General features: G+C 40.3%; 2 protein-coding genes across 3 annotated transcripts; one reads left to right on the top strand and one right to left on the bottom strand.

Annotated features, from left to right (window-relative positions):
* Nucleotides 1-55,158: 55,158 nt before the first annotated feature.
* Nucleotides 55,159-121,154, top strand: TRIM24 (tripartite motif containing 24). Of its 2 annotated transcripts, XM_026119765.2 has the most exons (19): nt 55,159-55,709; nt 87,226-87,344; nt 95,135-95,282; nt 97,066-97,198; nt 98,506-98,622; nt 99,851-99,965; nt 100,607-100,753; nt 102,232-102,349; nt 104,994-105,259; nt 105,867-106,031; nt 107,579-107,758; nt 109,554-109,689; nt 110,862-110,934; nt 112,309-112,477; nt 113,071-113,384; nt 116,112-116,244; nt 117,499-117,573; nt 118,960-119,109; nt 120,186-121,154. In XM_026119765.2, the coding sequence occupies exons 1-19, from the start codon at nt 55,322-55,324 to the stop codon at nt 120,393-120,395; spliced, it is 3,156 nt and encodes a 1,051-aa protein (XP_025975550.2). In that variant the 5' UTR covers nt 55,159-55,321; the 3' UTR covers nt 120,396-121,154. The 2 variants fall into 2 exon arrangements, with proteins under 2 accessions (XP_025975550.2, XP_064370126.1); XM_064514056.1 differs by lacking the exons at nt 55,159-55,709; nt 87,226-87,344 and adding an exon at nt 90,054-90,237.
* Nucleotides 121,155-125,619: 4,465 nt separating this feature from the next.
* On the bottom strand, nt 125,620-143,562 carry SVOPL (SVOP like). Its single transcript, XM_026119776.2, has 14 exons — nt 143,484-143,562; nt 142,281-142,372; nt 140,727-140,825; nt 140,399-140,470; nt 139,762-139,886; nt 138,303-138,366; nt 136,372-136,497; nt 135,349-135,477; nt 133,215-133,288; nt 130,498-130,700; nt 129,107-129,218; nt 127,848-127,929; nt 126,303-126,392; nt 125,620-125,781 (listed from the first exon to the last, which is right to left on the bottom strand). The coding sequence occupies exons 1-14, from the start codon at nt 143,560-143,562 to the stop codon at nt 125,620-125,622; spliced, it is 1,509 nt and encodes a 502-aa protein (XP_025975561.2).
* Nucleotides 143,563-144,179: the final 617 nt, after the last annotated feature.

The following is a 144,179-nucleotide window of genomic DNA, read 5'->3' as shown; positions in this document are numbered from 1 at the left end:
TGTATCACATTTGGAACTTGTAGCTTATTTACCTCATTGCATAAGGTGCTCTACAGTGGGGAAGATGCTTTTCTTGGGCCAAGGATCCTAAATCTAGTCTCAGTACTACTAATACCAACTCATGGGCTTAACTTTGACAACATCTACTCTGTAGCTGGTAGGCTGGTCCTGCAATGCCTTGAAGGCCAAGTCACTTCCTAAATCCAGCAATGCATGTTCTCCTCCATCCTTCTTGCCTGCTTAAATTAAGCCCAATCCTGCAGGTTTCATCTGCCCTTATGGGATGCAGTGTGGAGACCCCTTGGTAGCGCCTGGTCTGCCTGATATCATTGGTAAAGAGCAGGCTGGTTCAGAGTAGGCTGTGTCCATGCACCATATGGATCCTAGAGGACAGAAGATGTGTCAAAGCAAAGGAAAGACCAATGGCTTCCTCTTGGAAAAGACAGCAGGGGTTGCCTCTGGGCTGACTCAGCATGGAATAAAACAAGCAAGTAACATGAATGGGAATTTAATTTGCTTTTTAGCCCATTCTCAGGACTTCTCAAAGCAGCCACTAAATGCAACCTATTGACTTGGCATTTCAGGTGGGCACTATATTACAGCAAGTGTAATCAGGCAAGCGAGTCAGTCCCAGGGTGAAGGCACATCCTCTGTGCAGCAAACAGTGGAGATTTCACCCTCGTGGGATCATGCAAGCAGCATGGAATAAAATACCATGGACAAAGTGTATCCAGGAGGCAGAAAACTTTGATTTCAGATTGAAGCAAGCAGAGGTTATTTAGTCTTGGCAAGCCTATTATCTAAAGGGAGGGTCTCCAAACTCAAACAGGGGAGGATCTATATGCTCTCCTCCTGCTGTTTTGTTCATGACAATGCTGGGAATCAGTGCTAGTGAAGGTAAGTGGGTCCTAAACACTCAAAACAAGGGTGGCTGCCAAAGAACATAGCAAGTAACATCTACTTCTCAAAAGTAGATGTTCAGATTTTATGTTCATTCAACAAGTGAAATTCTTTTCCTCTTGGTACAGCATCAAGGATATTACCTGTGCTCAGAAAATGACTCCTCAGTTTCAAAAGAGTTAAGTTCAACAAGTATAAACAATAGTTTTCTACCCTTAATCAGGATTTGTGACAGAACAGCTGCCCAAATGGCAAGACACACAGTGGGTAAATCCCAGATACAGCCTGGGCATACCATTTTGACTTACATTTTCATTACGAACCTGCAAGTTGTGAGGTGAAAGCCTCACTTGTTGTGTGTGCCATGTGCTGAATAATAAAGTGATGTGATACCATGCTTCTACATCTAAACTTGTTTTGGGGAAAACTGCTTACAGTGATGCTAGAATGGCAGTAAGCATACTTGCGTGTGCACATAACCTGGCTTCTTGGCGCTTCCTGTAAAGTCACCTTTCCCACAGCCTGTTGTCCTCCAGCCAAGTTCCAGCCAATGGCTATGATGCCTTTGCTTTCTGACAGGAGTATTTTTATGTTAATAATGCCTTATCTTGCACCACCTGGAATTTTGTTATAAAATCCGACCAAGCAGAGATTTGCGATATATGCCATTACACATCTGGAAGTTATTCTGTCATCATCCTGAATATTAAAATCCATGTAATTCTCCATTAGGTTCTTTTCCTCCTTGCTTCATCTTTGGCCCTTTGTAGTAAAGTATAACATACTAATCTGAGCCTCAGCAGACTGTAAAATGCTGTTCTACTCTTCCAGGTGGTCTTAAGCAACTCTTAATATCATTGTCAAAGTGCTTTGATGTCACTTGTGCCCCCTCATAGGCTAGTAAGCTTTCAAAATATCACACCTTATTATATTACACTAGTTACAGTTTCCATGCCAGTACAAAAATAATGTTTTTATGTTCTTGCATGAGTGTCAAAATGCTATGCCTCCTGACTTAATTCACCATTTCGTCATTGCTCCATTGCTTCTTTTGTTTACTGTTTTGTTAGGAAAGCTACTTCTGTTTTGCCTGAAGCACAGACTGCATTTTAGTGATGTTTTCATGAAACACTTAACCAGCAGGTTTGACTGGGTGCTTTTCTTAAAGATCTCTTTTTCAGTGTTTGCTGTATTGATTCATTTTTTTAATAAGATAGAAACATTCTCTGATGGGGTCATAGCAGGGAGCATGAAGAAGGCAAGAAATAGCTCCTTACCTTGGCAGTGAAGGGGAGACATGGTTGCTGCTGAAGCTCTGAGTGCTCCTCTTACATCAAATACTGCTTCTGTTAGCTGCCATTCTTTATGCTTTAACTGTGCTCCATGTGCAAATGTTTTCTGGTGAACACAACACAGGTTTTCTTTTCTCTCTGAAAATGGGCTCAAAAAATTAGATTTGCTAAATTCATAAAAGGCACTGGTAATGGGAACACTCGTGCTGCTCTCACTGATGTTGTCAGCAGTTCAGTGACCACAGTGGTGGCAAGATAGGCTATTGGGAGCTACAGAAATGGGTGTAGAGAGAGCTGCAGAAGGCTGTGCCTATCTTATGAACCACGATGTCTCACCTACTGGAGAATACTCAGCATTAAAAGGGAGGGCACACAAAATTTGTAAGGACTCTAGACAACTTTACAGCTAAAATGACTTATGCCTTTTGAAATGAGGTATGTTGCAGTGCTGCACCAATAAATATCCTGTGAAGGCCAAAATGGTGCTTGGTGCTAGCAAAAGATAGCCACTGCTTGTCAGTGTGGTCCATTTTTTTTAAACTTGGGGGGACCTGTGTGTCCTAGTGATAGCTGGTGATTGGTATATGAGGTGAGAGGCCTAGCAAAAAAAAGCAGGGGACAGAGAGGGAAAGTCTCCACCATCTTTAAGTTCTAGACACATAGATCTTATTTCAGGATTCATAATGTGCTGCATTACGTCATTCTTTTTAATTTTTTTTTCAGCAGTCAGCAAGTATGAAACAGCTCACAGCTGCTTTGGATTAATCTGATGCTTCAGTGTCTTCATTTTGCTGTGATAAAGTGATGTTATCTTGGCATCATTTCATTCAATGACTCTAACAGATATGAGCAAATACTGCTTTGGGGTTTTTTTGTTCAGAGGCCAAACTGGAAAAAACCATGGAAAAATCTTGTATAGAGTCAGAATTTTCTGAAGTTTTCTTTGGCAAAATGAAACCAAAAAAACCCCACCATGCCAAAACCTTGAATGAACCAAAATGTTTCATTCCACCAAAATGGAATGTTTTATGTTCTCATTATATAAACTCACCTCCTCTTTTTCATTGAATGACGTTTTGAAAGGATAAGTTGCAAAATTTTATTTGCAAACTGTGAGAATGAAAGGATTTGCCATTTTTAAAAATCTTCTTCCTTTATTCTTCTTTCAGCTAAGAATTTAGCTGAATTCGACCTGAATTTGCTCATTGCTCCCATTTTTGGTCAAATTTACTGATTGTTGAAAAACCATCTCAGATCTTTTTCTCTGGCCATTGAAGTGAATCTTGAATTTTCTTTCTGTCCTATCTATCAGATATTCTCCCAACTTTACCAGTTTTTTGCATATTTATGTTTTAGTCTTTCTGGTGAAGAATTTTTCAGTTTTGTTCCTTGATGATTTAAAAGTTCCTGTCATTTGCTCTTTTTTGCCATTCACATCCTCTGTTAGCCATGCCTGAACCCATTATTGGCCCTCTTTTGTTTATTCTGTAATAAAATTACAGGCTAATGAGGAATATGGCAAATTCTGTGCTTTCGTACAGTGGATAGTGCTGTCAATACACTTTCTTCATCCACTTTAATGTAACTTTGAAAATCATGCTTTTTTTCCCCCAAACCTTTCCTTTGCATTCAGGAACATTTGGTGAAAGCACAAGTATGAAATTGTGCAATGAAAGATGAATCAAAGATTTATATTTAGACTGGCATGTTGCATGCTCTTGAAACGCATCTTGCCTTGAGGATGCTTGGCTCTGCCAGGGAAGGCATCAGTCCTCCAGGCAAGAGTCCATCCCTGCCCAGAAACATTACTGTTGCTGTTTGTTCCCTGTGCCAGGAGCTTGGTAATCTGGGCCCTTCCCAAAGTATATGTAGCTGTGGGCATAGGACACTGTAGTGTCTGTTTTTTGGTTTTATTACAGAAATAAGAACAAGAATTCTCACTAAAAATTTCCAGTTAACTTCTCTCCAAAATCAGGATCTGTGGGATTTTTTCCAAGCTCTGCACAAATGATTTCCATCCATCCATCTTTAATTCTTCTACATGTGCCTTATATGTAGTTAGTGAATAGTGTGATTATGTGTAGTGTAGAACAGTGTAGATTATTTTCGGAAGGTGAATGCTGTTTCCCATACTCATAATTTGCCTATTCTGACCCCGGAAAAGTGACCTTTTTGGATGAGGCTTTTTATGCCTGCTTTGTCTGCAAAGCTTAACTTTAAATATTCCCATAAAAGCTCTTCATTTGCTGAGTCATGTACATGAAAACACACTCATTAGTTAGTTGGGGCAAGGGAAGTGGAGATTTGAAAATAATGTTGCCTTTAAATAGAGAGCTAAATAGGCTTGAAAATAATCGTTGTAAGAATTATATTTACACGACCAAAATTAATCAAGATCTGATTGTTTGAAAACTACAGAATGACACATCAGTAACACTTTTACAAGCAAACTAATCAACTGTTCCTCCTAGAATTAATGAAAGGAAAAGATTCTTACTAATTCTACTTTTAAATGCTTGGGAGCCATGCACATGCTCGCTGATGAGAGCCAGATGGGTCCCTAGATAGCAACATTATTTTGCAGGCTCATTTTTAGTTTCTGTGGCTAATGCTTTTCTTCTAATGGGGAGCTTCTCCCCACTGATCTTATTTCTTGTTGTGCTGCCATTCTTGGAGGCAGCTGGCGTAAGAGGCCTGGTTGGCATGTCATTCTGGAGGCAGTTCCTGGGTAGTGACATGCCACCAAGATTAGAGCCCACCTTCGAACTCTCACTGCTGCCAGAGATGAAACCTTTCTTTGCACTGAATCTTCAGTAAGAATTCATAGTTAAGGCTAGTTTCTTTCTGAGTGAAAATGGATGGACCATAACTAGCTGGTTCAAAACATACCTCCCTTGCTCATCGAAGAGTTCTTCCCAGGGAAACACAAAGAATTTCTCATTTTCACAGAGTATGCTCAAACTTACAGCACTTCCCCTACCACACATTTTCCTATAGCAAGTTTGGGGACATTCAGGCTCAGCCAGCCGTGCCAGAGGCTGAGAGTCAGTTTGGGGGCTCCCTGCAGGGGGTGGTGACTTCTTTGATGACCTGGCTGCTGGCGTGGTATGCAGAGGTGCCACGGGTCATTTGGGCAATGGGCTCTGCATGCTGCCCAGTGGCTGGTTCCCTCCCCTGGGTATCCTCAGTGGAGGAGGAGGAAGGTCAGGCGGAGTTGTCCCATGTGCTGGGGCTGGCCCAGGGCTGCCAGCTGGGCCTCTCTGAACTCAGCCACTTGGCCAAATACGGCAGGCTCTTGGTGGACGAAACTTTTCCCTGTAGTTTAACAAACCTAAAATTGCCTCATCTGTGAAGCCTTTTGGGTGTAACTACATCCTCTTTTTTTTTTCTTCTTTTTTTTTCTTTTTTCTCTTTTAGGCAATTTTCTTCTCTCTCTGTTTAGAGTCAAAATAAACATGTCAGCATCCCTAGCTGGGCCTCCTGCAGAGCTGCACTTGATCCCTCAGGATATACTGGCAGAGCCTTCTTTAGCAGACCCTTTCAGTGAACAACTCACTCAAGGTTTCTCAAGCGTCCTTAAAATCTGAATTCTGAATCTGAACAAACATTGACCCTTTGATTCAAAGAGATTGGGGATTGGGGTGATGTTGCAAGAGGGTGAGCAAGAGCGAGAGAAGCCAGGCAACAAATTGCCTTCTGGGATCTTAGATCCTTTAAAACCTATTGCTTTCTTCTTTAAAAATTATTATTTCTATTTGGCTGCTTCTAAAGACTTCATATTTAACAGATGAGGATTTCTTCAGACAAAGAAAGAGCTCAAGACAAGCTAAACTAACTGGATCTCTGCGCAGACACAGGAAAATGCTTCATGTCCAGAGAAAGCCAGTGTGTTTTTGGAGTCAGCAACGTCAGCCACCTCTGCCACTTTTGTTTCTGCTTCCAGTAACACAGCCTGCATCCCGCTTGTGTTCACCTACACTGAGGGAGGCCAAAACATTGCACCATACTGATGGCACTGGCTGATGTGGGTGAATAGCAGGGAGAGGAAAGAAAATGGTGGATAAGAGCAGCGGAGTGCCAAGCAGCTGTGAATCTTAGGGATGGGGAGGCTACAGACCTCTTTGCTTTCTTTTTTATACCTGAAATGCTTGTAGTAGTTGAAAGAGATAACAGTTCCTAGATAACATACTGTTATTAAGCTACAAGGAGTCATCTGTGGTCTGAAGGAGAGAAGGCTGATTTGGGGGTATTGCCCTTGAAAGGGAGGGATTTCAGGCTTGTGTGTGCCTGTCTGGGTACTGATGGATTAAAGAGATGCACTGGAGCTGCAACTTGAGCTCTCTTTGTGATGACAATCAGCCTTAGGCAGAAACACCACTGGAGAAGCAGTCAGAGACGATGGGAATCAGGTCAGACTGATTAGCGGCAAAAGCCTGTCCAGCTGTAAACGGCCACATGGGAGAGGCGAGCCTGAGCCCTGTGGCTATGCAGGGAGGCACTGCGCATCACCAGCGTAGAGCACTGCATGTTCACATCCACCAGGTCAAAGACATGGTCAGAAAGCAGCAGACCATGAGGTGGAGAGGTCAGGAGTGGTGACATGAGGAAGGAATCACTGCAATTAAAAGACTGCAGGAGGTAGTGAAAATATCAGCTGGGTGCCAGTTGGCTTTCATGGTAATGGCAGTGGTGGCTCCTTGGAAATCAAAGATGTTAGAATGAGTTGTGCAGCTTTTTGGTCAAAAAGACTGGAGCAATACCCTGACCAAAGTTTGCCTGGGATTACTGAGAATTACATCAAATTTGAAAATACTTTGAGCAGTGGAAATTTTGGATGCTGAGACATTTCGACCAGGATTGCACACAACTTAAAACTGAAATCAGGTGGAACAATGTCACAAACTGTTGTTGGTCAGTAAATTCTGGCCCCTGAGGTGTCAGAGGCCTGCTAAGGAGAAGGAGATTCTAGCTGAGTCTATGGCAGAGGTTTTGTGTTGCCTGGGGCATATGGGAAGAGCCTCCTACTACACATCTCAGAAAACCTCTTCCTTTGAGGGTTGCCAGCTTGCCAGTAATAAAAGCTGAATATAACAGGCAGTTGCTAGATATATTGCTCTGGGATTTTGCAGTGATGTGAGATTCTGCTCAGAGAACACAAATCAGGACTGGTTATTCTGGTGAGGCATGGAGTCAGTCTCCATAGATACACGAAACTTGCCACCTTTTGGGGAAATGCCTCCTTCAGTTTTCTGCTGCAGGGGTATGTAAGCTATCTATAGTGGAGAATGTAATAATAAATACAGCAACAGAGGAAAGGATGTTCCAGTCCAAGCAAAACACTATAGCAACTAAGAACCAGAGAGCTTTACAGAGATGCCTGCCTGGTGACTTTTTTCTGAGGAGGAACAATTGGCTGTTGGCTTGATGTCTTGGAAACAGAAAAACAGCCATACCCTTCCAGGCAGGATATTTAGTAACAGTCCCTCTATAACACATCATGCTAAATTAGGGGAGATTCTAGACTGCTTTTTGGAGGAGGAATGACTATATGAGAAAAGCGATAAAACAAGTGTTGGCCAGCCTCTGCCCATACTCTGCCACTTGCTGGTTCCACTTCTGAGCGCCGCTCTGGGTGAGTAACGTGGCATTTCCCCTCTGAAAAGCAGCATGCTTGTTTGGTAGGCAGGCCGTGTTTGCGTCACTCGTTCTGTTAGTTTTAAACAAAAGTCTGCACAATGACAACATTCGTTTCAGAGGTGAAACACTGTAAGAGCGTGTACGTGGTAATACGTGTGCGTGTATGCGAATAGGCACAGATTTGCTTCCTGGAAAAAGGAAAAAGGTTTTTTATATATAGTACTAGTTATAGATAGGGAGCTGCTTCTGCCTCCTCTTTGGTGTGTCTGTCTGTTCGCATCTGCCTTGCCATGCCAGTGACTTTGCTTATGTTGCCTGCAAGAAGCAGACCTGCAGATGAAGTTATACAGTACTGTATTTACTATTACAAGTCATGTGGCAGACCTTATGTTTGGTTTTCTCTTACCCCATTTCTCCGTGTACATGTAGCTGGGCAGTCTGTCTGCAAACATGCGGTTGCCTGCCCCTGTGTTTTCTATAAGAGTGGCAGTCTCTGTCGGCTCCCTACTCAAAGGAGAATTGCATTCCCTATGCTACAGATTATAATGTTATCTACTAGTTTCTTGGCTGTCTTATTTCACTGGGCCTGACAACTCTGTTTTTCCACCCCAACCCAGACATGTCATGCAGCAGACTGCCAATGTTCAAGCCAGATATTCAGATCCATGAATGTGGCTATTGGAGCCATTGGGCCTGGCCAGGATTTCCATGTCATTGTTGTCGTGACCTGAAAAGAGTCATTTAGGACAACCTTCCTCCCCTTGAGACCAACGACCAAGTTCGTGATGCTCTTGGACTGAATTAAGGTGAAACGACACCAGACAACCAGTTTTATGATTTATTAACACAAAAGACAAGGCATGTGGTTAAATATGATAACTCGATGGTGATTACTTCAACTAGATAAACAAGTCCTGTGCCACACATTTTGAACAGATCTTATCAACATTCATCAAAAGAGAGGGGAGAGAGAGAGAAAGAGAGATAGAGATATCACCACCTGTGGATCCAGCGGCGTCCTGTTGGTCCTCTTCACGCTGGGTGTCTTGGCGGTGGGGGGGATCCCGTTTGATGGTAGGTGGGTCCCCCTTGGTGGTGGTGGGGGTCCCATTTGGTGGTAGGGGGTTCCCCTTTTTATACAGTCCAAGTCCCAAAGTCTCTGCCCAATTCCAAGAAACTTCATGCATATGCATGGTGGGCAGGATGAGGCGTGGTCTGGTTCAGTGCAGGCTCGGTGTGTCCCAGGTGGCTGCAATGAGACCATTTCGGGGCTCGCAACAGACAAGACCCTTTGGTAGCACCCTGCACGTGACAAAACCACAATGGAAAAACACCATCTCAGTCCTGTTTCCGCCGGAAACAGATGGCTTGCTCATACAACGGAAAAACACCATCTCAGTCCTGTTTCCGCCGGAAACAGATAGCTTGCTCCTACAATGGAAAGACACCATCTCAGCCCTGTTCCCGCCAGAAACAGGTAGCTTGCTCGTGGTTATGGTTTCCTGCAAAATCTGCAATGTGCGCAGCAAGGCTCATCATCATACCAAGAAATGTTTAAGGCAAAAGTTCACTCATCTGTCTGCCACAATTGCGCCTGTGTTGTGTGGCAATACAAGAAATTTGAGGTCCAGCACCTTCTTTTCTGTGAGGATACAGCACGTACTATCTTGTCCCACTGCTGGGAGGTACCACAAACATGTCATAAACAAGCGCATATATCGACACAGTGTTGAAAAGAAAAGCATTCTAAATCTGCATCAGCAGGATTCGGCACTTGCTGACTTTCTGGTAGCTCTCAGGGACCTTTTAGTGTATAAGTTGCTTGTTTCATGACAGAGTACCAGGGAGGCAGATCCCGGTTTTGTTTCCTATCACTTCTTTTCCATTTAAGTAACAATTAACTGAACTGACTCAAGCTCACTTTTTCTCCTTAAGCACTTTACAGGGAATTAGTAATGCTCAGAGGCTATATGCCTAAATATAGAACATAAAATTATTTGTAAATTCTTGGCATGAGAAAATGCTTGTAAATAAGTCACAGATGAGGAACTGGGAATCTTTAAAAAACACTCCTAGGGCATTGCAATGATAGTTATTGCAATTGTAAAGGAAGCTGTTGACAGACAAATAAATTAGTCTAGTTCCTTGAGACAGTTCACCATATTCAATTGATACAAAGTGAGGAGCAGTGTATTTGAATCCAAGGTCTGTACAAACACCAGAACTACATTGTATGAAGGTTTCACGTCAGTGAGAAATATGTGATAGAAGAGTTTTGCTGATGTCACATATGAAAACCTACAGTGGAATTTAGAGATAGCAGAAATGACTGAAATTCCAGACTTGAAAGATAAACGTAGGTTGGGATAAAACAAAATAGCTAGTCTAAGCTATTTTTAAAGCAGTGTATTTGGGGTCTGTGGCCTCACAGACATCTTATGTGATCGAAACAGTGAATATGGCTTCCTAGGGTCACCTGCCTGGTGAGCTGTGGGCAAGCTTTCATGTGTGTCAGACCTTAGCTATGTTCGTTTTTTTAATTGTTTACTTTTTGAAATAAGATAAGGTAGATTAATTCAACTCTTCATCCAATCTTCCATGCTGAAGAAGACCTTTTGAGAATGATAGCCATGATCTTGCAATACTTACTCAGACCAAAGTCCCTTTTGAAGTCATTGACACTATAGACGTATTCAGAATTGGAAGAACCAACTCTGAGTTTTCACTCCATGCCTGAATAACACACCAAGTTTGGTTTGGGTTTTTTTCATGCATTAATTATACATGTTCAGGAATTAGTAGACGGTTGTGGCTATATATTGCTATAAAGGTATTTCTGTATTATTTCACTATGTCACAGGTAGTTACATTGTTTCCTGATTTGTATAGACCAATTATTTGATCAGCAGTTGCCTAATGTTTACACTTTGTAGTTCATTTCATAAGATTGGACTTTCTCATGGACTTAATATCACAGGCCTCTTACTGCCTAGTTCTGAAAATATTTCCTTCTAATAACTACTAGGAAGAACACCACAAACTACTACTGAAAGATGAATGCCATGAGACGTTCTGCATAAGGCTGTGATTCGGAGTGCATTTACTTGCTGGCTTAAGGAGGTCTTTACTCAGAGCTCCTCCTCACCCTCTTCTCCCGCTGCTCATTTCTGCCCTTTGTGCCAGTGCAGTTGTTTGTGTAGTGAACCAGATCAAGGAGTTGATTGGGCAGAAAAATAATTATTTCAGGAGTGCCAAACCTAATGTGTAGCTATTGCCTTACACCGTTCTGCTAATTTTATATTTGTGCTGTGTAATGACTTTGGTGATGATTACCATTCTCACTGGAGTCCCTTTACACTGTTGAAGATGCAAAGAAAACAAACTAGTCCTTTATTACTTACTTTAGCACTGGTTTTTTTTCTGTTTGCTTACAATAGCATGGAACTGTTTTAAAATAAAGGGTTATTTTCAGATATAGAAAGTAACTTCAATCCACGTGGAAGCTGACTGCAACCAAACATGTTATTTGTAGACAGCCACACACTGAAGCAATTTATTTTACCTGGCAATAAGCAAAATGCTACTGTGTCTGAACGCAGCCTGTACACAGTAGCTTCATAGAGAGAGTGTTAGTCCAAACTAGAAGCTCACCTGTATGGAAACAGAGTGCTATACACAAGAAAATACAGCTACGGTATATGCTACTTATTTACATGCAAGCAGAGCTTCCTGCCGTGATGGCATAAGGCTATAATTCAACCTTCTGTTTTCAGTGTTACATAGAAATTAGATAGTTTGAACTTCTCTTCAGTGGCTACTCTGCCAAGAGGATCCTATGTGGATTCATTCTTGTTTAAAGTGCTATGATGATTAAAATGCTAATTATGATGATGTTGTCACAAGAATTACATCTCTCTCATATACTCACCACATAATTGATACTCATTAACACTTTCTAGTATTAGATATAATAGGCTGCAAAATATTTTAGTAACCTGCCATAAATGATGAATGGGTGACTGTCACAACCTCATGAAACATTTAAAGTGGTGTACTGTACCTACGCTTTCTGTTTGCAAAGCCACTAACAGGGAAGGGAGGACTGACTGACTTGTAAAGGCTGTAGGCTTTGTTATTTAAGATCCTCTCCCTGACGCCTGAAGTTGCAGGAGCACCTAGATGGCTGGTGGTGGCTGGTGGCATAAAACTGTTGCCACAGGCAGGTGTGTGGCAGCAGAGGTGGTATCGCCTTTCTGTAGATAGCAGAGGTGACTCCGTTACAGCTTGTGTGTGGTCTCAGGGGACTGAACTAGGGGCTCAGGGGGAAGGGTGGACTGGTGCCAGGACTCTGTGCAACAGGAACGTGAGGGAGTAGTTTTATGTCCAGGCTCAGACTGTCTCCTGACATGGGATACAGGACAATGACACAGTCTGGGGAAGGGGTTGTATTCTGTTCTGCTCAGATGCTAGTAGTTGCCTTTCCCTCCCCTTCTGCAGGTCTGTGGCACTCCTGGCGTCCAGAGATGCTCTACAAAGCTCAGCTATGGTAGCAAAGCTCAATGAGACACCGTGTAGGAGGGAAAGGTGATTTTATTTTATACGAAGCTTATTTCACTTGCTCATGTTCATTGTGTCATAGATTTCACTCACTCAATCTTTCGTACTCAGAAGCATGAAGACGTGTCTGCAAGTGGTCTGGATTATTTACTGTGACACAGAGGAGAAGAGAGGCTATTTATTTAGTTCTCATCCTGCCTCCTGGATTGCTCTTCTACTGACAAGCATATGCTGGTTTTTGAATGTGTCTTTTGCACCCTTTAGAAAGGTGACAGTGATTGTGAATCTTTTGTTTCTTCATCTGTCCCACCTCTGTGAGTCATTAGACAAAACTGCTGATTTACTCACTATTCTTTTGTCTCTTTTTCTGGGTGGAGGCTGTCATGTGCTTAGGTTGCCCTTTGTTTGCACAATCTGGCTGTTTAGAGAAACAGCAGGTAGTTGTGCTGGGATCTGGATGACCTACTGGTTTAAGTGCCATTAACACATGCTATTCTTTTATCCCTTCTTCTTGTAGCTTCTTCTGGTTCTTTCACACCCAGACTTTCCCACTCATATGCTATCCATACCAAGCTCGACATTTCTAGACAACTCTTCACAGAAAAGGAGGAAGCACATGCAGCACTTCTGCTTCTATGCACCTTACTAGGCTGGGATATAATGGGGCTGGGAAGGGAGAGGACTAAGGAACATGCATGAAGACATTTGCTACTGGAAAAATTTCTGACAGCTATGGAAGTGGTTCAGGCTTGTCTCAGCTGCACAGGTAGCAGTGGAAAGATAAGGTTATAAAATTAAAGATGGATCATGTGAATGTGCATGACCATGACAAGAGAAGCTCAGCGTGCTTGCCTTTTTTAGGGTGATCTCCCTCAGATTTATAGTGAGGAGTCTCCTAGAGAGGCTCTTGCTGTGCACAGTTGTGTTAGATCCAGGGCAGCTTTATAACAACTACAAGCTAGAGCTGTGCTCCAGTGTCTGCAGGCACTGGGCTGGCCAAGGATATTTAGGAGGGCCACAGGAGAGGCCAAACTTTGCCTGCCCTACAGCTACCCATCTTTCTGGAAGTGCAGGAGGACCACCTGCACCTCTCCCAGGGCAAGGGCATCATCTCAGTTATTTTATTGGTGTGGGTACTTGCTTTGCTTGGAGATCAGTGATGGGACATGAATGGAGGAAAACTGTAGTAAGCAGGCTCTGCTCAAGGGACACATTTTGCCAAATGCAGCAGACAGGCTCTGTCCCTGATGGCAAGGAGATGGGACTTCATGGGATACCGTGGCTGTAGGTGGAAGAGCCTTTCAGGCTTATTTCAGCATGCACTACCTTCCCTTGCCCAAGGAGCAGGAAATCGAGGCTGGCTGCATGGGATGGCTACGTGCTCCAGGCAGGCAATGTCAAGGCACGGCAGGATGGAAGTCCTTTGCCCAATTGCTGTACCACTACCATTGTGTGGGGCTAGATGGGAATTTCCACAACTCCCATGCCAGCAGCTGGCTCTGGCCAGCGACGTTGCTCCCTGTCCTGCTGAGCAGCCAAGCAGAGCAGCCACTTAGACCTGCACCATACCCCTGAGTGCAAACGCATATAGTCACAGGAGCAGCACCTCTCACGGGGCTGCTGGGTCACTCTGAACGGCCACTTCCCCAGCTTCCAGCACACTGTCTTCTTCCCTTCTTCGAGCAGTGGGTTTGGACTGGCAGCTGCTCGCTTTGTGCCCCTGCTGCCCAAGAATATGTCTGATCCGAGTTCAGGCTGTAGAGGACGCAGCGGGATAGTCTTTTCCTGAAACGCAATCAAGCAGAGATTCACTGGCTCCTCAAACAGGGAGCCCAGTACTATTGCAGGAACTAGTGAAAAGGTCCCCAGCTTCCCTCCAAGACAGAGTGAGAAAATAGTGATCAGTCAGTCGTTCCTCAACAGAGACACAGAGATGTGCTAAGTTTCCCGAAAGATCAGGCCTTTGTCATCTCATATTATTCCCAACTATAAAAATAAGGAAAATGGCTTATCCTTATAGGGAGGCTGTAGATATTAGTTAGTGTTTGTGAAGCACTAAGTACTATAGCAATAAATTACATGGGAGATCCTATGAGGATATTACTAATTGTGTATACAGGGCAGAGTTTGAATTGCTTATAGTAAATAAGGCATGAGGCCATACACTTAACAATGGGAATAAAACAAGCTAGTGAATAGTGGCTCATTAAATGTATGCCTTCCATCATGTGCAGTTGAAAGGCCAAAGGTCCTGTTCAAAAAAGTGTATGTGATCCTGTAATTAAAGATTTTACAGTGCATATAGGAGTTACAAATTTAAGTCATCTGGGAAACTTTAAATCAGGCATTTCCTATCTTCTGAATGCTTGAATTTGCAACCTTAGTGCTCTTTTAATGTAAGCTTTTTATGTAATTCAATAGAGATCATTTAAATATTATGTTTCCCCTGCTTGTCTCTCCACAGCTGGCAGTCAGATCCTTCTCCCATGCTGCCTTCACCATCTGGAGCAGACTAATTGGCTTCTTGACTTGCCTTAAATCCCATCGGCAAATCCCATCTTCTGGGCCTATAATTCCTGTCCACCTTTCTCATAAAAGAACCCAGTCCCATTCCTTGAGAAACCTTTGCTCCATTAAACTTAAGTCTCTCTTAGAGAGCTTTCCCTTCTTTTAGCTTCTCTGTATTTTCACACCATACAGATGAGTCTACAAGATGTCAGTACATCTGCTTTTATTTATTAATATAAAAGGGGACTATTAGTGGTTTAGTATTCTGTAGTTCTCCATGTCAGATCAATTAGTTCAGAGAAGTGTTTAGTTCAGTCTAAATTAGTTTTTAATGAACTAGCAGCAAATTGACTTGCTATATATGGAACCTCAAACTGACAGTTCTTTTCATAAAGAAATCTGAGTTCCAATACCCTGCTGAAAATAGTAAAGGTAAATAAAAAGCAGAGAATCAAGATCACATTCAATTACCATCTAGAAATAAAAACCAAATAAACATGTTTTAGTATTGTATTGCAAATGTATTATAAATACAGCCAGCAGGAAATAAAAATGTCCATCTTAGTAGAACGGTTATAGCGCAAATGCAGTACTGATATAGCAGCTGGAACACCATTGACTTCAGTGGCTGTGCAGTTGTTTACATACACCAGCTGAATTTGGCCTAATGTGTTCTGTTTGTGAGACAGAAATGTAAGCATCTGGACTAAAACAGTGGCACAATAATCTCTCTCCAGCAGAACTCCATCATGATCAGTATTTTAACCCTTCTAATATACAGGAGAAATGACACGTAGCTCAGGGGAAGCTTTGACATGGGCATCAGTAGGAAGTGGAGTGGGCCTTTTGGTGCTAATGTCTACGTGGCAAATACGTTCTCAGGTATTCTCTTGCCTTGTGCTGCTAATTCTAATATGCTTTTATTCTCATTGTTCTAGTGGTTTACATTTTTCCAACTTTTCTCTGCCATTATTTCATGAGACAATCTGTGGTTTGCTTTTTTCCCATATTTAAATAATCAAGCATCTTGGTTCTTTTGTCACTTTGAATTTTTCAATTTGCAGCACGTGATTTCTTTTTGCTTTGAATAAGACTGGTAGAGGGATGAAAATATGACCTGCCTCGTGAGCCTCCATGGCTTTGTAGAGATCACAGATCAAATGCCTGCATCCTGCTGTTTTTCCTGGAACCAGAGAAGCACTGGTTCTTCAGCCACTACGAACTCCCCTAATTGTATTGCAGATGAGATTCCCTGTCCACAAAAGGACAATCATTCATGCACCATGTGAATTCAAAATTCAGTTGTACAGTATTCACTGCATTCTGCAAAATCTTTTAAAAGCAAACAACATTAAGACAGCATACAGATAAAATTTAAAGCAAAGAAACGAACCCTTCCCTGCTGACAAACTAATTTGCATTGCTCCAAGAATTACAGAATGAAGCAAAATTATTTCATTGCTTTCTTTCATCATTATGCCACAGTACTAATTACACTCCTGGTGTTCCAAAGTCTGTAATGCTATTTCCTGCCACTGAGTTCCTATTTCTTTATTAACGTAATTCTTTAAACACATTCTTAATGCATCTAGCAAGGACCTGGTAACAGTCTATCATGTTGCAATGCCACCAGTGGGTAAGCCTTCATCCAGTGTGAAGACAGAAATGGCAGAGCAGCGACTCTGTAGAACTGAAACTGTAGAAAAATGATTAATATTTTCTCGGATGATCAGCATATGCCGCCACAGAGACTGCATTTGAAATCATCACATTTTGATTGGGAAAACTGATGAAGTCTAGAGCATAAATAATACGAGCTATGCAAGCTTATCTCTGCTTGCATTTAAGAGACTCTGGTGTTGTCTAGCACCTTCCATACGCTGCACATCTTGAGTGATCCTTGTGAGTCGTTTCAGCTTTGTGGAATCGCCGTTTTGCATGGACTTCAGCAAGACTGCCCTTTCATTTCAAAACTATTTCCAACTCACTTCGGTAAAAGCTAAGGAATTTTGACCAAGAAACAAGCACAAGAGCTTTCGGTGGAACATCTCTGATAAAGATGAACCTGCTGCCACAGCTCTGACAAGCGCAAGGCTTGACACAAAACAAAGGTTGAGTCCTGCCTCACCTAGGAAGTGTCAGCAAAGGGGCAATATTGTACTTAGACATAGGCAGGCTCTAATAATAGGCAGTTTTAAGGTGCTTCCCTTCCATGCACTGCTGGAAAGATGTGCACGAATTATGACGCTGTTCTTGTTAAGAATATAATAAAGCTATTGGCATACGATCACAATACAGAATACACGATCAAAGGATTAACACTAAGGAGGAGCAGTCTCTCATGTGAATCAAGCTTCTGCTGGTAAAAGGAGCTCTTTAAGGCACCTTAGTCCTATGGCCAATTGCAGCATGACTTTGGAGAAAATATCACTAGTCCTTAAAATAATGTACCATTTGTCTGTGGTTGCAGGGGTCATTTGCCAGAAGGGGATTTCTGGACTTGAGCTGTCCCTGACACACCGCTGGGACAGGGGCTGGAAAGGGCGATGGCAAAGGGTTTGGCTCTGCTGCAACCCCTCTGGGGCCACACTGATGAGAAATCCTTGGCCAGGGAGAAGTGATGAGTCCCTGCAGCCTGTGTCCTCTACCTGGGCAAAGGGAGGAGAGCCTGGGATCAAGGCTCGAGCCTAATAAATGCTGAACCCATAGGAAATCCCAGCATAAGACTAAAGATCTGCTATTAATGAAGATGTTTATGCCTAAATGAGGTCTCCAAACATAGGATACCTGTCATCAGTACGCTTGCCTGGCAAAATTTAGTGGTGTGGTTTCCAACCATACTTCTAGGAGTTGTCACAGGCGTATTTGGAGGCACTGTCAGACATGACATTGGAGTTTCTCTTTTTTATGGCCACATTTTTCTCTCCATTAAATGATTACAGGTGTAATTCCCAGTGAAGCCAGTGGAAATCATATGCAAATGTTTGGCATCAGAAACTGTGTCTGTTGTTTAATTGAAAGCAGTGGAGCATTTTTCAAAGGTCTTTCAAAGGGACTATAATCAGGAAGTGGCTGTTTATGTTTTTAATAAGTCAACAGTAGAAATAAAGCTTTATTTTTCAGGATTTTTTTTTTTTTAGTAAGGTAAAAAAAACTTTTGGTATTGACTGAAGCAATGCATAAGTGAGGCTGATTCTGGGGAGATTTTCTTTGAAAAGTTTTCTTATTGTCCTTGCTGTCCTAACCGCTACTCTATTTAAGGGCTCAACCTCCCCTGGGTGAAGACCACTAAGTTAGACAAATTATTGTAGTAATTTTGTGATAAAAGTAAATGTTTTTAAAAGGCTATTTAAGATCATTAGAACAATTTCTCTTTTTTCCTATATTTAAAGGTATTTTGTACCTTGCTTTTTCTCCTATTACTAATTATTTTAAAAGGGACTTTCTTTAATAGAAAAAGAGATCTGTCACTAAACCAGTCATATTTTCTGGCACACTGCTCTGAGAGTAATGCAATTGCTTTAATAAAAATGGCGCAGCTTTAAAATCATAATCTAATCACTCATTTCTTTGCCTTTCATTCTAATAATGTAAGACATAATGAACTCTTGGTAGATATACTAATAACCCATAAGTACTTCTATAGGATTTATGTTGTCACTTAATATTATTTCAAAGAAAGCAGGACAAAACATAATTCTTGCCACTTTATTCAGTTACTCATTTTGTGGTTTTTGGTTCTCCTACCACCACTGAAAAGAAATGATCAAATTAGCTATTTTAACAAGCATTTGCTAGTTGCATATATGTACCATTTGTCTAAATGGCTTGTGAAATCAAACACAGACTCTCAAATAATGGGGCCTAGTCTCCTTTCCATGAATAATAACTTCAAGGAAGATCCACCTCCCTCTCAGGGAAAGAATGGATAGCTGGGAATACTCAGGGGAATAAAAGGGTTTAAAGCACAGCACATAAAAGGCTGAGTAGAGGAGTCTTTGAAAATAAATTCAGGCTTCAACAAAAGATGAGAAAGAAAAGGGTACAGAGCAAGCGGAGGACTTCTTGTAGTTACGGGTAGTGAATACAGAAGAGGTTGCTGAGGCAATACATAATACCATGATCTAAGGCCGAATATGCTGTAGGTATAGGTCTGTAGGCAGAAAAAAATGCATTTTGATGAGGGGCACAGGATGTGCAGAGTCTGGCTGTAGCTAATGGGAGAATGAAGAGACCTGAAAAGGAAGCCGGTCTGGAAAATGACACCAATTATCTCAGAATGAAATGTTTATATTTCCACTAGTATACAATGAGCAATCCTTAACAACCACAAAATGACAAAGGAGAGAAAATGAGAGATGAGGCATGTAGTTTTATCGTTTGCATCATTTAAGATTATTAATTTTTTCCCTTTCGCATATCTCAGATTCTCGCCTGAATGAAAACAAAAGGCACCTGATTTCTCCTCAGTCCACACTGAAACAAAAATCATAATATTGCATTATAGTTGCACATCTTCTGTCTAGACTGTTTGCATTTCTAGCAGAGTCAAACAGGAATATTCTCTTAGAGCAGGACTGGAGTAGGGTGTAGCCTTTCCAAGTGAGTGTTTATATCCATTTCTCGGAAGAAAGAAAAGAAAAACACATACAAAAGTCACTAAAGAAGATGGTGGGTAAGCCACTGGATGTTATCTTCTTAAGTTAGTATCATCTGAGAGGATTCAAAAGACCAATAAAGAAATAAACAGTTTTGTATTTAGCCATTTTCTCAGATTTTGTTACCAGTAAGTTGTTTATAAGTTAAATATGTAATTGAAAAAGAAAACAGCACGACTCCAGTGAAGTAACAGATTTGAGCTGTTGTAGCTGAAAGAATGATTTGACATAATATTGTTAACATTTTTAATTGTGTCAAGGCTAATGACTTTATAGAGAAGTAATAAAAGATCATCATTGCCTGACAAATTTCCAGCAATGTGTATTCATTGCTCCAAATATCCAAGCAGCAGTTGATTCACAGGATTTACTCACAGATATCTGGTATTAGTCTCTGTCTGAGATTACCTATGGACTACATCAGTCAGAGGTCTGCTCCATTATTGTAATGCTAATTTTAAAAGTGCTGTTTTTCTAGGAGAATTTTCAATATGTGTCTGGAAGAGTATAAAAATGGTACTTTCATAACGCATTGCTGAGGCTCAAATATTCCAATGTTGTCTGAATATAGGATATGAATCTTAACCTAAATTTAGTGATGAGTTCTGACTAATAGAACTGCATTGTCCTTGGTAGGTAGGATAACCAGTGGTGGATGCAAACCTTTTTGATGCAGAAGGGCATCATCAAGGCCCTGTTTTGTGGACAGTGTAATTCTTTCACCAACCTCACATGAAATTTCAGAGCCCATAGCCATACCCAAGAGAGCAGCTGCCACCCTTTAGAGTCTTGCAGCCTCTAACCCTCACTACTTGGTCAATAATCCCATTGGGGTGGGCAGATCTACAATGGGCAAAGAGGTGATTGAGATCTCATCCTCCAAAACATCTTCATTCCACTTGTGCTGGAGAGAAACTCTCCAGGCCATTGGCCTCCATGAGTTCCCAGACTTTTGGGGGCCTTTGACAAGATCCATGTTCTCCTGTTCCCAGCCTATTGTGGCTATAACTACACAGGCCTTAGTGAACTACTACAGAAGATGTATGGATTTCTCAGCAGATTTCACTGCAGAGACTCACAATGTGGTCTTTTCCTCAGCTCCAGCCCCAGACTTGGTGGGGATATTTCTACCTCCTTTCCAAGAAGGGAGAGGTCATGGTGTTTGGGTTTTGCAGGAAATATTGTATACCCTCTGTTGTTTGATCATAAGGCCACAGCTTGACAACAAAAGTGCACCTACATGGTTTAACTGAACCTTTTCTGCATGTAGGCTGGAAGGAGGATAAGCATTTGGTCATCTCGCTACCAGACGATGAGCTCTGCGCAATGGACTCGCCTCCAACATTCCCAGCGCCCTCCAACTATGGGCACCCTGCACAAACTCCACAGGGATGCAGGTGAGCCCCTCTGTCGTGGTTGACCAGTGGGGACCAGTTCCTGTGGTGGCTGCATGCCTGCCCCCCACTGCTCTCTCTGCAGTCACAGAGTCACCCAGGAAGGCAGTGGTGTCCTGGAAACACCCTGCACTGCATCCTGAGTGGGAAAAAGTGGGGGGTGATTACATGTCGAAGCCTTTTTGCAATGCCTGTAATGAGAAGACTAAGAAAGAACAGCTTCCCAAATTTTGCTGTGCCGTGTTCCCCATTTCTGGGGAGAGGAATGGACAGTTTCTCTGCACCCTGGTGTACCCCCAAGGCTGGCCTCACCACTCAGGCTCCTGTTGTGTCACTGCTGCCTTCACAGGCCTGGACTGGCATCCTGAGCTCAGGAGAGCAAGATAGCAGTCACAGCTCAGGAGGAAGGGGAAAAGGGGTGTAAGAGAATTTGCTTCCTAACAGCTCCACAAGAAGCAGCCAGGAGAAAAGTGGCTGGGGCAGGGAAGCTTGATAAGGCTGGGAAAGCAACAGCCACACTTGATAAGAAAGCGGAGGGCTGAGCTGATTAGCCCCTGGGGTACAGGATGGAGTCCTTCATCAAGGTAACCTTCCCTCCCCCTCTTTCCCTCAGTGAGGCAAGAGCTTCTGTCCTGCACCCCCCTCCCACCTTGTGATGGGCCACCCCCCTCCCAAAGGGGACACATGCAAGGCAGGCATGAAGCAAGGCTTGAAGCAAAGGACAGGGATGGGTATGAGAGGGAAAGGTGCAGCTAACAGAAACAGACTGGTGAAAACATTCAAATGACAAAATGCATGATTCTGTCATAAGCCTATAGCTTGCTAATTCAGCGAGGAGAAGGAGCTGGGCAGGAGGCTCTCTGTGTGGAGGCCCAGGAGAACAGTATTATCATGACATTGCCCCATGTGCAGCTCACCTGCACCCTGGCTAAGAGCCAGGCACTTGTACAGATGGAGACAGGGTATGTGGCTTCTGATGTGAGCAGTTCCTATGCAGATTTTTCCTACAGTTTATGGATCCAGTGGACTTACAAACACAGCAATCCCCATGGTCAGTCTGACAAAATCCATCCCTTCCCCACAGCCCTAACACCAGTGCTATAATTCTACCAGAAACCTTATGCCACCCTGCTCCCCATCCTTCTACTTTAGAGACAGTGTAGGAAACAGGTACATACCTACTGGGGTCAGAACTGGGCTGGTGGCACAGGAAGCCATGGTGGAAAGAAGGCTGAAGAGGTGTCACTGGATATGTGGATTTGCCCTCACAGGAGCCTGCCGTGGGGCTCAGAGCCCGGGGGCCAGGAGCAATGCCAGTGGCACACACTCAGCCAGACTGCCCTGCAGGAGGGCCTGGGACTTAGGGTGCAGAAATCCAAGCCAGATGCTGGCTCAGTGATGTGCTCCCTCCTAAAGGCTTCTTCAAGCTTCCTGTACTGGGCAGAGGTTGGACTGGTGATTATTGTCACTGGTCTTCAGGAAGATTACCTTCACATTTGACTTCTTACAGCAGATTTGTTCACTTCTGTTGTAGTTGGTAGCAGGTGGGAGTTTCTCAACTTTCTGATATTGCCATTGGATTATCTTGCCCTTTGAGACATTCCTATCTCTTTCAAGGCACAGATTCACAAGAAATGCCATGTCTTCAGGGCTGCAGGTTGCAGTTCTCTGAATTTTTTGGCAGATGGAAGAGGGAGCTGCCAGTCTGGCAGAGAAGAGAAGAAGAACAGAGAGAAGGTAATACAAAATGGAGGATAATGAAAGATGTGCTTAGCAAGGAGGGTCAACAGAAGGCAGGAAAAGTGAGAAGGCAAAGAAGTCTGGATGGATGAGGACAGAGCAACAGGTAGGAAAACACAGTTAAAATGGTTGAGGGCTGGCAGTTGACAGCAAATAGGAAGATACATGCAGTATCACAGTTCTCTTTCCCTGAGAACCACTGCAGGCTTTGGGGACACTCCTCAGGGACTGAGAGCCTTCTGGGGATGTCAGCTACACATATGCTAGCTACACGCTGGAGGTCCTTATGGTGGAAAGTCCACTGACTCCATCGAGTGTTGAAGTGCCTTGGAGCAGAGCTGCTGGTTTGGTTTTATTCGACAGGAATCTAGACCAGAGTTTGCGCACACTAGCTCTGCTTTAGGAACCTGACTAATAACATGTGACAAATGGGGACTGTCTGGGGATTTGCTTCAAAGTTACCCTATTTCTGTGAAACAAAATACTAAGGTAGACAGAACAGCTGTGATTTAAAAATATGGGAATAGGTCTGTTCAGGACCATCATCAAGATTTTTTCTCAGATGCTTTACCTTTCCCTTTCCCTTTCCCTTTCCCTTTCCCTTTTCCCTTTCCTTTTCCTTTCCCTTTCCCTTTCCTTTTTTTTTCTTTCTGGAGGGTGCTATTTAGAGATGTAAGCTTGAAAAGAAACAGGGTTACCACTTCTAATTACCAAATTTCTGGCTTTCTGCAAAATGGAGAAAATGAAAAAAAAAATTTTTGCATAGAGGACAGTTTTGTGACAACACAAGGAGCACCTCTCATATTTAGTTTTTCTACCATGTTGTGTAGTAGCTAACAGATATATTGATTTTGCAGGTATAAATCTTTGAACAATGTCACTCGCATTCTTGAAAGGAGGAGAAGAAGGTACCCATCTTGGAAGCCTGATTTCTGTGGTTGCACCACAGTAGTGAATTATTTGGATGTCTATTGCCTGAAGCTTAACTTTGTTGAATTCCTAAACTCTAAAGAACCAATTGTAAGTCTTCAGCTTTGCAGATATCTGAAGTTCTGCAGAACTGACATTCATAAGCTCTACCATCTTACAAATAAGCTCTTTTCCAGCTTTCTTAACAGTAGCCCACCTTCATGTTCCAGCTTTGTGAAGTTCAACTTATGCTAGAATATCTCGTACCACGATGACCTCGGCAGCTATAGGAAGAGTCAAACTTCCCTGCCCCTGCTTTAAGCCAACATCCTGTGCACACACCGTGGTCTGGAAGCCATATGACTGCTCCGAGTGAGAGCCAAGCTGTATCAGCACTGACTGGGCTCCACTCTTACTCCCTCTAGCTCCCAAACCAGCCTGAACTCCAACAACCCCAAGTGCACACAGTTGGTTTCGGTCCTGTTGGCCCCTATACATATAGCTGTACTTTTTGTTAATGGAATCTGTCTTTATGAAGGTTTCCAAGCTCTTCTACTGACATAAAGTACTTACCAGGTGCCTTTACTACCAGTTACACCACAGGCTGTTATAGATGCTGGTAAAGATAAGCAGGGCAGTCTTGGCTTAGTTCATCTGTGATACAACAGTCAGGAAATGTAGGAATGTAGGAATGTCATCCTCTTTTGATAATAATCAGGAAGTCAATCTTTAAATTCAAAATTTGGGTTCCCCTTTCATAATTGTGCCTATTTGCTATCTGAACCATAGAAATTGGAGGGGAAAAGATGCATTAATGTTTTTTGTTCATATGTCTTTCAGTGTAGAATCGTTCTCTATGTTTAAATCTTAGCCTAGTTCAGTTTTCAATGCCTTTCAAAGTGTTCATAATAAAATAGTTCCAGTCTGGAGGACTCACTGTTAACAAATATTCTTTGTTGCAATATCTTAGTACATTTTTATAATTAGGGGTATAGCTATAGATTTTGAAATCCTTTGGCTAATAACACTGCTGACTAAGGCTGAGCATCATGAAGAAATGAAACGCAAGCTGGTATACGAACATTTTAAACTGTATTGTCCTATACTGTTTCAGCGCTGAACCCTTTTGAAAAGTTTCCAAGACTTCTCAATTATAATATTGTTTTTGATGTGGAATCTTATCCGTCAGGGAATGAGATAAGACCACCAAATTTACTTCACTTATTACTTTGTAATGTGTCAAGAGACTACGAGAAAGTATATCTTTCAAACTAGACAGGATCCCAGAAGTCCATCCTTCTGCTGACCGTGTCCTGGAAAAATGATTTTAACATAGACAAAAAAAAAGAAAGACTATGTGGCTGAAGACTGCGGATTCAGTAAATGATCTCTGTGTGTATGAAACAAAAATAATATGGAGTGACAGCAAACGGCAGTGACATTTGTAAAATATTCAAGGCATAGTCACCAAAGCCCAGAGCAATGCTGAATAAAAGCTACTAAATCTCTGATTTGGGAAGGAAATTACAACAATGGAACATGCTTTGGGGGTTTAACTTAATCTGTAAGACCTACAATGTGCTAAAGTCTCAAAGACTTTAATGTGAATTAATCATCGTGTCACACTTTTTTTTTCCCAGTAAGGATATAGCTTTATAACATATTCAGCAAAAGCAGTTTTCCTACAGCATCTTTTGTGGTATGATGCTTCTCTGCATCTTTTTCTGAGAACTTGGAGATGAAAACTAACTGTTAAACATAACTGTAGCAAAGATCTGGACTGCAGAGCAATGCGCTAATAATGAGGTATATGATAGGAGCAGTAGTTACATTAAGAAGCTCCATGTTGCACCAAGGGCCCCAAGATTTTGGCAAATGTTTGAACCTCAACTATGTTTATCCTACAAGCTGTCACGAATGCAGCTGTGCTGAGGCTGTGAAGAAGTGCAATCCCTGATTGATACAGCTGTGCTGGTAGAAACCCTTAGGGTAATGCAGTTACATCAGCAAAACTTTTTGAAGGATGTATATAGATATTCATGTATTTATGTCACTCTACCATTTTATTGAACAAACATCTTGGTCCTTCACCTTCCTTCACTCATCTTTTAGGCAGAAACATAGGTGCCAAGAAGAGTTCCCGTGCCTAAGAGAGGACTAGAAATGGAGGGCTATTAAACTGCAGTGATCTCCCATTTAATGGGAACTTCATTGGAAAACATTCTTTGGCTGCCACTCCAGGAAACTTGCTTTCTCAAGTAAACTACTAGTGAGCAATGCAGACAGACAGGCTATGGTCTCTCCCTCCCCCCCGACAAGTTGCAAGTTAAAAAAAAAGAAAATGTCTGCTCTGACATGTTCTTTCCCAGTGACCAGGGAAAGAAGGTAGTAGAAAGCAAGAAGAGGGAAAATAGCAGTAACTTATACTCCTGGAACAGACACTGAAATGTAATATAGGGATTGAAGTGGTGATTTGCAAGAAGTAGTTCCTTACTGGTATAGCTGTGCATCTCTCTTCCTCTATGAGTCAATGCCTTTCTATGTTCATGCTTCAATTATTCTCTATCCCACTAGGCTCAAACTCTGAATCTCAGCAGCCAAGACACATGGGTAATAAATCCTGAAAGCAGACAAGGAGTGTTTAAGATCAGGAATCTCAGCCCACAGGAGGAGTGGAGAAGTCAAAGATGGAGACAGTGGCTGAAGTCTGCCAAGCTGCAGAGGAATGCAGAAGCCAGGGCCAGGTCCATGCTGGACCGGAGCGTATCAGCTTGGTAAGTGTCCAGTAAGGGGGCCCAATCAGGTCTGCAGCACTGCTTTTGTGGTGTAGTATCAGTGGTGAAGTGATTTTACTGCAGGCCTCACCTCAGAAATATACCAATTTTCCAAGCTAATGCAGTGCAAGGCCTTGAAGACAAACAGCAACATATTACATATAGTGCATTTATTTTTACCAGCAAACATGAAAAAAGCACCGCGATTCCAGATTACAATGTCAGAGATACATGAAGAACATCTGTCAGTATGACAGAATCATAAATCATTAAGCTGAAATCCTGACATGTATTTTTTTATTGGCAAAGTTTTTTAAAATGAGATATAATTAGGTAGCTTAGAGTCACGTACTGTCTATTTTAAAACTGTTACTTTCTCATGTGAAAGATGTCAGATAAAACATACCAGTTTTATTTCATTTTTAAGTGGTTTAAGAAATTAGTTAAAAGTAATGGCCACTATTTGTCATAGCTATTCAGGGTGCTGCTAGGAATGATTCCATGTGGAGAAATTATAAGCAAAATAAATCTGTTCAGGAGAACCACCATTAGTGAAAGAAACAATACTAAAGGCACAACAGCAGACCATCCTGATGTGGAAGAAAGATAAATAGTAAGAGACTAGTATGGTTGCATCAAGAATTCTTCAGTGACGTGAATATCAAAAAGGAAATCCTACAGAGAGTGAAAGCAAGGACATATAAGTGAGAATGAGTAACAAAATGGTAGCATAAACACCTAGGGTTAAAACCAGGAAGACTAAGGCACAAAATGAGTTACAAGTTTCCAGGAGCATAAAATGCAAGAAAAAAATGTTCTATAAATACCAGGAAGTTAGAGGAAGAGAAGGGCAGAGAAACAATAACAGATACCCAGAGCAGGGCGAAATGTTCTAATATTTATTTTGCTACATTCTTCACATGCACATAAATATTAGTGATAGGTACTTAACAACACTATTTTTTTAACAAGGAGAAAAACATATGCCAGAATAGGAAAAGAACAAGTCAAAGAATGTTTGAATAAGTTAGATATATGCAAGTCTCTAGAGCTTGCTGAAATTCACTTAATACATACTGAACTCTCGACTTCTCTCTGAGAATTCATGGAAGAGGGGATAAGTCACGGGGATCTGCAGCATCAATGTAGCCAAATATGGAAATACAGTTGGGATCGCACTTCTGATTTTTCGTGGTGATCAGAAATCGGGCTTTACAACATATAATACATTTTGTAAATTATTTTAAACTAAACACACAGTTGATTTAAAGACTTCCTTAATTCTTGCCATCATGAAGTTTGGCTAGAAAGAGGAAAAATATCATAATTCAAAGTAGTTAATAGGACTTCTTAAACTTGACATTCACAACAGGCTCAGGTTTGGGCGCTATTAAGGAGTTGCTGGCTGTGGCCCTGGTCTGCAGGGTTATAACTATTTCAGCTTTTGAAACTGGGGAAGGAAAAAACTACGGAATTATGAAGTAGTCTGCCTAACTTGAATAGCTGGAAAGAGAGTGGGACAAATTATTGAGAAGTAAACATATACACGCCATGAGGATAATAAGATGATAAGAAACAGCCAACATGAGTTTGTCAAACTAATCTAATTTCATTCTTGAACAGGGCAACTGGTCCAATGGATAAAGGAAAGCAGCAGAAGTGATGTATCTTGACACAGGAAAGCCTTTAGACACTGTCCCATATGCTCATAAATGAACCGAATAAAGCCGTCCCATTTGAAATCACCCCCAAATGGATCCACTGCTAAAAGTAAATCTACATGCAGTTGCTGATAGTTGCATTAGGAGGATGATCAAGAGGAGCCTTGCACAGCTATATAGCAGATAGGGTTCTGTTCAAAGTTTCAGTGAAGACTTAGATGACAGAATTGAAAGTATACTTATATGCTTGCTAAATGACACCATATAAAGAAGATTTGCAAAATATGCTCAAGGACAGAATTAGAATTCAAAATTATCTCAATATGTTCTGAAAGGTTCTGAGATCCAGCAGTAAGAAATTCAACAAAGGCAATCAATCACAGAGGACTACATTTAGGAAGAAGAAATCAGAAGTACAACCACAGAATGCCACTGCAGATAAGGATCTAGTGATTAATGAGGGCCATGAATTCAATATGAGTGAACAGTGTGATGCTATTGAGGATAAGAGATAAATGTAATTCTGGATTCTCTTGAATTGTCTGCTAACAGTAGTATATGTAAGACGAGATAATTAGTCTGCTCTTCTTGGCACTGGTGAGTCTTCAGCTAGAATATAGTATTTTACTTTGAGACATCATAATTTAAAAAAGATGTAGATAACTGGAAACAATCCAGAAAAGATCAAGAAGGACAAAAAGTTCGGCAAATTGGATCCATAAAGGCTGCAAGTTTTTTTTTTTTTTTTTTTTTTTTTTTTAATCTAGCAAATGTAAGGCTATACAGGTTTAACAGTCTTCAAGTATATAAAAGGTTGTTATAAAGTGGTATATGTTTTTCATGTCCAGTAAAGAGGTACAATGTAAAGGAAACCTTTTTAGTTATAATATAATAGGTATTGTAGTAACATATTCTAACTAGAAAAAAGGATTAGCACCATATTACCCAAAAGGTTGCCTAATCTCTGTCATTATTATTTTAAGAACAAATTAGAAGGTCTGCTGTTTACAGTTTTCTAGTTAATTGTGGCCTTTCTTCATAGGTAGAAGATGGACCAGATGAGTATTTCTTAGTAGGTGGATGAGATCAATGGAACCATGATGGAGTTTGCAATTATTGCAAGGTAATCCATAAAAGGATTGTGCTAAGAAAACATCTGAAAACTCCAAATCGGGTCCCATACGTATTCATTGGCTATTGCAGAAGACTGTACAGTTTGTTCTCCGAACTTTTTTAAAAAAGCTTGTTTTCCTTCAATTTTCTTTCTTTTTTTTCCCCCTGAGGAAGCTTAGGTACAGCTTTGATTAAAAATATTGAGAAATAACAGACTACATAGCCCCTTGAGATCTCATCCAAGCCTCCATTTCCATGATTCATGTGGAATCTACAGTATTTTTTCTCAGCTGTTGAAGAGCTTTGCAAGCACAAGTTAATTATTAAACTAGCTCTTTTCCCGGGGCAGTAATGACCTAATCATTTACGCTAGAGCTCAAATGAGGAATTAAACAAACATATCCAAAATAAACAGATCAAATTGTCTTTGCCAATGGAAAAGGACAAAATCTTGTTTTCATGCCAGTGGGCCTGCAAAACAAAAGGCACAGATATAGATACCAGTAAAGCTAAGAAGTCAAGATTTCTAAATCTGGGAGAAATTCTGAATTTCAGTAATTGTTTCTATTCAAAATTTTAGATTTTTTTTCCAGTTTGGGAACTTAGAAAAATGAGAATATGAAAAGGGAATGGGAATGGGGAAAAAAAGGAGTGTTTTGAAGAGGTTGCAAAGTTTTGAGAGCTTGAATTAAAACCAAACACTTCAACATTCAAAAAGCAAAACATTGCAGTCATGGTTTACAACATGTATACCTTGGGCAGGGGAACACAATCAACGTTACAGGAGCCACAGTTCTCAGGGGCCCTAGAATACATAAGAAAATGCCAACCGGAATTACAGTGAAAATAAAGCAGCATTCAGCAACATGATACTTTCTGTATTCTTGAAATAAATTAAAACTCAAAATAAAACTTTTTTTTAAATCATTTTTTTCCCAAAGGAAAACTGAAAACTAAGCAAAACTAAGGTTTTCAGAAAATGTGCCCTTTATCAGAAAGTCAAACCCAAGTAAAAGTTTTGATAAACTCTAGTCACTACTTTGCATGAAAAACTGCCTCAGAAGAATGTTTTCTAGAGAAATCTATGTTCACCGCTGTACACTGTGATCATCCAACTATGACTATGAAGACTGAAAGTGTTTGCAGTCATCATTGTTATTTTTGTCTAGTAAAAGATGGCCATAAGCCATAATCCAGGATCTGGATCAAAAGTGACTTCCCTGGAATTTGGAAATATTTAGGTTGAGTGTTTATTGATTAGGCCATACATAAGTGAATGTCTGCTGGTCTTGTTCTTTCAAAAAGATATGTGACTTTTAGACACTAGAACAATGATTTCATACTACATAAGAGATTTATCTCTTAAAACAAACACAAAGCTGGGGAATTTTGCTATGCAAATGGATGATCATAGACCTAATGAATTTGGCTAGCTTCAGACCTACCATTAAACCCTGCAGAAGGCTAAAAAGCTGCAGAAGTTCAAAGATACTGGGACAAGCCTGGTAGGTGTCATGGACAGCTTTAGTCCCAAAGCGAAGAGAGACAATGAGGCCCAAGTGAACAAATCGTAGCTCAGCTGAGCTTGCTCAAGGCAGCCTCGGTGAAGCAGTTTCAGTGCTCAGACCTGTAACCTTAGAGGGGGACTGGCTGGTTCATAGGCCAGGATGTTATGTACAAGCCCATAGCACATGCCAACAGCCTAAAGTGTCTTAAGCAGCTTAAGTAGCTTTAAAGGCTTTAAGCAGCTTTGAAGACTTAGACACTTTAAGCTTTTCAAGCAGTTTAAGCTGCTTAAACTACTCTAGGACTTTAACAAGGGCCCCAAGATACTGCTTCTCACGAGACGAGTGAGAAGAAGCTGGCTTTGCATCCCTCCCCACTGATTGAAAGGAAGGAGCTACAGGAGTGCTGCTCCTTGCTGGCACGGGAAGAAGGGAAGAAGAGGAGTCCCCGTCTGGATGCACAAAGCACAGATACCACAGCTCTAGCTTCCCTGAGGCATCTAGGACTGTGATAATGTGGGATAGATCTTCAACAGAGATAATCAGCACAGCTTCACTGGGACTGCAGATTCAGCCAAGAGTGTATACAAATGCAAACAATTGATATTGACATACTTTGGCAGAAATACTCTGTAAAATAACTAAAAATACACTCTCTCTCCCTGATTAGTTTATTGTTTCTTCCTCTTTTGCACCTACTTCCCTTCCCCAGTCACTTCCTTCTCTTTTTCTATTTTCAGCTGTTTTGCTCAGGCTCTTTCAGTATCTATTTCCTCTCTAATTAGTTCTTTGTGGGGTGTTCCTACTGCAATGATATTATTTTATGGAGGAAAACATGTCTTGATTCATCCTGATCAGTCCACAGAATCATGTTGTGGACAACCTTTCATTTGTGTCACTATAGTTTTACTTATATCTAGAACTTTTTTGTCAGGAGAAGGTCATGAGTTGACAGAAGCTATGGGGCAAAAGCCAGTTGCATAATCCCAGAAACACCAGGGACAGCCGTTAAAGAGTATCAGCTATGGTAGTAGGTAATGAGTTGTGCTAGATTTGCTCAGAAGGAGAAATAGAGCACCCAGAATTTGCATCACGTTTCCTGTCATTTCTGAGGAAGGATGCCAGAACAGGAAGTCTGAGCAGAGCTGTCCAAAAAAAAGAACAGGCAAATGTGTCTTCCTATGTTGGCAATCTAGCAAGGCAGAAAGGACTTTTTCTGTTTTCATTCCACCTCTCTGAATTTGGAATGTGCTGTCAAACCACAATATAGGTCTGTTCTTGCCAAAAGATGTAACACCCCTCTCCCTTACCTATAAGACAAGGACATACAACTGAGTGGCTGTTCAATGTGTTTAGAGTCATTATGGCCCAGCACCCTCATGCTCAATTCCCTTAAACCCATGGGGTCAAGCACTCAGGCTGTGGTGGTAGCACACTAAAGCATCTGTGCTGGATATGATTTCCTCTCTGCTGAAGATCCCACAGCAGACCTGTGGCATCTCGTTTTCCTCATGTCGGAACTCTCATTTTTTTAGGAGGAACATTCTGCCCTGTCACATCTTTAACTTTTACATTTTACTCACTTTCTGGGTTCACAGCCTAACTCAGGTAGGATCTATCTAGAATCCTCAAATCAACTGGCCCAGTATTTTTCACAGGCTCATGAAGTCCTACCCCATGTGACTCTGTGTATATCACATACTCTAACAACAATTTAGCTACCAAATGTAACTGTGAAACCTATCATACTCAAACAATATGTTTTCCAAAAACTTGAGGATATAAGCAGGAAGAGGGACCATGGTCATCCTTACTCATCAGTCTATTTTTTGCTGATTATCTATGTTATGAATTCCTATTTGAAGCTGTGAATCAGCACTGTGTGTATTGCATGCACAGCATGATCAGTGCTGCATATTTGTACAAGCATCTTTGGTTCAGTCTTGTTTTACACCAAATACCAGTTTTTCCAGCAGTCTAAAGGCATATTTGCTTCCATTTTTATCAAAGAAAGCAATCTCTAGCATGGTGCAGTCTATTGAATCATCAATGTATTTTAATCTTGCTTTCCAGGGTTTTTGTTTGTTTGTTTTTCCAGGTTATCCAGCTTTCAATCATTACTTCCTTCAAAATGCATTCTAAAACTCTATATGTGATTCTAGTAGGATTCACTAGCTTGTGAGTGATTCAGTCATTTCTGTTTCTCTCTTAAATATAGATTTCATATGCCTCCCTCAATGGATACCACCAGCAGTTAATACATTTCTTAAGAAGCTGGTTTTTGAGTAGTGGAAAACTTGGAGCACAGTTTCCTTGGGTTCAGATCCTGTGCCCATAACATCCTCCACAGTAGTCCCAGCTCCTCCTCATGCCCCCCCAGCGAGTTTGGCAGGACAAAGGGCAGGGCTGCAGGGCTGCCCACGACTCCCTGGCCACGGGGACAGGGTTAGGTGGGCAGTCTCCTGGCAGCTCTCAGGCTGGAGAAGAAGATGAACGAAACCTGCCATTCCGTTACCTGGGACAACAATATGGGTCTTGCTCTCCTCTAGCCAGGCGCTGATTTGCATGAACGGTTAACAATAAAAATTAATGAAGTTAATTAAGGGTAAGGGCAAGCATGGATAAGGCCTCTTTTTGAATTCTGAAAAGTTATATGTATTAACCTATTATAACTCATGCATTTTCTTTTGAAGACTTTTCTTTACATCTCAGAAGAGAAAGGTGCCCTTTGTGTTATGGGAGAGTGTGCAAAGTTTCAGACTAGAAGAATTTTTTTAAATAGTTTTAGACAAGAAAACATATAACACTAGATATCAGGTCCTGTATATAAATCAAGATTCAGAAAAAACTTTCATGCGTATGCCTAATTTTCAGTTGGATCTTGATTTCCTTTGCCTTCCAGGAAACTTTAGTCTTACATTCAGATTTACTTTGCTGATTTGGGGCGATAATTGCATTACATGATAAATAAATGTGCATGCGCACAAAAAAATTGTTGGTTGCATTGAGCTTAGTGAGATCACATGACTATACTGATCCACCCAATGGATAAAGCTTTTCCAAGGCTGCTGTTGGGCTAAATAACCAAGAGCTGATAAGGTGTCAGGATCCTGTTGCCAGGCAGATCACCAGATGGTGACAGGGTGCTGGGATCCTGTTGCAGGACAGATCACCAAGTGCTAGACAGTCCTTGGGGCTTGCTGCTCTGATTTCCAGCTGCTCAGGCAGCAAAAATGTAAGGGCCAGTAGACTCACCCTTCCTTCCTTCTCCAAATCCAAGACAACTCCTTGATGAGTCTTTAGGATTACAGCTGACCTTGCTACAGGGAAATATGGAGTTGCATGATCCAAACTGCCACTTATACTCTTCTCATCATCTTCTTCAGCATTATCCTAAAACTTGGCACTCCCACCACACTTTAAATTTTTTAATAATCTCTTTTATCTGGATATAAAGGAAATAAACTGATAGATTATTTCAACTTCAAAAATTAACTTTTCTTCCTCTTTGTTCCTGGTTCTTTTTTTTCAGCTTCTGTGGCTAGCTTCTATGGCTGTTGGATGAAACGATTAATTGTCTGAAACTTTTATAAAACACGTATGTGGAATATTATTTCTGTAAATTGCAACACCAGCCCAATTCATTGGCTCTTCTGGAAGCTGACCTAAAAGGTGAGTAGAATTTAAGATTTTAGGAAGAAAGACAGCATTTGCACTTTACCAATATTAATCTCACATGGCTGGCATTCTCTCTTGTATTCTTGCTTGTATAACTGGGCTGTGCTTCTACCTCCACCCATATCCTGCCTTTATACACATCCGTGTACGGATGACTGTGGGTAATGGAGGGTGAGCCAACCAGCCAGTAGGCTGAGTCACCCCGGAAAAGTAGACCATCAGCTGGCAATTAGGAAGGAGAGGAAGGAAGTGTGCCAGCAAAGCAAATGATCCAAGTAATGCATTACACCCCAATGCACAAATGCATACTGCACAGTATTGTGCTATCACACAGAAATGCAACAAAGAGCCCAGGCATACATTTCCACAATGGCCTTCAAAGTAGAAATTAAAAAAAACAAAAACAAAATACAACCTATTTCTCTTCATGGACCACTTTAATACCAAAGGTGAATACAACAACCAAGAAATGAATAGAGCAGTGGTATAGTGTAGCCCTCTCAACATTTTTGGTCTCACTTTTATTTAGGTGTCTTTTCCTATGCATAGAGGCTTGAAAGAAAGATCACAAACACAATTTATGAGTATGCAACAATTATGTTATTTGTTGGATTATATACACAGTAAATGGCTGGGACTACTAGGCTATTAGCCTAAGCATTGCTGTGCTCGCCATCTCTGATGCAGATACCCACTGATTTTTTGATAGCCAAACAGATGCTAATTACATGGGGAAGTGTCAAGTCTCCATTGCTCCTTGCAATAGGCTGATCCTCAGTTTTGCTGAGTTGCTATGTTCTGACTTTTTTTTTACAGCTTCTCCAGTGAATTTTTTTCTTCAGTGCTAGAGTGACTGTTACTGACTCAATAATTTCACTTTTGTCCTTGATCCTGGTTTTCTTCTCTTGCTTGGCTTAAGTTCATGTGCTTTTGCTCATATTTTAACAACCATTTTTTTAGTAAAGCTGAGCTAGGGTCATATGGGTGAACCAGGCCTTGTTTTACAATAGTACAGGTGTGGGAAAGATCCACCAAAGTGCTGGGAGATAGACTGATCTGTGTTTGTTGTCTGACATATGTCTTCTAAGCACCTTGTTCCTTCAAAAATGTGGACCTTGCCAGATTCCAAAAAAGACCCGCAGAAATAGATAACTGACATCAGTATCAGCTGAGATCAGATGTGCCCCATACCTGGTGGTATCAATGACAATCTTTGTAATCCGAAGCAGAGAATTCTGGCAAAGATGGACTTCAAAAGGAAAACAGCTTAAAAATCAGTGATATGAAGCTCAAAACTAAAGAGTGCAGCATGATATTGTAATTTGGACCCTGTATACATTTTTAAGGAAAAAAGGGTTTACTATAACTAACCACTGGAGCAAGTTGCCTAGAGAGGTCACGAAGTCTCTGTGCTTGGAGGTTTTCAAGGGTAAAAACGTGATCAGCCCAGTCTGAGTTCAGAGCGGACCTTGCTTTGAGCAGGAGGTTGGACTGGAGACCTCCCAAGGGCCCTTCCAGCCTGGATGATTCAGTGATTCTGTGCGTTAAGTTGCTGTTGGAGCCAATGGGAGATTAGGTGGAAAATGGGTCTTAGAAAGGGAAAATGCCCAGAGTGACATTTCCCGGTACGACTGAGTCACCATAAGGGCTAGCTGCTGCCATGTAAGGTGAGCCCCTCTCCCCTAGTCCTGACTGGTGTTCCTATTCTCTCTCTTGAGCTAGTGCTGGCCCTTGTACAACCTCTCTGTGAGCTGTTCCAGTTCACTAACCTGACAGAAACTGATTTTTTTCTTTAACTAGTTGGCTTTCTGCTGGTTTAGTTAGCTGAACTATTTCACCAAGAGACTGATGAGCACCACAGTACCAGGAGGAGGTGGGAACATGCGGTTAAGATTGGAAGGTGTTAAGGTTGGGCAGGACCCTTTCAGTGGGAGTGACCTGTTAAATTTGCTTTGCTGCCTCATGAAACAGTGTGACATATCTTCAGCAGCCTCAATGCAGACATAACAACAAATTGGGTAAGCCAAAAAGGGGTGCATCATCAAGAAAAGGAAAACTCAGAAATGAAAACTCTTTAATGTTAAGACCAATGAAAGTGTGGAACTAAAGAGAAGAACACAAAAGCAGATAAATCAGTGAAAAATAATGTTCAAGGAAAGATAAACAGAGATATATTAGAGACTTAATACTTGAAACTAGAGCTCCTGCCATGATAGGAAACCACAGACCTTGTTTACCGACTGACAAAAATCCTGTGTGGCTAATTTAAACAGGAAATGGGCTGATCAGAAGCAAAGATAGGAAAATGCATGCAACAGAGATAAAATAAAGAAATAGATGAGCAAAGTACTTTAAAGAAGTCTTCAACAAAAACTCAGCCCTACCTTGACACTAGGTTCTGCTGAAACACATGACTTGAGACAACAGGAGATTGCCACTGGCTCAGCAGATACCTAAGTACAAATTATAGTCTAGGAGGTGAGCAACGACAATATAATGGGAGATGTTTTGATCATAGCATAAATGCTAAAAGTCCATAATGTCACTGCAGAACTTATATTGACCAAGCTGCTGAATAAAATTTGGAAAAAAGACAACGTTTGATGAGGGGGAACATAGAGCTGTTAAAATATTTAAGAAGAGACTGGAAAACTGCCTCAGTGCTCTACAGTACAGGGAAGGTCATTTGCAGTAGAATGCCACACAAGACAAAATAGATAATGGATGCAAAGTTGGAGAACAGTCTTGACGCAGGCCCAGAAAACTCTGTGGACACTGGATATTCACACAAAAGAGCATCCTAAAAGAGCACATGAAATGACAGGCTTCGCGCATCACTGGTTTTGTTGATTTTCTGAGGGTACTTGACAGCAGCCTCAGGAACGCCTTGTGAATCTGCAGCATTGTGCTTGTACTCCATCATCATGACCTTGTAGAGAGGGAGGGCATGGCTGCCTCTGGGTGAGCAGCTAGATAACAGACTGGTTCACTTTGAACACTAGCATAAAATAAGGCTGCACTTGCTTTCTGTTGCTGTTTTGCATTATCATATATAGCTGAAGTGTAGGCAGTACAAGTGCCAGCATACCATGGGTGGATTACACATATCTTGGAAGCTTAGTCTTTGCTAGTAACATCGTGTTACTGAGCCAGAGACCTGAAAAAAAGCTGCAAAGACAAATATTCTAGCAAAAAAGCAAGCCAAGCAGGATTCCAAATCACCTACCAAAGCAAGCATCCCTGAAAGCTCAATACCAAGCATCAATGTCATGTTAGAAGACACAAGACCACATCCTACTCAGTAATTAGGAAAGAACTGACAGAAAAGGTAGGAGAGTCTTCAGTCACATATATTCACTTCAACACTATGTGGAAATCAAGGATATTCAGTCCCAAAACAAAAATAAGATTTTTTAAAAAAATTATTAAAATGTAATTACAATCCTAAAATAGACCGTGGAAGGTAGAGACATCACAGGTGCTAGCAAACTAGATGCCTTGAAGGAAGAAGTGCATATGAAGTCCGACCATGGGGCTTCGTCATCAGCATAGAGAGTCAAACAGATAACCCACCAGCTCATCTGTCATCAGAGCCAGCAGGGAGCACAGGATATATTTGGTGCGCATTCTCTGAAAGCCAAACCACAAGAATCCCCCATAAAGCCATAAGATGGAGACCAATTGGTGTGAAGAAGAGGACACTTAGATCTTTAAAAGACCCATCTAGCAGGGATGTCAGAGTGGTCAATCTCAACCATATCTATTAGACAGAAAAAACAAGAAATGACAGAAAGGAATGGAAGACAGCAATTTCTACTGTATATTCCAGTGTTGCTATAGGAGGAAGGCCGTAAGAATAATGTAAGAGATACTAGAAAATCAAATACATTCCCTTAATTGCTTTATTTTCCCTGTGAAACCAAACTTGCATTAGTTATCCTGCTTTATTAGCTGCCACTGGAGGTATAGTTGTGAACCTTTCTGAAGGGAAAGAAAATAAAGCTCTTGCTCCAGAGATGCAGAGGGTAGTTCATGTCCAGGCTGAAGTGCTCTGCCAAATGCTTCAGGGAGCAGGGGGCCTGCTGCCAAGGCACTGCCAAGTGATTACTTCAGTCATGATAGACTGGGGAGAAAGTCCACATGCCAAGAGGAGTTGGCAGGTGCAGGACTTAGGTAGTAGTGCCACAGTGGAAATGACATGATCCCTGATTACAGGGTTCCTGCCTTTCAAGTATCATCAATGGTATCTGGAACTTACTGGCATCATAAACAATGACTGCTTATTTTTTATTACCTAGACTGAATAAGGGAGCTTTAATAAACCTGCTGCATTTCTAGATTTTGTCCATGTTAGAGACAATGTAGCTGTTTAATCCTAAATATTTGGGTGTGCAATCTGATGATGGTCTGAGAGGTTATTAATATCTGTAAAATAAGTTGTTCTTTTTTATACAAGCGATCAACTGGGTTGTTGAAGCTTCGGTTTGTTAAGACTGAGCCTGAGTATGCCTTCTGAGGTGATTCTGTTGATGTAAAAAGTCATGCAGACTCATGTTTCCTTGAATGCAGAAAGATTCCAAAGTCAGGATATCATTCCCTGCTATAATTCTTAGCCCTTTTCCAGCAAAGTTTTGACATGAAAACATTATTTCTATACTTTTTAAAAGCCAAACTCTGCAGTCTGTTCTGTGTTCTTGGATTTCTCCTGCTTTTCTCATAAAATCAGACCCACACATAGCCCAGATTCCTGAATGGTATCTGGTGAAATTTTTCCACCTTCATGTGCTATATATATTTCTATGTCCTGGGCAGCAGCATGTGTCTGTGTTTTGAGTGCAGACTGCTGTAATTTTAGAAATCTGCCTCCATAAAGGAGCATCAGTGTTTCTTACATCTATTCGTAATGAGATTTCACTCATTATTTTCACAGACTTTTAACTTTTAACCTAATTTCCAAAGAAAAGAAAAAAAAACCTCTGTCTTTCTGAACCGTGTTCTCTAAGTTAAACATATATATATATATATTTATTTCATTTCAGGAGTCTTCCCACCAAAGCCCATGTACATTTATGTATACACCAGCTGAAGTAGAGAGTCCTTATTTAGGAGAGGATCTTAAATGTGTGCTTTCTTTTTAAGCACCTACTAAAGGTAAGTTAAGTGTATGTTTACATACTTCTCTGAATAGAGGTGCACTGAAGAACAAACTCGTTCAAAACCTTCCCAGGAATGGCATTACCTAGACTGCTGCTGCAAGGCTGACAGCAGCAATGGGATACAAACCCTAGCTCCTACTTGCCTCACGAGGAATAATTGCGCATTATGCACATTACACCTAATCATACAACAGTTATTCAGGTGAGATCACGCTATAAAGTATCCTGCCTTTAAAGTGATAGAAGCATTGAGATGAAGGCCAAGGGTCCCAAGATACAGTCTTGATGAAGCAGTGTCTGCTCTCTGATATTCAATTTTGTTACATAATTAGAGCATTCAGTTATCGACAGGAAGGCATACTTACACTGCATTAGAATATTCTCTGCTGTAAATGAGGTTGGGTTAATTACCTAACAGGCCAGGCAGAGATAAGGGGTAGAGATACGCTCCCAGCAGCGAGTGGGGTCAAAATTAAATAAACAGTGTGCCTGTCTGACCTGCCCTGCCAGCTCCCGCTTGCTGTGAACACAGCAGCTATAGGCAGCTCCGCACCAAGAGCTCGAGCAGCAGCGAACAACGGGGTGATCTGCACTTTTTGTTATTATCTGTTAATACATTATTTCTCTTTCAGATTCCCACTGTAGCTCTGCTCTCGCGTCAGATATCGATTGGGTGGAGCAGCTGTAAACGTTAGGAACAGCTAAGACTCTTCAACAATTTCAGTCCTTTCTTGGATTAACATTGGATTAATTTCATCTCTGTGAAAACAATGACTTTTGATCAGAGACCTGTGTCTCTAGGCTAATTTGGCAGGTTCAGCCATAGCTCACATAAGCTGGAACATGAAGACTTGTTTTGAAAAAAGAGCAAATGTGAGCCAAGACACAAATACTGGCCCCTCTTTTCCTTTGAGAAATATGCTTAGCTTTTTGTTTTTCTCTTAGCCAGTCTTAAGCTACTCCCCTGAGTGAGCAAAAGATCCTTTATTTTTTGTAGATATTTGTGGAAATCACTTTGCATTATTATTCCATAAGCCACATTCAAAATGTTCTAGATACCATACAGACTTGGAAAGAGAGTCTGTGATGAGAGCACACAGCCTAGAAACAATTGCGATAAAATGTGAGGACAGTAGATATGCTGCACAAAACAGATAAATCAGGATGATTGCATAGTTGCATTCTGTTTTTCCACTGCAGTATCTTGTAGAGTGCACAAGATAAAACTGCTCCATGTAGTGAATATATAAGAAAAAAGACATACTGGAAGAAATATTTATGTTGTATTAGCATATTCTTTGCTGTAAATGAGTTTGGGCTAATTACTTACCAGGCCGCACAGGGATAAGAGGGGGAGATAAGCTCCTAATATCACATTAGGAAAAATTAATTAAACAAAATAAACATGGTTGATTTGATTCTGCTATTTCCTCATTTCAATTGCTTGACTTAGCAATCTTGGTAATGTTCTTTAACATATTATTTATTTATCTTCTTAGATTTATAAGGAAGAAAAAAGATAGAAAAGTGAAAACAAGCTGGAAAGAGACAGAATTCCAGCATGACGCCTCATTTTCGTCAGCAGAATGAGAATTGCAGAATTAGCACTAGTTTCTGCTACTTGAACTAATGGAGCACTGATATCAGTCATGAGTTGTCATGCTCTGAGTAACGCACGCCCAGAAGAGGATTGCTGATGAGCAGTGGTGAGAAACATGAACTGAGGTTTTGCTTCTTGGCTGAGGTGACGAGTAGTCAGGTAGACCTAGACACATATCCATTTCCTTCAGATGTAAGCTAATCTGCTGCACCTCCTCCAGCCTCACCATCTTTGTCTTTGTCTCCTCCATTTCATCACAGACCCAGCAAGTCACAGGGGATCCCTGCGCTGGATCTCCCAATCCCATTAACACTTTATTCACTCCCAGCATGAAATTCTTTGTTCCCAGTCTGCTTGGTTGGACCATTCTGGCCGTCCAACCCCTTCTCCTGACCCTGCTCTTCTTTCAGTACAGCCCTGGGATTCAGTATATCTGCTTGCAGTCTTCTCCCCAGTGCATTAGAGTAACTCCCTCCTCTGCACCCCAATTCATCAGAGTAGTTGTGGAGATCACAGGAAAGGCAAGCACCTTGCTCTCCTTTCAGGTGCCTTGGCCTATTATTGCTCATTGCAGCAGATGTCTATCCAGCTGGGACCTTTGGGAAAGTTTGCTGTTAAAATCAAAGCCATTTTTATTAAACACATAGTATTGATTTTCAAACACTTATTTCATAAGGATAAGAACAGAACACTCCTGACACAAATAATTTTGTCAGTATTTAAGTACTTGTACCAAACTGGAGACATGTAGGCTTTTTTCAAAGAAGTCACCAGAATTTTTAAACACAACATATTTTCCCTTACAGTCTGTCAGACATTTCTGAATTGTTTTATGTTAGTTCCCCCCTTGAGAATATGTGTCAAGTAACAAGTACTTAATTACATAATTTCATATGGTTTAAGATAGGACAACAGGGTTGATATATTTAATCTTGTAGAAAGCATTCTAAAATTTTTAATGACCACGATACAGACTTCTGTCCTTTAGAGAAGATAAGAAATGTCCTCGCAAGCAAGAAAAATTAGATCCTGCTGTGCCAAGGCCTGTGTTCTAAGTGGTTCAAGGTGACCAGTGTACAGCTCAGGCTGTTACATAAAATAGTTTGCAAAGGTCAGGCAAAATTATAGACAAAATGAGAGTTTGCTCAAACAAAAAGACTGAGTGATAAACCCCAAGGACTATGCTGAAATTATGTCCGGTAAACAAGAAGAGTGTAAGACTAGAATTAGTGGAAGAAAACGTATATACTGGAGAGTAAGCCTAGCAGATGAACAAAATTGTGAGAGGATGTACTGCTCTCCCCCTCTCTGGTGTCCCTAATCTGATAAATCAGCTGCAAAGAAGCATAATTTGACACAAACTGCAGGCACATAGGTAGAAAGGAGCATGGCTGAACATCACAGTTGTCATTTACCCCATCCTCTGCAGGCAGTCCCCTATGGCTCCTTTGCATTGGGCATTTATTATCATTGTGAAGGATGCAGAGACCTGACTAGGCCAGAAGGAGGAATTCAGGTGGCCTCACGTCTCCACTAACTTTGGTTAAATCCTGAACAACACCTGGAATGCGACTGGGATCTGGCAGTCACTGCCCCCTTGTCTGCGCTTTTCCTTCTGTCCCTTATTTTTTCCTTTCTCACGTAGGTTTCCCTTCGTTTTCTGTTTAAGAAGAGTCTGGCTGAGATGTTAAAACCATGTCTTTAGGAGAACTGCTGTGATCCTTTAATAGACAGCCACCAACAAGCTGTATTAGAGACAAGAGGGCATTGCTACAATTTTCCATGTTTCGGCGTGACCAATGTGACTATGTTTTGCCTGAGTTTTTCTAGCAATGAAGTTGCTATTCAGAGTCAACACCAGAATTAACAGCTGGGTTCTCTCCTCTTGGTCCCTTGTTTGTCACTTGTCTCTCAAGGGAAGGAGTGGACTTTGATAGCAGTTCCAGCCTATCTCAATTATCTTAATAACTCTCTTTCCCATAATAATAATTAACAATAATAACAAAAATTTATCTTTCTTACTATCTCTGTAAGTCTGTTAAGCAATGCTGTTTTCCTCACAGATTCTCAACAGCTAAATAGGAATATTTTTAAATTGAAATTTTTAAAACGAAAGACTTTTTTTCACTTCATATATTTTTATTCTTTTTTTCCACCCTTTTCCTTCCATCTTTAGTAAAGGGTTTAAAAGATTTGGGGTGGTTCTTCTTGCCTTGAGAATAAGCAGGCTAAGATGTATGCATCTGAAACCCCCAAACCTTCCTCCCAAAATGTTTATAGTTTTGCATAGTGACACACTTGCTTTAATAGGTTTGCCCCACCGGGTCTATTTATTTTACTGAAATTTGACTCAGCAAAGTTAAATCCCCTTATATCATTTGTAAGACAACTCAGTTTATGTCCAGATACAAACCAATTCACCTCCTAAGCAGTGCAATCAGGTCCTGCTCTGCCCTGACTTACATGCCAGTTGGCACTGGTACAGTTGAACAGAGAAAGAAATTGTGATGACTTTATAGAAATATTGGTAAAGGTCAGAACAGTAGACAGTATATGAACTATTATGCCCACCAATATTGTTTTTCCTTGGCTTAGGTGATACTCTTATGTAAGGAAATGGTGGCCTACTATCATGGTATTAAGCAACATTCTCGAATAGGTTCCATGAAGTAACCCTTCTTTCTGCTTGTTGTTACTTGATATTTGAGAAACTGATCTGCAATAAGAAGCTCTGGACTGAAATCTAGAATGATCCCAAAGACAGGGTGTTTCTTGTGTTTGAAAGGTTTCCCCATATGACTGCAATGAAGCACCTTATGAAAGCAGGTATTATTCTCCAAGTACTCCACATTCTCTAAGCAACAAGGTTTACTCATCCTTCCTGCCATACTCTTTTCTGCAGATATTGGTGAGTCTTTGTTTTATCCAGAATAATTCACATGAAATATCAAACAAGCCAAATAGAGGATTCAGCTGTGTAAAAATGTGTTCAAGAGAACTGCCATAGGAAAAATGATTTCAAGTTCAGGCTGCGAAAGGCTTGTTGGGATTATCTCTTTTCATCCAAGCATTTTAAGTCCACAGGATCACAATTTTGGGTTGGTCAAATAAGACTTGTCTTTCTTTTTTCTCCCCCATTTTGGATTATACTTTAGAATCTGGGCAAAATAGTCTACCTCCTTAAGTCACAAAGCAGTTTTCTCTATATTTCCAGGGAAATCTATTTGAAAGGTGTCCAGCCTTTTTGACTTCCAAGCTCCTAGTCTGGCCAGACTGGGATGTCTCTACTCAGGGTATTCTTTTTTCTTCCATAGCTCCCCATTGACTTAAATCCAGGCAAACATAGAGGAAGGACTCGTAACCCAACTTACAATACCTTCCTTGATTGAGCAGATTACATACTGTGTCCAAATGCTCTCAGTATTCTTAGGTTGCTACATACCAGCTCTTATGGTATTCAACACTGTTGCGTATTTGCTTAATTTCCACCACATTGCCTGACTACAGCATTTCCAGGTTATACTAAACTTGTGATCATCACAGGACTGCAGCCTGAACAGGGAATGACTGTAATACTGCTTTTATCAAGATTGATGTATGTGAGGTAACTTCTTATAGCTCTGAATCACTCAAATTTTAGTGACTTGCAATATCACTAGCAAAGTTTCTTTTTTCCTCTACAGATCACTTTTTTTATCAGCACGTGTTCAGGTTGAAGAGTCCCATCCCTTTTATTTGAAATATTGTTTCTCGTTGGTGCCGTATTTTTTTTTCAGAAGTCCTTAGGCATTTTTCTTTATATAATCTGCTGTCTTGGCTACAGTGGACCTTAATTAATAGCATAAGAACAGTGTGGTATATCTGATATGACTACTGCATGACTCTAATCTGACATAATCTTGCTGTAATGTTGTTGGGATGTGATTAGTATATTGCAGTCAGCGCAGAGGTGGCACAGCATTAGTGGGAGAGCATAAAGGTTGCAACAGAAATGTAGGGAAATTGGAAAGAATGCAGTGAAGTGTGGCAAAAATGAATAAAGGAACAGAAAGTCTGAAATGGAAGGAAATATTAACAATAAACACATACATTAAAACATATTGACGGGTGAAGACACCTACTGTCTGCAGATACCTGAAATGCAGATACAATGACAAAGAGAAGAGAATGGCTTTTTTGATAGAGAAGAATGTATGTTGGAAATATGAGGTGGGAAAAGGAAATCATTAACAAATGCACCTTAAACTGTTAAAACTGTTGGATTGTGGCATCATATCCCAAGGGCAAGAGTGGAAATCATAACTTGAGATATTTAGCATTTGCATCTGGACAAATCTGTAGAAAAAAAGACTGAAGGGAAAAATTCTGCACTGGCCTATTGGACAACTGCCAGCAACTTCAGTTAAAGCAACTTCTATCTTGCCTTCTATAAATCAGTGGACAACTGACTACATGCTTTTTTGTAATTTTATCACAGCTATCTCCTTTTAGCAGAAAATGGTATTTTTTTAAGTTAACATACCTATATTTTTTTACTCCTGTTTTGGTTGTTAAATTTTCTCATGGGAAAAAATCTTGTCATACTCACAGCTTTATATTAATACTATCGAGGGTCCATTTTAAAATTAATCCTTTTCAGTTTGTTACTCTCCTGTAATTAATCAAGTAGAAGCTAAGAAATGAAATTATGTATTTTATAAAGGTGAGCTAACATTTCAGTCACACTATGAAAATGTGTTTAGGAACATTTTGACAGACTCTCAAGAAGTACAATTTCGCTGAGTTCTGGTTACTTCAGTGAGGTTATTCTAAAGTGTGTTTGTTGATAATGTGAATTTTGGGTACCTTGTTATATACTTTTTAATACAGTGTAATCTCTGTAAGAGTAATAATTTGGAATGACTTTGTTTTGTTTCATATCTGAAATGAAAATTATGTCTTTAGCTACAAGTTTTGTCCCAAGATGGCACAAAATGCAGCCAGTCACTACTTGAGAGAGCAAGAAAAAAATTGCAATACTCTTCTATGTTTTAAACTTTTACTGGACAAAATAATAGCAAAACAGAAATTATTCTGAATTCCGACTTCATTTTAAGATTTAGGATATCTCTGGTTTAACATTTTATCTGGATTCCAATTACAGCAGCATGTGAGACATCTCAGCTTTTGAGATCCCTCACAACATGCCTGTGGGACAGGAAAATACTATTTCTGTGCAAACGGAAACAAAGCTATAGACTCAGTAATTTGCTCAGGGAAGTATGTGATATTAAAAAAATCATTCTGGTCATCTTTAATACCAGAATATGTCCCTAATAGCTGAACTATCACCCTTGGCCCTAGTTGAAAAGTCAAATGATACCTTCAAAAATGCATTAAAAGTCAAGATACTGTAGATGGCTGAAATAGTCCTTTCTAGTATAGCTTGTTTGAAAAGAAGTAAAGAAAGAAATTACGCTTTTTAGGCAGTTACATGTTGCTACAGTACTATAGAGCTGCATATATGTGTGAAGAAAACAAATCTGGAGTGCTGCATTGCACAACTTCATAATGCTGCAGTTAGGCTTTTCCTTGCATTTACAGACTGGTGTATTATAAAATCTATTCAAGTGTTGGAAAATCATAAATATTCAGCTCCACAAATCTGGAGGTTAGATTTCTGTGACAGTAATAGATAGCTTCCACTTATGGACTTTTCCAGTTTAGGGTCAAACTCTGCTTACTTTACTCACAAGAGTGATTTACAATGAAAATACCCATGTGAGTGAGTGAGTAGGTTTTGTCACAAAATTGTACTGCTACACAGCAGTCAAGCTGCTCCAAATTTAAACAAAAATATATATACTAAGGTAATAACCTAAATGGGGCAGAATATGGTGGCATTTACTAGCAAAATTTCCAAGAAGTGTAACAGCACGTGCATGGATGGGAAATAAGACTGAATCATGATGTAAGGCTGTTTTTCACGCCTTACTAGTATTTTTGAACGTTCATATCAATACAGCTGAAGCCTTGTTTTGACTCCTGTTTTACTATTATGAATTTTAAATAAAACAAGTCAGTAGACACAAAGGCTTTTATCAGTCTTAATCTCTTCAATGTTGCCTATATACCAACAAGCAGTATTTTGGATTATGCAAACCTCAAGTTCCATTTTTGGCCACATCAGTGTATGGGAGCAAAAATTAAAATGTTTAGCGTGTAAACTTTCCCCTCTAATCTGCCAGGGGCCACAGAATGGCTTGCTCCAAAGTCACATAACCCCCTAATTCAATAGTCATCCGTTGATCCAAGTGAACCACAGGACCTGACCACTAATCTTTCTTTAATCAGTAGGACTGAAGGAGTTGGTTCCAGTAATTGCTACTCTGTTGTTGTATTTAGTAACAGACAGACCGGATGGAACCAACAGCCACAGATGTGCATTTGATCTTGTAATAATTAGAGGAATATGTCTGTTACCTTGTGAATTCTTTTTAACTTCGTGAAATACTGTTTCTGATTGTAACCGTCAGTAAGAATTACCCCTATATTTTAAAGCAAGAGCAGACTCTCCAGGAAGCTGAAACATGGGCATCAAGGGATTGTCAACATTGTATAGCTCTACTCTGATGGGACAGTGGAGTGGCTGCTGGCATAATCATTGACTTCTAAAGATTTTCTACCCAGCAATCAACAGAAGAAAGATAACTCCCCCAGAGCAAAACTGGAACACAAAAGAGGTCTTAGTTGTCCTTTCTGTGTGTTATATTCCTGTAGGCCAAGGTCAAACATTTCATCAGCTAAGATGGCAGCACTGTATTGCTGACACTGTAGCCAAAAGAAGTGCACGTGGAATCATAAACCCAGCAAGGCATTTGTCTGTAACTAGGAATCATAAGTGGAGAAGTAAAGGCAAAATGAACTTTGCCTATCTCCCACCTTTCTCCCTCAGATGTTGACCAAAAACAAAGACTTTGAAAAGGAATTGCTCTTAGACATTAGTATTTGCTCAGGTCCCTAAGTGCCTTGTGCTCATAGAGTGTAAAATGTGTGTTTAAAAAAGTTGCTATATGCCTTTTTATGCCTTTTTTACGCCCCTTAATCTATGCCCTTTATTTTAGTTATATAATCCCCCAGAAATTAATACCATTAATCAGTGACAGGAGAGTGAAGAAATCCGGAGAGAGACCTGGGAAATCTCATCATTAGTCTTGGGGCTTAAACAAGTTGGGATGGTGTGTCTCACATCCCAAAGAAGGTCACGTGAAACCCTGAACTCTGAGTTGTCGCTTCTGCCTAGATACAGGTGGCTGGGGCGCTTGGTGGCCAGGGGGCTTGGAAAGTGATGTTCTAGGTAAGTCAGCCTTGCATCTATCCACTGTGGCTCTTTGCCAGGATTGTGACCCATTTATCCTATTTTTCATTGTCCCACCACCTATTCAGGGCTATTCAGAGATGTTGCACAATAGAACAGATCAACTGGCCCGGCTCCAGCTGCTTCTGATGCCTGTCATCCAGCACAGGTTTGGTTGAGCAGTGCAGGCAAGGCATTGACAAATTAAGAGGGAAACTCTAAATAGCTCAGAGGCTTTTAAAGGATGAACATTTTATTTACTGGCTAATCTCTCCGGCAAAAAAAGCTTTCAATAACCAAGATAAGGTTAGTAATATCTTACTGCTAGGAAATTTGTAACATTCATCTTTGGCTTAAATTAACTGACTGGATTTTCTAAGTTTTGCTCCATTGAAAATTGGCTCTGTAACAGTAGCAACATGTATAAGTCGACCAAGTTTCCCTGCTTTCCTCATATATGTGCGCAGAATCCTATCTCTACACAATCTTAGAGAAAGTTTTCATTGCTTTTTTCTTCTTGTTAGTTCAGCATAGCCAACAGCAAAGGCTTTGTTTACATTAAGAAAATGTGCAATGATGCAGCAAAATTGATTTAGTCACACTGATGCAGATCCCTCACACAGATGTGATTGCAAAGCAGGGTGTTTCTTAATATATGCAATATCTAAAACAGAGTGAAGGAGGTATTCTATTCTACCCAACTGAATCTCTAACATGACTCATAATATGCTGCTGTAAGCATAAGTTGAAAGAAAGGGATTTCCTGGTTAAAAATAAAGGTATAATTTGATTAAGAGAACATTCACTAGCAGCATTTTTGATCATGAAAGAATATTTTGACCTTTAGATTGCAAGTTGCAGTAACTTAGCAGGTAGATTAGTACTCTAAAAACACCTTTTACATTTTAACTGAGCATTTTGACCTTAAAATCATTAAGAAAATAAATACATGATTGTATAATGCCATTTTAAAGTTACTTTTCAGAACAGAAGTGAAAATGGTTGTATTTTTGGTCCTAGGCTGTTCTTGGTAATTCAATGTGATCTGTTCTCAACAGGAAGGAAAACAAACCTCTGACACTTGGTAAGAATGAGGAGAGAACAAAATGTACCTTACTGTGGGTATTCAGCCAAAGATCTATGGATAAAAAACTGCACAGCCTGTGAAGTTGTTACTGAAAAAATCAGGTGAGGCCAGCAAGTGAGGTGACAGCAGTGATACCAGTAAGGAGATAACAACCATTTTCCTTTGCAGTCTGCAAAGCTTTTTGGAGTCTGATTTTCAGGTTTTGGTTTTTTTTTTAATAAAAATGCTTCAGTAAATTGTGAAGTTGCTGAAATTTTATTTCAGAGCAAAAGTTTTGGTAAATCTCTTTTACACATTTTTGGAACAAAAAGATTCCAATTATTTGATGTAACATTTATTTAACATAATAATAAGTGAAAGGTCCAAATTCAAAGAAAATATTTTCCTTTCATTGAAAACATGTTTTTTAATTGAATACAGACTATGTCTCAAAATTTTTCCTTTACAAAATATTTTAAAATTGGGGAAACTTTCTCCTAATTTGAATGGAAGCACATTTTGAAATACAGAGTCTTTCATGAAACAAAAGTTTGATTCTCCTCAGAACTGAAGGTGGCCGTACCAGAGGGGCTGCTTTCACAGTGCTCACAGCAGAGAATTGAAAAGAAGATGTCATATGGGGCTTCCTTCCCCAGTGAATTCACCTGCTATCATAGCTACTAATGTTGAAAGTGACAGTGTTAAAACAAGACATTTTCTTTCCCCCCACCGCTAAAGAAAAAAAAAAAGAAATTTAGGAAGTCCCTTCAGGACTGAAGACAGGACAGGACAAAGTCTCATTGTGGTGGTTTAGAGTCTCCCAGTGGATCCAGGAGACTTGAGAAATACCTTTCAACATGAGTTCTCTCTGGACCTTCCCAGAAACATATATTAACAGGAGTCTGCAATATTTCATTCTTTCCCACAACAGACACCAGAAAGAACCCAAGTAGGAATCCTCATCAGAGAAAGAGACAGGGGCAAGAAAATTGCTTAGGCAGGTAGGAAGCTAAGCACTCAATTATTACCGAATTTCGAATCCACAGGGGTTACTGCTATACCCCCTACCTTATAATTCCTGAGATTACTGAGATTTAACAACAGAAGTTGTGGCCCCTACTGGATAATTCCCGAGTTCCTTGAAATGAGTCTAATACCCAACAGGGTTACTTGTACTGCTGCAGAAAGCTATTTCTGGCCTTTTATGTGTCAGAAAAGAAACTGGATGTGACGGATTTGGAGCTGCCCCGTGATAATTTAGGAACATGGTCTGTTGGCCTGATTATTGGGATGAATACCCAAATTTAACTCGTTAGGGATTGGCTTGCAAATGCATTGTTAAATTATCGCTGGGCTAGTCTGTACTTGCAACACTGGAATGCCTCATTTCCCTCGTAGCTGCACAGCCGGGGAGCACGGGGGCTGCATAGGGGCAGATTCAGTTTTGAACTACAGCACCTATGCACAGGCAGTGCCAGCATCCTGCTCATCCCTAGGACTGATGGAGGCCTCCGAAGGTCCATCAGGGTTTAGAGATGGGACCTGTAACTGTTCATTAAGTGTAGGAAACTTGTTCCTAGTGAAGCAGTTGGATAGAGTATTGTTGGGCAACATTACCTGGGATGTGCTCATGTTTAGCCCTCATAGAATTTTCTGTCAGAGGCCTGAAAACATCACGGGCGGCTGGCCCACTCCAAAGGGTTGGACCAAGCCTCATCTGTGGGGAGGTTCTCGCTGAGACTAATATGTTTAGAACCAAGTGACTCTCTTCTTGAGTGTAAAAGAAGAGTACCAGTGGTTATTTGCCAGGTGTTGAAGAAATATTTGACTGCTGGGTAAATGATATATATTACAAGGCACAAATAGTTTTCTACAGAAATCCTCCCTTATGTAGGGAGAAAAGATTTTGTGTGTGTTGTTGGGCGAGTGTGGTATAGAAGACACAAAGTTGAAAATCCTAAGAAAAATACCTGACCCAGATTCTGAATGTTTTCTCACTCTTTCCTGGCTGAGTGGACAAATAGGTAGTTTACTGTGGCTTTATGAGTTCTTGATTGTGGAATTCAAAGAGGCAGGGTACAGCCTTAAGTCATGTTGTAGATTAATTCTTAATTCAACCAGCATAGCTAGGGAGGCATTATGTTCACTCACTGCTTATTCTAGCTGTTCTGGTATATAAAGTTCTCCTTGTTCACTGTTGCTGGAAAGGCTAATATATTAAATCTGCCTAACTGTGAATTTCTAATGCACTCATCTTGCCCCCACTGAACATCTTTTATATTTTATGGCTTTCATTCAGCAGCACAAACAATCATATATTAAGACATCCATTTGTCAAGAGAAGCTGCAATAGGAAATGCTGTATATCCTAGGGCAGATCTTCCCAGTGACTGCTCTGGGTTGCTGCTAGTGGATTCTGGCCAAAAAGCTGCTCTATCCACCTCTATGATGACCACAGTGGCAAAAGCATTCTTTAATGATATAGACTGAGTGTTGCATCTCCTCTGCCACTTCCTTCACTGTGGCCACATAAAGGATATAACCGAGCCATCCAGACCCCATTGCAAACCCCACGGCTTTATTTTGGTCTAGGAGAAAACTCTGGAAAGAGCATATTCCACTGCCATATGGCTGTTGCAAGAGGAGGAAATGCACATGCCATGTTCAGGGGTAATAGAGGAAGGGCTGTGATTTGTAAAGCCTAGTGACCGACTAATAGAAAATCTAGAAATACAGGGAGGAGGCCTGAGACAAAAGGAATAATTTAGAGCCAACAAATAAATTCTGAATGTTAGTAGCTCCCAATAATATGTGCCTTCCATTAAGAAGGTCTAGTGAATAGTCAGAAGCCATATAATTCTGTGGTTGAAGTTTTTGAATGGTAACTCTTTGCAGAGTACATTGCAGGAATCTAGATTTAAAAATGGCAAAGGTCTAGGTTGTGGTAAAAAGTCTACATCTAAATAAAAGGCCAAATGCTGAAGGAATACTACTACTTCTGGAATTTGCTTTAATTGGGATGTTCAGAAGAAGCTGGAGATTTAATAAAACTCACAGAATGTGAACAAAAGTAACAAGTAGCGTAGGACGCTCTTCCATGAGTGCGAAAGAGGGAGGGAGAGATGAAGTAAGCTCAGTTTCTTACTGTTTCCTGCAGCCAATCAACATGATTTGCACATTTTCTAAGCTGACTGTCCATCAACTTGTCACCATCTTCATTTTGTCTCTATCAGTTTGTCTCATCCAAGTGAAACAGTGGAGAACCCCGTAAGTCATAGTTTGCTTCTGACAAAAAACTAGACAAAACTGGCAGCTATTTTAGACTGAAGACAGTACAGCACGTATTGCCCCATGGTGGGTTTTTCTACATCACCTTTTACAGGCAGCCCCAAGCTAGGTCTGCCTGGGGTCCCTGTTGGCCAGAAGCAATAGAGCGGTGATCCAAAAGCAGTGTGGCCATAAGAGTGTAATGGGGTGCAGCATGGTTCATTAATTGTTTCCATATTTTGGCTGAATAATGCAGTTACACTTGAGAGGCATTTTTTCCTTCTCTCTATTGTCTTCCTATACTGAATGGCTGGTTATCTTGGGATGGCTATTTCTGTTCCTCCTTAACGGTTTTTGTTCCTGTCCTGAGTACAATTCAATCATTAACAGAGAGGGGAGCAGGGTTCTACATTTAAATTCAAATCATGCAAGTTCAAACTTTTTTTTTTTAAATCAGGCGCTATTCAGATACCATGTGACTGTAGATTTCACAGCACAGTTTGAATATGCTTTACACATATTCCAAGCAAACAAACTTTACAAAAAGATAATCATATCATTTTTTACCAGTCTCTGAGCCACTGGCTGTTTATAGAGATCATGGTTTCCAACAGTGTCTGTTCAGATCCTTTGCAGGGTGATCTTTGTACCTTTAGATAATATCTCTATTTCCTTATTTTTACATCTATTGGTGAAATAGCTTACACTAGTTACAGAAACTGTCTAGTCTGACGATTTTATGACTTTCTATCATCCTTCACAAATATATTATTCATTGAGTTTCCAATCATGTTTGCTATTAAAGCTAATGAAAAATATTTCAGTTATCACTTCCTGCCTGACAGACCCATTCTAATGGCATTTTTGATACTTTCTCACCTTACAGAACTCTATCATCATCATTAGGTTTAATACCTGAACCCATTTCATTATTAATATTTATGCAATCTTAGTGTATGAGCGTGTAGGTTCCTGTCACAAGGAACTACTAGAACATCATTTTATGGTGTTGGCTTGCCAGTATGGTGTGTGTGGGATCAGTGAAAAAGCATCTATCCTGTCCATTTGTTGAGCCTAAGCAGGGGGAGAGCTTTCAGCTGGACTGAAGGACAGAAGGTGTACTTCAGACAAGTGCTTCTGGTGCCATTTTTTCCCTACCTCACGGTAAGACAAGAGAGATATGGCTTGCCCCCTGTGTTGTTATTCATAGGCAGGGAATGATATTTATCTCTTAACCGCTCCTCATAGTAAATCCAAATCTGCTTTTTTCCTGAAACAACCTGTAGTATTGTTCTCCTCTTATCAAATTATGGAGGCAAGACATGCTGAATCACACCACCACTCCTTCAAGGAGTTCTTCTATGTGCTTAAGAAATTAGTCCTTTGTCATGTAAAGCTTTTCTACACTCCTGTTTATTATATGTCCTGTGTTAAGGTCTTGATAGGTTTGCAAGGAAGTGGGAAACCTGCTGGCTGCTCTGTGATTTTTAAGTGCGGAGCTGTCTGGAATATTCTGAAGAGTTTGGATCAGTTTACTCTTGACCTGTGACCAACACTTAAGCAGTATTTTATGTCTGTATGTTTTGTTAAGTAGCAAGAAGGGGATGAGCATTTGATTCAGCAAAATGTTGAGTCCAAATCAGATTTGCAAGTTTACTTTTTTTAAATTTTACTGATTGCCTCCTAACTTCAGATAGTTGATACCTGCAAATGGCAGTGCGGACAAAACATGCCAAACTGACCGAGCACCACAATCTACAGATGCCCACACAGAAAATGAGGGACAAAGACAACCTCTTTAGTGACCTCTGAAGGGAGTGCGAAACCCTGTGCCCCAAACTGAGTCTGGAGGGGGACACGGCTGCCCGTCCAGTCCCGATGCCAGACTGCTCGGCCACCTGCACCGCAGCCTGGGGGAATGCGAGGCGAGGAAGGGGAACTGGACTGTCCCTGCCGGCGTGAGGCCTCAAGCCCCGGGCCCCTTACCCAAATGAGAGGGCGGCCGTTTGAGTAGGGGGCGAGCAGATGGGAGGGCTTGGGCTCACTGAGCTCCCTCGGGCTGCGCCGAGCAGGGCAGGGCGCCCCTAGGGCGGGCTGTGCGGCTGGGGACCGGGCGGCCGCGGCGGAGGTGGACGGCCCCGGGGCCGCGTAAGGGTGCGAAAGCGGCAAAGGGTCGCGTCAACCGTCCGCGCAGGGGGCGGGGCCTCGTGAGCGGGTCCGTCGGGCTCCGTCGGGGGCGGGAGCGGCGCTCCCCGCACGTAGCCGCGAAGGGGGCGCGGCCGCGCAGGGCCGAGGGGGCGGGGCGCTGTGGAGAGGCGCGGCGGCGGGGCCGAGACCGCGGGCCGGGCGGACGGGAGGGGGCGGGGCCGGGCGGGCGGGCAGGGGAAGGGCGGGGCGCGGCGCGGGAGGGGCGGGGCCGGCCGTTGGTCGTGTTGCGCGGCGGGTGCAGCTCAGCGTGCGGCGGGGACACAAACAGCGCGGGCCGCGTGTGGCGGCGCGCGCGCGCGCGGGGGCAGCGGAGCCGCCCCGCCTCCCCGCGGCGTTCCGGCGGCGGCGGCTGGTGCAGGACAATGGAAGAGGCGGTGGCAGTGGCGGCGGCGGCAGTGGCAGTGGCGGCGGCGGGGGGGCCCTGCCCGGCGGAGCGGGCGGCGGCGGCGCTGAGCGGGGAGAACGAGGCCGAGAGCCGGCAGGGCCCGGCGGAGCGCGGCGGCGAGGCGGCCGCGCTCAACCTGTTGGACACTTGCGGCGTGTGCGGCCAGCCCATCCAGAGCCGGCGGCCCAAGCTGCTGCCCTGCCTCCACTCCGTCTGCCTCCGCTGCCTGCCGCAGCCCGACCGCTACCTCATGCTGCCCCCCGCCATCCCCCCCCCGGCCGCCGGAGCCCCCAAGGAGCCGCCGCCGCCGGTGCCCCCCTCCTCGCCGGGCTCCTCGCCGGCCTCGCCCCTGCACTGCACGCCCGGTAAGTGGCCCCGCGGGGAGGCGGCGCTGTGCCCTCCCTCCCCCCCCCGGTATCGCGACAAGGCGCGGAGGGCGAGGCGCTGTCGCGGAGGGAGTTTGGGGGTGCCGGCCGTCGTCGTCGTGGGGCGCGGGCAGGTGCCCGGGGGGGGTGCGCCCTGCTCCCCCGGCGCCAGCGGGGGTGCTGGGATTTGGGGGTTTTTTTGAATATGTCTTTATTTTTAAATCTCCCTCTTCAGTCGGGAAGGCGGTAATCTGCGCTTCCCCAGGACCCCGCCGTGTGGGTGGAGGCGAGCGGCTGCCGGGCTCCCTCCTCCTCCTCCCCGCCCCCCCCGCCGCGGGGCCGTTGTGGGGCGCCCGGTGCCCGTCGGCGCCCCGCCGCGGGGCCATGCCCGCCTCGGCCGGCGTGGGGAGCCCCCCGCCTGGGGGCTGCTGCTGCGTGCTGGGGGGGTTTCCTTCGCCCCTTTCCGAGGGGAAGAGCCTCAGCAGGGCGTGCTGTGGGGAGAAGATGCCGGCTGGTAGCCAGGAAACTACTTTTGTGAGTGTTTCTGGGCTGGTGTTCTGGAGGGATGGATGGTGCTGCAGAGATCACCGGGGGGAAGCCCGGCAGGTGTCATCCTTCTTGCGCGGCGCGCAGCCGAGGCGGGTTCACACACCTGGGTGGTGGCGGTTAGGGGCGAGCCGTAACGCTCGGCACTGACTGGCAGATGGGGCAGATCCGATAGTGCGTTTATTTAAAAGTTGTTTGACTGTCACGCTGAGAGGACGGTGCCGTGAGGAATATTTGGTGAGCACATGTTTTGAAGCAGTGGCTCGCATGAATATACTTAAAAACGCAACTTGCTATAGAAGATACATATGATAAACTACTGCAAGGTGAAGTTACTTTTCTGATATATTTTCCTAGCTGCCTGTGGTCTAGTGAGTCACTTTATTTTGTTAAATGCAAGTTCATCCTGGAAGACTGTGCAAACAAGTATCCTTTAGCAGAAATGGGTAAAGATCCTGGAGTTTTTTTGAATGGAAAAGAAGTGTGGTGCAAATTGAGCTCTAATTAATGGATAGTGGTAGTTGTGCTTATTGGGAAGTCTAGTGGGGGCTCAAGTGAAAAAATCGAGCACGAAGAAAACGGTAACTCCTAATAAGTTATCCTTGAGTGAGCATTGGTCATTGTCCTATGGGTGTGTTTCAGAACTGCTAGGTTGGAAGCCTTTCCCATACTGCCAGTAGTCCTGCCCAGAAGGACCACAACTTGAATATGCAAAAGGCTTGCAGCTATCCCTAAAGGAACACCTTCTTGAGAGAAAGGAGTCTTTGGGACAATTGGAGAGACAGACTTGCTTGAGAGTATCTGAGATCTGGCCTGGTTATTTTTTTTATTAACATGATATGCTGAGCTGGTTAATCTACATGGATGTCTGTGTTAGTGTAGGATTATTTTGTTTGTTTTAAATAATGCTTCTCAATAATCTTAAATTTTAGTGTGTAGTTCATGTAGTAGTCAAACTGCCTAGCCAGAGGTTCCAGAATGGGTAAATCTTTAAGACCCAAACCCAGTACATTTAAACTTGATTGACATAGGAGGTGTTACTGCTCATGGTAAGTCTAGGAGTAGGAGAATTGTGAAATCCTGCTTAACAGGAGCTGAAAAGCACAAAGCTTGGTGGATGGTAGGATATTTGAAAGTGAGATGCCTGGAAATGAGAAAGGGGGCAGAGAAGCAGCTAGCTGTTGTTGTGATGTAGGCTCAGAGATCATATAATTTTCTCATGAGTTTTGAGTCATGAAGAGCATAGTTCAATTCCCAGATGTCCTATTTAAATATGGCAAAAATAGGGGTCTGTAGTTGGGGTAACAAATGAGATACATTGTAAGAATCAAAAGGTTAGTGTTGTTCAAAGATCTAGTTAAGAGAGGATGAATGATAGAGATCATACTAAAAAAAAATGGAACTACCAATTTACTATTGCTACTTTATTCATTATTCTATCTATATGAGTTGGGACAGTGTGCATGAATAATATTATTTTTCCATGTTGTACAAATTTACAGACAGATTATGTTTGGTGACATTATTTTTACCCTGTCATCAGCTTTCACTACTTACTTGCGTGCTTCCATGCTACTATTCATCCTGCGATAGAAAGGAAGAACTTGTGTAGAACTCACACTCACACGTTACTTAGGTCTTTATGTCACTGTTTTGGTCCCATTGAAACGGTGATGGTGGTATGCTAGATAACTGAAGTTTAACTCAATAATGTGCACTGGCTGCCTTGTTTTCCAGCTGATATCAAACAGTTGTAAATTCAGTTAGGATTTTAAAAACGGTGTTGCTGTGTAACACAATTCTCCTCAGTATAATCAGTTTTATGATGGGAGGAGTTCCTAGATTCTCAGAAGGTAGAAGGAGGGACAGAATGGTGCAAAACTGTTGTCTCTTCTGGTAATGTGCTGTTTGAAGTGTTTGAAGAATGAACTGAAGAAATAAGCCAAAGAATATAGGCTTAGAAAGTTGGACAGTGAATGCCTTTCATGATGTAAATTATAAAATACTGTGACTAAACTGAAGAAAACTTAAACAGCAAAGAAGCTAGTCATGCTAGAAGGAATGCCCTAAGGAAGGGACACAGTAGAATTATAAACTTGGAAGAGCCCCTCAAAGATAAGCAGAAAGACATTTTATGCCCATGTACTGAACAGTAACATGATATACAAAAAATAAGCCTGAAGAAGGATTGGTAGAAGAGAAGAAAGGGAGTCTGTCTGGAACAAGAGAAAAGATATGGTTTGAAAAGCTCTTCGGTGAGCCAGCCTTGAGGTGGACTGTTGTGCTGTGCTAATATCCAAATTAGCTGAAAAACAGGTAGCCAAAGAAGAACTGAGCAGTTGAGTATAGTCTAGGTATATGGCATTTTATTGATCTGCTTTTTGTCTTCAGTAAACTGTTTCCAAACAGAAACATAGTCCTTTGCATTACTAGAAAAATGTGTTTTAAGCTTGTCTGCACCTTTGAAGTGGACTTGGGTGAGTGTTGGCTTTGCTTCTTTCAAGATAATGCCAACTAATAAAGGAGTGCTGTCTTTCAAACTTGAGAAATCTAACATGAGTTTGCATTCAAGTGAGCAATACTAGAATTACTAAGATCAGCATGGGTGATGGCAATGACGTGTCAAGGCATGAGAAGGAGATTCCTGTGGTAGGTGTTAATCAGTATTCCTCTTGTAAAGGTTGGCTGATGGAGAGGCCATCTACAATATGGATATGCTCCATACTGTCACATGCACTTATGAAATGAAATACTAATTTCTACAGGAAAGAATACTTGGAGAGTTTCTGATCTTTCTACCATTCCTGAAGTTTAAGATGTTGAAGAATTGGCTGTATGTGTCTGATTTGAATTCTGATAGCACTGGAGAACTCACTGCTTGATTTTTTGAAGGTCCGGTGGTAACTTATTTCATGTGGTTGATGCTTTTGATGCTACACTGCCAAACAACTGGTTGCCAGGCACAGAGCACTATGAACTGTGGGGACTGCAGCAAGAGTGGGTCTGTAAATGTGATACTAGCTTGTGAGCAAGTGTTGCAGTACATTACCTACAGATACTGCTACTGAATATCTTGGCCAATTTGATCACCATTCTTGCTATTTGATGTGCGAGGTCTGACTAGTGAGTACAAGAAAGTACTTATTAGAAATCTGCTATTTGCTCAAATCTGTGCCAGGTGGTGCTTCAGTGACTGGTTGAGTAGTAGTCTATACTTAATTAAAGGACAGTGTTCATAATGGAGGAAGTATCTGAACAGTGCAGTACTTTTGTGGAATTTTTAAATGTGAAAGAGGCATATGGTCACCACAAAGTTATAAACTGAGATTATATTCTGTTTCAAAACTAATTCTTTTGCTTCAAGTTGTAAACATCCTCATTTCTTTTTTCTTTATTGTCAATCTGTACACAGAATAGTAAAAAATTTGTCTGGGTTGGGAACTGATGTGGGGGAAAAACTTGTGAATGGAAATGCATAGCAAAACTATATGCTGTTAGTTATGCTAATTAAATCTTATTAGTTTCAGTACTAAAAGTGGTAAAGACAGACTTTTGTTTTTTAGTCTGTAGACAAGCTTATTTGCAAACAAATCTGTATGAAGCTGTTAAAAGCAGGTAATGTTTGGACACTCCCAGGATATAAATTCTTGGGGAGTGTCCAGACTAACGACTCAAATGTGTTCAATACTTGCTGTTAATTAAGGAGTAGATGCTTCAGAGTTACCAAACAAGGAACATATTTCAGCTGATTAATGCCCAGAAATATTTGTTTACCAACATAAGTTGGAGCTCTACAAGGCATGGAATGAAGGCCCAGCCCTTGCTCTCCCTTCCTCATGTATGCAGATGGCATCTGTCTTTTTTTGGTTACTTCCAACATTCGGTCTTTATCCTGATAACTGTATGAAAGAGTTTAAAAGCTATCTGATCTTGGCATCTGTCATCATCTGGACTTTTTGGTGTCATCACTTATTTTGATCTAGAAAATACAGCTTTTGAAATAACTTTCAGTATTCCTATTGCTCTGTATGTAACATTCTCTTTCCCTATTTCAGTTGATAATGATTAAGCTCCTTATCAATGAGTTTGAAGGACAAAATAGGTTTGTTCAAACTTTCTTATGGTGATAATGTATTTTCTCTTCCAGGTCTTTCTAGTCTGAGAAGACTTCAGATTTTATGGTTGCTCTACATATATAGTTATTTCTACTTCATCTTGTATTTGTCACTTGCTTAAAATTATTTCTCTCCATCTTTGGAACTACAAAGAATCCATATCATATATACATACTCTCACATACACACACATAAATGCTTGGATTTGTGCATCCTTTCACTAGTGTTATTTCTGCTGTGGTGCCTTCAATAAACAAATTGTTTAATTTCTAACAAGCTTAAGGAGACTTAGGGGTGCTGATATTTAAGGATATATATTGCAGATATTTATAGGAAATATATGCATAGTTTTCATACTCTGTCAAGGACAGAGACTATATGTGAAAAGCCTGTAACTCTGTTACAGGTTGATAGCCTGTGATGAACAAACCTCTCAGCTTGACTGTCACCATTTAAAATATTAATCTTTAAACTACAGAGACCGTGTTCTTGTCTTTCTAATTATAACACTCTCTTGGAAAAAGGTATGCACTGAAGATACTATCATGTCGCATGAGCTATAATTCTAATAATACAAGTGTGATTGAAAGCAGGGGATATATCTTTCAAAAATCCTTCATTCCATTCTACGAGGAGTTCCACAAAAAACAGGAGACACATATTCAGTCTTTATCAGCGTGGACAGCTACATGATGCTGAAAGAAGCTGTTCTTGTGCTTGCTCCAATACATGATTAATTTAAACATATAATATATGGTTAATACCTTACATATGTTTATGGAATCGTATTTCCGGGGCAGGTTAGATGCAGTTTTTATATTCTTGCTCCTTTCACCAATAGGAAGTGGGAGATTGATGTTTCTAATAGCTTCAACTTTTCAGACTATTGTTAAAAACCATTGTAGTGGTGCAGCCAGGTTCATTTGAATTGGAAGCTGTTTATAAGACCATAGAAGTTATCAAATAGGTGACCTCTTGTGGGAAACTAGTTTTTTTTTTTTTTTTTTTAACAAAAACATGAATCAGCAGAGGCCAACCTTCTAACTCTTCTGCTGCAAAAGCAGCTTACAGTGTCTCTGGTAAGCAACTAGTAATTTTACCTTATGCTATGGGACTTCTTTCTGTTGTTAACAAACAAAGAAAAGTTATGCATACTGCTCTTAAAAAAAAAAAAAAAATTCTCAGGTAAGATGTACATCTAGTTGAAAATACATTAGGGTTTTTAATGCATATGATAAAGGTACCTCTTTAGAAATTTACTTGTCCAAAGAGCAAGGGGAAATAACTTAATGGAGCACATGTTCATGTAGAGGAGGGAGTGTGTTCTTCCTGAGCTAGCTCATTCATCAGAAATGTATTGAGGAGCTAGCAGGCTTTTGGACTGGCCTGTTAACTTGAGTGAATGCTACGAAGTGTCCGTGTTCACTCAACTTTACTTGGTTTGTTAAATTTAAGAAAAGATTTTTGTTGAAACTCTTGATTCTGAATGTAGTATTGTAGAAGAAAGCTGCTCTTTTATGCTGGAAAAGCTTTATGCTGGGATTGTGTGCATTTGTGTTAATGCTGTGGATGGAATTTCCACATTTAGTGGAATTTCCCAGTGATAGTGAACTTGAGAAGCTAATATTTTACTTGCTATAGTTAATCTAAAAATGAGGCAGGGGAAAACCAAAAAAATTTAATTTTAAAATGAGTTTTAAAGTGTTTGTATTTTGGTGCGAATAACTGGCTACTTATGTTAAATCTTTTAGAAGTCTAAATTTGCAGTTTTAAAAATAACAGATTTTACAATAAGATAAAATGCTTAAATAATACAATAGTTTTCATTGACTTGCCAACATTAATATGCTGGTTGTGCAGGGTTTTTCAGGTAAATATGGCCCTGTTGCTTGTGTGTTAGAACTATGTAGATGATCCAGCAGAACTGTAAATAATAGCAAATTTGTTATGCTAAAGACTTAGCTACTTTGCAATTAATGCCAATAGAAGTCAAAATGCAGAATTCTAGTAACTACTTTAATTGTCCACTAATGTAAGTGGGATGTGACAGCACAGTTGGAAGTTCATGTAAAAATACAGAACGAGGGGGTAAAATAATCAAAAGGTGATGGCATTTCTGAGGTCACAATTGCACGAAAAGGCGTTCTATATGTAGGCTCTGTTCACCAGATTTTTCTGCCTACAATTTGGATGAATGAAATCAGGTTGAGTGGTTTGGCAGCAACCATTATCACTTTATTTGAATGAATTGAGAGTTGGTATAGCCCACTTGGTTTAGCTTGAGCAAATGACAAAAGTCATTTTTGCCTGCTTGGTCATTTGTAATGAAAACGGAACTTTATTCCTATTATCGTTCCTTGGAGTAGTTTTCTGTTGGTGCTCTCTATATAAGGGCACCTATAAACAGAAAATTTACTTTCTTTTAATTTTTTAATGGATTTATTACTTCTTACTTAACTTTTATCTGTTATAACAATTTCAAGATGCATTTTTTATCTTCAGCTGATTTTAAAGCTCATTTTCGTAGAAAAATTTCAGTGATGGTGTTAGATTTTACCACAACAATTCGGTAGCTGTGGAGTCATTTACAACTATGAATGTGCAGCTCAAATATATTTTGGAGATCTCAGCGTCATATTTGAACTGGGGCTAAATTTATACCTATGTAAACTTTTCTAATGGCCACAAGTTATTTAAAGACATAAATTACCATGAAAGCATGAGACTGAGAAGTTCATAATGGACTCCTCTGAGTTGGATATCATGATGACTTCGTTGCAAAGAAGAAACAGTTGTCTGATGTAACTAGAAAGATTGCGCTAGATTAAACAGGGAATGATCTTGTACAGTTGGGTATGAAACAACAGAAGGTCCAGTGGGGAAAATTGATTGTGATCTTGTGTACATTATTAAATTATGAGCGAGTGATGCTAAACAAGCGTTTTAGTTATTTTTCAGGTTTCTCAGTGGGCTACGGGAGGGAAAAAAAGACAGTAAGCAAAACTCAGCAGTTTTGAACAACATTCATGGTTTTTGAGTCCTTGTTTCTCCAGTGAATTTGGGTCATAGACACATCCTCATTTTAATGAAGAAATCTGCAACTCCAGCACTAAACTTTCCATAAGCAGGAGTATGCAGACAAGAGAACTGAGCCACTTGCTTTCTGACTGTAGAAAGATTCTTGCTTCTGGTTAAATAGTCAGTTGCCTGTGGCAACTCTTTTTTTTTTTTTTTTTTCTAAGGGGCGACTTCCCCTTTCTACTTTAGTGTCCCACAAGAGTATACAGCACAATTTGAATAAAATGGAACTGTAGCTGAAATACCCTTTCAGATAAAATGTTTACCTAACTTGAGAAGTGACTGTATGTTTTCCTAGTGAGCTGAAAGATCTGTCTGGACTTACATAGTCAAAAATAAATGGGACTTTTTTATATGTAAATGCTGACTTGGAAAAGCCCTGTGTATTTTCTAGGATAGGTACACTTGAGTTCAAAAAGCTTGTAAAGACTTAATGAAAGTTCAACTTCATTCATTTCTAGGCATCTATAATAGAGTCATTATATGGTTAAGAACCTGTGGACTTGGTGTGTGTTAAACTAAGGCTATCAGCTAGCATGAAAGAAGCTCCTGTACACTTAGGCTGCATTTGAATTTGCTATGCTGGGATACTTGTAAGAGCGGTGCTAGTTAAAGGAGGGCCCATTGATGGCTGTGCAGGAAATGAGCAGGTGGGAAGAAGGAAGGGCAGAGACCTCCAGCACTCTGTTAAGACTGGAGAATAAGACATTTTTGAGTGGGAGCAAGGTTCTAATTTTAAATGCAAGGTACAGTGCCTTGGTAAAACAGGCCAGCAACAGCAGGCCCAATATTGGCAATGACTAGTGTGTCAGATTGGCCTGAACAACAAAAGTGTGAATTGGTGTATTTTTTCAACATGGACTCTGTTTTAAAATTAATAAACTACTTGGTAAAGTAATTTAGGAGTGTAAATTACCTGTCCTGCTAGTCAGTTGTTTTAAAGAGAAGTGGAAGTAGCTTTAAATCATCTTTGACTTTTGGAAAACTTCTGTGACTTATAACTGTTGAAATAACAGTTTTCAAGTAAAAGTTGAAATCCATAGGAGTGCTCAAAGTGATAAACTAGGCTAGCAGGCAACGGATAAGTCAGCAGCTGAGATAAAGCTTGTCTGCTAGACAGACTGTCTTTATTGGGTGGATATAGAGCTGTACAAAAGTAAGTAGTGATATGTAGTCCCTGATGAGAGGACCTCACTAATATATTGTCTAGATGTCCTGGGAATCTTGGGACCTTGGAGCTGACTGGGGTTAGCCTGTCAGGTCACTGACTTGTCAGGGTCAGATTTCACTCTTCTGAGTGTTTACAAATCCTCAGTTGTGGTTTCTATTTATAATTTTTCTTCAAATCTTTGAGGCTGGTAATACCTTTGCTTGCTTAAGCAGTTTGTTTTCACCCCTTGATTGTTCCATTCTTTACCTCCTTTAGTCTTGTTTGGGATGTCTTTCATCTCACAGAAGCAGTTACTGTCCTCATTTTTTTGGGTTCAGCCATAGGTTGCCTGTGGACTCTTGCCCATACTATATTGGACATAAATAGCAGGGTTTTGGTAGCAGGGTCCTGCAGGGATGCCTGGTGTGGGAGGTGGCCACAAACTGCTTTGTGCCAATGACAGCTCTTCCCAGATGGCTCTGAAAGGGTTGAAAACATCACACACCAAAACTTTAACTGGTCAGAGGAGCATATGGTGCCTCTGTTCAAACATCTGAGAAAGGGAGGTAGCTGCTTGGGGTGGGAGACACAGGAGGAGACATAGGAGGATGCAAAGAAGGGAAGATGTGAGGAGAGGCAGGAAGAGATATGTGAGGACACACGTAAAGGCACACAAAAAGGAGATGAGAGGGGGCTCAGGAGGATGCACAAAAGGTGATATGTGGGAAGAAATGTGAAGACACTTTAAGATAAACAAAATGGAGGAGGCATGTGAAAGGGGATGTTGCTGGGGCACAGCTGAAGATGCACTCTTGGAAGGAGGTGCTGCATGCCAGAGCATGTCTGTTTCTGAAGGACTGCAGCCTGTGGATAAGCTGTGCTGGGGCAGGTACACCCCCAAAGGGATGGTGTCCCATGCAGGAACTGATGCTCGAGCAGGTACATCCCTGAAGAGGCTGCAGCCTGTGAAGGAACCCATACTGGGGCAGAGAAAAGGAATAAGAAGCCAAGGAGCAGCAGAATAGAAGAGTAAGAAGCAGGGGGTAGCAAAAAGAAGCCACTCCAACCTCTTACAGTGCCCATTACTTCACCCAAGGGCTTGGGAGGGACTGAGTGCAATATGCAGTGAAAACAAGAGGATTTGAGTCTAGGAAAGGGGGAGGAGAACTGTTAGATTGAAGTTGAGCCTGGGAAAAGGGGACAAAAGGCTTTCCCCAAGTGTTTGTTTAATTGTTTGTTGTCTTTTTCTCAATACCCATATCAGTAATTAAAAATCTAATTGGCAATAAATTAAATAAAGTGAAATTCCCTGGGTCCAGACTGTTTTGCCTGTGACACATGCCAAGACTGTTCTATGTCCATGGCTGGTAGTGAGATGGGACTGTAGGGGCGTAACTCACTGGATTCCAGTGCTAGTAAATCCTTCTTTGAAATTCCCCAAATAAACTAAAGTGTCTACGTATTCTCAATTAAGTGCTAAAGAAACTATCTTGATGAGCTCTATTTTAACTTTTCCTCAGTTCCTTCTCTGTGCAAGAAACTCAAGTAGATTCACTCAAGTGGATTCAGAGCTCAGACTTTAAATCTTGCCTTAATAAATATCATCTCAAAAGACATATATAGGATTCTTTCCTGGGATAAACATAGGTGCAAGCTGCCTCTCAGGATCTATGTGATGGTAGGAGCCCTTACTTAGCAGAGTCTCCATGAGTGATACTGAATTCAGAAGACCTGCGAGCCAAATACTTCGTAACAGCCTAGTTAGTGTAAGTTGTCTAGTACAGCAGTTAGCAAGCAAGGTAGCTCTACACCAGATCCCAACCAAGAGTGTGGTACTAAGTAAAGAAGTGTTCTTGAAATTCATCTTGACAGGCTTCTGATATCTCCAGTCTTAAATATTACATTCCAAGCTATAGAATAGAGTGGTTACTCCCTGCTTCATGGCAAAGGGGGAATTCAGTGTCATTAAAAGTCTCAGATGTACCTGGGATGGAATATATAGGAGGGTCTGTGGTCTTCCCACTTCTTCTAGTGGTGAAGATTAAGCAAAAAAAGTAGCATTTAGGCCTTGTTCTACATTTGTTGTCTGTCTTATCTGTATCATGAGTGACCCGTACAAGAGTTGTTCTAACTGCTCCGTAAATTAGCATTTGTTGTGTATGAAGCTGGGATTGGCACCATCAGCAAAAGCATGTGTATCCTGATGGTCTTTAGTAGTAAAGAGCTGATTAAACTGCAGATTGGCAGACAGTCTCCTGTTGCCTCCGTCTGCTTAGAAGTGGTTTTACAACCAGGGCTGGATACAGCTTGGACCCAAAGCCACAGTTTATGGTAGCTCATTTGTCTTCTAGATTAGTATCACTGCAGTTTATATGTTTATACTCTGAACAGGGCCAAAGATTTCTTTTCAAAATAATTGTTCTAGCAGCTATTTGGGCAAAAAGGAGGTGTTCTTATATATGGGCATCCCAGATGTTTTGAACTGAGTGTCCTGTTTCATCCGGTCCACCCTTTCTGCAACAGCTGAACATAGTCTGGATTCTTTAAGAAGCTAAATGCTGATCATGCCTCCTTTTAAAGTCCATTTAGCAAACCATTATTGTATTCTGTTCCAATCTGACTGTATTTTTTGCCCCCCCCCCGATTTAGATTTATCAAGGTTTTTCTCTGCTGCCTTTACACTGCTTTAAATTATTGAGAATAGTTGCTATGAGCTGCAGGATGTCTTGACTTCAAACCTTTATCAGAGTAGTTGTTATTCTGCGTTACAATCAAAGATTTTTTTTTCATTTGTCATTATGTCAGCCAAGTATATTGAGAATCAATAGTGCGTTTGAACTCCTGTGAGTACCCCCCCCCAAAAAAAAAAAAAAAAAAAAAAAAAAAAGGTTGGAATAAAGCTACATTGCTAGTTCATTCTCAAAGTGGTAGTGGAAGCATGTGTCATGTTTCCAGAGCTTCATTATCTAAACTAATAAAGGATTGATCCTTTCAGTCAGTATGACACAAGAAGGTGGGAACAGGTCAGGTGAATGGTATTTATAAAGGCCTGTTTTGGTAAGAAGATTCATTTCCCTAGACTCTCTTGTTAGTGCAGAATGCACCATGCTGTGGAAGCCACTTTAGAGGAGCTCTTCTCTGGTTTTGGGAAGATGGAGGAGGTAAGTGCACAAAGACTAGATTCCCTTAGCAGATGTTGGCAAATGTGAACATCCATGGGGACTAGTCAAGGTTCATTGTTCACTATATCTGCTGCAGATTACAAGAAGAGATGCATTGGCCAAACGTCAGCAGATGTGCAGTGGGGGCACAAGTAGTATCACCTCTGTAACTTGCTGGTTTGTGAGAACTGTAGGGCAGTTATTTGAAATCACTGTAGTTCTTACTTTATTGATCAGCATCTCTTTCATACAGAAGGAGTACTACTTAGCAGTTGCATTCAGTAATTTTCATATTAATGCATACTCCAAGTAGAAGGAGCAATGTTTCTTCTTAATGCTGGTTCTTGGAGGTTTTGTAGTCTGCATGGATCTCATGATGTGCATACTGCTCTAGCCTCCTAATATTTAAGTTATGGGGGAACTGAAGAAAGCTTGTCAGTTTGCTTTTTGTACTGTTAGAGTAGTCCTGTGGAGCACTGGCACAGGTAACAGAGAAGTTAGCCTTTCATAGGCCTTTTGTTCCCTTACATCTGAGTGTGCAACGTTTATACTTGCAGATAACTTGGAGGCTGTTCTCTCTAGTTAGCTTTTTAGAATATTGGAGGGATTCATGACATTCAACTGGATGCCCAATAGTGGATGGGAATGTGAGTCAAGTTGTATAGGTCTTGGAGTAACTTAGCAACATAGCAAAAGACAAAATTTATTGTCTAGTATCAGTTATTATAAATAATACTATCTCTGTCACCCAGGTGTAGCTTTTGCGTAATTATGGTTTTGTGTGTTTAAATGGGCTTAATACTTTCAGATAATCACAATCTGCAATACTGATGACTTGGTTCTATAATACATTGTGTATTTTAAGTTTAGTTTTGTGTTACAGTATTTGCAAAGTAGTCACTGTGTAATAGGTGACTTGAATATATAGCAATTGCTGTTTCTTTATAGTAGATTCAAATACTAATCCGTGGATCTCTTCTAATATGTGGATTACTCTGCAGTTCAGTTGCTTTTTATTGCAAGCTTTTAAACTCTATAAATAATTAAGTGTTGAATAAAGTTGTGATATAGGTTTCTGTACCTGTTCAGCAGATAAGATCCACAGTTTGTCAGAGATATTACAATAATGTATCTAGACTAGGAAGCTTCTAGTAGCTTTTTCATTGACTTGCATTGGATACAGATTTTTTTTTTAATCAGTCTTATCTCATATTGTGTAAGATACTTTCTAAGTGTAAATGAAGCCAATATGTTAGCGCTAGAATTTGAAGTAATGCAGGGGATTAGCTTCTGATTCTTATAATTAATGCCTGGAAGGAGTTCTTTCTTATGCATACAAATTGAAAATTGCATTTATTTTCCCTTCTGTTTCCCAAGGAAGAATTTTGCAAAAATCTTCAGCATTGCTACAGTTCAGCATTGCTGAAGAGTATCCTGGGGGAAATTGCTGCTTGACAGAACTAGGAAGATAGCAGTGTTCAGTAAACTGTACCAGGGCTGCTGTACAGTTTAGTGGTATCTGGCTCTCGGATATTACAGCTCTATATTTACAGCAGCTGAAGAATCTGTATATTGTGATTCTCCTGAATCCCAGAATCTCCACAGTTTTCTTACTTGCTTATTTCTTTTTACTAGCCATTTCTGACCTTTTAAAAAACACTTAACCATTGCAGCTATTTTATGTTACATTCAATCAGTCTTTGGGTTTTTTTGAGTATCACAGAGGTCAGCCGCTAGTCAGGGGCAGGGGCCACAAAAATAACTTGTTCCAATTCACTGTACCTGAAACAAAAAGAAAGTGAGAACAGATACTTATTTTTCAGTGGTATCTGCTTCTCTGGTTATTCCAAAAGCTTTCACAGCTAGTGACATAACAGATGCAACCTTAACTTGTGCCAGAACCTGGTTTTCAATGGCTCTTATTCCTACTACGAGCTCTTCTTACCCTGACTTATCAGTAGAAGGCTGGTCTGAAATACTGTGGTAGCACCAATTCTTAGGAAACGTAGATGCTGTTTAGTAAAACACACATGCCAGAAGCCACCATTTCTTTCCTTGCAACAGCCAAAGAAAGACTAAGCCTTGAACACCGTATTCATGCTCTTGGAAATGGCGATGGTGTATTGTTACTCTTTCCCATTTCTTAGCTGTGTCCTTGGGCCCTGGCCAAGAATATAGAGACTTGTTTCCTCTTCTGCCCAGGCACCTTGGGCTGGAGATTTATATTAGGAAAAGTCCCTCTCACTTAGGGAAGTATGTGTTTAAATTTTCCTGGAAGGATTCAAACTGGAAAAGCAGATATGCCAATATTAGAAAATGGAAAAGTGACAGAGCAAGTGAGGAGGAACCTCAACATCTCTGTTTTGAAGCAGTTTCACAAAATTAGCTGGCTTCTTGACCAGATAACAACATTTGAAATGTTCTATTCTCAAATATTATGGTGGAGAAGTATAATTTATTAATTGAGAAAGCAAGATCTCTTCTGCAGTTCCACTTGAAACCACAGATGAATATCTATCTAAAATGACAATGACTGTTCCTAGATGGAAGGGTTTTTTTGGTTTTTTTTTGGTTTTTTTTTTGTTTGTTTGTTTGGTTTTTTTTTTTTTTGGCATTGGCTGAAGAAATCTGTCTTTGCCTGTGTGGGAAGACAACTAGTTCACGCACAAGTCTGAGCTGTTGATGAGTAGTCAGAAACATGAATGAAAGCAGCAGCCCCGCACTGAGTGCCAGGACTCCTTGTACAGTGCACAGAGGAGGCTGAACAATTGGGAGTGGGATGCCTAAACTGATGTGAGGTGTGGAAGACACCCCCTGGTTGTGGTGCCCACCCTGTCTGTCAGACTGTGACTTGCAATCCATGGCACAGAGCCCTATCCTGACACTAAGTGCCAGAGTACTTTCTTTAAACAAACAAACAAAAAAGCTCCACTAAATTAAAACAAATGCACCTCTCTATATCAGACTAGTCTGTATGACTGCTTTTAGATGTTTGCTAAGAGAGGAGGTAGTTTTTTCAGGAGCGTGCTCTAACCACCATACCTGACTGTAGGCACTCCTGATGTGAAGGCTCTGCTTCCTCCAGGAGTGGTTCCCTCCTGCAGCGTGGCAGTGACAGCTCCACTGTAGTGCTCTGCAGACCTGCGAATGCTTGCCATAGTGACTGTGCTTGGGTTTTAGCATGTGTGCCTATGTCATGATCTGTGCCCACAGTTATATGACTGTGGGTCTTTGCAAACATCAGTATTTTCATGATGGATCAAGTCTGAAGTTTTGAAAAATTACCATATAAAATTTCTGCTTTCTCTGTTTTTTTGTCTTTTCTGTGTAAGAGTGGAAAAGGCTCCCTTTGAAACCAGCCACGCAGCCACAGTACTGGCAAAGCTGCTACTGGTAAATATTATGCCCAGAGTATAAAAGTAAGACTGGAAGGCATTATCTTGGTTCTTTGAACCCTGTTATGAATAATACCACATATACAACAGTTGTCTGTGGCGTGTAATCCCTTTCTGAAATTTGCCAGTCTCTGCTTTTTTGGTCTCTGCTTCACCTATTTATTCTGCAAACCATAGTCAGGCTGTCCCAAAGCCTTGGTCTTCTCGTATTAGGAAACATTTCTCTAATTTTTCATCTGAACTTGAGCAGAGAGCTGTAAAGTGAGCACACTTACTTTGGAGTCCTCTGCTCATACGCTGATTTGACCTTGATATATTCAATGGAAGTAGCTGTACAGAGTATCAGCTTCTGTTTTTTTTAATTAGCCAAGTCAAGCTCTCCTGGCAGCCTCTCATATCAAACTTTCTGTACTATTTGCATTATAGATTTATCTGTCTTTACCATCACTGCCAGTGCTTTACAGTATGTCCTGGGATCATGTTTACATTTTTTGTGGTTGGCTGGACAAAAGAGACAGCCTTATGTTTAATCATGGCAGCTTCAATAAACAGTGTTTTCATTTGAGAAACTGTTAGAATAATATGTAACACCTTTGCTTACAGAACTGTAGCAGTTTAATAGCTATACCAGAATACAGTATCTATCAACTAGCCATTCACAGAGCCTACTCTCTGTGCATTATCAAGTCATTGGCTCTTTTAGAAGATTTTGTATTGCTTCAGTTATTTTGGCCTTCACGTACATATACTTGCTAGTTTTTGCACAATCTTTTTTTTTTAATCGATGATCATTCTCATATTATATAGACCACCCAGCTGTTGTCTTAATCATGCTTTTTTGTTTGTTTACACAATGGTTCCGTAGTTACTTATTTCAGGAACTATGTCCTAATTACTAATCAGTTTTTCGCAGATATCTGGGACACTATCATCCTGCATTTTCTTTTTTTCAGAATATGTAAAGCTCAATTATAATGGGTGGTGCAGAAAGTCCTGCCACTGTCATACAAGCCTAATAATATACATAACTTCGAAGAACTGTGGGAGTCTTGTTCACCATACTATAAGTACTTTAAAAGCAACAGTAATAATTACTTTTTATTTGTTTAGATATGGTTAATGATAGCACAATTTAGAATACATTTTTATTCACCTGACCCTTATAATTTGTTACTCAGCAGAGTTTCCTTGTAGTTGTTGGTTTCTTCCTAGTTGCTGTAACTTCAGCAGACTTCTCCTTTTGATCAGGCAATTCACACAAGTCATCTCATGCATTTTGAACTCATTAGTTCATGATTCATAACAAATTCTTTTTAGTCCCCAAGTACTTTTTCTGTCATTAGAAAAATTTTACAGTTCTTTTCTGGTTTGCAAAGACACTCATTCTTCCTGTAATAATACCCTAATCTATCTTTGTATTGTCATGGTCTTGTTACTTTGTCATTAGAAAATCTCTTAGCTGTGTTATCGCTGTTTGTATCAGAATTATTAATGAATATATTGGGAGAAGCTAGTCACCAGGCCAGTCTCTGAGGATTTTCTGTAGTACCGTCTAGCCTGAGCATGTGGTTCTGTAGCAGTTTTAAGTCGATTCAAATTTGAGCTGCTGCAGCCCTGCTTTTTCCTGTCCAAAGTCAGAAATTTTCTTTCTCATTTCTTCTGTTCTGACAGTAAACTGGTACAGGGAGCTGAACTAACTGAAAAGTAACATTTCAGTAAAAAATGATTGCCTTATTTTTCAGTTGTCTCAGCATCCTGAATCAGTTTGTTGTGTGCAGCCTCTGCTGCTGGTAGAAGACAGGGAAGGTAATGGCATGGAGGAGGTGGGGATACATAAGAAAATGGCAGCCGCAGGTATTTTTATATATATATTATCCCCACTCTATATTCCCCCTCACTGTCTCCCCTTTATTTTTTTCTTTGCTTCAGTCACACTTTCAAGTATTCATCTGCATATTCAAATCCTTTTGGTGCTACCTGGGAAAAATATTAGTTTAGCTATATTGCATATCATTTTATAAAATCCATAATTGGATTAATTAGATTAGTCTGGTGTAATCTACCTTCCCCTCCCCCCAGTGTAAATACTGTACTGTCCTCATATAGTGCCATATTAATCTGATGGACTTTTCAAGACTTTTCCTAATAAACAGCTTCTTATTTACATCAACTTTCCTGACTTGGTTCCCAGGGTCAACACCTGAAGATGTGTCCTATCCTGGTTTCAGTATTCTGAGATTTATACTTTAATATACAGTCTTACAGAGTCTTACAGAGATGCTTTTGTTGCATAATACACAAATTTCTTTGTTAGTCTCCTTTCTTATTTAGTTAGCTAGCTGAAGAGCAATTTGCTATTTTTTTCTTAATCCAGTTTATAATTTGTGAGAGGAAATTAATTTTAAGTAATTCTCACACAAATTTCCTTCTTGGTCTGTAACATGTGTGGGTTTTTTTTTTAATTGTTTAGTTTTTTCACTCTCTTCTCCCACCCTCCCCATTCTTCACAGGCTGTCTGTCTGTTTTCAGTATCTTTTTCTAGTGGATCTTCCTTCAGTTAGATGTATCTTTGTCTAAAATAGCCAATGGATCAAAAAGAGAAAATGATTTCTTTGTTGGATAACTGTCACAGTCTAGATTTATTTGACCTTACTCTTCATCTGTGAAACTACCATTCAATAATTGCTTGGTTCCAGGTAGAGTAAAAGGTATTTATGTTAGTGGTTTCTGTTCATGCACAGTCTCATCATGAAGGACAGTACAAGACTCAAGCATGGAGATCTATCTTCCCTTCCTTTCCAAAGTGCTTTCAGTCCAAATTGTCTTAAATATTCAGTTATTTCTTCAACTTGTCATGCACTAGAATGCATGCTCTTAAAACACTGTGTTATCTCATCACTTCTTAAACTTTTTCTTTCCTAGACCCTTGACACCCCTAAACACTGACATCCCAAAGAGCAGTTGCTGGATGTCATTCTGGTTCTGGGATCAGTATCAGAAGAATGTTATTGTGAAAGTAGGATGTTGCATTTCCATTAGATGGAGAAGTCCTACTAAAAAGTTCACCTCCTTACAGGCATATCATGTAGTTCTGTAGTAAAGGATATATAATTAATGCTTTAAGAATTTACTTGGTGGGGACCTACATCTTGGAATCACTGAGGTAGATCAGGGGAGAAAGACTGATATTTCTTCTTCACTAAATATTCATTGTTCATTCAAATATTCATTCTAAACATGTTTAGATTCTTACCTAACCTCTGCAGAGCTTACTTTCAGATAAAATTTCAATAGTTTGTTCCCACTGTTTAATCATAAGAAACCTGTTTCTTTTTTTAAAAAAAAAAGGGGGGGGGGGCTGAGGTAGTTGCTATTTGTTACTAAAGGTACAGGTTATCTCTAATAGGTTACATGTTCTTTTTCTTTTTGCATGTTCCTGGTAGCAACCTTTTTATTAAGAGTCTTTGAAGTTCCTGTGTATAATTTTTTTAATGCCTGCATTCCAAATTTTTTAAACACCTCTTCCCTAATAGAGTTTAATACTTGTTATTCTCAGCTAAGAATTCAGAATCTTTACTTACAACAAAGCCTTAGTACAGAAAACTCACAGAATCCTCTGAAGAACATGCAACTCTTCTGTGATACTTACTTCTGATGTAACTTTTTCTTAAATTATATTCAGTGCTTCGGCTATTAGAATCTTCTCAGCAGAAATTAAGCACAGGCCTTTTGTTTTCAGCTGAAACTGTTCCCCAGTCTGGTTTAACACCTGATCGCGCTACTGGAAGTGCTAGCAAAACTGAGGTACGGTGCTGTGGTGAAAGAAGAGAACAAGTAGGAGAGGTTTGCAAACTTATTGCAAGATTGTTACTGTTGCTACCAGCTATTTTTTAACACCTAATCAAAATATTAGGCTACTGTTAACTCTGCACAGCAAATTCATGCTAGAGTCAGAGAATGTGAAATAGTTTTTCTAAGGGTATGAATTGATATCTCATTTTATATATTACAGATTGATATGACCTTAATGTTCAGCATGTTTTATAGATGGTATTAAGTGTGTGAAGTATGTACTGTCATGTCTCTGCTTTGTTATTAGTGTATTTCGCAAAATCGTATTGTATATTTGAAAGTTGAGATTCATTTTGCTGAACTTCAGATGCCTACAAAGTAGGCCTCTACAAATGAGCTACTCATCTTAGGCCCTCTTTATAGTTAGCAGAGAGATGTGGATGCTTTTAAGGTATGATTCATATGGCCAAGTGTAGACATCTACTTTTAGGATGAGATGACTCATGACCTAACTATATTATCTAGGTCTGCATTGACTATGAAGAAAACTTAGCATAAATCTTAGACACATGAATCCCACCCAAAGTATTAAAATTTTGCAACACTACAGAGAAACTGAATCCCTCTTTCAGGTGCAAAATTTAACTTTCACTTTTTGGAGTATCCTGGTATAGTAAATCAGTATTATTTTTGTGCAGCCATGAGGAGTTATTTTTTCATACATTCAAAAAATCTGCCTATGACATTTAAGCTTTAGTATGAGGCAGTTTTCGACTATTGGAAGTAATCTGAATAGACTAGATTTGGAAATCTTGGGGTTATTCTGCTCTAATAAATAAAATGGCTTGAATTTTTTCTTCTGTTCTGTTAGTACTTTCTTGCAGAGCACTCAGACCTATCTGATGGAAACTGCCGGAAGTAAGAAGTATCTTTTTTTATTATTGACTACACTTATCAGAGTGAGGATTTTTATAAAATATTGTTTGTTCCTTTTACTATCTCTGCCCCTGCCAGCAGCAAGCTTTTTAAGAAAAAGAATCTTGTAATCACTGTAATATTCCCATGTTAATCATGAAAGCGTTTACTGTTGTACAATAGCCCTAACTTCATCACAAATTAAAAGTGTACCTTTATAAGTATTCAGTGTTTATTGATAAATACACATTAAAAACATCTTTCTCACTGTTAGGGATTTAAGTCCTGGACACTGTACTTTTGTGATGAACATGCTATTATCATGTTGTCATTGGAGAATATATTGAAGAGATGCTAATTAACATAAATCCTAGTTCTTTATATCAGCCTATCTTTTCTTTTTCTTCCCTCATCTAAAAAAGCCAAATAACCTAAACAAAGTCAGAACCTATTCTAAATTAGCATATTATTTCTATGTACTTCTGAGCATCCACTCCCTGCATATACAACTTCCAGATGAAGCTGATGGAGACTTCCATTGTATTTGTTATATCATTATCTCATTTTTGGAGATAATTTCAAGGAAGTTAACAGAGAGGTATTGATGACTTCTGAACTATACAGTTGTCCTCCAAGAGAACTTCAAAATAGATATCCATATAGCAGAATACAGATAGATGCAGCAAACAGTGTAATTAACAAGTTGATGGCTCTGGACACTGACACTAAGGTGATATTAACCAAATTTTCTTTTAGAGCTGCAAACTGTAGTTTTTTCAGGTACTGTATAAGAGAACTTCTATGTGCCTTTCAGTTGTATTTTCAACCAGAAATTTAAAATCACCTGCAGGAGCTCTAAAAGCAAAGGTAGACAAATAGAGTGAGATTCAGGTGCACAAGCTGGAGTACCTTGTGCCATTTTAGACTTTCTGCAGTCTCTGTGATATTCAAAAAAGGGCTGGCAGATGTCATGAAGAATCTGTAGGAGACCTGCTTTCTTTTGGAATAGTAACTGGAAGCCAGGCAGGATATCCTCCTCAAATTACATACATCCATTAGGCACCTGAATTGCTTTCCTGAGGTGAGTGGCTTGAAAAAAGAGGGCCAAGAGGCTGATCTCCCAAGTCCTGATAGATAAGTTCTGGTTATCTAGCAGGGGCCATCTTGGGAATGGGAAGAGACTCGTAAAAGAGGAAGATTGTAAAGGGGGAAATGAAGGAAGTGAGTGAAGCAATAATGAAGAGTGTCATATGTTGGAAAACAATATTCATCTTTTCAGCACAGGATTGGAAAGAACCAACTTCTTCAATGTCTCCTAGAAAGGCTGGGTTTTTTTGTTTGTTTGTTTTGGGTTTTGGGGGGGAGGAGGTTGGCTTGGGACTGGATCTCACTGCCCAAATGATAATTTACTTATATTTACTTTTCTATATCTATCATTTCTGATAATAGATGCATTGTACTGCAGCTACTAAACTGTTAACCAGTCGTAGGAGATTAGAATTCCAAATGATGAAGACCAGACTATAAAATTTGTTGCCAAAAAATGACTACTAGCCATGCTCAGAGCTTCAGTGAGAGATCCATCTCCTTACCAGTTTTTGGCAACAGTATATATTTACCTCAGTGCTGCTGGCCTTTTAACTACTAATAACAACATGCCTGCAGCTTGCTTTTGAGGGAGAAAGGTATTAATTTTTGCTCAAGAAGCACATGGATACAGTGGACTTAAGCACCATTGATGGGAATTTAGACTGTCTGCCAAATAGTATTTCAGTAGAATGTATATATCTAGGCAGTACTAAACCCACTTTCAAAACGTTAGCAGCTTGAAAAATAAAATACTATGCTGCTCAGAGAAAACAATACAAGAATGTCACTGAATCGTAAAAAGCCTTGCGTACAACTTCATCGCATGTGCTTGAATTCATTCCGAATCTTCTAAATATAAGCTGGAAATACTTGACAATTTCAGGACTTGAAAGAATGTATTTAAATTTTGATGAAAGAAATGCTCATCGCTTTCAGCTATGACAACTGGCATAATTGTTGGCAGCTTCCTCATTTAAGCATGTTCATTGCAAAGGAATGAGGTGGTTTTATATTCATCATCTTGCACTTAAATATTGTCTATACCACAATGGTAATATTTCCCTTTGTTATCATTATGACACTTCTTATAATTGTGTTGTCAAAGGAAATACATTGGGCAATCTTGGATGTGGACATTAAAGTCTCCTTTCAGAATTTAAGGCATTCAGAAAATGGCCAGAGAGCCAGCCCTTGCAAAATACCTAGTTTGACAAAGTCTAGTATGTGATATCTGAAGTGTTCAAAGATTGGGCATGCAGGGCAAAAACAATGAACCATTTCACAGAGCAGCTGAAATATTTGAATTCAGCTCTGCAGCGCTTTCCAAGAAAGTCAATGCACTGCAGCATAAAAACTGGCCTGTAACACTCTTTCAGAGGGGGGATTATCGCTTTGTCTTTGTCTGTCTTTCATCTATTTACATTTTAAAGGGCGATAAACTGAGCATTGAGATTTTAATAAACTTATTCGCTAGATTTGTGGTCGTTTCGGGTGTTTGTGGTCTGACGGTAAGTGGCAGCTTCCTCTTGGAGATGCATTTGCTTATTGGTTTAATCTAGTTCAACTCCGCTGGCAGCAGCAAGCTGTCACAACCAGATAGAAGCAGTTTTTTCTGGAACAAACTGGTTTGAAGAAGTTGCCAATTTTGCAGCACCAGCATTGGCTTAATGAGAAACAAGAGGAAAGCAGTAATTACTTTTAAAATTTATTCAGACGTTATTGCACATAATATCCTCTCTTGAATTAAGTCTTTCAAATGTTTGTTTTTAACAGAAAAAACATGACCTATGTAAATATAACCAGTTTACCCTCAACCCCATGCATTTTTAATGGAAAACCTTGCAGATATTAATGGCATGTGTATACACAATGAGAGGGGGAAAAGGATTCTGTAGGTTATAATTGAAATGTCCTAATTTTCTGTGTAGTTATACTACAAATCGTATAGCTGGCATTGTCTTCAGTCTCTAAAATACTCTCTGTTAATGTTAACTAGCCTGTCTGTTTTTTAAAATCTTAGCTGTACATGAGACTCAATCTTAGTATTTTCTGTTCTGAAATCTTGATAGTTAAAATTTCAAACTAGGCTTTTCTAAAACTGAGGAAAAAATCGCCCTATTAAGCTTTGCAAACGTAATTAATTTATTCTGTAATGGCTATGTCATTTTAGGGAAAAGTAGTTACCAGTTGCTTCTAAGTACTCTGTTTGAAGGCAGCTGTCTTTCATGAGAGGTAATATTTTTTGGATTGACCTGTAGTGAAGAAAGGCAACTGTTAAGCCCCCTTTTTTAGTACAACACTTTGCATCTACAAACAAAATTACCCCTTTGGATTTACAGGTGGTTATCCAGTGGTTTTATTAATGTGGCTCTGAAACCTTTTTGTTACCAGTGGAGATCCAAAGGAGCTGAAACTGGGACAGACCAGACCAGCTTCCTCCTGTTGTCTCCTAATGCTTCAGTGGTCCCAGGAAATTGAGAACTGAGTTGGAAGTCATACAGCATATACCTTAAATGCATTCAGCTGAAAGGCTTGAGATGGCATTAAAGTGGATGCAGGGCATAGGTTCTGAAGAAGCCTAAGACTGTGTCGCAGTTTCCTTTATGTGTCTGAAACATAGGCTAGCATTCCTTGAAGAGGCATATGCATGTGCATCTGTAGTGCAGGAGGCTGTGCAAATGTTACAGTGGAAACTTAACTCTTCCCTCCTCCCCCCACCTTTGAATCCACATCAGATTCGCTGACCTGGTTCGCTACATGGCAGCATAAGTCTTTGTATTGGCACAAGAAGGGTTGCTATAGAGTAAAAATGAATGGACAGGGGAGCCAGCATTGATACTTTTGTTGGCAATGTGGAGTCCAGACCTGATTTAAGCAGGGGCAGGATGTAAGGTTCCCCAATTACTTTTTAGCAGCACCCTCCATTTATACTTATATAAAGAGTGATCTTCTCTTCCCCTTCACTCCTTGCTGCGTGCCCTTGATCCAGCTCACTCTGCAGCTGCATGAACACCTATCCTGGCAGAGGGACTAGGTGAAAATACAGGATCTTACCACTTAATATTGCCTGATCATTGTCACAATAATCATGATGCTGATTGTGGAACTCCTCTCCAATTAAATACTAAGTTTTTTCACCTGCCTGCCTGAGCACTCCAGAAATATTTGTTCCATTAAAAAAGAAAATCTTGGATAGGATTATTTTGGGAAAAAAAAACCCAATGACACTTGAACTTAATTCCTCTGAGCAAGAATAAACAGGAATGTATGCTTTTAAAATCTTCCTGTCTTCAACGATTTCACAGTAAACACTAACATTACGTATTGATGCATTGAGAATACAGTTAGTTCTTCTCAAAGCTTAAAGGACTGCAAACCCAATGTTGGCTCTGTGTTTTAGGTTCTCCTTTTGCTTGCATCAGTGTACAAAGGCAGGAGGAGAAACAGTCTCCAAGCCTTTCTTTTTTCTGGATAGCCAGTATACTTTTTTTTGGTTTGGTTTGTACCTTTGAATGAAGATACTTAAAAGTGATAACTGGTTATTAACAGAAAGCAAACTATGCAAATCTTATTAGGTTTCTTGAATTTGAAAACTAAAGTCTGTGTAAAGTGGGGATGTGCTCAGTGAAAAAGCATTTTAATGCCTTTTAGCTTAACCTTTGTACTGTTACGCTATTGTAGACTTCGGAGTGCTTACGACAGAAAAGTAAAGCAGTGGTTTGCATTCTGTGTGGTTAGTACAAATGGATGGGTAGGACCAGAAAACAGGTTTCTTGTTATCACAAGAGTAAATGATGATATGTAGGAGTAAATTTTCTTAATCAGAAGGAAAGATGGTGAGTCAGATCGCAGCCAACTGAAGTTTGATGGAAGGTTGAGAGGGAACAGTAGGGTTGGAAGCAAATGGGCAATCAGGGCAAGATTGTCTTTTTGACTGAAGTCCAGTCAAAGATGGAAGTTTTCTGTCTGAAGGTCCCTGGTATGACAACCTCTGTAGCTGCTCTAGTGTGCTAGAGTCTCCTCTGGTTGGATCATCTTTGGTGTTTGTTTCCTTAAAACTAAGAGGTAGCTGGTGGCGGTGATACTACTTAAGCCAATGTTAGAAAAATATGAGGTCGCCCTTGCACAATTCTTTTTCCCTAGAGGGATAATAGGAAAAGTAGCTTGATCTCAGCTTGTTTCCTCTTCTAAGTAGTAGTATGCATTTTTTTCAGATATTCCCTCTGTCTCTAGAATATGGTGCAACATCAGGAATTATGAAAGGAAGTGACATTAGAAATACCAAGTGGCAACTTTTATTTCTTGCAATGTGTTACCTGTTAGAGAGTCTTTAAGAAAGAAAGTTACTTTTCTGTAAAAATTTATTTGCTCATGGAAGCCTCCTAACTATATGGTTCAATTCACCTGCCAGTACCTCAAAGCTCAACTCTTTGGAGTTGATTTGGTCAAGGATGAGTTGAACATTAGAACTGTCACATGTAATTTAAGAGCTCCCCTACCCCCCCCCCCCCCCAATTTTATCTGGTTGGCAAAATTTCAGGTTAGCTGAAATGTCAAACTGATTCTGATGCCATTTCTGATGCTTCTGCATGACAGTTGCTGTAACAATTTTTATATAAAAAAGAAATTTTTTATACTCAATTTTTGTAGACTTCATAATATACCTGAATAATATGTACTTGGTATAGCAACTACAATTGCAGAAATAATTTTTGGATTAGTGAAAGTTTATGATGTTACTCTACAGTATGTGGATTAATCATGTTTTGTGCTGCAACTTTGTTTTTTTCTCTTTTTCTGCCCTAATTCTTTTTATGGAAATTGGTGAGTATTTTTATGGCGGATAAATGCCAAAATAGTTTGGGGATTTTTTTTCTTCCTTTAAAGTAGTAGTGTAGTAGTTCTTTTGATAGCACAGTATGCTTCTCCCATAGTTTCAATAGTGGATGATTTATTTTCCTTACCAGTTTATATAAGGAAAATCAACTAAATGGCTTTTAATATCTTGCTATTAAGAATTTGAATATTCCTGAACAGACCACGGTACAATAGCTGCGGTTCTCAGACATGAAGGCGTTGAAGTATATTGTGGCACAGTTCAGGAAGCTAGTGTCTTGAAACTAGAGGAGGGACGTGTTGGTAATAAAATTAAGGCATGATTAGAAAGCTATTGCACAATTGCTTCCAAATCTTAACACTAAAAAGAAAAAAAAAAGTTTGATTCATCATAGCACTGCAAAAGAGTCTTGTAGAGAGACTTGATGGAGGAAATGTTAATTATTTCAGAGGTTAATTTAGGAATCGCATTCTCTGCATACTTAAGGAACAGTTTAAAATGTAATGAAATGTTTATGGGGAAAAGCGTACCAATGAGCATTAAAAGCAGGCACATACATGGAATGTAGTAAGATGTCGAGGCTATATAATATAAAACCTGCCTTTCTATTGCATTCCTCTTCCTGCATGTAATTGCAAGTCTTTGCTGAAATGCAAGCAGGAGAATCTTCAGAAAAAAATAATTGTCCTTTTTGTTGTTCAGAAAAGTTACCGAGTCAGTTGCTTGGTACAGTACCTGTTGGCTCCTTAACAAAAGGGTTTGCACGTGTACTACCATGTTTGCATCAGAGTCATCTGACTTAACACTCTTTATCAGTTATAACTGTTCAAATCAATATGTCTGGTTTCTTGGTTAAAAAACAAAAAAAAAATCCTCCTATCAATAGGCTGAGGAGAGCAGTAATATTTAAAGTGTACAGTGTCCTGTTTTGTTGCTACAACAGGATCTAGAAGAAGATACCTGTCCATGGTCTGAGTTGAGCCTTTTTATGCAGGAGAGCTGGATAAGAAAAGAGTTTTCAAAGCATGTCTACGATTTCCTCATCAAACCAACACCAAACACAATATATATTATAAATACTATGCTTCCAGATAGTAGGAACTTATTTAAGCTTTCAGATCATTAATATGCTGGCATTTGTTGTACACTATTTCCATTTTTATTGCTGATATGAAAAGATTTACAGTTATGTTTCAGCAAGCATCTATTTGAATTTTCCTGCCATCTTTTAGAAATGATTTCTCTTAAGCTACCCTAATATATGGCATCATCTAGACTAGTTTGAGGATGGTGGCACTATTTTAGTCCTCCTCCAAGTCCTTTTCCTTGGGGAAAAGGAAGAAGTCTGAGATCTCTATAGCCTGTGATGTTCCAAAGTAGTAGAGATAGTGTTTGACATGAAGTTATGTATTTCCTAGGTCTCTATAAAGCCGGAACACTACGGAGTGTTATATTCTCCATATAAATTCTGCTGAGTTGTATATGAATCAGCGTCTTTTTCAGTTCTGCTTCTGTTCTCTTATTAGCTAAGTCTTAACCCTAATTTGAAGCATTTAGCTTAAAAAAAAACATTAGGTCTGTAATACCCATGCTACTGGACCAAATGTTATTCTAAGAAAGGACTCTGCACATGAAAAACTTTAATATTTTTGTGTCATCTTCAGAATCAGATACTGAACAAATCCAGTGATTTTCTTGCTCCTGTTTGGGTTATTTCTGGTTTATAATGAACTGCAGCTTGGCTTCCTCTGATATGTGCTCTTAGGCTAGCGATGATGCATTTTGGACTCGAAGCAACATAAATAATCTAAGTTGACTTAATTCCAGTCAGATCTGTGATACTTGGTAACTGTAAAATTTTTTTTAACTATATGGCTGAAAACAGCTTTGCTTGGCCTATGTGTAGTTTTATCATTTTAAGCAAAAAGCTGTGTTCTGTAACTTGTATTGTAAGGTAGGAATTTTCTTCAAAATGACTATTTTTGAGTAAAACTTGAGTCCTTAATTACTGCAGGTAACCCTCATATCATCAATAGAGGTACTAACATTGAAACAGATACATTTGTCCACGAGCTCTGCTAAATTAGAGTTTGTCCTTACCTAAATATAATCAATGTTCTTTTTAACTTGTAATGCGTTGTTTATGCATTTGCCCCTGTTTTCTCTTTAATTCCAAAATAGTCATCGTCTTTCCTCTTCTGCCTCTGTTTTCCCACAGGAAGCTCTGAATTCTGGGTTTGTTGCAAACCATATCTTTTCCTTCCTGGTAACTTGGTGTTTGTCTTAGTCATCTGGGTTCTGGGTAACTCCTGCCGCCTCCTCGTACACCCCAGGACTGTGCAGTGATTAAATGGTGCACTCTAGTATGCCATTTGTTCACAGATAAGGAGTGTGGGTAGAAATACTACTGCCGTTGCACAGCTTATTCATGCAAGACTGTCCGTGGGGGTGGCTAGATTCAAATTACAAAGTGAACTTGCAGGAATTCATTAGGTAGTGTTATTTTGCCGTGACCCTTTTGTTTCAAGTGCAACACACATCTGAAAAAATCAGTACAAAACGCTCTACTTGCACCTACCATTTGCCACTTGGAGAGTGGAAAGGAAGTGACCAACACATGGTTTTCATTGTTCAGTGCATTACTGAAAGAGTCTTAGATACAACAATGGTAGCAGATAAGGACCCATAAAATATGTTTCTTGGCTAATTTGTATTTTATGCCTTTTGCCAAAAAGGCCTATGTTGCCCACTGTGTGCATAACAGTGTAACTTGACCGTAACAGTTACACTGAGTTCGCAATATTAGATGTTTTCATTTAAATCTACAGTCCTGAAGACAACTAAACCTAGATTAAATCTGATTTGTGGACCAGTCAACAACCCAGGATTAAAACAAAAGCAAATTTACCCACTCACAGTTGTAGAACAAAACCTTGACTGAAGGCTAGGCAGCGTAAGGAGTTCCAGAAGAATTTTCAAGTGGATTTTGAGAGGTTTGTTCAGCTTTGCTGTTCTCCTTCTCCCATCTCCAATCTAATATTTCTAAGCAATCTATCTATTGAACAAATAGTTGGCAATATTCTTTCAGTGAAAATGCAAAAGAAACATTTGGTTTCAGTGATGAGGTGCATAGCAAGGATCTCTAAGTTCCAAAAAATGACCACTGTGAATTAACTCAAATGTGCAGTGTTGCTCTTTACTCATGTACTGTTCCTACATTTCTTAACTTGTGGCCTCCTGCCCCGCCCCCAGCCTTTTGCACAGAGTCTGGAATATAAATTCAGCTTAGTACCCTTCATCTGTTTCAGAAGAAGTGGTTCCATATTTAACCTTCAGTGACACTGGCCTCATGCTCCTTCTCATATTACTTTAGCATAAGCAGTTGTGCATTTGGTCAGTGAAGCAGATTAGGGTGCTGAAGAGGAAGCCTGGGAGAGCAGGAGAAATCTATCCATGGCTGAATCGGTTTGCTGGTCTGGTTCTGTCTCCACCCCACTTCCAAACACTTGCAGAGACTGACACAGTCACTTGCACTGGCCCAGAGCAAAGCACTATATTGGGGCCAGGAATGAACAACTAGGAACAAAAGGTGGTTTGTAATAAGCACTACTGAAAAATGTGAAAAAAATACAGTCTGGTACAGCAAATGTGTAGCTTGAATATTATGAAATTTGTTCACTCTTGTTTGTGTTAAATTGATTTGCTTAATAAATGGAGAAGTTCAGTACTTGGAGTTCTGTTAGTTACCTGGACCTACTGGAATTGGATTTCTTAATTATCCTTCATGATGATAGTTAAAAAAAAAAAAAAAAGTATATCAAAGGAAGTTGCATACATATGCATTGAAACACACAAATTGGCAAAATTAAAATTATAATAAAAACAGGCTTAATGTTATCATAGCCTTTCAAATGAAGGTGAAATGCCTTGTACACAAGTAGAAAGCCTGTGGCTAAATTTCAAGAAGGGAGAGCTAATTTAGAAAAAACTGGACTTTCAATAGAAGATTATTTTATAGTGGGTTGACCAAAAACATCTCTAACATGCATTGGAAGAACACTATGAAAATTTTACATGACTCTTGTGTTGAGCACTAACAGTAAGGAGTTACGTTCATTTGCAGAAAGTGAAATATTTAATAGTTTCTCTATTTACATGTTTCACTACAAAAGTGAAACAGGAACAAAATTAAAGCCATATCAATTTAATTAAATCAGAAAATGCTGATTTACATACTGGTGTTAAATTTACTTGGTTTAAGCGGTGTTTCAGATCTCCTGTAGGCGCTTACAATTACAATTCCTCTGACAAAAGTAGCTGTAGGTTTGGAATCTCTTGCTGTGGACTGACATGACTATTCTACTATAGGCCTTGAATGATGACTCCCTGGTACTAAGTGGTTATTTCAGCCTAACTTCATTTCATATTTTTTCTTTCTGGTAATAATGACAGTGGTGAGAAGATAATTTTTTTTTAAAGCAAGATATTAATGCCAGCATTTTAGAGATCATCTTAGACAATAAACGAGCCCTAGCACTCATAAGACACACCGTTGTCTGAATCTGGGAAAGGTGTCTACTTCTAAGCGTTTCTGCAGATCATTTCCTTGTCCCTGTTGAGCCCAAAGTTTTGACACTCAGTCTTGTCCTTTTCTTTCTTGAGAGAACTTTCAATTGTCTAACCCTTTGAGTTACTGGTTGTTAGCCCGACAAAACAGCTCTTTCTTCAACGTGGAGTCTAAGTATGTTGTTGTCTTATAATTGTTCCCCAATAGGTCTTGCTGGAGATTGGAGGGAAAAGGCCTTGCTTATTTATTCCTATATCACTTGCTTGCTTTCTCTTGCTTTTTATGAAGGTAGACACTATGTTAATACAGGTCTCTCCTATTCCTCCATTATACAACTTGCCTTGTTGACTAGATCATGTAGAATATCAATTAAATTTATTATATTTCAGTTTCTTACATTATATAGTCTAGTCAGTGATGTTGCATTGCTACTATTTATACATATGTGTGTGTGTGTGTATGCATACACACACATGTGTCTGTGTGTAATATTGCCGAATGTCACTAATACTTCATATTTATTAATGTTTACTTTAATCCATTCTATGACAACAAATTGCTCATGGGAAGACATTCTCTTCAGGAAAAAAAGGAATTAAATTTCTGTAAGATAAGAGCAAGTTCAAATCTAAGTAGAACTGAAACAAATAGATGCTTGATCTTGGTTAAAAGAACATATCATGAGGAAATAATAAGCAAAAGGTTATTTTGGTGATAAATGAGATTTAACTTCTTTTCACTTGGACCTTATTGACAGGAAAGTATTAACAATTCCTTTCAGAATATTTATCCTCACAAACTGTCTTTGAAGTTGTTTGATAAATCTTTTAAGTTGTGCAAACATAATCAGTTTAATCTTTTCCCCCTCCAGTTGGTGTTATCCGTTGTCCAATCTGTGGACAGGAATGTGCAGAGAGACACATCATAGATAACTTTTTCGTGAAGGATACGACAGAGGTTCCCAGTAGCACAGTAGAAAAATCAAATCAGGTAAGTGCATTAACATGCAATCGAGTTAACACCTTTTGGCTGTGTATACGTGTCTTTGGCTTCTTGCTGCATGGCGTTTTTGCTGTTCATATGCAGAAAAATCCTTCAAATATCTAGTCATCATATGGAATAATTACTCTAGACAATGAATTAGAATCAATTACAGTGCATGTGAAGAAGAGGGGTATCTAGGTCTAAACTACTACTAGTTATTGGGATAAAATTACATCACAATAACAAAAGATAAGAGTAAGGAATAGACATTAGAACGCAAATTTCTAGACTTGGGATGGAACACTTTAAGCACTCTGCAGCAACAACCTCATTGATGCTGTGTAAGTAATTTCAATGTAAAATAGAATCCTCTAGTTAAATCAACTCTATTCTTCTAATCTTAACACTGACAAAACATTCAAGTATTTAGCTGGAATGCAGTTACCAAACAAAAAGCTCAAATTTCTAATGGGGAAGATGGTATGTTGTGTATTTTGTAGATTGCCTCTTCTTTCTTTTGCAATCAAATAACAGTCATCTCATAACAACAAAAACTGCTTGTCTGGAAAAGTAGTAATATCTTTTTCTTTTGTTTCTTTTCCTGATAGTTTTCAGGAGCAGATGCTCCAGAGTGTAGAGGCAGTACCAAATGAATAATTGCATCTGTGTAGGACCACAGTTTAGCAATATCTGAGGTCAAAACATTGCCTGTCTTCATTTTGAGCTAGTAAGAGGAAAACAAGCATCTCTTCACTCATAAACTTTTAAATAAAATCCAGGAACTTACTGCAACCGAGTAAGCCTCTTCATATGTTTGTGTTTTCTTCATAATAACAGTCCGAAAAGGTTGCTTCATCAGAGTTGCATTAATTTTACAGTAATTCCCTCATGCTTGGATAGTTGTCTTTAAGAACTTTTATTTTTAAAATGTCCCTTTTGTTTCCCTGTCTAATGGAAATATATGATTGATCCTTAATCTATTTTGTTTTGGGAAGGCTTCTTAGAGCTCCTCATACTGTGTAGTTTCTGTTTCAAAGCTTAATTGAAATTTGTGCTTACACATAAGAATGTGTACGTCTCTCAAGAATGGATAAATGTACCCAATCATGTTTGTGATGTTAGCTCACTGACTATTAAAGGCATATATTTTGTTGTCTTCTCCCAGGCAGGGGGAGAAGACTTAAGCTTATGTCTCCAAAACCATTCATTTAACTGTCTAAGGCAGTTTCTAAGGCAGATTGCAATTGGACTGCTGAGAACCTTAGCTGAAACTGAAATTTGGTTAGGAGCCTCAGGAAGTATGAGCAACGTATCTGTATTTTCTTTATGTGGAATAAATTGGAATTATTTTGTTTGTGTTTCCTTCTGGGTGGGGGAAGATATCTGATTCGTGGAGATGGTTGCAAGATTTACACTAAGTCTCCCAATACTCTCCCATTAAGACTGAGAAGATAAATAGTTCCTGTTGCACTGAAAATGTGATCACAATAGTTTTTCTAGTGATGTTAATTAGGAAGAGAAACAAGATAACAAATAACTCTGTTACACAGAAGTGGTCCTTAATTTCTTTTATTTTGAGACTGCCATATCATCTAGCTTAGTTATATGACAAGTTTCCTAAGATACTGCTTTGGAGGGTGATAATAGAATTACTTTTCCTGGTTTTGGAGACAAAATAGTTGTCTTTTCCCTCTAGAAATTCTTTCAACAGTCTGCCAAAGTTAGGTGCGGAATTGAGGCCCTTGGGATTTAGATAAGGCATAGAAAGTGCAAAAAGCGTTCTTTAGATTCATGCTTTAGATTTTGTGGATGGTCATAACTGTGTAAAATTGGGTGTACTTCTATGGATCATACAGTGTCAAGGAGTTATTGAGCATCTACCAAACTCAGTGATGTCAGGATAAGTTGGGCACTTCCTCAGAATTGAGAGAGAGGTCTTTTTGTTTACCTTCTGATCTTGATCTGCTGGAGAGCAATCTGGAGAAATTTCATGTATTTCAACAGCTGATTTGGAGTCATCCCTTGTTATACTGAATGGTGTGAGCAGATATCAGGGAAGTTCTTCTTAGGTGTCTCTTTCCTTAAGTTTTCTTCTCTGACTTTAATATTACTCTTCCACTCCATGCTTTGTTTCTGTCTCTCCCCCACAAAAAACAGTGAGCTGGCTGGTCAGAAAGCATTTGTGTTCTTCAGCTAAGTTCTCTGGCTGAACACAGAATGCCTCCTGCAGCAGTTTAAGCTAAACCAGCAGACTTTGTGCTGAACCAGCTAAGTAGTACATTCATGTGCTCTTCTGCTGACTTTTTTTTTTTTTTCTTTCTCCAATGGACATGGCAATTTTGGCAGATGCCTGCGAAGTGAACATGTACCTTATGCCCTGGAAAGGAACCACGTACAGTTCCATTTTGTTTTAATAGATTTCTTTTGGTGTGTTAATAAAGAGACTTCTGAGAAATCCCTTTGTACTTTGATTGGCATTGGCAGCATAAAAATAACTGTACCACTTCATAAGCCTATTGGTTGTGAGGTGACAGGGTTGACTTAATGGTAGTTAAACTAACTGATCAGTGTCCTGTTCAAGAAGGAATGTTATGGGTAGAAAGATGCTACATCCTTCTCATCTGTCTGTCTTGTTTTGCCTTGAAAGGGAAGAAGTAAGAAAAGAAAGAAAAATTGCCAGTAGCAAGGCAGGAGATGGAAGAATTAACATTGTAAAAGAGACTGAGACTTGCAGGAAATACTGGACCAGAGATCATCCAGATTCTGTCAAAATTTTATCCAAAGCTGGTTTTCCTGTAGAATTTTTTTTACTGAAATGGTTTATCCTTGTTTTTTCTACTTCCTGTGGCTCTGATAATTTGGCATCTTTAGCAGGATGTTGAAGAAATTTGAACTGGAGGTAAGCTGGGAGTTCTGTGTAAGGGATATGGTAGCTTAGAACAAGTGGTCCATTTTTGTGATTAGCCTGTATGTGTGTGTTGTCAAGAAGAACCAGCTGATTTCAGTTCAGGAGAGACTTTACGAAAAGAGGACTTTCAAATTCAAATCTTGCTTGCCTCAGGTTCAAAACAGTAATGATGCTAAAATAGTTTTTAGCATATTTAATTTAAACAGCAGGAGTAAATGGCATATGATGGAGCCTGGGGTTGTGGGATGAGGAAAAATAATTGGAATGCATTTAAGTGTATCCATCTAAAATCATGTTTGCTTTATCTGAGCCTGATTTTGGCAGTTCGGTACCCTACTTACAGCTGTGCTTTCTAGTAAATACCATTGAAACTTCAGTAGCAAAAGGAGTAAGCAGAAAGAAAGTATAAAACTACCCAGTATATGTCCCACAAGGACCTTCCTGGCTAGCAGTAAAGAGAATATTAAAGATTTTATGCTGCCTATTGGCATATGAGGCATTCCAGAAGAAAAGAACAAAACTAGCTTGAAATGCAGCTGTGATCTCTCTGAAGGTAGTCCTTATGGGTTGCGGGCAACTAGGATATAAATACTGTGAGAGATCAGATGCTTTCTGGTTTTGTTGCATTATGATTTATTGAAAGACTTTGCAAAATTATTTATTGTTACAAGTTTGAAAATAAAATGAGTTATATTTGATTTATAAGAATGAGTGGAAAGAAGTTTCAAACCTAATAGATGATATTGAAGCAAAAGCTAAATATGAAATAAGATTAAAGGGTTGACAAACCAGAATATTTATGAACTTAACATCAGAGTTGTGCAAAGCCAAGAAGTCTGAGATTGATGTAGAAGAGTGTAGGTGACAACATTGAAGTTGCCACAATGTATTGAACCTCTGATGCATTTTATTGCAGGTGCTTATTCTCCTAGTGTCTGCATCCAAAAGAGAGAAATGTTTAGAAACATTTTGAATAGTGAGACCACTTCTTGTATCTTTACCAGTTACTGAGCTGAGATTTTAAAAAGTCATCAGAGGAATGAAGAGCAGTTGGAGTTTGTATGAGATACAGGGAATGTAGTAACAAAACCAGGTGTGAGTTTAGATCTGATTGTAGAGAAGGGATATGATACCAAGAAAGCAAGTCTGACTGTGGTGTAACGGAGGTGGTAATGAGGACAACTTAGAGCAAAAAGTTTCTCTAGTTTTGTGTGGTGCCAAAGCAACCACCATGTACTTAATATACTAGTTATTTTTTGGGAGAATATATTAACAAAGCTTTAGCCGTGGCAAAAACTTATTTGAAAAACAGTGATTTGAGATAGTGGGTAGACTGAGGAGGAGTTGCAACGTGGTTTTGTTGTGCTTGAGAGGCAGCTGTTGATAGGAGACTGGAAAAGGAGGATAAGTTGCTTAGGGTTGATGCATTTGAGATGTCAGCACATGGTTTATATTTAGAGTTATGTATGTGTGAAAATGTCCAAAAAGAGAGTTGCTTTCCTTAGTGACTTTGTATCTGCCTAGAAATAGTTATATAATTTGTAGCATCAATATTTTTTTCATCCGGTAGGGGTAAATATTACATTTCATTTACACTGGTGAAATTTGGAACTGAATATTCCTCACTGAATATATTCCTCTGAACTTCCTGGATGTCTTCCTTCTAAACTGGAAGTTTTTGCTTGTTTATTCAACATCATTGATACTCAAAAGTATAGTTATCTGGTGGTTTTGGTAACTAACCCCTCTTCCAAGAAGACATCTCCATTACCTGAACTTTTACACGTAAGTTTATGTTGCTAAGTAAATAAGCAAGCTTCTTAGAAAGGAAAAATATTAACCTGCCTATAACATACTGAGTAACTTCAACTTTCATTAAAATTGAATGAAGGCTGAATGAACACTTCAGGGGTTATAAATACTAAGCCTAGTAAGTGGAGTAGATATAATTATATGGAAAAATCTATTAAAAATAAGTGTCTAACCAGGATCAAGATTTAAAGGTTAACTAGGGAGAGCTTTCCCTGAAATCACTGAAGGACTCTGCTTGTATGAGTTAGAAAAGTAAGGGCGAGAAAGTTTCAGGTTTTGTAGGAAGAGCAGAGCAACTCTTTGCAGTAGTTGTACTACCAAGTACCTTAGATATATGATTTCTTGTCATAACAAGGAGTTTTAGCAAAATCCTAGCTATAGTTGCAAATTCATATTTCAGAGAAGCAATGGATAGAAGCAAATCTAATTTTATCTAGAAGGCATGACTTCTGAAGGCCTGAGTTTTGGTGTCCATGAATAATTTTAGAAATCTGTCTCTCACACTTGGCTTTGAACAGTGTAAAGTTGGAATATGTATTTAGGACTATGAAAAGGAGGTTTCAGTTCATTTCATTTGGTGGCAGCTGGTTATTGGTTATTGAATCACAATCTTCAGCATCTCATTCCAACTATAGCAAGTCAAACCAGTTGAAAAAAAAATCTAAAGCAAATTGGAAAAAAAGAAAATAGATGAAGATCTCAGAATATAAGGAATGTTTCATTTCTGAAGTCCTTTGAACTCACTTAAAGGTCTTGGCATGTAGCAAGTTTATCTGTCTAAGTTTGCTAAAGGTGACCTGGAAAGGGTGTTCGTGTTTCCTTTTTTTTTTTTTTTTTTTTTTTAATTGGCTTTCTGTCATTTTATTTTGTCTTTATTTGCTGCTTTAACATATAAAGAATGCCTGAAAGACGACCCCCCCCCCCCGGTTTCTGCTTATTTTGTTTTCACTTTTGAGGTTTTTTTTACACTGGAAAAACCTATATCCAACCCTTATTCTCTGGTTTGCTAAAACACCTCTGTACATCTGCAGGTATAGTCTGATGATATTTCTGTGGCAGCAAAACTGCTTTTAAAAGTTCTTTCCCCTCCTGCAGTAGTTCACTGCCTAATCAGATGTGCTTATGTAACTGATCCATGGGTCACACTGATGGAATTGATCTGGTTTTACACCACAGTTTTTCAAAGGATTACATTGGTGCAACTGAGGAGCAGAGATCTGGAAAAGGAGATGGGAGAGAATTTCTTTAATGGTGTTTGTTGTCAGAGATAATGTGACATTGGAGTAATATCTCAGTGATACTTACTTGCCTGTTCTAAAAGTTTGCTTATGAAGCAATGTTGAACACTTAAGAATACTTCCTTTTTGCAAAATGTCATTGAAATTAGAGCTTAGAAGTAAAAATTTTCAACTTCCTGATTATAATTCCCTTCCTTTAATTGCTTTACTTCTGTTCCGTTGACTTTTTTATGATCTACTGACTTTGTTATTTCTCCCTCGACTGCTAGTATAGCTAGGACTAGAGTTTTTATTAGTAAAAGAAGAGGGGAGATAAACAAAACAAGTAGAAAAATAAAATTTTAAGAAGGTTTTTTAAATAAAACTTTCAGGCCTCCTTTATATATGATAAAGAAACAGATAAGGGGGCACAAGCCCATTTTTTTTTCTTTGCAGGTCACCTTTAATGAAAATGAATCGCTTCAAACTCCAAGTGACAACAAGAGGGGTCTACAACCCTTGAGTTGTAACTTCCTTTCTCAGAAGATATTTGCTTTGAGAGGCAACATGGTCTAGAAGAATAAGCAGAGCGTTGGGAATCTGGAACTCCTATGTTCAAATTCCATTTCTGTCAGTAACTTGTTATGTGGCCTAAGGCAAGTCAGTTCATCTCTTTTCCCCTAATTTTCCTTATTTTTTTGAAGGGGGAAACTGGAACACAGTTCTAAATGTATATTAGCTATCTGTAAAGGATATATTTACTGCCTCTTCAGCTATATTTATCTTTTGAGGGTGGGCGAGTTGCACTTTTTAGATAGAAATATGCTACTAGAAGCAACAAGAAGAAAGTTCTATCACTGAGATCGGCAGGATATACAGATCTTCAGACATCTTGAGGCTTGTGTTAGCAGCAGTGTTAGATGTTGATAGAAATAGATGGCAGTTTCCAGACGTGCGTCTGCATAAACATGTTCGTTATTGTTACTACCAAGATATGACTACAGAGGTATTGTAAGAAGGAGTTTAAAAGGAAATAATGCTATGAGTATGTGAAGTGGTGTTGTCTATCATTCATGGTTTTCAACCTGTTTTTCAAATTGTGGGTTCATAGAAATTTTCTTGTGGAGATACAGACTCTGTGCAGTGAGGTTTTGGTCTGTTAGCAGGTTTGTTTTCCTTAATTACTTTCTTTCTAGACATTTTGGGTATAGCCCAAAGACACGAAGAAGCTAACAGGCCACAGTTAGAAAGCTATTGTGCATTGACTGAAGATCTCTGTTCTAGGTGTGTTTACCTATAACCTTAACTGAAATGGTATCTTAAGTTGTGATGCAAAGATTCATGAGAAGAACCCTGCTGCTTAATGCTGTTTGTATTTCTTGAAATTTTAAGCTGGTGAATGGGAACTAAAATTAAAGCTTCTGCGTATACTGAGAAAGGCTTTTAAAACTAGAGTAGCATCGATCCCATTCTTTCTTTAGTAAATAGTATATAGTAAACAGTATATGGCTTCTAAGTGTGCAGTATCAGACAGAAAGTAATGATTTGACCTTTTGTATATAGTAAACAGTATATGGCTTCTAAGTGTGCAGTGTCAGGCAGAATGTAATGGTTTGACCATCATGTCAGTTAAAGTTTTATGTCAGTTTTAGAGTAACACTGAGTAAATGACTACTTTGTTTAAAAAGTCCCATTCAATTACTTTTATGTAGTTATTTGTAGTGTTCTTGTATTTCAGTTTTGCCTTCTCATTTCATTGTTTTCAGAACACTGTAGAAGTGCATTGATAATACGTGAGCAATAGCTTGCACGTCTATTCCATATTTATTTTGATAGCTACCTTTTCTTCTTTGTGCCAGGTTTGCACAAGCTGTGAAGACAATGCAGAAGCTAATGGTTTTTGTGTGGAATGTGTAGAATGGTTGTGCAAAACCTGCATCAGAGCTCACCAGAGGGTAAAGTTCACAAAGGACCATACTGTACGACAGAAAGAGGAAGTATCTCCAGGTAACACATTTTGTTTGTTCTTTCACAAAGGATGTATGTCTACATTGGAAAAATTTATTAAATCACTGCATTTCTTTAAAATGATGAAGTTAAAATTTTCTATTCCTTAATTCTAGTAAATATGAAAGGACAGATTCATTATATTGTAACTCCCTTGGTGTGTAAGAATTAGTTAGTGGAAAATTTTATTTTCTGGTTGGTAATAGATATGGTTTAGTAGTTTTCTGCTCCCAGTTACTTATTTCTACTCTATTGCTGAAGTTTGCAACCATCTGAAGTGATTCCAGTCTTTGTTCTTCTGCTATCCGTTTAAGTGGATCTCTGAAATGATCCAGCTAACAAAAGAAAAAAAAAATATTTAAGCAGATCATTTAATGAATCTGATTTAGAATGTACCCACTGAAAAGGTTGAATTTGTCGTAGTTGGGGGTATGATAGCCATGAAGGAGAGAGGCTTTTCTATCAGATATGCTACCAGTAGCATAATGGTAAGAAACTCTACAGACTAGCATTTGATATGGTTTTTACGCTAAAATGTCTTAAACCACTAAATACACATATAGATTTGATGTTTCACGTGGAATGATTGGAAATGATTATCCAGACTTTATAGATCAGCTGCAGAAAAGTGGTTCTTCATGCATTTGGCTGCTGTATTTTTCTAGAGCTCTGACAAATAGTAACATGAACTTATTGCTGTATGTCACGGTAAAAGGAGCACTAATAGACTATAATTCTTTCACTACTCTGTTAATAAGGACATGTTGTGTTAGCAGTAAAGCATGCCAGAATATACATTTCTGGTGAAGTATATCTTTTTTAAATTTAAATTTTTTTTGCTTTAGAAATTAGTGGAAAATATGTCGTAAATTATGAAAAGCTTTTCTCAGTAGGATTATAGGATAATTCAGGTTGGTAGGAACCTCAGGAGGTCATCTAGTCCAAACTCCTGCTCAGAGCAGAATCAGCTGTGAGATCAGACCAGGTTGCTCAGGGCTTTGTCTGTTTGGGTCTTGAGAATCGACAAGGGTGGAGACTGCACAGCCTCTCTAGCAATATGTTCCACTGCTTGACTATCCTTATGGTGAAAAGGTTTTCCTTATATTCAGTGAGAACCTCTCGTTTCAATTTACACTCATTGCTTCTCATCTTCGAGCAACACTGTAGGACAATGATAAGCATCGTGATGATACACGTTCCACTATTTTTGTAAGTCCATTGGCCTTGGCCTTGCTTGGTCTATCTTGTTTAAAAAAAAAAAAAATATATGGTGGAATGAATATATATGTATCTAGTCCTGTGAATTGTATATGTGATGTGGGCTATCACTTCTATAATCATTATTGCTCAAAGGGTGGTTTCCAATACAATACTTTGAAGATAAAAGCTATATTCTGTATTTCACTTTCAGATGGGGTGAGTCAAAAGTGAGTACTGAGTATACAGGGAAGTGACAGAAGTAATGTGCAACTGTTGTTTAGCATGGTTTCGTGAGGAAACAAAGTTGATACGCGTGCTTCTTGTGTATTCAGTCCTCTTGAAAAAGTTTTAGAGTTTTTCCATGGAAGAAGGTGTTAGCTCCACGCCTGGTCAAGAATGAGAGATTATAATTTGTTTAATAATTGTATACATCTGTTGTATTCTTGATTAGGTGTCTCGATACATCCTTTTACCGTCTAGGTGAGGAATATGGTAAGGAAAAGAATGAGAATATAAAGCTTTAGCAATTTCAAGAGACTGCACTGGACAATTTCAAAGGCTGACATCTTCCTTTTTTCAACAGAGGCAGCTGGTGTGTCCAGTCAGCGACCTGTGTTTTGTCCTTACCACAAAAAGGAGCAGTTGAAGCTCTATTGTGAAACCTGTGACAAGTTGACCTGCCGAGATTGCCAGTTACTAGAACACAAAGAGCACAGGTATCAAAACAAAATATACATCTTGTGCAACTCATCACAATAAGTTATCTGGACATTGATTGTAGTTTTAGACATATGTGATGCAGTTGGGTGACCATCATGGAAAAAGGTGCAAAATTAAATTTTCTGCTTAGAAACAAAGCCTGAGAGTAAAAAGAGATCGTGTCAGGAAAAATCTTGCTGAAAGTGTCTGTGATAGCTGGGAATAAAATCTGATTCTTCCAGCTTTTAATCTCATGACTTGACCACAAGAGCTTTCTTTATTGGCAGTTTATTTGGATGGAATTCATTGCTATGCAGCTCTTCAGAGTCTCATTAGAAAGCACATGGGTTGTATTATGTAACTGTACATTTATTTGTAACTTCTCCCTTTTGTCCTTCAGCAAGATGATTATGTAAGACAGTATTACCAAACAAATTCAGAAGGGAACAAATGGGCAATTTCTCTGTGAAGAAGAGTAAACCTAAAATTTGACTATGTTGTACTTTGAGAACACTGTTTGTAACACTCAGATCTTTGGATTGCTTTTATTTGATCATCTTCTACTGGCCGTGCAAGCAGAAAAGTAGGATTATGTACAACTTCTGAGTACAGAGCAATAATCTTACTGGATAATGCATACAGTAATGGACTGGGGCAGATGTAGTATTAGGTTTAACATTAATATGCTCCCTGTTCCTGGTGTGAACACCTGATGAACTTGCCTGTCTGATGAGGCAGACAAGCCTGGTGGAGAAAATAGCTGGGAAACTGTTGGTCACTGTTGCTCCTTGAAAGAGGCTAAGTCTTGATCTTGCTGAGTTGCAGTCTTCCTCTTCTATTGACCTTGTTTTAGGATTTATATCCCTTCCAGAAAGTACTACCTTTTTCCCCCTTCAAATTGTTGATGATTTCAGTTTCTTGATTTAAAATGTTGCTGACTTTTGCTAACTCGGCAATCTCACTTTGTTCTGTTTCTACATCCTTATCTTGCATGAAGTAATAGCTGACCTGCTCTTTCACTTACAGACTAATGGCTATAGCACAGCATTAATTTTTCCTTCAGTAAAATTGGGCAAAGGTCACACAGTATCCCTTCACATTTATGAAAAACATAATTCTCAAAATACAGAATCAAAATTACAGGAAATATGCTATAGCTATAATATGTCAGCATTTGCTGATGTGCATTTCCATGATGACAGTTAAATTCTGGACTTGAGCAGCATATTTTTCTTCAAGTAAAGAAGTTTTTGGTAAGGCATTCTGTTTTTAAAGTATATAACACACTTTTCATGTGTAAATACTCACTGGTTATTTACCACAGGTACCAGTTTATAGAAGAAGCTTTTCAGAACCAGAAAGTGATCATTGAGACACTGATCACCAAATTAATGGAGAAGACTAAATACATAAAATATACAGGGAAGCAGATTCAAAATAGGTATGTATCAGATTTTGAGATAATACTGACATAGATGGCATTTTTGTGTGTATTGTAATTTACTAACATGTTCAGATTAGTGGATTTTGTACCTCTCCTTTAATACTTCCAGAAGGAGCATTTCTAAAATGTTTTAGAATTTCTAAAGTTTTCTATTTGCCATAGTGACTGTTTGCCTGTTCAGTGTGCTTGGTTTTGTTACACAACTGTTCTGTTTAGCTTGTGGACTTAATGGGCAGCAATAGCTTGAGCTTAACAAAAACAAGCTGAAAAAAACAAGACTGTAGAAGGCAGATATATTCTTCCTTGCCACCATCACACTTATTTTCTTAGTGTATATCCATCTTAGAAAGTGAAAGGTTATGACTCATGCTTTCATAATGTATGTGACAGATGTATTTGTAGACTTACATAATAATTTTATGCTTGGGGCTTTAATCACCTGGTATTACAACCCTAGGAGTGAAATAAATCTGTAAAATGCATGCTGCAGTAGGTTCTTGTAAATGATCCTACAGCAGATTTTAAAGGCAATACCCAGAAAGGTTCAACACAGTTTACTGGATGCTGAGTGCAGCTTGAAGTCTTACTCTCTCTTTACATGTCTTTGCTCAAGGATGGTGGAGACAAAAGAAAGAGGAGATAGATGCCCATGCCCTTTACTTCTTTTGTTTCCTCTAGGTGGTTGTACTCTCCCTGCCTTTTAGCAGTAGCAGTTTTCATAACATGAAGTTATGCTTCCCTAGTACCAGTTTGAGAACCAAGTGCCAAAGGATTTTTATTTAATGGTATATTATTGAAATCATTTAAAGTAAAAACAACTGTATTGTTTTGTTTCTAGAGTACCATTCTACCTCAGATGGAAAACAGTTAAACTTTCTTGATTTCCTTAGTCTGTTCCAAAAATGTGTGACACAGTTAAAAATCCAAAATTTCAATAACAATGAGCATTTAATTTTTGTCAGTGACAGGTGTCAATAATTTTACAGGCTTATGTCATTAGAATTTTCCACCAATAAATTAATTTTATCATAAGTAGACAGTCACCAGTGCTTGCTGTTTGTACATATCCCAGTAATTTTCCTGATTAAGAGCATTTGATAGCATATGTATTAATTGGTGCATATGACAAATATTGTAGTCTGGGCAACAGGAGGAAGTTTTTAAACTATTTGGAGGGTGGGTTTGTGAGCTTAAGAACTGAATTTTCTGTACTATTTACTTGCAGAATCCTTGAAGTGAATCAGAATCAAAAGCAGGTGGAGCAGGATATTAAAGTTGCCATATTTACACTGATGGTAGAAATAAACAAAAAGGGAAAAGCTCTGCTGCATCAGTTGGAGGTAATTTCATTTATATCATAAGAAACAAATGTCAATCAATGTTTTGCATATTCAGATTAAAATAAAATCAGTTTATAGCTTTAGACATCCATGCGTGTCCCACTGCAATTCCAAAGCAGAGAAGTGTTTCACACAAAAGCCATTTGAGCAAGTATTCTGAATTCTCATCTGTGTTCTCTTTTTATGGATCAGAGCCGAGTCCGAGTCTAGCTTCCATTTCCTTGCTTTTCTAAGTCATAATTCTATGTATCATGCATGAGAAGTCTTTCCATCAGATTTGTAAGTATCATAAATTCAGCAATCCAATAGTATATCAAAGGAGAGAATTGTCTAGGATGGAGACCTAGAAAAATATTACCTCCAAGTGTCTTTAAAAAAAAAAAAAAGTGTGTCTAGAGAGGCATTATGTATAAAAATGTGTGTCATAAAAGTCAACAGGAATCTGTGCACACAAAACACTGATATCTTGAAAACATATACTGACTTTTGTTCTGTTGGATATCTGCAGTCTGGGGGGGAAAAAAAAACTTTTTAGAAAAATACAGTGAAACCATTTGATTTTTGTGGATTACCAAAAAGAAAGCTAATGCATTTTAACTGTAAATTGAATTCTTTCACTGGAACTGCTTTTCCACTTGCAGACTCTGGCGAAAGAGCATCGGATGAAACTTCTGCAGCAACAACAGGAAGTGGCAGGTCTCTCTAAACAGCTGGAACATGTCATGAATTTTTCCAAATGGGCAGTTTCCAGTGGAAGCAGCACAGCCCTGCTATACAGCAAGCGCTTGGTAAAGTTAAGAAGATACCTCTGTTAAGTTACTTAGGGATTATAGTTAAGGCAGATATTTTTGCCTGTGACACCAGGAAATTAAGCTTGCTGATGACTTTCTACTATTTGGAAGATCTGTTTAATTTTTCATGTTGTTCTCTCAAAAACATAAATTCAGAATGTTTTTAATAATTTAGCACTCTGATCCTGATTCTGTCCTGCTACCCTAACATAGAATTGTTGTAGGCCTACAGAAGTAGGGATAATCCCTTCCTCTGGAGGATCATGAAGCATTGAGCAAAGTTGTTATGTGTGTCCTACATCATTAGCATGGTTCTTTTCATTACCTTTTACGGTTTTCGAGTTCAGAGAAAGAAGGCATTTATATATCCTATGAAGTCTGATATCCAGCATTTTAATGTAAAATTAATGTATTGCCTTGTTCTAGCAAACTAACGTTCCATTAAAAGGCTTCAAAACTTGTTTTTTTGTTTTTTGGGGTTTTTTAACTGATAAAAATGAAGCCAAGGCTTTTGTTTGTCCATACAAACATTTATGAAGCTAAATATTTCAGTGCTAAATTGGTACTTAAGAGCTAAGCGCACATGCTTTCACTAAACTGACTGATCATGATGAACAGAAATCCTAAAAAAAAAAAAAAAAAAAAAAAAAAATTGAAACCAAAAATAAATAAACAAAAATGTTAACTGTGATTTATCCAGAGGTTACTGGATTGTACTAGCCTGACAAAGGAAATCTGTGGTAATATTGAGGGAGATGCTAAATCTTTTCTTTTCAGTTCCTATAATTGCATTACAAGATTTTTTTCTTTATTTTCTCATTGCTTAGTTGAGAATCTGCTGTATTTGTTATTTGTTTGTTTTGTTCAGATATCCATTCAAATACTGCAGGCTGTAAGAGATAGTGGAATATTATTATTCAGTTTTCTCAATTTACTTCAAGTGGTTAAATTCATTAGACCTGCCTTGCGCTGCCTCACCAAGTACTATTTTTTAAATTAAATAGGGAAAAGGGACATTAAACTGAGTCATGTTGTCTATAATTGCATAGTATTGCCACAAAGACTTCTGGTGTATGACTAAGCAAACATGTTATGTTGTAAGCATCTTTATCTTATAAACATTATACCCTCTAAGAAGTGCAGCTAGCCCATAAAACCTTAGCAAATGAGAGACATTTTCAAAAAAACAGGTGAGACTTAGGCTCCTAATTTTTTGCTGAAAGACAGTGTTGTTTGGGAGTTAAGTAGCCAGCCTGTCCTTGGACATCTTAAAAAAAAAAAAAAAAAAAAAAAAAAAAAGCACCTCTTCTGGAAGAGTAACGCAAGTGTGAGGCTTGTGCTTTGGGATATCCAACCACATAAAACAGGAGGGAGAGGTACCCAGGATGTTTATTCTTCTATGATGCTGTTGGGGAAAATGGTTCAGATTCGCAGCTCTAACAGCGTAAGAAAAACTCGTTTTGTTCCTGTTCTAGATTACATATCGTCTACGATATCTTCTCCGAGCAAGGTGTGATGCTTCACCAGTGACTAACAATACCATCCAGTTTCACTGCGATCCTAGCTTCTGGGCTCAAAATATTTTCAATCTGGGTATGATGTAGTTTTATTACCCCTTCGCAGCCTTGATCCTATTTTAGAAACAACTTTCTTTTTGTGAGGATGCATATAGCCTCCCCACTTGTTGTTGTTATTGAATAATTTGTTTACTTATAGAAGATTAAAGTTTTTTATTTTTAAGTGCACTACATGGAAAAAGCATTATTTGTTAATACTCTATTGTATGTATTCATAAACTTGCCTTGCTTGAATGCCACTTGTGATGGCTTCTGATATGAGGAACACAGTCCCTAATCCTACTTTATATACTAACCAAGGATTGCAGCCCTCAGTCTCATTCTGCATCTTCCAGCGTGTTTTCCTGCTTCTATCCTGTCTTCCCAAACTAGAGCCCATAGCAGTAGCTTAACATGTTTAAGAATCTCTGTTTGCTTCTCATGCTGAACAATAAGCCTGGGAGAATTGAGATAACGAGAAAGGGAAAACTCCAGAGAAAAATGGAATAGCATAGAAAACAGCGCTACTTTTAGAAACTTATGCTTGACAGTTGTCCGTTAGTTCCACTTTCCTGATTTGCTGGGAAAGACTTTAGGAGAACCCATTTTTAACAGAATTGCAAACAGTTCATCTTCACAACCCTAATACCTTCTAGGAAGGTGTTGCTTTTGTCTCCAAACTGGCGTTTGTTTTCTCTTCCAGCTCTAAGTAACTAGGGTTTTATGACACTTGTGAATCTCAGAACCTGGGAGCTTTCCAGGTAGCCTGTTTGTATGATTACCTAGAAGCCTATGAGTTTAATGGAGAATAAGTATCATCGGAACTCATCTGCTTAGGAGCAGGAACTGAACTTTAGAGGTCTCTTTAGGATTTTGACTCTTTATCATTCTTGCTTTCTCTCCACTGTTAGCTTGATGGGCATTTTTTTTTGTTTGTTTTTCTGTCATGTGTAGAATGTCTTTGGCAGATACCTATGGCACCTTTTCTGCCTTTCATCAAGTGCAGTCAGCTCTACAAATGTAAAGAGAGGTGCAAATACACATTTCTCTACAAAGGTAGAGAAAGGAAGTGTTATGGCAGCACTTGAAGGATAAGTTCCTTGTTTATCTTTGATTTTCTGTGGGAAAAGAACCAAAGTGAATCTGTGTTTCCAGACATAGTCATCACCACACAGCTGGATAGTTCATGTAAATTGTTGCTAAATTGAGATGTGTGGGGTTTTGGGGGAGGGGGAGCTTTTTGTGCAGATTTGCCTAGAAACTGACAGGCTTGAAAGGGGGTATTACCAGGTAATTAGAAGTTGGTGGGACTTTTTTATCTTGATGTTTCGTATATTTAATGTTTTTGTTAATGCCTCTGTCATGGTAGTGGCATGGTATCACAATTAAGGCAGTTTCCTGCCCTGCTCTGCACCACAGTATGCTGGCTGGCCCGGCCTCTCTAGTCAAATAGCCTATGAATACCTTTTTCCCTGTGAGTTTATCACCAGAGATAGGATGGTGCTACTTGCACAGCTTCTCTGATCTTGGAATGAAAAAGAGGAGATATAAAATTCAAGTTGCACTTTCCTTCCTCTTCTGGTAATCTCTCAAAAGACGTTCCAGGCTAGATTGCACAAGGTCCACAGGGATTTATAGATTTGGGGAGAGAGTTGGAGGAGGCTAATGCCAGGTCCTACTATGATAGGGATTCTCAAACTGTCTTATGCTGCAGCCACCTCATGAGGTGAACTCTCCTTGGAAGAGGCACTACCTCTCTGGGAGACCAGGGGAGTGAAATGTTTATCCCCCACTTTTTTATTGGGAAGCTATAGTGCTACCTTCCACAGATCATTAGAAATTTCAGACTTTCAGTCTCAGAATTATCCCCTTCAGTTTGTGTACATTTGCACTAAAATCAGTCTTTAAATTAGGGTTGTTATTTCTCCTTAATGGTTAGCCCCCTCATGGATTTAGATAAAACCATGACTTTCCCCACTTCTCTCTTTGCTTTAAATAAGCTAAGCTTCTTTTTGTCTGTCTTGTAAAATGAGCTTGCCATTCCCTTGAATCTAAATGAAACTCTGTTCCAGTTGGAATTCATCTTTCTTGAATGAAGTAACCAGAATGCTACAGGAGAGCTCTGTATAATCACACTATATATCTCTGGATGAAATTGCTCACAAATATTAGTGTCTAGTCAAGATTCCCTCTAAAGCAGTGGAGAGAGGGAGAATACATCTCTTGGATGTGCCTATTGCATCCTAGAATTGATGTGTAGCAACTGACAACATTATTTGAGTATTTCATGATGCTGATTCAGAGACCAAAAAAGGATCACAATACCATTAAGTATTATGATACAGTTAAATCTTTTGATCAGAGGGGTGGGTCAGGATGCTCTCTCTTCTTTCATTAAAATTTCATTCACTTGCTCTTTCAGATAGTCAGGGCATCTTCCTAGAAGAGTCTATCTCACAGAGGAGGTTGCAGCACAAGATAGTTTGTCAGTATATCCTTTTTCTCCATTATAAAATACAAGCAAGCTTTTGAAGGCAAAACAAAGTAAATGGACTGCTCTATCTTATGTTTACCCATCCTTTACAATGACCTCATGGTATCAAAGGAACTAATTTTGAAAAACTGCATTTCTCCTAATTACAATATTTTAGCATTCATTTTATTTATTTTGTTTAAACCAGGTTCTCTAGTAATTGAGGATAAAGAATCCCCGCCACATATGCCCAAGAGCCCTGTGATGGAAACAAACTTACAGCCACCAAGCAGCTTACCGTCAAACCAGCTGTCGAAGTTTCCAACACAGATAAGCTTAGCTCAGCTCCGACTGCAGCACATGCAGCAACAGGTCATGGCTCAGAGACAGCAAGCTCAGCGCAGAGCAGGTCCAGTAGGTTTATCAAATCCAAGAATGCCAGGAACCCTGCAGCAACCTCCTACTTCTCATCAGGTAAGTTTTGAATATCCCAGAGAAGACTTTTTTCCACCTGACTGAAGAAGAGGAAAGCAAGTTCTGGAAACATAATTTCACGTAGCACGCTTTTTCAACACGCAGGTATGCAAATGGGTTAGGAAGCATTTTCTTTGCTGAGAATTGAATGGGCATTTTAAACATGTCTGGCAGAATATGTAGTAGCACTCAGCCTATCACGGCTCAACAAAAAAAATCATGTAGTATCAACCTGTATGAAGTGCAGTTGCTGAGCTGCATATTCTATATTTTTGTCAGATGATTGTAAAGTGAACCTCATTAATTTTTTCAAGACCTTTTTGGATGGAATTGTGGTTCTCCCATATAACTTTCAAAGTTGTAAATACTCTCACTAGGTTTTCTGTATCCTCGTTTATTATAAATAATTCATAACCATCTACTAGATCCTATTTTTAACATTAGTTTTCAATATGTGTTCTGTGATCACTCAGATGGTGTGGTACTGTTCGTTTACATGTAATTTGTTATGCATTTCAGAAGTTTAAAAGGGCCACTCAGTAAAAATTTCTGAAATGTTGAGTAGATATCAGACAGCTAACTTACAGAATTGTTTCCTTTCCTACAGCCACCTCCACGCTTAATTCATTTTCAGAATCATAGCCCCAAGTCCAATGGGTCACCTCTTCCTGCACAGCAGATAAGATTTCCCTCAAATCAGAACATACCAAGGCAAGCCATAAAGCCCAACCCATTGCAGATGGCATTCTTGGCACAGCAAGCTATAAAACAGGTAGGGTTTCTTTCCCTTTTCACTCACCATGCAAAAATAAAACATGAACTGTGCCTTGTATCATCTCACCTTTCATTATGTTTCTAGTGCGCTTTACAATTAGAACAGAGACTGCTTTCTTATCTGTGACAAGATACCCACAGTTTTCTTAACGAGATAACTGTCACATTTCTTTCATTCTGTGTTCTGGTAGCTGAAATATTACAGAAATGAACCACTGTGTGTGATATGTACATGTTTCATTCTGTTGCTTTGCTGTCACTATGACTTCTGGCCACTTATGCAAAACTTAACACAAGTATGGTCTGCACACTACAACCAATAGGTAGGTAGAATAGAAAATCTCACCATTTAGTCTAATGCTAGTGACTTCACAAGTAACTAGATAGAAGCTTGACTAAAAGCTATAGCTGCCACCATACTCTGGAGTTTGCCAAATCTGAACTCTTACAGATGAGGAGAGGAAAGAAATTCCACAGTTGTGGGACCTCTGCTGAGTGAGAGTGATCAATACCCAGCTGATCAGCAGTTGAATTGGGGAAAGAGCAAACACTTTAGATATTTTATGGCTGTTCAGCAAGGCAAACCTTATTAAAATACATAACAACGAAAGAGTTGTTAGGTATGTGGAAGAAAAGAGAGGGTCTTATCACCAGAGGCGTGGGGGGACAATCAAATGAACTTAATCTGTGACCTGAGGAATGGAGTAATACCATTCACATGTTAGCAGTGCTTATGATATCAAAGAACTAATTTCAACTAAATTGAAGAAAGCTGCACAATAATTAAGGGAACCGTAGTAACAAAAACTATATTATTTTTAGTGAGAGCCTCTGAAAGGAAGATTGGCCTGTCTGCAAGTCTTTGTATCCAGTGTTTCGTTATCTAGTAATGTCTTTTTGAAACTAAACTAGTGAACGGAATGACTGGCAGAAAAGGAATTGAACAGAGTCAAATTTTGCTTAGTTATCATGAAAATCCATTAAAGTCATTGAAAACTGTGCATGTCTAAAGGAGAATGAAATTTAGTCTGACTTGACTGTTCACTTTATATCATGATGATAATCATATAGGTGGGTAGAAGCTCAGTCAGCATTTCAAATTCTTAATCGCTTTAAGTTGTTAAGAGAAGCAGTGTCCAAGTGACACTATAGATTTTTACTTATTAAAAGTACTGTGGTAGTTGTGCATTCAGCCTGTTATCTGTAATGCTTTTATTTCACTAAAACTGTTATATTCCTTCCACAACACTGTCAGTGTAGCATGAAATATTAATAGTTACTTAACATTGAGATATGGCTTTGAATTTAAGAATTTACACTCACTTCTTTTATTCATAGTTCTCAGCTACTTGTCATCTTTCCTTGTCTTGTAAGATTGATTCTTGAGATTAGATAACTTCAGAGTAAATCAGGATTCTAAGCTTGAATTCAGCTTACTAAACTAAGCTGCTTGCTTGGCTGATGAGTTAGAATCAGTATATGTAGTAGATGTGATCTTCTGTAGAAAAAAATAGTGCTGAATTGTGGATTATTGTCTTTTCTTAGTGGCAGATTGGCAGTGGACAAACTTCAACTGCCCCTTCAACTGCAAGCAGCACATCATCTACTCCTTCCAGCCCCACAGTCACTAGTGCTGTGGGATGTGATGGGAAGACATATGCTCCTCCTGTGATAGATCTGAGTTCTCCAGTGGGTAGCTCCTACAATCTACCTTCTCTTCCTGATGTAAGTGTAACACGCAAGCAATGTTTTACGGATCTTATTTTGAAGTTTTTAAATTTGAAAAGTAGACATCCTATTAGACTGAAATTCTTTTTCTGCTTGTTGAAGTCGGACAGTTCTCGAAAACAATGATATGGGATTACCTACGTGTTGCTGGCAGTATTCAGGACCGCTCCAGGGAACAGCTAGGAAAAATAACATTGCAGGTTGTGATTGTATTTGGTCTTGTTTGTTTGGATGATGCATATTGGCCTTCAACCTTCATCTTTTTTCTTTTTTTTCTTTTTTTTTCTTCAAGTGATACTAATGAAAATGAGTTAGCTTAGCTTTGGTTACCAGTGTCCATAGGTAGCACTGATTTGCTGATGGTATTTCTGGTAAATTTTTAACACTTATCTGAGATTTTTATCTCATTTAAAGGAATATCTTATTAAGGTATTAACTGTTGGTATACTGGACTTGAATATTCCTTATTTCTTTTTCTTTTAGTACTTTTCTTCATATATCCTCTAACATGTGGGCAGGTAGTGAAGGGAGCATCATAAAATTATCTTTTCTTAGCTTCTGAAGTTCTGTTTCAGTTTCTTCTGACTAGTACTTACTTGTCAGAAGTCCACATTAGAGCTGTTGAGCTTTAGTCAATTGATTTTATTTTTTTTAAATAACGACTGAGCCTATTTTTGTTGTCTAAAGTTTGTGGATATCTGGAATCTCATGTTTTTGTAGTTACAACTTGCTGTTAATCCGTGTTTCTCACTCCTGTCTTTCGTTATCCTCAATAAACTCTCCAATAAAATGTTCTGTTTTTTAAACAGAGTACATTGCAATCAAAGTATCTGTCAGGGTAAAAAGATGTACTGCACAGCACAATCGTGAAACACTATTGAATCTTTGAGAAGTTTTAGCATGCTGATTTTTTTTTTTTTTTGTGCACAGTGTCATTTTAAACTCTTCTACTTGTATGTGGTTATGTTTATGCTATTAAGATATATTGCCCAAATCACTGTAAATATGCTGAGCTAGCAGGTGCTTTTAATACACTCCTGTGAAGTCTAGCTAATATAGAGCAAGTTTCAGTGTTCAGTGCAGTTGCTACCAGTGGATTTGTGATGTGTCTGGATAATTTGGAATACTAATACCAAGATGACCTATTTTCTGACCAAATGTTGATCAGATTTATTACAAGAAATCTAACATTTCAAAAGCTCATTTCTTTTTATCACGCCAGAATGTGCAATTCTTGCAGGAAGTTAAGATGATAAAGTAGGAGCCCCTAAAATGAGTTTCAGTTTTCTGGCCTGAGCCATGGGTGAAAAGACAAGCCTTGGCTTACAGTTTGTATTTTGAGTGAATATGCGTGGCTTCTGCCCCGAAGATATGTAGAACAGATGGAATTGAGTGTCCCTTGAGATTCTTCCAGTCCTGTTCAGCATTAGTAGATTAATGGGTAGTTTGTGAATTGCTTATTATTTTTAGAATAAATAACGAGCATCTTGAAAGAGGGTATGAAAATTCAATTTCAACTCCTCTGACCTCAATGTGTGAAAGCTACCTGTCTGTCGAGAATCGTCTCATCTTAAAATAATGGTATGAAGTATTGTCTGGATTTGGCCATTTCTTTGCTTTTTAGAGAGAGCAAGATGACCTGTTTAGACTAGCCACCTCATTTTTTGGGTGGCTAAAGTTAAGTGAGATGCATTTTGGTCTTCATCTCCAACATAACACGTATATATGGCAGATGCTTCTTTCCCTCCCCCAGCGTTTAACTGCTTTCCCCCCCACCCCCCCAATCTTTTAGATTGACTGTTCAGGAAACATCACACTGGATAACATTGTAAGGAAGGATGGTGCTGCAGAGCAGAATCAGCCAAAACCCCCTTCAAACAGAACTGTCCAGTCACCAAATTCATCAGTGCCATCACCAGGCCTCTCAGGTAAGTGAACTGTGTTGCAAATTAAGTGCTGTAGTGGAGGAATCTAACGTGGCTATGTTAACACTGATATCAGAGTTAGATTTTTCTATTTTATATCAAAAATGAGATGTCTAAAAGTGAGGGCAAAGTTGTATAAAGCAAAGTAGGAGATAAAGTTGAGATAAGGTTTTAGCATTGTCAGCAAATGTATGTGCACAGATCTTAGAAACACGGAGCAAAAAAAATAGTAGGTTTTAGCAAATTACAAATGCAGGTGTATTTGTAGAAAAATGGGACTCTAAATAGTTTACCCAATTGAAACCTAGAGGCTGTTGTAAGCCGCAAGTATTTGGAAGGGTAAGTAGGATAGGATATAACGGGAAACAATGTCTTTAAGTTGTGACTTGAAGTTCAGTTTGGACATTAGAAAATATTTTCACTAGGAGAATAGCGCAGCACTGATACAGGTTCCCCAGATACATTATTGTTAAGGGCAGTTGAATGTGGTGGACTTGAAGGACTCAGGGGTTTCCTCCCCACTGTGCCTTGAGGAGATGAGTGGCCTCTCCTTACCCCCATTTCCAGATAGAGCCAGTAGTGGGTCTGTGAGCTTGAATTCCCAGTATGTGCACGCACACCATTCACTTACTTGCACAGTACAGCCACAGACAGATTAGCACAGACAGGACAATGTATTCACAGACATCCACATAAACACAGGCAGCACAAATAACCCAGTCCTGTTTCTCAGGAACAGATCACAGATCTATCTAGGCCAAGGTTCTAGGTCTCTCTCATATCTAGTCCCCAGCTCTCTTCTCCTACTTGACAGTTAGCTTGAAGTTTCCTAGCAGATCTCACACACACAAGAACACACTGGCACAGAAAGTTAGAAATAGAATTTGATAAGAAAAGATAGACCTCAGTGATCAGGTGTGGCTCAGCCAGGAAAAGGTGACTGACCAAGCAGCCTGCTTACATGCAATGGGCCCCTTTTAGTCTTCCCCTCCCCTCCATTATCCCATGCTTCTCCTCATCCTCTCATGAACTTGTATTAAATAAGATATGGGTTAAATAGATAAATGAATAACTCAAGAGGAGGAACTTGCCCAAAACCTTATGTACTTCTCCCAGTCACATCTCAAACTTGGCACAGCTTTGTGTTTTGTTCTAATCTGATTCCTCTGTCCTAGGAGGAGCGAGTGTGACAAACATACACCCTCCAATTCGTTCACCCAGTGCCTCCAGTGTTGGAAGCAGAGAGAGGTAAGAAAGGAGTGGGAGAGAAGAAAAGCATAACTTCCATCTCCGTAGTATGTGCTGTGTATAGCCTCAGTCTTTTCTATCATTAATCCATATTGAAGTTAATTTGTCTCACTTTCTCTGTTAAGAGACCGGGTCTGATAGTTATTATAACACTCTTTGAAGTCTAAAAGTAGTAATTTCATTTGTAACATATTAATAGCAGACCTAAAAATGTAGCAACTCTGTAGATGATGGCTAGATTGGTGTTATTAATAGGTTACCTATTGTAAATTAAGTTTGAAATTCAGCAAAATCAGCTAAAGAAAAAATTGCGTACTGTAGGTCTTTGTGGAACCATAAATGACTTCAGATTTTAGGAATTAATGTTACAAAGAGGTTTATTAATAATTTTCTGCTATAATATAGTCAGTTATATGTGAGCACTAGATACCTACTGAGAGTCTACAAAGATCTTTCATCCCTTAGTGATGGAATATTAATGAACAAATAGGCTTAGACATTGTTGTTTGAAAAGAGCAGATCCATTAATGTGTTTCAATAAATTAGGGCATGTATCTTACACAAGATTAATTTTTCCACAAAAATCAGATGACATTCATGCTACTTGAATTGGAAATGCAGATGCTTTTTAATATAGAATACCTCTTCCTGTATTCCATTTACATAGTAAACACTATGAAAGACTCCAGGCATCCAGATACAAACTGTTTAAATGTTTGAAATTCTGTCTGCTGTCACTTGAATTCATTTGCTTTTGGATTTAAAATTCTTCATTACTGTATTTTTTTTTTTTTAATAACTTTTCTGGTTCAGTTGTATGGTTTTTTTTTTAATCATATCTACACACATGAACAAGGACAGAGTCCAGTCCTTAAAGCAGGGCCCCACTTTCTCTGGAGTTGAAAGGTTATGAGAAGCTCTTCCAAGATAATGTAAATATATGTGCTTTATCTGCTTATTTGCTAGTGTGTGGTTTATAATGATCAGTTCAGCCCTGGAGAAGCACTGATCTTCCCCCAAGATACAGCTGTATCTCCTCTAAAATGGAATGGTATTCAGTGCAAATGCTGTTCTATTTATGACCTATAAAAATTAGAGATTATTTGCAAATCTTTCACTAATGGGAAGTAAAATCATGAGCAGCTCTGCAGTTCTGGAACTAAGCTGTAAACTTTTCCCTTCCTGTAATGCCTTTTCAATATACATGAAAAGATACAAATTCAGGTGCTGTATTCTATAAAAGCAGTACTGCTCAGGATTTGAAGAACAGAAAATGGATTAGAATCCTAAGGTCTCAGGAAAGCATCACTATACAGAAGTTGTCCTGTTATGACTCTTAATTTCCTTTTTCCTGCCTCTTTTTGTCATTTACAGTTCTGGCTCCTCCAGCAAGCCACCAGGAGCTGATTCTACACACAGAGTCCCAGTTGTTATGTTGGAGCCGATCAGAATTAAACAGGAGTCTAGTGCACCAAATGAGAACTTTGATTTCCCAATTGTTATAGTGAAGCAAGAAACAGATGAAGAATCGCGGCCTCAGAATGTAATATTAATAACTCTCTTTAAAGATCTCTCTCCTATTTGGTAGTGGAGGGTATTTTGCATGTATGGGGAATAAAATAATTTACAAATACTCTGTTGGAAACTTATTTTTCAGAGGAAAAAGCTGAAGGTATTGGCATAAAAGGAAGAGGTGAAATTCAAAATCAGACTTTCTAATGTCAGTTCAATTAATAAACTGTTTTGATCAAACTAGTTTCATCCATTTAAAACTTTGGAGGCAGGAAATAGCAAAACAATTGCAAACATCAAACTTTCATGTGGTGCTAGGAGATGTTTCTAATCGTAGTACAATAATATACATAAGAATAAGGGTGCTATTTTGGGGGGTGCATCAAAGATTAATTTTATTTTTTATTACTGAGACAGTATTTACAATGTCAGAATTTGCTCTTTATACTAACTTCTTGTATTTAGTTGCTTGAAGCTATAGCTATGATAGTAATTCTTGCATAGATGTTACAAGTTGTATGACTAACCACATGTAAATTCCTTATTCTGGTCAATTTACTTGTTGTTAGTGACATTTAAACTCACTTCAATAGTATAACCAAGCTGCCTATGCTTTTCTTTCAGACGACCTTTTCAAGAAGCATACTTACTTCACTGCTGTTAGATAGCAATCATAATTCCACTTCTGATGAAGCTGTATTAAGAACAGATGCACCAGACAGCACAGATGATCAACCAAGGATACTACAGGAGACTACGTCCAGCGGGAAGACAGGATGGTTAGGCCCCTCTTACATAGGGGAAGGCAGAAAAGAGGATGATCCCAATGAAGACTGGTGTGCAGTATGTCAAAATGGAGGGGAGCTCCTTTGTTGTGAGAAATGTCCTAAAGTATTCCACCTTTCTTGCCATGTCCCTACACTGATGAACTTTCCAAGGTAATTATGATCACGTTAATTCCATATAAACTTTCATTGGAAGACGAAAGCTGTGGATTGTGAGCCTCAGTGTAGAAACTTTCAGTCTCAAAGGGATTTTTGCTATCTTTGAAGTCTTGAAGTCTGAGGTTTTATTAATTGGTGAAAATTGGAATTTGCGTTGAAATGTGAGTTTAACTTTATTGCAGCTGTAAAATCTGTGATAGAACTCTTCACTTATGTGGCAGCTAGGCAAGATCACTTATATCTAGGGCATCTATTATCTGTGGCCTTAAAATTGGGCTATAACCTAGGTATAAAGACCATTTAAGGGCAACAGAAGAGTTAACATTTCTTTTAATAATAAAAATATTCAAGGAAAAATCTTAGCTAATACAGTATCAAAGATGTTATTTACTGTAGTATTAAAAATGGCTGTGCTCCAAGCATGGGATGTAGTGCTTTATATCTGCTGGTAACATTTCATTTAACACTGAAATAAGCAGCTGGCTTTCATGATTGGCTGTTACAATAAAACTACTCAATTTATTCAGTCCAGTTTCAAAATTCAGTCTTAAAGTATAGATGGTGACTGAAAATAGGTTGTCATTGTTATTACAAGTATTACTGAAGTTTGCTTCTGGAATTAATGTCTTTGAAAAAATAAATGGTATTTGTGATGTTCCAACTCGGAAATGCTGTGCAATAAGCTTATTAAAGGATAAAAGCATCTGTCATAACATGCTCATTGTTTAATGATTTTATGTAAATATTAGGTTTTCTTATTAAATATCAGTGTAGTTTGTTTAAAACTGCTGGTATAATCCATTTGGATAGTAGCTTACAGTTTTTTAGATCGATCATCCTTGTTTATGTGCAGATCTGAACAAGCATATTTCCACAATGATATTATTCTTTCAAATGTCATTAGAAATGGCACACAAAAATGTTTCTCTTACCTCTTGAAACTTCACATTATGGGACTCTTTTTTTAAACAAGATGGTGTTATGTTACAGTTTTGTACCATAAGCAAAACCTGGTAAAGGTACAGCAAGCACTTAAATGAAAACGTTTGTGTCTGACAGGAAAAAAAAAAAAAGTTTTTAAGCAGGCAGGTAATTACATATTTACATGGCTTTCTATTAACATTGAAGCTTCAAGAATACATCTTTAAATTTTCTTTTTCACTGGATTATTCTGTGGGAGCTCTGAGATGTTGATGGTCAGCAGGTAAGGGAGCCAGAAATAAGGTTTCTGAGAAGGGTTCATATTTGTAAAGGTGCATATTAACACAAGTGTGCTGTATTCCTGGACCTCAAAACCACAGTTAGCTTAAGTTTCCTTAAGTTTTGTTGTCTTACCATTAGTTCCTCCAAATGTACAATCATTCTTTTATTGTTGTTAGCAGTGTCAGTCCATTTCTTTCATGATTTTTTTTCTGTTCTTCATCAAGTGGATGGGATGTTTTCCCCTGTAGATTCACGAGATCACTTTCTCTTTTTTTCCTCCATGCCATCACACTCCACCCTATGCTTCCTGATTCTTATATATTTAAATATGTCTTCCCTCCATCTTTCATGTGTTTCTTGTTTTCTTGTATAAAATCTTTGGGTCATGGCCCATATCTGTCTTTATATATCACCTACCACATCATTCCTCTGATGCTGGTCCAGGCACAGAGGTGAGACTGTCATATAAATAACTCTGTCAAGTTAAAACAGTAGAAGGCAAAAGATTTTTGAAGGCAAATGGCTGTTATGCTAAAACTAGCAGATGGTGGAAATCTTTGGTTTACTCTAAAACCAGTTTGACATACTTTTTTTTCTTTTTTTTTAACTTGGAAAGTCTTCTGCATTACTATTGAAATGAATTCAAAGGTGCTACAGAAGCGACTTCTTGTTTCCAAGGATCTTATCGTTATAAGACATCTCTGCATAAAAACATGCATACTTTGTATCTTAGAACAACTGGGTATTGCTGAATTCTGTCTCCTATGTAAGAAGTACTATTCAGCCCTCTTGTGGTTATCTGCAAAGATGCAAGTTTCTTCATTATAGAGAACTAAATTAAAACTATAGACTTAGCAGGTTTTTAAGAGCTTAGGGAGCTTCACAAATTGTTTAAGGGAGCCTATGGATGTAGTTAGCTTGCAGAAATAGTTTTGTCTTGTTCTTCTTTTGCTGTGTCATCTATAGTGTCATCTACAGGGTTTTCCTAGACACTAATTGGCAAAACTAAGTAAACTTTTCACCAGTTCCTAAGAAGTGAAGAATTTCCAGGCTTCAAAAAATTCGTCTAAGGTAATCTATATTGAGTAGTAATGTGTTGTAGTTCAGACTTGCAAAGGAAAAATACAGTTATCATCATATGACACTAACCCTTTTCCTTCTGTTCAGCCTATTTCATTTATCTACAACTGATTCCTTCAGTCTCTCTATAGTTAGGAAATAGACCTCTGGTTAAAGCTTTGGCTTAATCCTATAAAGTCAAATGAACAGTTTAAGCACTAACAAAAGTGGACAGCATTTTGCGAGTACCATTAAAAAGGAAAGTTCTAATGTGATGTTCTTTGCCAACATTCCCTTTTTTTGCCTTTGTAGTTGTAAAAAGAAAAAAACAAACAAACTCAAAACAAACAAACAAACAAACAAAAACCCTACAAATGAAGAAAAATTTCTCCAGATGTGGAAAGCCTCTCAGGACTGTGCTACTTCACTGAGATTAATCAATCTGTTTTTCTTGTTTAGTGGAGAGTGGATTTGTACATTCTGTCGGGATTTGTCCAAGCCAGAAGTTGAATATGATTGTGATAACCCCACTCACAGCTCTGAAAAAAGAAAATTGGAAGGCGCTGTGGGCTTGGCACCAATAGATCGTAGGGTAAGGACAAAATGGGTACTGTCTTTCTGCTTTTTGTATTATGAAATGTATACTTTTTTTTAAGTGATGGTGGTGTGATACTGTGAACTAGGACTGGACTGTAGGAATTACAAAGTGCTGCTTCTAGTATTGACTGAATATACACACTATCGTTCCCTTTAGTATTTTTTTTCTGTTTGTTTCTGCTCCCCAAATTTAGCATAGATTGACTTTATCAACTAATTTTTTAGTTGTTAAAGCATTTCATTGATATCTGTTTAAATATTAAGATTTTTTTTTCCTAGTGAAGATGTACAGAGATGCAACACTGATCCTGCAGAGACTAACACAAGTCTGAGAATAACTGCTATCCTTTTGCATCTCTGAATATTCTAGTGGAAAAGCTACAAAGCAAACTGTGGGTCTCCAACTTTGTTTTTTCCTTAGAGCTCAGAACTAAAAGAGAAACTTTTGCTCTGCCTTTTGAGCACTGTTGAACTCTTTGTTAGAATCTTTCAGATTTTTGTTATTTGTTGTTTAAAACTTAATTGTGTTTTAAGTAATTCTGAGGTGTATTGGAAATTTTCAGCAATGTTTTACTTGGTTTCAGTTAGTAACTTGTATAAATACACTGAAATTAATGTTTTATTTGGGAGCTTAGTCTACCTGTAGAATTGTTATTTACGTGTGCTACTATCCAGAGGAAAAAAGCTAGCTCTGTTTATTTTTTGCTTTAAATGTAGATTATAAGAAATCCTGTAAATATTCTGATGAAGGATCAGCAAGCATAAAATCACAAAAAAATATTTTTATAATCTCTTCTAAGGCTCATGATCCAGTTTAATATACTTGGGTATGCAGGAAAAACTCTCTCCTACTGCTAACAAAAAGCAGTATATGCCTTGCACTTACAGAGCAGTTATGCTCAGGTCAGGAGAAATATTACTGGTGTCTCTGAGTACAGAGAGCCATGCATGCTTTATATGTTCTCTGGAACATCCACTGGACTCGGCTATTACTGAATGATACTTTTGGCAACTATATAAGGTTTCATAAAATGCATTTGAGAGTTAATTATGATATGATACATCCACTGCAGAGAAATACTACGGGTCATTGATGAAGACTGTTAAGCTTGCTTCCAGATACAGTTTTTGTGTTCACTCTTCTACTTGGGGGCTGAGGGAATACCAAACATCTTTTTGGTATCTTCTGTAGCTCATTATTTAAAAACAAATTCTCTGATTACTTGGATATCTATTTTTCTTGACACAGAAGTGTGAAAGGCTGCTGCTGTACCTCTACTGTCATGAAATGAGTCTTGCTTTTCAAGATCCAGTTCCTCCCACAGTATGTACCTCATTTATTTCCTTTCCATTTTATATCAATCAGTAACATAATTGACATGTTCTTATTTGCATTATTGTTGCCAATTGTGGTCCATTATCAGGAGGCAAGCTCCCCTGGATATTGTGTGTCAGATGTGTATAATTTTATTAAAATTATCTGAAGGGAAGCTGAAAGGTACAGCGTTGGGTTGGAAGGGGGTTTACTAGTAAAATTCCCCAAGAGCAGATTTTACTTACTGCTTCATAAACAGACACACAAAAAAAAGTACTAACGCTATCTGCTGATTTTACAATGCTGAGTGATATCAATAAAAAAGTGAATTAGGATGTATTAAAAAAGAATTAATGGATTATGACAACTGGAATACTCCGTAGTACTAATATGAAATTGATTATTTGTATTATTACCCAGGAGTTCATTAGTTTAAAATGCTAAAGAAAATCTTGTTGCATTAGACAATTGAAGGATGACAGCAAGTTACTCGTGCTATTAGCATAAAAAAGGTAGTTGTAGTCCAAGAATAAACAAAAGAGCTACTGGGGTGATCAGAGAAAGAGAGCCTGCTTTATGTTCCTCAAGACATGTCATCAGTAAGTAATAATGGTTGTGTGCATCACTTTTTATTCCATCTATATAAGAATTTTTCTTTTAAAGAGCATTCTACAGAGTTTACTAATAAGAAAGGGTCAGACACTGGGCACAAAAGATGAACTGATTAATCATGTAAGGCTTGTATTGCTAAACTCAGGTTTTATAGTATTTCTCCTAAAATATGATTCTAGTAAGGAAAAAAATAGTGTACGAGAATATTATCATTTGATTTCATGTCCTATTTTCTTACTATGCAGCAGTTTTCTTTTTAAAAGATAGAACAGATCTTAATCCTACAAGCACATTCAAGACTCCAAAATCATTGATTTCTGTAATTCACCACCATTTCCAAAGACACATTTCTTGACCAAATTTCATTTTTGGCAATACATATACTGCCTCCTTTTAAGTGGATTGTGAAAGATATGGCAGGGCAGTCTTCAGAGCGAAACTTAAAAGACAGTTCATTTGACTATGTAAAAAGACAAGAATGTCCAAATCATTTGTTCTGTCCTATATAATGAATGCAGTATGGTTTATTTGATTTATTTTTGTTTTGCTTTTCTTCTTTTAAAATAGACATTGGGAGCAGTATATTTTAGCCAGCAAAACTATCATAAATCACTTTTACTCCAGAAACAATCTATGTATACGTAAAAACTATAATTTTCATGTCTTAGAATTGTGCTCTGAAGATGAGACTAAATCTTCCCCCCTCACTCAGAGCTAAAGGCTTATAGAACAATAAGCAATGAGCATGGCTGCATTTGGTAAAATTGTTTTTTCTCCCTCTAGGTTCCTGATTACTACAAAATAATCAAGAAGCCTATGGACTTGTCAACCATCAAGAAAAGGCTTCAAGTGACGAATTCATTCTACGCAAAGCCAGAAGATTTTGTGGCTGATTTCAGACTGATTTTCCAAAACTGTGCTGAATTTAATGAGGTTAGAAAAAGTAGATACCTCATCTTGTTTTCTAGACTTAGATTTCCTCAGGAGAACTGTAATGGGGGTAGAACTTGCAACACAAGAACTCTTTGAATTAAACTTGTTTTGATGATGAAACCTCAGTGAAAACACAGATCACACTTTAAACTACTTTGGTGTAGGTGACCATGCAGTTTAGATGCTTCCATGGAAAGAAGGAGGGTTGTGACAAATATATTAGCCGAATGGCAGGACAGCAGGTAAAGAATAGGATAATCATTAATCACAGAGGTTAATGGTGGGCATTGAATAAAAAATGGTTTTAATTTCCATTGCCTTAAGGCAACCTGCCAAATCTTAAGTTCAGGTACACGCTCACCTTTATGACTTCAGTCATGTGTTGGTTGATTGTTATTATCCTTCACTGCACCTAAGGGAACACATAATGGTGAAAAAGGGATGCAGATACTGAGCAGACCACAAAAGCAGAAAGGATTCCAGTGGGAATAAAGGTTTGTGTACGTGGTTTCATTTGGATTCTCATCCAGTCACCTTCATTAACTGGGAACTCTTCCTGTCGTAATGGCCTCCACTTCAGGAAACTGGTCAGCGATGGGGGGTATGAATGACCTTATGGCTGCCAGCCTTCCAAGATACAATCACCATGCATTCTAGCAATATTTTACTGTAATTTAAAAATAGGTCTGTAAGTTAGAGAAACTCTAGCATTTTACATGGTCATTCCAATGCACACTCTGAAGGTACATCTATATATTTCACAACATAATCCACCTTTTTTTTAACAGTCAAAATGTAGTAGTTTGTAAAATTTGTCTATATAGGTTTCAGAATCCAGGCTATATGGCTTTTGCAATTAGCTTCTGTGATAATCTATAAGAGAAAAAAGTTGGGATAGTGGCCAAAATTCTACCTTCTGCCTCTGTGCTTCAGGCTTGTGCTCTTTGTTACCACATGTTCCACAGGTGCCATTAACATTGCTGTTTGCTTTTTGTAGTACATCACTTCAGGTCCTTTAGGTGCTCTAGGTAGAATGCTATTTCATGATGCATTGATATTGTTAATTCACCCAACAGCCTGATTCAGAAGTGGCTGATGCTGGCATGAAGCTTGAAGCATACTTTGAAGAACTTCTGAAGAGCCTTTATCCTGAGAGAAAGTTCCCTGTACAACCAAACTGCCAGAGTGAAAAAGATAATCCAGAACTTACCGATGACTCAGATGATGATTTTGTACAGCCCCGGAAAAAACGCCTTAAAGGAGAAGACCGTCAGTTGCTTAAATAAGTCGCATGTATTGCTATGGAATGTTTTTTAAAAACTATGAATATTTATCACTGTTAATTGTCAAAAGGGGAAAAATCATGACTGCTTTGACCTGTAGATTTGTGGATGTTTACTAGACTTTCTACCCCTCCTGTGAAACACAAATCTAATGGCGATCAAGGCATGTGGAAAGCTGTTTCTCTGAAGTTCCAAACTTTCATCCTACTTCTGGAACAGTATGGAAATTGCTATATGAGTGGGATGACAGCTGCTTAAATTTGCTTTGAGGAAGAAAAGAAGTTTGTATAGACTTGAAGTTTAAAACATTACATGGGTTCAACATGTGGCTTTCTGAGTTTGAAGAAAATGTGATTTCACCAGACATTTAATTTTACCAAAGGCATGTGGCTGGCCATAATTTGATTTCCCTGTACTGTATTTTAACACAAGCCATGAAACAGATGGTGTAATACTGTTGTCCTACGATACTGACTGGTACAATGAAGGTGTAGTTGCTCCCAGAGAAGGTATCGGTAATTTTAAAATGTAAGGGAGAGTGTATTAAAAATAATTTTAAAAAAATAGGGGGTGGAATTTGTTTGAGAGTTTTAATGGAAACAAGAAAAGACAAAATGCTTTGTTTTGCACCATCTTTCTCACCACCAGCAAGAAGCAATGATATTCCTGTACTATATTGTTTAACAGGTATTTCACAGGTTTGATGTACCTATATTTAATGGAGGTCATGGCAAAATTGCAATGAAAAAATGATTACTTGCAGCTGTTGTTATTGGTCTTTGGGTATGTTTAGGGAAAAGGCATCCTTTCTGTCTACAAGCTCTTATTACTTTACCAAATTTCTAAATACGTTATTTTGAGAATGCAGCCTGCATTGATATTCACTTGGAAGTACACAAGTTTGAAAAGAAGGAAAAAAAAAAAAAAGATAATTCTCTTTTATCCTTTGTCTGTCCTTCTTAAAATCACCTCATCAGAAGGTGAGTATGAATTACCTTTTTAGTTTGATCTAATTTCCAGAAGGGTTGTCAGCAACATAGATGGTTGTTTATGCCTTCAAAGATTGCAGAGTTGGAGTAGTGTTTGTCAGTGGCTGCTCCAGCTATTGGTTTGCACTCATTGTTTGTGTCGTCTTAAAACTGAATTTTAGGGTGAGCAGGCAGTCTCTTGGATTAACCGTGCTTTTATTGTGCCTGAGTTTGGCAGATGGAATTACAAGCCTGCTTTTGACGTGCTATGTGGCACTGCTATGGTGCTGGGGATAGATCACTGAGGAGACTAGATGCAAGTGCTGTCTGTGCTTCCTTGCTGTGTAGATATGTGCACAGAAAAAAAGCCTTTTCTATTTTTCTCAGGAGATGAGATGCTACCGCCTGCCTTTGTCATAGGGAGGCACTGCCTACTAATGTGTAATGGGCACTTCAAAGAAAAGAACATGATCAGCTGTTTTTACAGCAGGCCTTTGGCAGTCACAATAGCTTTTGAAATGCCGTGCTGATTTGATTGAGTTTTAAGCTGGTGAAAGTAATCATTTTCCCTCTTTTCTTGTATTTTTTGTGGGAAACTTTATTACTTGAAGAGAGCTGCTGTAGCAGTTCTACCATCCACTCTACCAGAAAAAAGGAGGAGAGGTGAAGGAGCAGAAGAGGACTGTGAAGGAGGGCATTCTCACAAAACAGGTGTGATCAGGGCACACTACAGGAGCACGGAGATGAGAAATAAGAGGCATAGCCACTGTGACACTTGAAGTCTTAAAAATCTAGCAACGCCTGAAAGTCCTAAATGCCCTGTCACTAAGTGTAGCTGTGCTGCTACAAGGTGCTGAGTGTTTCTCTGGGCAATAAATTGCAAGTACAGATTTCTTAGGAGGCTTATTGGAGGTGAAGTTAGACACCTCTACACCTTCACACTCACCCTGTCCTTACAGTGAAAAATACTGGGGAAGAGGAGTGGAGATGTATTCTTGCAGTCCAGTTACTTCTCTGTCTGCTTTTGATTCTCACTTAAAAACTTACTGAAATTTTACAGCCAGCACTTTAACCAATCAGAAAAGCATACTCTAAAGCTGCAGGTAAGTTTCAGTGAAAAACACAGGTGAGCTATACGGGTGATTTTTATTCTGTAGTCTCCTTTTCATTCAGGTTTTTCTCTTTTAGTGCTAGCACAGTTTATCGAACCTACAGCACTATAGTCCGAGATGGAGGTGGGAAGAAAGATTAGGAAACATGCCAGTCCATCCCCCTTTTCTTCACCCTCTAGATGTGTTTTCATAGGAAAAAAATTTCCCCCCAAATTGCTCTGAAATACAAACTGAGATTGGTTTTTTTTGGCATTTATCAGCTTGGAGGAAACAGCTGCAATAAGCAATGCAGGTGACAGTTCTCCAAAAAGTCAATCACATGGCTGGCCAGCTATCTAGCTGGCTGACCTCCTGCATTAACTGTAGAGCCAGGCAGGCTGGCCATTTAGTCTGTCAGTGTTAAATTTGAATGTCCAGATGAGCTTGCGATTTCTATGCTTTATTCTGTCTTACCAGTTTATGCAGGGGATCGTTCAGGGATGGCTTTGACTCTATCCAGCCTGCCACAGCTGCTGTCAGGCCTTGAATGCCTTCATGCGGAGAACCATTGGGCAGGTTGCCAAGAGACTTCAAGTTTTAGTAGCCCTTGCTTGCCAGCTGCCTCCTGAGAGGCTGATCTGTGTGCTACCATCGGGCTGCATGGGTGAGTGAGCATGAAGACATGCCATTTTTTTTCAGCAAATTGTCTGAAAATTCTCTGTTAAATAATCCAGTGGAAAAATCTGACTCAGCTTTAGTCTTTTGTTCTTGAATGTCACCCTAAGAACCTTCAGAAAGTGGCTATATAATGGGGCTTCAGATGTTAAATTTAACTGCTACAATGAAGGTGATATATGCATCAATAGCATTTGAGGAATGCTATTTTGTTTTCCTAGGGAATTATTGCATTTGTTTAACCTGCTATGGCAAAGACACTCTGTACTTTGTGCATTATTTTTTCCCCCTCTGCCTTAATCTACTGAAGCAGAATAGGATGGTAATCAATACTGATTTTAGCCTGCAAGTAATCTAATCTTTGTATAGAACACTTGCTTTCATGACTGTCATTTTCCAGTTTTTTTGTGGCATGGCACTAGTAATGGCACTAGTAAAGAATCTTCATCTTGCAGCATGAGGTGGGTAGAAAGTATCTTTTTATTGAATCATAGGAAAGAGCACATATTTGAGAAAATTAGCATTTGTCTATACAAATCATTGTTCTTACACTGGTTGGTTGCCATTTATTATAATGGAAAGGGTATGGCGAAGCAATCAACATCAAATGCAGCTCACAGGAAATGACAGATTCCAAAGGTTTATTTTTCTTTTCCTACCCAATCCAACATCAAACACTTGCTTTCATTTAACTTGCTACAAAGAAAGAAAATACAAAAGATTAATAAAATACACATGAAAACCAATGGAAATGGATGCAGGGGAAAATGTGTGCGAAGATGCATGAGATGTGTCCAGAAAGTCTCCCCTTTGATAGGCTATCCCTATGACTGCTTTGAAAGCAGGGTGATGTCCTAATAAAATGAAAAAGGGTAGATAAACTTTTTAAATGTCATTGTCTAGATTCCAGAAACAATTTCTTATATAGATATTTTTTTCATTTAGTTGTAGGCTTAATGTTGAGGTCTGTATCTACAATCTGGAGTCTTAGCACTAAATATTGCCATGTTAGAAAGAAGAAAGCTTTGATATATTGTGTATTACGTTCTCGTATGGACTGAATGACTGTATTGTGTGAGGCCCTTGGACAATACGTTCAGCAGTCATGATTCAGCACTAATGAATGACTTTACATATACAAATATAATCTCAGAAATGAACATGAGATAAGGGTTACCCACCTGAACATAAGATAATGCGCTCTCAGCACACAATTAGTTTACATACTTTTTCACTGTCCTTTTGACTTGTGCATATAAAGGCCAGCAACTAGAGCTGTAGCTCTTGTTTGCTGCAAGGATGATTTCTGCAAAAAAAGCTTCAAGTATATTTTTTACTTTATAAGAAAGCTATTGAGTCAACTCCCTAGGAAAAGAGCCCATCCTATTAAGGACTCATTTACACTCCCATTTCTCTCAGCCACTGTTAGCCAAAGTTAATCCAACTGTAGCTAACCAAAGTTTTTATGTCTAAAGTAGTTTTAAGGGGGTATTTTGCTTAGTAATTATTGTAAACTCAACCATTTGAGGGCTGAGTAGCTCTCTGGTCTCTGCATGGGTTGAATTTCACCTATAGGGGAAGAAGTTGTTTTTTCCAATTCTTTTCTTAAACTTTTATTTTCCAGTCTTTACATAATATTATATAAATTTTTTAAATGACATAAAAACATCAGTCTGTATTTCTAAAAGATAAGTATTCAAAGAAGAAGACAGTGATTAATGTGTTACTTTTTCAAAAAGCCCAAGGTTAATTGTCATACGCACCTTGCAGAAACATTAGAAGATGTGACCCAATGAACTTAGATGTATAAATATTTTTTAATAGTTTGTTTGAATATCTGTCTGTCTCTAGGCTGCTGAAGAATGTGGAAAATCTAGCCTGTGGTCCTCTGGCTTACATGGGGACAGTGGACTGCAGAATAACATGCAGTGTGATGTGGACACGCTGCTCACCTGAGGTGAAAGTTCCTTGCTGGTGTAGCTGCATCAGCCACAATGGCAAAGCTACTCACCTCTCCTGCAAATAAATTAGTGCTACTGTGTGCATGGAGGGCTGTCTGAATCTAAGCCCACCTTCCACTTTCATCTTTGTGCCTAATCTTTCAGCTGATTGCCTCTATAGCCTCATAGGAAACACTAGCCACAAGGGCTTAGCTAACAGGCTGCTTAAGTTGGGGCTTTTGACTTGTATTTGATGAAGATGTGACTTTGGCAGTTTAAGGAGTTATTTCTATGTGCTGTCCTCTCTCCCTGCAGCAAAGGTGACAGAACTAGAAAGGAAGGGTTTGCACTCACAAGCTAGCATGCTGGTGCGAAGGAGGTGGAGCTAGGATTTGGTTTGTTCTTTTATGAGAAATGAGCTTAGGGAACCGGGGTGACAGTGCTTTAAGTTGCAACAGCATGTTCCCATGCTCATCTGTCAGTCCTTTTTTGTGTTTATGAACAGTCAGGACAGTTTGATGTGCTTTTTGGCTGAATCATAATCTAGGAGTTTCTAAATAGTATTTAGATAAGCAAGAGTTCCTGGAGCAGTCATACAAACCTGCAGTGCCCTGCCCTTGGTCTCAATGGGCAATGTGAACGCAGAGATTGCACATACAACACACACAGATGCAAAAAGACACAGGGCCCCAATGAAAGAAGCACTCATAAGAACCTGCAGACAAAAAAAAAGTGGTTCAAGCATCAGTTCAGTGATGTGGGAGCCTGGCAGTTAATTAGGAATTAAAGAGTAGACAAAGGATCACAAACATCTGAGACTCAGCAATAGCTAGAAAAGACAATGTCTTGTGAATCTTAACAGCTTTCAGAATATAACAAATACTAGCAAGCTAAGCTCTGATAAGAAATTTATGCAGATCTCCATCTGGCAAAGACCACATAAATACTCTGTGCGAACATCAGATGAAGAGCTAATGAGCTGACAAAAAAAAAAAAAAAAAAAGGAAATTTGAATACGTGCCCTGCCCCCTCCTTGTGACCTTCAAGGGCATCTCTCCATGTATTTAATAGCAATATTTAGCACAAAGTTTGCCACATATCATTGGCCCATTAAAAAGAAAAAAAGGAGTAGAAGCTGCAAATCTATTCCACAGTGTTAAGAGGAATGAGCAGTCTAGACCTTTACTGCTCAACAATTGACATCCCATATTAAAATGATACTAAGAGTTCTCTTACTTGTGATATAAACGGGGCCACCATGGCTCCAACACGGCACAAAGACCCACTTGTTCCCATCCCCAGGGCTCGCATTGTGGTGGGGTAAACCTAGAAAAGGCCAGAAAGAACTTGGATTACTTCCACAAATAGCCACGGTATGTGTTGTCTTCTTTCTTTCCTTTTTCAGAGAGGACCCCATTGCATTCTTCAGGGCAGCTAGTGGGATGAGCTATGAAAAGGTTTAAAGACTCCTTTGGGTCTCATTTGGGACATTACAATTCTGCCATCTCTTGCTCAAAGTGAAGCTTTAGGGGAAGCCAGTCAAAGCTGGACGTGGTCACTCTTATATTCTTCCCACAGACACTTCCCTTCCGGCTGGGGTGGGCCATTCAGGTCATAGACCTTGGTGCTAAAGGGAGAACTTAATTTATATTGCCAGACCCTGTATTTGGAGAACAGGAAAACAAGTATATTGTCTGCAGCCTTCAAGCCGGCCTACTTGTGTAAGCAGCACATCCATGGAAAACACCTTCATTTGGGAGGAGGAAAAAAAAAAAAAAGCAAAACCGGACAAGAAACCTCCAGGATTAGAGGAATATGCTTTGTGATTTTTTTTTTTAATCTCCCTAACACCTGTGCCAATAAAGCACTTAAGCATGAGCTTTGATTAATGTCAATAGATTTTAGCAAGTTTAGTCATTTAAGCCTGTGTACAAATACTTGACTGAACAGGGCCAATGGAGGTAAGGTAACCCAAGAGGAGTTCATGCATGTGGCTGGAAAGAGGATTTCTACATATGGTTTCTGAACATTGATTAAATTGTGCATATTAGTGGTTTATGACATGGCCATTCCAGCAGTGGTCTTCACTTCAGCAGCATTCAATCCTGGACCATTAAAGGATTAACATTTATTTAATGCTGGGGCATTCTTAACTATAGTGTGTTATTAAAAGTACTATACAGTATCAGGCCAACCTAGAGAGGTACTTCTGTTTGCTTTTTATCACATTACTCAGTCTGAAAGGTGATATGTTTAACTCTGCATTTTTTTTATGCATACTTAACCCATGGAAGTCATTGCTACAAATTTTTGTGAAGCACAAACTCTGAAAGATTAAAACTATTTGCAGACAGAACACAGCGATTTCCATTAAGTGATAAAGTATGTCTATAAAACCTTATATACTACCTCAATCCTTTAAGTGCTGGAAAAGGTTCCTTTCCATGGTAGTCCATCTTCTAACTTTCCAGGGATTGAGGAAAGGGAAGGGTGTGGGTTTTTGGAAGATGCTGGTACAAGACATTCTCAAAAACAGCATTTTCCAGCAGCTGCCCAACATGTGGCTCAGCAAGGCCACCTGCTCTTGCCATCTCCAGCTAGTTTTCTGGTTCTTTCTCCAATCTCATAGACAAAAGCAGTGTGGCCAGGAAACCAGAGATATGCAGTTCAAGAAACTCTTACTCTAGTTACCCTAGTTAATAAATATGGCAGCATTCCTGGGTATAGGCAGATGGGCTTTCGTTCACCAGAGCAGCCTAAAGTACTTGCAAAAGGACCCACCTCTGCTGTGTAAATGTAGATGGTGTTGAAGTTTGCTGAAACCAAGGCACGTAGCATGAAGAGAAACCCAGTCATGCCTGCACTAGAGAGAAAGCAGTATGGAGAAAGAATTAATAGCACTGAACAGCATTCACAGACACACAGCCTGATATACTCCCTGCCCTAAGGCATTTGCCACCTTTATATAAGGGAAGGAGTAAAAAAAAAAGTTGATAGCTGACAAGTGTAAACTTTCTTTAGTCCAGTGGCAAGGCATGTTTGACAATGAACTATTGCCCATTAGCTTTCTTTTACAATAAGTTTAGAGGCTGGAGCAGATGATCTGAGCAGGACTGCAAGGGCTCAGCTAGTGCCTGTTTGCATTACAGTGGCATCTGCCTTCCAGCCTAGCCCTCTCTTTCCATCTCTATGAAACTGTTGAACGTAAACATAATGGCCAGGCTCAGGCTGGTGATAAGGCAGAGAAAACTGAAAATAAAAAGAGCGAAGAAGCAGGTGCCTTAATGAAAGACCATAAGCCTCCTGACAGGGGCTCATACAGCTCAAAGACACTTAGCAGTGTCCCTCCCCCAGCTGCCCAGCACATCACTGATCCTCCAGGGTTTGTGGCCCACAGGGCAAGACCTCTGGTGTAAATCACTGGCTAGCAGCCATCAAGCTACTAGCTAGTTTAAAGGAAACTTATAACTTCAAAGTCCATTTCAGATGGCTGAGGTTCATACTGACTTCCAGTAACTCTTCAGGTCTGCCACCTGGAGAAGGGTCTTGTAAATCCCTGCAAATCAAGCTGATAAGTAGAGCATTCACTGAAACCTTCTACTTGGTGACTTGAGCTTCTTTGGAGTGCCAGACTCTACAAGTTAGGAGGCATGCACAGTAGTGCCAAAATAGAAAAAGAAAAGGAAAAGAAAAGAGAGGGAATGGTACAACTTATTTGTAATGGATGCTGTTTACATTATTTTTAGTTTTCCAGACTACACTAGTTAGCAGCTTGTTGAACACTTTGTGGAAGGCATTTGGGTCCGTAATGTAAGTTACTCCCTTGCCACACGCTCATACCCTCTCACCACAGCCTCTGTTGCAACAGCTTTTCTGGGAAGTGCAGGGAGCCAGCTGGAGATTTTTTTTTTCCATGTGTACAAGAATTACTGGGCTGACTGACTGGTGACCTGAGGCTACCAGAGATACTGCGATCTGCCCACAGTATTGCAAACCCCCTTACCCCTCAATGATGGCAGTGTGCTGAGCTCGTAGCCTACCTCGAAGTGCAGATATTGAGAAGAAGAAAGAATAGCGCTGTACATGCCATGGTTATACACAGGCTCAGGCGTCTCCCGAGGAAGTTGATGCCTAGAATGTTCACGGGATTTACTGGAGATGAAAAAAGAAAAAAACCAAAATGTTAAATGACTTAGTTGTAATGCATGTCTATGTTCATAGACCTCAGTGCCTTATGCAGTATGCCTCAAAACCCCTCATCCTGAGTGCCTATCAAATGCACTATAAAATGTCAACTCCTATAATTCCCCTCTTGTACCCAAATCCTGTAATTTGTGCACACTCTCATCTCCTTCCTTGCAGTGGATGGAGGCTGTCTCTCTCTGACACTGCTGTGCTGAGCCGAGACCGTACACCAGCCGCAGCCCTGTTGGCTGCTCCCCCTGATGCTCCTGTCTTGGGCATGGCTTCAGGAGAGGGGCTGTTTGCAAACTGTGTCTGCCCCACGTGAGGAAGGCACAGCTTGATGAGCACCTCCCTGTGCTGCCAGTGAGGTCAGTGTGGCCCCAGGCCTGGGGGCTTTCACTGCCTCTGGCCACAGCCCAGCGAAATGCTTGGGCCCCAGAGCATGCCCTGTTGAGGCCATGCAGGAGCTGAAAGCTAAGTGCCCACTTGAGTGCTTCACTGGCCTGGACCCAGTGTGAGCTTCAACTGCAGGATCCCACATTTCATTGTTTAATGTTTGCCTCCCAGGAGTGTTGAAATACTAAACTTGCAAATAGTGCCAAGTTCTTTCAGCAAGTTGGCTGAAAGGTGCCCTGCAAACAGCTTTGCACTGGCCTACCATCCCCCAGCAGCCCCTGGACAGGCTGTACCAGGAAGCATTTTGGTTTTGCTTTGGATTCACTGGGCACACTTTGGTGCCTTTTATTGTAACGCTCAGCATAGGATCTGCTCCTGAGGCTAATATGTTTTCTGAGGTAAGGCACGTGTGTGGTGCATTCAGATACATCAATACAGCTACCTGAAATCCTTGCTTGCTTATGAATTTCCAAAAGCTGTATGTCCGAGAATTTGTTTAGAAGCTAGTATTGGTTCTGGTGATTTAGTGCTTGGGCAATTTCTTCTTGGAGTTTAAGACAGTTCGTATGTACTGATTGCAAAGGAGTTCTTTGACTCTGGTGGTGAAAAGACCTGTGCTGTCATCAGAAGTTGCATTACTCACCCAGGGAGGAATGCCCTCCCTTGCCCCTTGCCACCAGCCCATGGCCTAGGCGCCAAATCTTCACTTTGAAGACCCTCTGCCTGTCCGTTGCCAGCAAAACTGAGGACATGTCAACCCCCTATATGTCACTAAGTACACACATAGTGAAAAGCTTTCCAGAGAATATTAACAGGCTATAAAAAGGGAACGAAAATCTGGGGGGGTTACATGCGATCTCTCCGACTGTGCTGATGATCATGGTCTGGTAAGCAGAAGGTCCGAATAAGCGACAGTGACACGGGCTCCGGCTTTCCTCGGAGCCATCTCCAGCTTCCTCCCCTGCTGGTGCTGGAGAACCACAGACTAGATCCCGTTCCAGTAATTCAGCGCTAGCCAAGATAACACCATAATAAGCAAAAGCGATGCCAAGCCTGCAGGAAAGAAATGGGGCAATGAAAGATGAGAACAATGGGGAAGGTCAGGAAATGTTCTGGCACTGAAATGCAGCAGGTTTTGGGTGCTCCATGACAGACACTATGCCCCCAACTGTTGGGGTGTGCATCTTGGAGGACCCTTGCCAATTAGCCAGAGCCTGGAGGTGACTCGCGCACACACCACACAGATGCACCCCCGGTGCATAGCACAGCACTCCAGTGCATGTCTGCCTACCTCTTCTCCTCTGAGGAAACCACCCCAGCTCATGTGTCCAGTTGCCCATTAATGCTGCTCCTTGCAGTGCAGCAGGTAACCTCAACTGCCCAGCGTGCCCTCAGCAGAATGAGCAGGAAGCTGCCTTCTGAGGGGAAACCTCACCTTGGCACTTTCCAAGGCCCTCATGCTGTGGGCTCAGGATGGAAACCTTCACACCGACTCCCTGCACCACGTGCACTTCTCCCCCTGGTCTGCCCATAACCCTCGCACACACATCATGCCTCTGCCTGCATGGATGCAGCCACAGCCCGAGTGCGTGGCTGCAGGGCCTGCCTGGCTGCAGAGGGCTCCAGGGAACCAAGCTGAGCCTCAGCTGGCATGGGGCAGCCAAGCTGGCTCTGTGCAAAGCCACCTGAGGTTCAGCAGGCCTTAATAGCTGAGGCACAGCTCTATGCAAACACAGCCATGCTGCTCTCTGACTGAGCTGGATCTGTGCATTTGTGCTGCCACATGCCACCTGCCAGCACTAAGAAAGAAGAGTGCAACAGTGCATGCATGCATGTGTAGTCTCCCCCCCTCCCCCCCCTCAGTCGCTTCTGGGTTTCCTCCCTGTCACTGCTGGGTTACTGCAAGTACGGAAAAGATGAGTGAAGAAGCCATGAAGGCCACACGTTCTCACTGGGAGGTTACCACCAAGTGTTTGCTCATTTGAGATCAGTGTGGCCCTGACAGCACTTTATGGCATTAACCTTGCTAAACCTGCCAGATGCTCCCATGCATGGTCACTATCATGTTGCCACCTTCCTGCTCCAGTTTCTGTTGAGGGTAATGCTGCCCACCCCCAACTTGTTTTAAAGTGGGGGCCATTGGCTAGAGCACCGCAATCCATTGCTGGTTATTGGGCAGTAGCTGTGGTGGTAAAAGCGCTGCAGACTGGCTGGGAAGCAGCCAGCCCAGTATCCAATCCACTTTCCAGTCTGCCCAGGCTGGTGAGATGCTGTATCACGGGGGAGAACGTGCCCCCTCATTTCCTTTCCCTCATGCAGGGCTGTAAATGGAGACAATTTCAAAACTGTCCCTGCCTGCAGGGCCCAGGGAGTCTCTAAATCAGGTCCTGCTGCTTGGAGCTCACATGTAGCAACTGTCCAGGTTTTAGTCTTTCTCGTTTCTGCACAGTGACTTTCCAAAGGAGTTTTCAGTACTGACTGGAGAGGCTCACATCGCATCCTGGCTTGCTCTCAAGAACACAGCATTAGTGATGGCAGCCTTGCAGTGTCATTATCAAGTAATTCAGCGTGTGCCTAATCATAAGCAGGCCGAGAGGTAATTTTCACTTTTTTATTCCCCCTGGCAGTTTTAGAAACGAGCTCCAGCATCCAGGCTATGAAATGAGCTGTCTTGGAAACATGGGGGGGAATGATAAGGGCACAGAGGGATGGAAAAGCAAACCCCAGAATATGCCAGTGGTTCCTGGAAGAGCAGAGGAGAAGGATTAAAAAATACATATATATTTCATAATATTCATACAAGTTCAGGGAAAAACATAAAAGATTCAAGGCCTGACTTAGCAAGATTTTAGGTCAATGAGCTCCCACGGACCCATGATTTATACATTTTCATTCCAGACAGCAAAGTCAATGAAACATATATTAACCATGCATACAGCTACTGGGAACATTGCATATGAAACTCATCTTCAATTTTAATTTTCCCAGGCCAGTGGCACTGCTAACAGTTAATAAGTTTCTGTTCGAGTCCTATTTCACTGATATATCGGCTGGCCTGCAAAGGTGGTGCATTTGTCCTCCTCTCAGGAGGAACAAGTTTGCAAAAAAAAAAAAAAAAAAAGTGAAACCCAGTTCAGTGCACGCCCTTGTCACCCATTGCTGGCAGGCATGAATTTACTCTTGCAGCTCTCACACAAACCACAAGCTCTGTGGCCAGGCTCCTACAGCACTTAGACTGAGCTAACCTGTCCTGCAGAAAGGCTCCTGACTACTACAATATGCTGCCTTCACAGCCCTTGAAATCCATCCTTTTCTGCCTACATTAAAGCTGACCAACACAAAGTGTTTAAGGTGTTGTATGAGAACAGGCAAGTCTGTAGTGCCCCGTGCCCTGCATGCTCTCCCTCCAGCTGCCAACTGGATTTGGGGCTCAGGGGCTACCTGAAGCAGAGGTGGTGTCTTTGAAATGGCAGCGTCAACAGGAGACTTCTGCTCCCTGCACATGTTCAAATGAAAGAAACAACTGGCAATTAAGAGAAAAAAGAACAATAAAATGATGTTTTTTACCATATGATCCATATTTGTAAAGTGGTTCTTAAGTATTTGGGGTGTATGAGGTCCTTGAATCTTCCTCTTCTTTCCTGCAAATCATTTGACAGAAAGAGAAGTTTAGAAAAAAGCATTTTATATATAGGGAAGAGTGTTTTGCTGTGGCAGCTGGCACCAGCGCCCTTTGCTGGTGGGACAGACATGGCATTGCAGCACCACGCCAGTGGATCCCTGGATGCACACAGGGAGGACACATTGCAGAGGATGGAGGGGAGGAGAAGACCAGCACCCTGTGCATCCCCATGCCCTCCAGCTCCCCTCTTGGTGTTCAGCTCCTGCAGTGACAGGTTGGGGTAGAAACTGGGCAAGATGCTGGATAGACATGTGATTGCTCCTGCTTGAGCTAACGCTGCTTGGGCTGGCAGCAGCTCCCACTTTGGCTGGTTCTAAAAACAGACCCAGCATCCAGCATTGGAGAATAGACCCTGTCCAGCTTCCCTGGGAAGGGACAGTGGTCACCCTGCTGTGCAGAAGCATCTCTTCCCGTGCCAGGGCCACAGTGCCCTGCATGACTTCACAGGCGTAGAGTCGGCTGCTCTGGACATGGAGCAAGGTGATGGCCACCTTTACCTTGCCAGGAGGGCTGAAATGCCAGTGAGCAGAGAGGCAGGCAGGCACTGGGGAGTTGGGGGGTGGGGGGCCGCACAGCCCACAGCTCCCTGAGAGCAGGCATCAGCGCTGGTGTCCTGCCTCCAAGGGGAGATGAGTTCACAGAGATGGTTTGGGTTGCCTTTTTTTCCTCCTTATTATTGGTTAAGACTGGGAGGGTACACAACTAACAAAAACCCTTCACACAGCCAATGCAATTCTATTACATAAATTCAATTAAACTACAGGGAAGCTTTAATCCTAATTAATTCCAATACAATAGCACCATCTTGCATGAATTGCTAAGGACAATGCCTGGTGCCTGTGGGACTGAATAAGCAGCAAAGAGGTCCAGGAAAGGGACTTTAAAGAGCTGGAAAATAATCTTGAGGATCTCTTTGTCCAAGCTGCCTTTCTTGGGGGTAGAAGGAGCCACCTGAATAAGTCCCTCCATGGCAATCCTTCCTCCCGGTCAGCAGAGCCCAGGCTGATGGTAATGGGGAGCAGCCGGTTGCCCCGGCCCGTGCCTCCTTGCCTGCCTGTGTGTGCTGACACACGCTTGTCAGACACATTGGTCAAGAAGTGATAAACCCCAAGGGTGCAGCCCCTCTTGTCTGTGAAGAATTATGTTTCCCTCACAGACTGTTGGGCTTCTGTGTTACTTGATTGCTTAGAAGAGGGGGAAGCAATGATAGCACTGGCTGCTTGAAAGGACCTGCCCTGCTTTGACCCGTCTGGTGACTTCAGAGACTTGGGGTATTGGGATCCAGCATATAAGTGAGGTCAGAGGTTGGAAAAAAAAAACAGGAATACTAGCAGCTCACTTTGTGGGAACGCAGCACAAGAAACATTTCTATCTGCTTAGAAATGGCAGATAAATTCCAGAACTTTCAGAAACTAGGTGGTTAGAAATGTTACTAATGCCCGAGGGGCAACTCACAGTCATTGCACCAGCAACCTGCAGTGGCTTCAGGCCATAGAAGGAAGCCTGAGCTTCCTCTGTGTCCGCACGTAAGTGTTCCCAGTGTTCTCATTTCTCCTGGGGACAGGATAGTTGACCTCGCAGGAAGAACCCCTTGCTTTCTGTAGCCTGACAAGCTGTATTCCTCAGAGAGACTCTGAGGAGCAAATCCTGTATCCCACAGTACAGTAGGAAAACGTTGGGAGTATCAATGAGCAATAAGGAAGAGTGCTCTCTACGGGGAGCCCTCTCTTGTTAAAAGAAGCAAATCTTTTCTCAGAATAACATTTATCTGACCAAAAACAAAGAATGGAAAAAAAAATCCTAGAAACCCCTATTCCATTTGAGGGCAAAGATTGCTGTCTCTTCAAAAGAAAAATGACATCTTCATCAACAGTCCTTTAGAAAGAATCCAGACACAGAGGGGGAAAAACACCCAGCAAGACATGCTGGGCAGTCTTGCTCCATCCCCTTGAATCTCAGAAATGCTGTGTGCTCTGTCCAGGAGCAGTGCGCAGGGCAGAGCCTGCAGCCCACGCTTACGTTTGCAGGCTCCCTCAGGATCCCTTCGGGCATCGCCGCGCGGTTCATCTTGGCGATCCTCCTCAGTGTGGCCATGGCAGCCTCGTCATTTCCCGTGGACACGTTGTACCGAGCGGACTCTGGGATGAACTGAAAGTGGAGGAGAGTTAGAAAGCATTTCTGCCAGTCTCTTTCCACCAGACACTACACGACTGTACCTACATGGCTGCCAGTTACCATAACATGTCCAGCAGTCCGGTCGTATGAGCCTGACAGAGTGATGCCTGGCGCAAATAATCAGGGAAATCAAACATCACAGATATATGAGTGGACATGCACAGCGGTCTTACATTTGACTGCACAGATATCACCACAGATGGACTTGTATGTTCAGTCAGCCGAAGGCAGAGATTTTACATCCCTGCGACTTGCTCACCCAGTCACAGCTAAGCAGTGTAGTGCCCACCAGCACTATCAGTAGGGACTTTCCACATCACTCCACAGAAATAAAATGGTCCTCGTGTCCGAGGCTGTTATTTCTGAAAAATGAATAGACCCGGGAAAGACGCAGTTGGCTAGGTTTGTGGGGTATGTTTTTTATTGAGGTTTCTTTGCTCAGTCCTACTAAATTTAAAGTCTGAAATGAGTGTACGGGAGCCAGCACTAGACCGAAGGTATTAGTTGTTGTGGTTTCTTGCATAGCCTGTCTAGCCTGTCCTTATCTCAATGCCATTACCACAGTCTTTCAGTACCACTGGCAGGACCCGACACCAGTGCCCACAGTGCTGGGGGGGCCACAGTGGGGTAGTAAAGCTGGAGGCAGCAGCCATCTCCTTTCAGGGCAACATCTCCCCAGCAGCTGGTCCACGCGTGCAGGACCTTCTCCAGTCTCCCTGTATGACAGGACTGCAGTGCTAAAGCAAGGATGCCATGGCAAGCCCAGGCTTCTGTGCTGCAGAGGACGATACCTCTTGGTGGCTATATGCGCAGGAGGACACCAGGCCCATTGCAATGCAGGCAAGAGGGCAGAAAGGGTCTCCTTACCTTGAATACCAGGATGAGGATGATGCCAGGAATGGAGGCTATTCTGATCAGCCACCGCCAGCCAATGGTTGGGTTGACTACTGATGCTAGGCCAATGATTAACAAGGAGCCTGCCAACCAAAACACCTTTCCAGATGGAAATCAAGGGGTTAAAATAAATGAACATATGGCAATGATTTGTTTATTTTCATCCCTTATGGTCTCATTCCCTGGAAACATCAGGATTCATACTGGGGAGAGCTGTGGTTCAAACTGAGCCATCTTGTGGCTGTCTGCAAAGCTGAATTTGGGTTGAAGCAATGAGGGAAAGATGAGGTTTTGGGGAGAGATGGCTGGAGATAGGTAGTTTATCTCTGGATGAAAACATCTAACTTGCTGTGCCTACCATTGTACATAAAACCCTTCTATCCACTTCTTTTGTCCTTCCATTCGCTTCCCTGCTAATGTTCACACCTATGACTTTTTCTCTTGTCTGAATCTCTGTGGGAAGCAGTAGATTTACAAGCACCAAAGGCAATACGGGCCAGATTTCCACTGCTGGAAGTTGGTGGGTCTCCAGTGGACTTGATGTCAGTTTATACCAAGGGAGAATCTGGCCCCAAATCTGCAAGTACATTCCTCCCTAAAGTTCACTTGTAGCCATCAGGAAAAGCATTCTTTTTAGTCATACAAAGGATCTAAGTCAATACAAAGCACAAACAAATTCATAAAAGCCACAGCCAGTTCATGAGTAATCTGTGGGTAGAAATAATGGTTTTCTGGAGAGTAATATAAGATTGTTCTTTTTTATAAATCTTTGTGTTTCTGATGACACTTTGGTAATGAAGCCCTGAGATCAAACAGAGAATAATTAAAAGCAAATTATCCTTGCCACCAAGACCAGATACAAACACTCTTGATTCAACTGGCAGACAAATTCAAATGTTTAGTGAAGTCTTTCCAGATAATTTGCACATGCACAAAGTGCCCATTGCATAAATCTGGAGCAAGAAATAACTCCAGTCACGCTTACTGTGATCTTTCCCCAACAAGTAGTCACAAACCTTCCCAGCACATCTCAGGCCTAACTTGCAACGATCTGTGCTAGCCCACTGCTGAGCAAAGCAGCGTGAGCAGGGACAGCGAGGGGCACAAATTAGGAGCTCATGTGGGAATCACTTCACTAATCATGTGTTATTGTCACAGTTATCTCATCTAACTTGAGACCCCCCCCCCCCCAACAAATACCAGTACAAGAGCGTCAGGGGCACCTCCTCAGCCCACCTCACTTTTTGGTTGGCGTCTGCATGGCTCTTTTCCCACCACGAACCCCAGACAGAGCCCGGGGCTCCTGGTGCAACTACCTCAGCTGGGGATCCAAAGAGACGTGGGATGAACCCAGGCCCAAAGGCATAAGCAAAGCCGAGACATGAACACCCTCTACCTGAGGCCAGCCTCGCATTTGGCACTGCAGCTAGTTTCCAACGGAGAGCCATCCACTCTCCCCAGGCCCCCGGCAGGCAGCACAGCAATAAGCACGTTCCTCCTGTGGTTTTGTGCTTACAGCACTACTCTAGCATGAGCTGTTGCTGCTGACCCTCACTCCTGACTGACAGCCTGTCAATGCTGACCCCATTAAAGCAGGCAACATAGTTATCAATGTGGTAACCAGAAGGTTGGATGTCAGCTGTCACTCAAAGTCCCCATGCAATGTTTGGAACATCCAATTATTTGAGAAGAAATTGCTTCTTTTCTGCACACAAGTATCTATGTACGTGTTTAATAATGCAGAGTATACACTCTGGGGCACAGAAGGCACATGACACTTGCTCTGCCCAAGGTAAATGCAGATCATCTGGGACAAATCTGCTGGAGACCAGGTTTCCAGACAGTAGCCAGACAAATGTCCTGGGACTCTGGGCTAGAAGGAGCAGTAACATCCTCACTCTTACCTGAGATAAGGGCAACATGTATCCTCGGTATTTGGTAGGTAAAAATTCTGTTTTTATGATAAGCCTAGCAAAAGGAAAAGAAATGCAGAAAGACAGAGAGACAATGAGAATTTCTATACTAATCAAATATCCATTCAGCTCAATTATTGTTAGACGCTATGGCCAGTAACCTGCATGACAACCCCTCTCCCACCGCTGATCAACCAGAAATGAGGGATCCTACTCCACGTCTCTGCCTCAGGCACACTGCATTAGGAAAAGCATTGAAAAAAACAAGCATTCATACCACCCCATGGTAGTTTCACTATGAGGAAGGGCTGCTTCCTTTAACCCCTCAGCTCCCACAGCCATTCACATGAGTCTGAGCTCCCTGCCCTGTGACCAGCAGTGCCCCATGCCCACTGCAGCAGGCACCGGGGGGCCTGTACTTCCATTCAGGCTTCGAGGAAGGAGAACCGTGGAAGATGCTGAAATTTTGGATTTGGATTTGTTCCCACTGACAGAGTTGAAAGAAACAGTTCATTTTTGCAAGGCTCCTAGTGAAAATCACTTTTAATATTGTGAATTTTATTTTCCTTCCACCTCACCTCCCCATTTCCTCCCAACAGGGCAACAGATTTACATTTAAGTGAGAACTTTCTATGTCAGTTCAAGAAGAATTTGTTACTTAAGCAGAACTGTTATGACTATTTTTACAGTGAAGCAGCCTTAGCTCATCTATTACCTGTCTAGTTGTTTTTATAATATGTGTGTTTAATAATCCTTCTGTCATTGATTTAACGTAAACCAGCTGTCGCCTCTACTCCAAGGCTCATGAGTCCTTGGGAACCGCAATTTTAGATAGAGAGACTGGGATTCTATGAAATTACAGCATGGCTTTTTTTTTTTAAGGAGATGTGGGAATTTCCTCTCATTTCCTCTTCCAGCCCTCTCAGAGGCCCCTTCCTGGATGTCTCCTCTAGGTCACAGCACAGCACCAGCTTATCCGGCTGCGTGCAAGAGCAACCAAGCACTACACAGGAGGTCAGCCACGAGGAACTAAAGGGTCTTTCTGGCTTTAACCAAGGAATTCAGCCCCTCTGGGTCTGTGGGTGCTTCACGTGAAGAAGGAAAGTGGCATTACGGTCTCATTTTTTTGGAAGCAGAGCCTGCCATAATGAGACCAAATGTGGATGCCCCACACCAACCAATGGGGCGCCTGCCAGCCCATTTGCCTTTGATGCAGCTGATTCAGTCCCATTTACTTTCATTACATTCCCCACTTAGCCTCTAAGAAAATAACACACTGAAAAAGTTGCATTTCCATTCCTAAAGGCTTTCCCCTCCACCCTCTCTCCTCCCTCTCAGTTTTTTGCTGGTCCCACTATCCCCACTGGCACGAGGAGAGCACACCTCACCCTCACCCCGGCGAAGGTTTGGTTGCCATGTCAGGGCCGCAAGGCACGAAATATCCCCTTACCCTTGCGCGTGGCCTGACACGCCACCGCCTACCATGGTCCGCAGGAACACAAACCAGATGTAGGATGGGGAAAATGAGGTCAGCAGAGAGAAATAGGCACCCCAGAGGAAGGAGAGCAGCAGAATCTGGAGGGGTGAAATTAGGATCATAAAAGCACAGGCTCAGTTCAGGGAAACCTCTCTGTTCAGGTCTGTACTCCCAATATTTGGACGGTTTCCTGGGGCAAAGGTACACGGCCAAGAGGAGGGCAGCTGGCCCCATGTGTGGCTGAGGATGGGTGCTGCAATGCCTACTTTCATGGCATCTGGGTTTCTACCACAGGAGACATCTGGTTACCACCGCGCTGGCATGGACCTGCTGCTGGGGAGGCTGTGGGAGGGGTTGGCATGTCCCTGAGGGGGCTTTGAGCCCCATACTGGAGCTCCCTTTGGGCTGCGTTTTAGGCACCCGCATTTTAAAGTCACTCAAACCCTCACTGCAGTTGTGCCTTTGGGACCCTGCAGCGAGCAGGTGAAGGGGATAAGTGACAGCAGCCCCTTCATGGGCTGCTCAGGTAGCTTCAGTGAACCTGTGGTAGGTGCTGCTCTGGGTCCTGCGAGGCTCAGAGGGGCAGGCACAACCTGCAGCGCTCACTCACCTTCCAGCGGCCGTACCTGTCAGCCAGGAGCCCGAGGACTATGCTGAAGACCATGTAGCCGAAAAACACCATCTACAAGGAATCAAAATTTGGCCTGAAGTAGCCAGCTGTGGATTGTCCACTCCTGGCAGTACTTGGTGGCTCTGCTCTTAAAACTGAGGGTGTATTTAATGTTTTCTAAGTAGAAGAATAAACTGCAGCTAAGGCTGTCTTTACCTTAACAGCAGAGCGCCTTGCTGTCCAGGAAATGTGCTTTAAAACAAAGTCAGTGACGATGTCCCTGACAATGCTCACATGGCAGGCAAGCGGGGCAGCAGAAGTCACTCACCGTTGTCACTAAAGCCACCTGCCAGTCTTGAAGATGCCACTCGCACCGGATGAGAGGGGAAACAACGGCTATTAGCATGATCTCCATGGCTTCAGCCACCTTTGGGGGCAAACGTGCACGTTAGCAAGCAAGGGCTGCCACAAGGAGTGGGCTGAGCCTCCATCCTCAGTCACGCTGATCCTGCAGACATGTCAGGCCCTCTGTTTTGAGGCAGTTCCCTGCGTGCATTAGGCCCCATCTGTGGGAATATGCAGGAAGAATGGAGGCATCGGCACCTTGTGGCCTAGGGGACAATTTGAGGGGAGAAAGTCCCACTGCAAGTACCTCTGCTGGTTGCATGCCAGACCACCCAGCAGTGGTGGCACAGATAGCCCTCAGAGACCAAATTGCCCCTGGGATAAGCCACTCTGCCAGCCTTGCTGCTGCTTACTTGGCACTGCAGCTGAACTGCAGTGGCGAATGGTGCCTGTGCTCCTACTCATCGTGAGTGCAAGGTAAGACAGAGCATCTCAAACCTCAGCCACCTAAGCTGAAGCCAAGACCTCGCCCTTGCACATGCCACAGAGTGGGAACATGTCCATGGGCCAGTACTGCAGCCTGGCTGGCACACAGGCACTGTTGACCATGGTAACTTGGTCGTAGTCTGAGCCCTGTGACTGCTTGGGAAGATGTGGACACTTGGAAATGGAGCAAGGGCGATGGGGAGAGGAGAGAGGCGGTTAGAAAGTGGGTATCTAAACACAATGTGTGTCTAGGAAGGCTGGAAAGACTTGTCCTTTGCAGAGAAGGATCTCTTCCAGCAGAGTTAGTGGAAGATCTTCAACAGTCTCCTGAAACCAAGCTGCTTGGCTGGGTACTCGGCTTGGACTTGGGCTTCTAACTCACAGGTGACCCCATAAATAAATATCAGTAAATCAATACAGTGCTGCATTGGCCCAGTGGATGTTTCCCACTAGCAGATGGCTTTAGTTAAGAAATGAGCCCATCATTCACTCATAGCTAAAGGCCTTGAAATGATCCTGGTGGATGCATCTCCATTGCTCCTTTAGCCCCAGCATGCCATCAGGTTTGTACCCCAGTTGCCAAACCAGCTATGTCGTCAATGGAGCATAACGGACCCTGGCCCTCAGGAAATTCTTCGGGCAGCCAAGAGCAAGAGAGGAGGGCAGTCCTCTGTGCTAGGCTGCACAGGGTCTGGGTGTCATGGGGGCAGCATGAAAAACATGGCTGGGAGGCTCAGCCCAAGTACTCAGACAGGACTGAAGAAATACCCTGTCAGTGCTGCTTGGTGGGACAGTGCTCCACTGCCACTCCATGGCAGAGGCTGGGCAAGCATGCTGACCAACCTGCTCAGTTTTGCCCTAAAATAGGTGTGACATAGGCACAGGCAGATATCAATTTTGGCTGGAGAAAATATGGAAATGCTGTTTAAGAAATGTGAAAAAAATTGGGCTGCAGTATTAGCACACAGTGCCTACAATTATTACTGCACAGCAATAAGGGCAATGAGAAAAGCATTTCTTAGGGCTAATATAGTTGGCCACAGAAACCTACTCCAGTGCTTCCCATAATGAGGAAAAGTGCTATGTGGAACCTCCCAAACCCAATGGTTTCCACAGCTTCTTCCACCGTAAATGTCTTCTGCCCTGAACAGCAATGGAAAAGAAAGACAGACAAAAGAAAAAAATTAGTAGTGAAATTGTACCTCATCAGGTCTTTCTGAAATGCAATTTTTTTCATGTTACTGTAGGCCTGTGCCAGAAAAACTGGTTGGCAACATGCAGCAATTGCAGGTACTGTCTATTAGCCGAACAGCCCCCAGGCTCATTTGTGGTCGGGCGCTTCAGGGACTGGCTAAAATAACAGCTAGCTGGGGCAGAGGCAGTTGTGCATGGAGGGGGAAAGGGCCAGTCTTGCTCTCCATGGCCTTTCTAGCCTTGTCCTCAGCTACTGTGGGGGTTTCAGAAACCTGCATCTGGGGCAATGGTCCATGTTTCTGGATGATGATCCACTCCCTTCCCCTGCCCATACTGCCTCGCATCCAGACCCTCTCCGTGCCGGCTGGAGGAAGAGCCCACACTGGCATGATGGGAGCCGGGTGTCCCCCTCCTGCCACCTCTGCAAGGTTTACAGCCACGGCTGATGGACATCATTGACGGCTCTGGGCTCAGCCTTGTCTCCTGAGAGTTCACTGCTGACTTTGTTTCCCTGTCACAACACAGCTCAAGACTAGGGCTAGAACAGCTTTATAAACAGAGCCAGTAGAAAGCTATCTGTGTACAAATACTTTTTAGCTCTTATTTAGGTAAAGTTAGAGCTAAGTCAGTCCAAACAAATCAGCGCTACTTGTGAAATGAAACTGAACTTGCTGAAGAATTTCAGAAGAATTTTTTTTTTTTGCAAATTCAGAACTGTTTGTTTTGACACTTTTCTACAATTTCTTTCACTTTAAAATCCTTTTGAGATAGAATACACTTTTCTTTTTCCAAAAATAAATGATCCAAAATGAAAAATCCTTTGATTTCTGGGAGAAGAAAATATTTACACATAATGGAGGAGTGAGAAAACTCAGGTCAACCAGCTCTTCCAACAGGCCTGGGTAGCAGCCACTAGTCTGGTAGCTGGGACAGGAGAGGAAGTGCACGGAGCTGGTGCCATGTACAGAGGTTGCAGGTAACAGGTACACTGGGAGGCTGTTCATGACCCCATCGGCACTGAACTGACCCCAAAATCTCTAGTCCACCATTACAAACCCACCTTTTGGGGGCTCTTGTTTCTCTGTGCAGATTTCCTCCAAGTCGATAGAGTTTATTGCCTCTTTTGGTGTAGCGGCCATCCCAACTCCTGCTGGGGTGCGCGGTCCTGGCTGGGGAAGGCTGGGGCGTAACTGGGAATCCTGTGGGCAGGCACAAGGCCACCTCAGCAAGAAGCCAACAAAGCAGCTTTCTGCACAGCGCTGGACATGTTCAGAAATGCTTAGCCATGGATTCATTTCAGACAGCTGATAGGAAATGTCCTCTTTCTCCCCTTACCAGAGTGTTTTTTGCCAAAAATACATGGATACAAAGTGATCTCGTTGAACTGATAAAGATCAGTAATCGCTGGCTGTTTTTACAGGAAGTCCAGGAAATGGCTTGGGGAGATTCAAGACCTGCCAGTGCAAGAGTGCAGACGATGGCTTTCCCAAACTGGAGGTGATGGGTGCCTGTAGAAATGCAGCAGCAGCCAAAAGATGCTGCGTCTCCAAAGGGCAAGAAGGGACCTGGCCGGCAGTAGATTGCCTCTGTTCAAGGTTGAATTTCCCACTTGTTTGGAGTGAGGAGCTGGGCGAGCGGCAGATCCCTGCCCTCACATGCCCCCTGCCCCTGCACAGCCAGTGTGTGCAGGCAGCCATGCACCTCCTCACCCAACCCGTGGAGGAGGCTGCTGCCAGCACTTCCCATGGCAAAAACA

The sequence above is a fragment of the Dromaius novaehollandiae genome, chromosome 1 (assembly GCF_036370855.1).
Source record: "Dromaius novaehollandiae isolate bDroNov1 chromosome 1, bDroNov1.hap1, whole genome shotgun sequence".
NCBI lineage: Eukaryota > Metazoa > Chordata > Aves > Casuariiformes > Dromaiidae > Dromaius > Dromaius novaehollandiae.
This window is presented reverse-complemented; position numbering and strand designations above follow the sequence as displayed.

What these genes read in the sequence shown, in the direction of transcription:
- TRIM24 (XM_026119765.2), top strand. Translation starts at nt 55,322, where the DNA reads ATGGAAGAGGCGGTGGCAGTGGCGGCGGCGGCAGTGGCAGTGGCGGCG. An exon ending in GAAAGAGGAAGTATCTCCAG is followed by an intron (nt 95,283 to 97,065) that starts GTAACACATTTT and finishes TTTTTTCAACAG; the next exon opens with AGGCAGCTGGTGTGTCCAGT. An exon ending in TCAAAATATTTTCAATCTGG is followed by an intron (nt 102,350 to 104,993) that starts GTATGATGTAGT and finishes TGTTTAAACCAG; the next exon opens with GTTCTCTAGTAATTGAGGAT.
- SVOPL (XM_026119776.2), bottom strand. Translation starts at nt 143,562, where the DNA reads ATGGCCGCTACACCAAAAGAGGCAATAAACTCTATCGACTTGGAGGAA. An exon ending in GAAACAAGAGCCCCCAAAAG is followed by an intron (nt 142,373 to 143,483) that starts GTGGGTTTGTAA and finishes ATTGCTGTTCAG; the next exon opens with GGCAGAAGACATTTACGGTG. An exon ending in CTCAATATCTGCACTTCGAG is followed by an intron (nt 127,930 to 129,106) that starts GTAGGCTACGAG and finishes CTTTCTCTCTAG; the next exon opens with TGCAGGCATGACTGGGTTTC.